The following is a 144,179-nucleotide window of genomic DNA, read 5'->3' as shown; positions in this document are numbered from 1 at the left end:
CTGACGATATCCATGTTGTTGTGCGTCAAAATATTGGAGTAATTATTATATATTTTAGATTTTTCAGATATCTTTTTATATTATTAATTAAAAGAAGATAATACACATTATAAAATAAATTTGGCAAATATGATAGAAAACGATAAAATTATTATACATCTTGTATAAATTAAATTAATTCTGTGTCCGAATCTCGTACTTCTTCAAACTCTTCATTTTAGTTTTCTTCTTCTTCTTCGTCGTACTCCCCTCGAGACTCGGATTCCTGTATATGATCTGTAAATAGTTATATGTGTTTATTTAATGAATTAAACATTAATTAATAATTAATTAATTGAGTTGCTACGTATTCTCTATCCTTTTATATAGAGTCGAAGCCTGGATAATCACGGACGCAACTGAAAAAAGTCATGCCATTTTTGAGATGTGGTGTTATCGACGAATGTAAAAAATATCATGGACATAACACGTAACAAACACGGAAACATTCAGAACGATGAAAAAAGAAAAAAAATACTCAACACTGCGAAGAAAAGAAAAATTAGCTACTTTTTGATCACATACTAAGAAATGAAAAACAAAAGTTGATGCGATTAGTTATAGAAGGAGAAGTGGAGGTTCAGAACCGTTGCAGACATAATAAAATGGTTCGTCATGATCGCCATTGTCCTGAAAGGATTGAATGCCACACGAAGAAGAAGAATATTGAATTAATTCAATAAACACATATAACTATTTATAGATTCTATAGAGAAATCCGAGTGTCGAAGGGAGTCCGACTACAAAGAAGAAGATGAGTATTTTAGCTCAGAAGAATAGTTTGAAGAAGAAGTACAAGATTCGGACACAGAATTAATTCAATTTATATTGTTATACTTTGACACCTTAATCTTTTTAATACCTAATAAATTTCCCTTTTTGTATCATATTTGCAAAATTGATTTTGTAGTTCATATTATTTTCTTTCTAAGATATCTGAGAAATCTAAAATATATAATAATTAACATTTTGAGGCACAACAACATGGGTATCGTCAGGTCACGTGATTTTGCCCGAGCGAATCGCTGCGAAAGAGGACCCAAGCAGCTATAGATAATCGATATACGCTCTTTATCACACTGCAGCTTACCTACAGTTGAGTTCGCGAATCTTTACCCGTGCGTCATCATTTAAAGCATACGAAATAAGTCGATGATAAGTCGGAAATTGAAATTTACTAAACGCAACAGCAAGTGAGAGTAACTATATAGCGCTTTTCATGTACATGCACGCGTAATATTTTTGATTACCTGGCAGGTAGAAAATCTCACCAAAAAACCTGTCTTATTTAGAATATTATTTATTTTAATTATTAAAAGATACCCTGTCAAAATAGCAAGTGCACCCCCCTGTCCGGCAAAAAAGTACATATCGATACATGTATGGTTGTATATTTTATACTAGTTAATAGTATGTATAGATTCAGATGCAATCCCCTGAAGTTCAGATGCACCCCCTGAAAATAATCCTGGGGCGCCTATGAAAGCATGATTATGCGTTAAAATCACTCGCAAATCACCTTGTTTATTTTCTTTGTATTTGAACATTTAAATTTACTTTAAAGTCACCTTATGGATGTTTTTTGTAATAACAAGTTTTACTCTTTTTTTGTAACTTTCGGGGGATTTTTTGGGAAAATAACAGCTACCCTTCAGCCAGACTGGCATTTTTGTATTAGGCTATCATAGAAGAGTTACCTGAAAAATTTTCAGATTGCCTAAAATACCTACTCAAAATGTCTAACAGCTCTCATGCTATTATTTTAAATGCAAAAATACGAATGCTACCTCTCACATCCATCTTCAAAAGTCCAGACAGATCCGCCCTGGTCTAAATTAGAATGAAAATAAAAGTTTAAGAACCAATTTAGTTTATGTGTATAGTAAAAACGGTGTAAAAAATTAAGCAAATAATTTCGTAAAAAATCTAAACAACCAACGAGCTTCTAAAACACGGAGGAGAAAGTATGACTCTAGAGATAACAAAACTTATTCAAAAACTAATATCGCACTTCAAGGTACCAGACGCATGGAGAAACAGCATAATGATACCAATGTTCATGAAAGGAGCTAAAGAAGACCCCAACAATTATAGAGGTATAAATCTACTGAACACCGCACTTAAACTAACCACAAAAGTCCTAACCAACAAAATCAATAAACTAACAACTTTATCAGATGAACAACAAGGACTCAGATCCGGAAGATCCTGCGTAGACGCAGTATTTGTACTAAGACGAATCACAGAAATAGAATATAGAAATATGCTTTATTGTCATAAAAAATCGTACAATGTTATCGACAAAGCTTATAAAAAGTCAAGAAAACAAAACAATAACAAATCAATTTACTAAAATTACATAAATGGTTAATATAATTTAAAAATAATAATGAAGTTAAACAGAAAGAATCAATTGCAAAATTTAAAAATTTAAATAAATTGCAAATTGCATAGTCTACCTAGTAATTAATTAGTTTAAAAGTTAAGCTGCTGCATATGACACCCAAATATAGATAAAAAATACTACTTGTGCAAAGGGTACTCTATGTAATTTCTTAGTTATTGATTAAGAAAATCTTCTACTGAATAATATGGTCTTTCAGATAGGTACGCTTTTGTCAATTTACGGAATTTGGGGAAAGATGCTGCAGATTTAAGTTGTAGAGGGAGATGGTTGTAAAGTTTTTTTGCGGAATATAATATGGATTATGGATTTCTTTACCACTCAGAGGACGGGGTCGGTAAATAGAGGTCAAAAGTAGAATCTCTCGTGAAGTAGTCATGATTAAGTTTTTGGTGGAAAGACATGTAGATGTTTATGAATTAAGCAAACAGTTTCTAAAATATACAAAGATGGAAGGGTTAAAATTACGTGATCCGTCGAACAGATATATTATTGTTACGAAGATATGACTCGAACAAAGAAAAATATGTTATCTTGGAAGATGCTAAATTGAGTTTATTCGAAACAGATCTTATAGCATAACAAGCTGAAGATAGCTTCTTCCTTAACAAATCGATATGGAGGGACCATTTAAGGTTGCTGTTTAAAAAAATACCAAGAAATTTTACAGAATCAACGGTACTGATCTGGCTGTTATTAAGAGGTAAGGGTTGAAGAGCTCCTTTATAAGATAATGCTACTGTTTTATCTAAGTTAAACGAGAGTAAATTAGTACGCCAGGGAAATAAGGCAAAAATATACCATGTTCGGGACACTTGAGCAGCCAAGTTGCAAATGGGTTTTTTGGGTACCATAATATACGTAATACATTATAAATACAAAAATGCCCGTCACAGTTCTGACGACAATTTTGGTTATTAACAAATAATGGTCAAAAATGTCAGTTTTTTCGTTTAAATCAATCCAGGTAAAAATGGGGTAATTAAATATCTTATTTATAGTATTTTTCTTTTAGTAGATGAACCAAGGTTTAAAATGGTGTCGTTGCAGATGCGGTCGTAGCATTTGCGATCACGGCAATTATCGTTGCATTTGCGGTCATACAAAAATATGTTGATTTTATCGTTGCATGTGCGGTCATTGCCTAATAAACAAATAATATTTTTACCTTTTTCTACCACTATCACATGAATCATTCTATAACTAAATTTTTGTATGATTTAAATAATATTTATCATAGACGTTGATAAGAGGAGAAAATGCTTACTAATAATTTTATTACGGCAAAAAGTATTTTGATACAAAAAAACTTGCTTCTTTTGAGAGTTTAGTGAGATTATCTGCACTAATTAAAAAAAATGAAGATAGTTGATTTACTAAACCTTAGTGTCACATAAATAAAATATTAGCGAATTGTTGATTATTTCTATATAAATTGGCTACCTTACTGTTTGTGTCAAATGTTAAAAAGTATTAAAAATTTAAAAATGGATATCCAGCGTGAAGAGCAGAAGGTTTTCCCTTGGTGGTTTCAATCACTTCAAAATTTTCAATTATTAAAATTTGTTACTTACTGCAATAAACAATCTCTCAAACTAACAATATACAAATATGCAATATACAAATATGCATTTGTTTTTATATTTAGATTTTGGTAATTTTCCCCCCAACCTTTATAATTAGGCAAATACAAACTTTCCAAAAATCCGTAATGAGGGGATTATTGTGGTTTAGTCATTACTGTTTTCATTACCTATTGTTCGAAATATAGATAAGCGGATTAAAATATTTCAATAGGGTCGACCTGGCCTGCTAATAACTCGGGTGGTTACTAATTTACGACCTTCTTACATTTCTAGCTTTTAAGTAAAATGTCTGATCGCAAGTGCAACGTTACCTGCCAAAATATTTTGGATTGACCGCTTTTGCAACGAAAATTACCTTGACCGCATATGCAACGACCGCATCTGGACCTATTTCTTTAAAACGAATCTATTCGTATAAATTTTATTGAATTTGAGTGACATTATATTTTCCATAAGATGTGTGCGATGTCCTTTTAAGACTATTCGTCAATTAGTTTAAATTTTATTTAATTTGTTTATCCCAAAGAGCTTTTTTTCGCAATGTTATTGTTCAGAAAATAATAATGATGTTATAGCAATTCCGTGGAAACCATATGAAAGAAGAATAGTCATATTTTCATATATATATATATATATATATATATATATATATATATATATATATATATATATATATATATATATATATGAAAAGAGAAAATAATTATTCTCTTGGTAGCCCGGCGAATAGCAAAATCAAGCTTTATAACAATAAAGCTATGAAAGGCGATGTAACGGAATCCTTTTTCCGACAATACATCATGCAAACACCGTTTGGGCTAACCAATTCGTCTCTTACTGGAGAATACAGTAAAATGAAAAATAGATAATTGCATTTCAGTTAGATTCGAACCCCACCGGTGCCCCGACTAGTTTCGACTCATGTCAAGTCGTCATCAGGAGACACTAGGTAGGTGTTCGAAGCTAACTGATTTGCCGCTATTACTTCGTGAATTTATAAACTAAATCCATCAGAGTATACTTAGTACGACCTCTATATGTGAAAAGAGAAAATAATTATTCTCTTGGTAGCCCGGCGAATAGCAAAATCAAGCTTTATAACAATAAAGCTATGAAAGGCGATGTAACGGAATCCTTTTTCCGACAATACATCATGCAAACACCGTTTGGGCTAACCAATTCGTCTCTTACTGGAGAATACAGTAAAATGAAAAATAGATAATTGCATTTCAGTTAGATTCGAACCCCACCGGTGCCCCGGCTAGTTTCGACTCATGTCAAGTCGTCATCAGGAGACACTAGGTAGGTGTTCGAAGCTAACTGATTTGCCGCTATTACTTCGTGAATTTATAAACTAAATCCATCAGAGTATACTTAGTACGACCTCTATATGTGAAAAGAGAAAATAATTATTCTCTTGGTAGCCCGGCGAATAGCAAAATCAAGCTTTATAACAATAAAGCTATGAAAGGCGATGTAACGGAATCCTTTTTCCGACAATACATCATGCAAACACCGTTTGGGCTAACCAATTCGTCTCTTACTGGAGAATACAGTAAAATGAAAAATAGATAATTGCATTTCAGTTAGATTCGAACCCCACCGGTGCCCCGACTAGTTTCGACTCATGTCAAGTCGTCATCAGGAGACACTAGGTAGGTGTTCGAAGCTAACTGATTTGCCGCTATTACTTCGTGAATTTATAAACTAAATCCATCAGAGTATACTTAGTACGACCTCTATATGTGAAAAGAGAAAATAATTATTCTCTTGGTAGCCCGGCGAATAGCAAAATCAAGCTTTATAACAATAAAGCTATGAAAGGCGATGTAACGGAATCCTTTTTCCGACAATACATCATGCAAACACCGTTTGGGCTAACCAATTCGTCTCTTACTGGAGAATACAGTAAAATGAAAAATAGATAATTGCATTTCAGTTAGATTCGAACCCCACCGGTGCCCCGACTAGTTTCGACTCATGTCAAGTCGTCATCAGGAGACACTAGGTAGGTGTTCGAAGCTAACTGATTTGCCGCTATTACTTCGTGAATTTATAAACTAAATCCATCAGAGTATACTTAGTACGACCTCTATATGTGAAAAGAGAAAATAATTATTCACTTGGTTGCCCGGCGAATAGCAAAATCAAGCTTTATAACAATAAAGCTATGAAAGGCGATGTAACGGAATCCTTTTTCCGACAATACATCATGCAAACACCGTTTGGGCTAACCAATTCGTCTCTTACTGGAGAATACAGTAAAATGAAAAATAGATAATTGCATTTCAGTTAGATTCGAACCCCACCGGTGCCCCGACTAGTTTCGACTCATGTCAAGTCGTCATCAGGAGACACTAGGTAGGTGTTCGAAGCTAACTGATTTGCCGCTATTACTTCGTGAATTTATAAACTAAATCCATCAGAGTATACTTAGTACGACCTCTATATGTGAAAAGAGAAAATAATTATTCTCTTGGTAGTCGGTATATCGACATGAGTCGAAACTAGTCGGGGCACCGGTGGGGTTCGAATCTAACTGAAATGCAATTATCTATTTTTCATATATATATATATATATATATATATATATATATATATATATATATATATATATATATAATTAATATGTAGTGACTGTAATATAGTTAATGATTATTAATATGTAGTGACTGTTTATTATTAATCTAACTACATTTGATTAATGTCCTTTTGACATATTTCAAAATTAATTTACGTTTACAATTTATATTTTTTAGAAAGAATTTTTATGTTTTTTATAAGTATGTTAGTTATTTTGTAAACCACGAGCAGTAAGTTTTTATTTTTCTAGTTTTCATCTGAATTTAAACATTTGTATTTTTAGATTGTCTTGATAAAGGAAATAAATTGTCCGAAAGCTCGACAAAAGTTCAAAGTGTTTCACTTCTAATCAGCCCAAAACACATTGACTGCATTCCCCAAAATTATTCATTTTATATATATATATATATATATATATATATATATATATATATATATATATATAATCGGTTCATAACGTTCTACGACGTCTTCCGATTCCCAATCGCCATTGCTCTCGATCGTAGCACATGTCTTCGTTCAAGCCTCTTTCTCCGATTTCCCTATGAATTCCTTCTATCCAGCTTTTCCTAGGTCTTCCTCTCTTCCGCCGTCCTTTTGGTGCCCATCGTAGCACTTGCTTGGGTAATCTGTCTTCTTCCATACGTTGTACGTGGCCAAACCATATTTTCAATGTATTTAAAAAAATCGTTAAAAAGTCATTTTAATTACTCCGAAAACATTTTACTAAAGTTGGCTTATAAACAATTTGAATAATTTTGTTAATATTGACTGTACGCTAAAACTACGATGGGATTTTAAAAGCTGGTATTTTTGCACGAATTAAAAAAACTTTTCGCCTATGTTAATTACGGTCGAAGTTAGCCACTTTTTTTATTTAATTGACAGCTACTTTGTTTATAACAATTAAGCAACCTAACTAGCGCCATTTTGAAGTTGAAGGTATATAGTTTATGCGTAAAAGTTTGAGTAAACTTTGAACTTCAACAGGGTGGTTAATAAATCTTTAAAAATGACGTCCTGACGAAATCGATTCGTGGTCGGCGGAGGGGAATTATTAAAATCCGTGCACTCAAAAAATGAAACTGATTCTTCAAACATATGCTGCGATTAATATCGCTGGAGCTTGTGGATGGATTTTGATCATAATTTTTTTTTATTTGTATGTACTCGTAGTCTTATAGAGTGCTTTATGTACACATATCCCCACCTAACATTACAAAATGTTAGGGGGAACCCCCCTTATCACTCAGGGATATGAAAAATAGATTACGACCGATTCTAAGACCTACCGAATATGCATATACAGGGTGTTTCATTAATAATTGTCCATATAGTAACTGGAGAAACCTTAGCACAAAATACGAAGATTTAACCTAAAACACTTAAATAAAATGTGGTTCCTTACTGAGTTACAGGGTGTTTTATCTAAAAATTTAAAAAATATTTTTGCTCAGCATTTTAAAACTGTTTGACGTATCCTTTTCATACTTGGCAGAAAGTGCGATACTATACACCCTACTAAATTATGATAAACAAACGTTTCTAGCTACTACCAGAGGCGTACGACAGGGGATAGTGAATGGTTAACCCTTCTCAAATTCTACGCCACTGGAGGAATTACTATTTTAGTGCCATTTTTAGATTCTCCAATACTTTCTACGTAAATAACATACTCTTCATTGGTAACGATAAAGTTATTAGTTTTCGAGATATTTGAAGTTAAATATGAAACGGCACAGTTATTTTGATTAATAATTTATGATATGATTCATATGATTAAAATTTAAAAATTATTTGTGCCCAGTACTTTAAAACTATTTGGCGTATCCTTATCATACTTGGCAGAAAGTGTAGGCACTGTACACCCTACTAAACTAAGATAAATAAACGTTTCTAGCTACTACCAGAGGCGTTCGACAGGGGATAGTGGCTGGTTGACCCTTCCCAAATTCTACGCAACTGACGAAATTGCTATTTTAGTGCAATTTTTTGATTTTCCCATACTTTTTATGTAAATAATATACTCTTCATTCGTAACGATAAAATGATTAGTTTTCGAGATATTTGAAATTAAAAATGAAACGACACAATACATTAATCAAAATAACCGTGTCGTTTCATTTTTAACTTCAAAGTTACTTCAAAAACTTTATCGTTACGAATGAAGAGTATATTATTATTATAGAAAGTATTGGAGAATCCAAAAATTGAACTAAAACAGCAATTCCGCCAGTGGCGTAGAATTTGGAAAGGGTCAACCATCCACTTTCCTCCGTCGTACGCCTCTGGTAATAGCCAGAAGCGTTTGTTTAACGTAATTTAGTATTGTGTACAAGTACCTATACTTCCTGCCAAGTATGAAAAGGATACGTCGAATAGTTTTAAAATGCTAAGCAAAAATAATTTTTAAATTTTTAGATAAAACACCCTGTAACTCAGTAAGGAACCACATTTTATTTAAGTGTTTTAGGTTAAATCTTCGTATTTTGTGCTAAGGTTTCTCCAGTTACTATATGGACAATTATTAATGAAACAACCTGTATAATTTCTCAAGTATTCCGCTCCGCGAGCGTATAATGCTCAAGTAGTCCGATTTTAATTCTATAAAGTGTGTTAGATAGGTAGAGTGCCTTTTTATACGTGAAAGAAATTGGCAAACTTCTATATGGTCTAGTTTTGGTTGTGCAAGACTTAAAAAAATTTAATTAAAAAAATTAGATTGCAAAATTATTATGTGAAATCTTATAAATCGATTTTAATGAAATTTGGTGTACTGTTTTATTATATTATAAAATTTTTCTAGGCAAATAGGGAACTTGCATAAATTTTTAAATTCGAAAAAAATGTTATAAATCAAAACATAACATAATTTAAAACATGTATCAAAGATAAAAAAGTTTTGTTTGTCTTTCGTTTGGCCCCTAAAGACGATTAAAAATTCAAATTCAAACAGGTGGTCCAAAACGCATCGTGACGTCACTTGGTTTTACATTTACATTTTTCCAATAAAGTAAACAGAATTTTAAATTAGACGTTATAAACGTCAGTAGAAAATACATTTATGTGACGTTACAAGTGTTTTTGACCGTTTGACCTATTCATAGAAAATTTGTACTTTTACAAAATGGTTTTATTTTCAATAGTAAACCTTCGTTCCTTTTCTTCAAAAACAGTATAAAACTTCAATTTTAACAAACTGGTATATATTATTACAATGACATACGATAAATGTCATTAGAATATAAATATTTTTGACTTATTCCACGACGATGAGCTTGCCAAATACCCAAGTAGGTGGGGGCCAATAAACTAAAGAATGAGAAGAAGAATATACCTAAATATAAGGTTGTGTCTAGGTATACGCTAACGTGTACGCAAATAAAAAAGTTAGAGTGTCAGTGATTTCTTATTTTTTATTTGTTTAGTGTTTGTTTTTAAATTAACTACGGAGTGCGGACAATTATTTAGTTCTTTTAATGAGTTTAAGAACATTTTAAAACAGTACGCAAAAGATAAGAGACTATAAATTAATATATATATTTTTTAGTTATAAATGAAATAGTATTACCGTAAAAGATTAAAATAAAAGGAAGACCTAAAGCTTTCACAATAATAATTAACTTGTTTTGAAGCTATTATCCTTGTGGCATTTTTGTAATCAACTATTCTAAATGGAAACTAAGCCACAATTTAACTAAAACATTGATTTTATTAACGTTTCGACTTCTAAACCGGATGTCGTTGTCAAAATACAAAATATTATTAAATTAAACAAAAATGTTGTTGCTTAGTAAAAAATTTTTTCCAATAATTTATTTAATCTGACTAATTTTTGTATTTTGACAATGACATCCGATTTGGACGTCTAAACGTTAATAAAATAATTTTTTTAGTTAAATTGTGGCTTATTTTGCATTTAGAATAGTTGATTATAATAATTCACTTATGTATAAAAATTATTTTAACAATATTTTGTACCTACATGTCATGTCAACTAAGTACATATAATTATTTTGCTAACCTAAATATATACTTTTATATATACACATTGATTTATTACAATTAAGTTTGAAACATCTGAATAGTTCTGCTTCCCTTCCCTTAACAAATATGTTATCACACAAACACTAAACATATCAAAATAGCATGTACCAAAATATATAGTAACTGCGCAAGCTAAATAATGACGTCACTGGCTTGATGAAGTTTAATTCGCGTCTACCTAACTTTTTTATTTGCGTACACGTTAGCGTGTACCTAGACACAGCGAAATATAACCATAATAAAAACTAATGCAAAACTATGTGACGTCACGTGCCGTTTGAACTATTTTATACCGCTGAAGACTTTAAATATGTATTTCTAAGTTATTACGAGTTTTTGAAGCGTGAAATTTCGGAAATCTCATTTTTAAACAAAACTGAACATTATTATCTAATAAAAAAAAAAATGTGCAAGTTCCCTATTATGTAGGTCCTAAGAACAATCTAAGGCAGGGTTCAAAAGCCGCAGTTAGAGTAGATGGAGAACTGTCTCCCTGGTTTGACATCAACATGGGGGTGAGACAGGGAGACGCACTTTCAACCATGCTGTTCAACGTAGTTCTTGAGGCATTCATCAGAAAAACCAATGTAACCGGCCATATAAATACCAAAACAGTACAAATTACTGCATATGCAGACGATGTCGCCATTATTAGTAGAAGCAAGACACTGTAATGTTATAATGTAACACGTGGTAGGGTTCCTAGGTTAACTTTGGAGGATAGGTTATAATGAAACAACTTGTATCTATCGTGTCTAGATTCAGAATGGTTTTATTTCCGCTTCACTGTCCTTGTCACTGTCACGTCACTCTTACAATATTACCAACTTGAGTGCGTTCCGAATACTACCTATTTGCATACATCACATCCCCCTCTTTTTATAATGACAAAATAAACATAACTTTCTTTAACAAATCTTTAAATAAACATTTATAAATTTCCACAATTGTTTCATTCACCCTTTACCCCCTTTTATTTTATAATAAAATTACTTATAAATCTAGTCTATCAGGTTTTTTAACAATTCGACCTGAAGAGGTTTGTGGAGGTAAGTTTATTGGAGAGTGATGATCAGAATGGTTATCAGAGACACTTTCAAAATTTTGTGACTCACTAGTTTCAGATTCGTTATCTGAATGTTCATCGTCAGAAGTTGCAGGAATGCGAACTAAAAATTGTCTATTTCTTGCAATTTCTGACCCAGAATCTCTTAATTTAATCGAGTAGGTTTTATCTCTTAATTTATGTGTGATAAGACCTTCTCTCAATTTGTTCTTATCTTTAATATAAACTTTTTCATTATTTTTAAGCGGTTTTAAATTTATTGTCCCTCTATCATAATAAGCTTTTTGACTATTTTGTCTTTTCTGAAAATCGCTGATTACTATTTTAGCATTACATAATTTTGGTTTTAGAATTTTGTCAGTGGTGGGAATCTGAGTTCTAAGTACTCGTGACATTAAAAGTTGAGATGGTGATGGTAAATTTGAATCAATTGGTGTATTTCTAAGTTGTAGCAATGTTAAATATGTACCTTTACCATCTCTAAGAGATTTTCTTAGCGCATTTTTGTAGGTTTGAATATATCTTTCACTTAGACCATTAGATCTATGATTTTCTGGGCTTGACTTTATGCTTTTAAATTCCCATTCTTGACAAAATTTAACAAATTCATTGGCTGTGTATTGTGGTCCACCATCAGAGTAAAATATTTTTGGTATTCCATGACGAGCAAATATCGATTTTAAATGTGTAATTATAGTTGAACTGGTTGTATCGTTCAACAGACAAATTTCTGGATATTTACTGTAATAATCTACCACCATTAAATAACTTTTTTGACCTATGTAAAATATATCAGAGCCAACTTCCTCCCAGGGGAGTTCTGGGATATTGTGTGGAGTCAAAGGTTCTCTCTTTGCATTTTCAAATTGTGGGCAAATTGGACAACCTTTAACTTCATTCTCAATGTCAACTGTCATGGAAGGCCAATATAATGATTGTCTAGCTAACATTTTACATTTATTTATTCCTTGATGGCCATAGTGAATTCTTTTTAACATTTCTTTTCTCATTACATGAGGAATTATAATTTGACTATTCCTCATCAACAAACTATCAAAGAAGGTTATTTCATCTTTAATCTTAAAAAATGCTTTTAAATCTTTATGTACATTATTTAATTCTTTTGGCCAACCTTTTTTTATGAAAGTCTTTAGATCAATTAAAGTTTTGTCTTTGCTAGTCTCTTCTTTGATTTTTTGCAGTTGATTGTTTGAAACATTAATGTTTAATCTTACTAAACAAATTTGTGATGCTAGTTCAATATCTAAATCATTCTTTATTACAGGCAATTCCGAACAACATCTCGATAGCGTATCAGCTATATATAGTTCTTTACCTTTTTTATACATCAGATTATAGTCATACCTCTGCAATTTAAATAACATTCTTTGAAGTCGTGGTGGCGCATTCATTAAGGGTTTCTTTACTATGGATATCAATGGTTTGTGATCAGTTTCTATATCAAACTTGGAAGCATATATATAATTATGAAATTTCTCACATGCCACCAGAACTCCAAGAAGTTCTTTTTCAATTTGTGCATAATTTTGTTGTGTTAAAGTTAAAGCCTTTGATATGTAAGCTACTGGTTGACCTTTTTGTAAGAGTACAGCTCCTATTGAGTGTTTTGAACAGTCAACCGATATTAAACACTTTTCATTTATATCAAAATGTCTTAATACTGGGCTTTTTGAAATTATTTCCTTAATTTTACTAAAACATTCATCATGTTTATGTGACCAATGCCATTCTACATTTTCTTTAATTAATTCCCTAAGAGGTGCGGTTAAGTCTGACAAATTTTTTATGTGTTTAGACAAATACGTTATCATTCCTAATAATCTCTGTATGTCTTTTTTATTTTCTGGCTTTTTCATATCTTGAATGGCTTTAATTTTATCACTATCAACACTTTGACCATCTTTATTGTAATTAAATCCTAAAAATTTTACATTTTTTACACCAAAACTACATTTTTCATAATTAAATTTGACATTATTTATCCTAGCTCTTTCTAAAACTTGATATAAACATTTATCATGTTGTTGTTTTGATGAGCCATAAACAATTAAATCTTTTTTAAAACATATTTTACTGAATCTTTTGTGAAACACCTCACTTGCTGAACTAATGCCATAAGGCAGTCTTAAAAATTTATATCTACCATAGCAAGTGTTAAAAGTACATAATTTACTACTTTCATCATCAAGCTTTATGCTCCAAAATGCTTTTGAGGCATCAAGCTTGCTGAAATAAACGTTACCTTTTAAATTTGCAGCTATTTCATCAATCGTAGGGAGTTGAAAGTGCTCTCTTTTGATAGCTTTATTCAAGTCTCTAGAATCTATACAAACTCTTATGGAATTACTTTTTGGTTTTCTTACCAAGACTATCGAGTTGACCCAATCTGTAGGTTCATCAACCTTCTCAATTATTCCATTTTTCTCCATTTCAGCTAATTCAAGTTTTAGTTTCTCCTTTAATTGTAGTGGAATCTTTCTTGGAGGATGTATAACTGGTTGTGCAGTTTCATTTAGCATGATTTTGTATGGCTCATCCAAGCAGCCTATACCTGAAAAAACTTCTTTAAATATTTTTTTCACATCAGAGTAATCATTTTTAAATGTAACTTCTCTAGAATTCAAATTATTTTCAATTTTTTCTATAGTATTGATTCTTTTTAAAATATTTAAAGCTTTACATGTAGGAAGACCTAATACCGTTGGTGAATTAATTTCTACCACATAAAACATTATGTTGTACATGTTATCTTTATACTTGCATTCTAAACTACATTTTCCAATGACCCTAAGTGTTTCATCCGAAAATGTCGTTAACCTGCAGTTTGTTTTCTGTAGTTCAACATTAACTTCTAGAGAATTTAACTTATTTATTGATATTACGTTTGCCATTGCCCCTGTATCTAATCTACAGCTTAATTTACGCTTGTTAACTTCAAAATTTATCATGAAATCATCATCAAAACTGCTATTTTTAGTATTTACCAAGCCTATAAACAAATCATCTGATTCTGAATCATCTACATCTACATACTTAATTTGTTTTTGAAAACATTTTTTTGCATAATGCCCTATTTTATTACATAAATTACACTTAGCTTTATATGCTTTGCATGGTTGGCCTCTGTGCTCCATTCCGCACCTACTGCACCCTGAACTGCTTCCAGATTTACCATTGAACTGGCCGTCTTGGGACTTCGAATGAGTTGGATTCACTCTTCTGTCTTCCCACTGTTCTCTATTTTCATATTTCTTATTGAAGTTTCTTTTCTTTACGTAGTGCACCTCCTCTGACTTCATTTTTTCAGACTGGATTTTCGAACTTTCTATACTTTTACACAGATTGACTGCTTTTTCCAAGCTCATCTCATCTTCTTCTAATAGTCTCTGTCTCATCGTTTCATCTGCTACCCCACAAGTTATGCAAGTCTTAATCAGACTGTCCTCCAAATTCTCTAGCTCACAATTTTTTGCCTTGTTTATAATATCTGTTATAAATTTGTCTACTGACTCACCTTCTTCTTGTTTTCTGGTGAACAGGCAATACCTTGCATATGACACGTTGCTTTTTGGCTTGAAATGTGCTTCAAATTTTTTTATTAACAGTTCTAACTTGTCTTTTTCTTCTGTTGAGAACTTAAACGTGTTATATATTTTAAACCCTTCGTCCCCTATTAACTGTAATAGCTGTGCACACTGGGTTATTTCAGGTTTCTTTGTTAATTCTGTAGCTTGTAAGTAGTTTTTGAATCTTTGTATGAAGAATTTCCAATTTTCATACACGTTACCCGACATCTGCATGGAATTTATTGCTGCCTTGAATTCCATTATGCTTCTTATATACGTTTTTCTTCGGTTTGGTTACGGTTTCGGCACCATGTAATGTTATAATGTAACACGTGGTAGGGTTCCTAGGTTAACTTTGGAGGATAAGTTATAATGAAACAACTTGTATCTATAGTGTCTAGATTCAGAATGGTTTTATTTCCGCTTCACTGTCCTTGTCACTGTCACGTCACTCTTACAATATTACCAACTTGAGTGCGTTCCGAATACTACCTATTTGCATACATCACAGACACGACTGGAGACATTCAGAGAAATTGATCCTGAAGCACCAGAAATAGGGCTTAAAATAAGCGAAAAAAAAACTAAGTACATGACCATCAAAAGAACACCTGAGAATGAAAATAATATAGCAATAGACAACTAGACTGTTGAACGTGTGGATGCTTTCACATATCTGGGCACAGAAATCAATCAGAAGAATTCCGTAAGTAGCGAAATTAATGAACGTATTTCCAGTGGAAATCGTACATACTATGCTAATAAAAGATTGATGACATCGAAATTATTAGACAAAAGAACCAAAATGACTATCTTCAGAACCTTGATTAGACCCGTAGTAACCTATGGTTGTGAAACTTGGGTAATGACGAAAAAAGATGAAGCCCAACTCAGGATATTCGAGAAAGAAATACTGAGAAAAGTATCTGGCCCGGTGCAAGAGGAAGACGGCACATGGAGAATCAGCAGAAACGAAGAGGTTAATGAACTGCATGCAGGGTATGATGTTGTAAGGTTTGTGAAAAGTCAAAGACCGTCATGGCTGCGACATATTCAGCGACCAGAAGATACGAAAACGATAAAGAAAATATTACAGTGGAAGCCGGTAGAAAGGAAAAAAAAAATGGAAGGCCCAGAACGAGATGATTCGATGACGTGAAAGACGACCTAAAAACCATGAATGTAAGACAATGAAGGAGAAGGGCACAAGAGAGATCTAAAAGGAAGGTCATAGCCAGACAGGCAAAGACCCATCAAGGGTTATGATGCCAAAATAAGAAGAAGAAGAGCAATCTAATTGATTAAAACACATTGAATAAGAAAAACCTTGTTTGCCACATTTTCTGTATTTGTTGCTATTTTGCAGCAAGGGTATTGCATTAAAACATTTTTTGCCAGTCGTATATCATAGAAAATTCAATTGTATTTATTTTATTTCTGTATGACTTTGCTCCAAAATGAATCGTTTTAAAGTTATAAGCAAGAAAAATAGAAAAAAATACGATATTTCTAGTAATTTTTAAATATTTTATTTTTTTTAATAATGTTACCGACCTATTTGATATGGAAGATAGGTCAATTATTATTACTGTAGTTATTACCTTATGTCCGAGAGCTGTTACACATTTTTGAGGTATTTTAGGCAATCTGAAAATTTTTGAGGTAACTCTTCCATGATAGCCTTCCTAATACAAAAATTCCGGTCTGGCTGAAGGGTAGCGGTTATTTTTCCCAAAAATCCCCCCCAAAGTTAAAAAAAAGGATAAAATTTTGTTATTACAAAAAATATCATTGAGGTGACTTTAAAGTAAATTTAAATATTCAAATATAAAGAAGATAAACAAGCCTTGCGACTTGCGAGTAATTTTAACTTTGCAAGGTGCTTTCATTGGCGCCCCAGGATTATTTTTAGGGGCGCATCTGAAGTTCAGGGAATTGCATCTAAATATATACATACTATGAACCAGTGTAAAATATACAACTATACATGTATAGCTATGTAGGTACTTTCTTTTCGGATAGGGGTGTGCAATTGTTATTTTGACAGGGTATTTTTTAATATTAAAAATAAATATTGTAAAAAAGGCAGGTTTTTCTGTTGAGATTTTCTATCTGCCAGGTGATCAAAAAAATTACGCGTGCATATGAAGGAAAAGCGCTATAGGTAAGCTGCAGTGTGAGAAATAACATTTGTCGATAGTTCTTTGCGTCCTCGTTCGCGGCAATTCCATTTGCTCGGGCAAAATCACGTGACCTGACGATACTCATGTTGTTGTGCGTCAAAATATTGGAGTAATTATTATATAGTTTAGATTTTTCAGATATCTTTTTATATTATTAATTAAAAGAAGATAATACAGACTATAAAATAAATTTTGCAAATATGATAGAAAACGACAAAATTATTATACATCTTGTATAAATTAAATTAATTCTATGTCCGAATCTGGTACTTCTTCAAACTCTTCATTTGAGTTTTCTTCTTCTTCGTCGTCGTACTCCCCTCGAGACTTGGATTCCTGTATATGATCTGTAAATAGTTATATGTGTTTATTGAATGAATTAAACATTAATTTATTTAATAATTAATTAATTGAGTTGCTACGTATTTTCTATCCTTTTATATAGAGTCGAAGCCAGGATAATCACGGACGCAACTGAAAAAAGTCTTGCCATTTTTGAGATGTGGTGTTATCGACGAATGTAAAAAATATCATGGACATAACATGTGTAACAAACACAGAAACATTCAGAAAGATGAAAAAAAAATACTTAACACTATGAATAAAAGAAAAATTAGCTACTTTTTGATCACATACTAAGAAATGAAAAACAAAAGTTGATGCGACTAGTTATACAAGGAAAAGTGGAAGTTCAGAACCGTTGCAGACAGAATAAAACGGGCCGTCATGATCGCCATTGTCCTGAAAGGATTGAATGCCACACGAAGAAGAAGAAGAAGATTTAATTAATTCAATAAACATATATAACTATTTATAGATTCTATAGATAAATCCGAGTGTCGAAGGGAGTCCGACTACAAAGAAGAAGATGAGTATTTTAGCTCAGAAGAATAGTTTGAAGAAGAAGTACAAGATTTGGACACAGAATTAATTCAATTTATATTGTTATACTTTGACACCTTAATATTTATAATACCTAATATATTTACCTTTTTCTATCATATTTGCAAAATTGATTTTCTAGTTCATATTCGCACCTCGGCAACAACACTGTCATAAGTCGAAATTCAGTGTTTTTTTTTTATGTTTTAGGCATCAAATGGGTATTTTGTTCAACTTTTGTCAGCATCACTGTCGAAAAGATATTTTGTGTTATAAGCGCTAGATGGCGACTTATGTCTGTTATAGCAATAACTATCTTTGTACAACTCTATTCATCAACACTGTAACAACTCACTTATGACAGTGTTGCAGAAATATTTAGATATATTTTTTTCAAATTAAGTGCGCTATACAGTATAAATAAAAGTTATGTCACCATGTTCTCACGAATTTTAAGGAATGAATTTAATATCTCATTTTTTCCATCCTAAAAAAGATCAGTGCGGTACGTGTGAAGAGTATAAAAATGCGAAGGGTAAGATCCCATTACAGGAAAATTATGACCATCATTTAAAGGAAAAAGATCTATCACGTATTGAAAAAGATAAAGATAAGCAAAAAAGCAAAACAGGTGAGTCTATTACTGTCTGTTTTGATTTACAGGCAGTTCTCCAGACACCTTGTGGGGACATTAACTCCTTTTACGTAGCATTTTATAAATCAAGGCTAAGTACGTATAACTTTACTATATTTGACTTAGGATTATTAAATGGTCTCTGCTATGTTTGGCACGAAGGAGAAGGTAACCGTGGATCTAACGAGATAGGATCATGTTTGTACTCGTTTCAAAAATGAATGCTCTAATTAAGACCTTCCTGTTGTATTATACTGCGACAATTGCTATGGCCAAAATAAAAACAAATTTATAACCCCGTTCCTTCTTTATGCAGTAAAAAAACTCGATATTCCTTCGATCACTTTAAAGTTTTTGTTTGTCGGTCATACGCAAAATGAAGGAGACAACATGCACTCCCTGATTGAAAAACAGAAGAAACGTGTGCTAAGATCTGGTCCTATTTACACTCCTTCACATTGGATTCCTGTAATTTCTAATGAAAAAAAAAAACTGGTATTCTATACAAAATTACAGATATTAACTTTACAGATTTTTTTGATGTAAAACATTTGCAGGAGAAAATGGGAACGAATCTTGTTTTAAATTCTGATGGAGAAAAAGTTTTGTGGTCCGACATTGCAACATTACAAGTACTTAGAACTGTTTACCGTTTATTATAAAACTTCCTACAGTGATAGCAACTTCAAAAAAATTGTAATTCGAAAAACAAACAGTAGAAATTCCATTGGCTTAAATCCTGATAATATTGAATAAAACAGCTCTATAACGCACCATTGAAACTTTCCCAAAATAAAATAGATGCCTTGAGCTTTTTATGCAACAAAAATCACATCATTTTAAAATATCATGATTTTGATCGATCTTTAGGATGCAAAATAGACCCTCCTTTCAGTTTGTACAAGAGCAACATGCAACAATCATCCAAGAAAGGCGTCAAAAACCAGTAGTTACTTTAAAATTAATGTTAAAATCTAAATAGGTACATGTTTCTAATTAGTATTTTGTAATAGGCAATAAGCAGATTTATTTTATGTTCTTATGTAATTACGTTTGCGCTGTATTTAAATAAATGTATTAAAAAATCTTTACAATCATTGTAACCTATCATAATTTTCACGTTGAACCGCAATTTCTGTGCAATTTCTAACCACTATGATCAGCAACAGTGACACATTGTTATAATCCATCTTTGGGTTTTCAGCAACACAGACACATTTGTTAATAATTAATAGGTTAGTTTCAAATTTCTACAATATAGAATACTAATTGATAAAATAACCTAAATTAATCGTATTTAAGAAAAAATAACAAAATTATTGTCCAATTTATAGAAATAATCGAATGTTAGATAGTAAGGATGATCTTCATACGGGATTTACTCAAAATGGCTATTTTTGACTTATGGCAGTGTTGTTGCCGAGGTGCGTATCTTGTTTTAATTAATAAAAAGATATCTGAGAAATCTAAAATATATAATAATTAACATTTTGAGGCACAACAACATGGGTATCGTCAGGTCACGTGATTTTGACTGAGCGAATCGCTGCGAAAGAGGACGCAAGCAGCTATCGATATACGCTCTTTATCACACTGCAGCTTACCTACAGTTGAGTTCGCGAATCTTTACCCGTGCGTCATCATTTAAAGCATACGAAATAAGTCGATGATAAGTCGGAAATTGAAATTTACTAAACGCAACAGCAAGTCACTTACTGTCACTTGCTGTTGCGTTTAGTAAATTTCATGATTTTTTTCTGCATTATACGGATTGTTTGACTCAACTTTTCATGCAATATGAAAGTCTTAAGGTCATTTTTGTAAAAGTTACAGCAAATTTTTTATTTTCGAAATTTTAGTCTTATTTTGCAATTTCCGAAACAACAAATAATCGGACCAAAATTCAAAAACTGCCATTTGAAACTTTGGTTCATCTACTAAAAGAAGAATATTATAAATAGGATATTTAATTACCCTATTTATACCTGTAGATATTTAAACGAAAAAGCTACCATTTTTGACCCTTGTTTGTTAATAACTAAAATTATCGTCCGAACTGTGACGGGCATTTTTGTATTTATAATGTATTAGGTATATAGTACCCAAAAAACCCATTTGCAACCTGGCTGCTCAAATGTCCCGACAAAAACCTTATTTCTCTGGACTATAGAGTCATACCAGGTTTTTATTGTAAGTAGATCAGAAGTTATAGTAGCATGAAGAATTGCAGTATTTGAGTTGCTCCAAGTGATACTGATATCATCAGCAAAAAGAAAGATTTTTCCATCGATTTTTAAACTAGTGAGGTCATTAATAAAGATAAGGAAAGGTAGAGGACCCAATACTGAACCTTGATGTACCCCACACACAATGTTTTTGAGATTAGAGTCTGTACCGTTTGCTCTAACCAGTTGTTTCCTACCATCCAAGTAAGATTGGGACCAATTTAAAGAAATACCTCGAATTCCGTAGAAAAGTTTTTTTATCAAAATATTGTGACTTATACAATCAAAAGCTTTGGCGTAGTCACAAAAAACTGTGGCAGTGTGAAGATTATTGTTGAGTGCTTGATAAACCTCATGTAGTACAGAAAACATTGCATCAGTGGTGCATTTATTATTCAAAAAGCCGAACTGATTTTGTGATAAAATGTTGTTTTCAACGAGAAATGACATAAGTCGGGCTTTTATAGACGGAGAGCTAGAGCCGAAAAATCATCGTCATAAGTAATATGGAGTTTTTCCGGTGAAATGTGTCCATTATATATTGACAATTATGACTTCTTTCAGGCTGACACCTCAGTGGATACAGGAAGTAGCAATAAGGGATGAAGGGGGAAAGTTAGTACAGTCATTAAATGTTTTCACCTCCTATTTTGTTAAACCTCCATCGATTTGCATGAAAATTGGTGACTAGTTAGAGCATACCTCAAGAAACAAATCTAATTTGGTGCCACTTGCACTTTTACCCTGGTGGTGAATACCACCCCTTCCCGCGGGTGAAAACTATTTTATTAAAAATAACCCCACAAATCGATAGAGGGACAAATTTTAAGTAAAATTTGTTATATCATGTTATTAAAATAAATCAATACTTTTTGAGTTATTAAAGGTCAAAGATTTGTCTATTTAAGAGCATATGCGTGAAGTTGCGGATGATAAAAAGAACATATTAATTAATTGTATGTTAGTAATATATTATTTTTATATTATTTCGATGTTTAATTGATTTTTTTTTCATTATAAACTGAATATTTCCAGAAACTGGGGGTGTCCAATAGTGGGTACATTTGACATATTCGAATACACTTTTGCTAAATTTATAATATCGAAATAATATAAAAATAATATTTTAGTAACATACAATTAATTAATATGTTCTTTTTATCATCCGTAACTTTACGCATGTGCTCTTAAACAGACAACATTTTGATCTTTAATAACTCAAAAAGTGTTGATTTATTTTAATAACATGATATAACAAATTTTTCTTATAATTTGTCCCTCTTATCGATTTGTGGGGTTATTTTTAATAAAATCGTTTTCACCCCCGAGAAGGGGTGGTATCAACCCCCAGGGTAAAAGTGCAAGTTGGCACCAAATCATTTTTATTTCCTGAGGTATGCTCTAACTAGTCACCAATTTTCATGCAAATCGATGAAGGTTTAACAAAATAGGAGGTGAAAACGTTTAAAGATTACACTAACTTTCCCCTTTCATCCCTTATTGCTACTTCCTGTATCCACTGAGGTGTTAGCCTGAAATGGGTCATAATTATCAATATACAACAGACACATTTCACACGCCAGACTCCATATTACTTACGACGATGATTTTTTGGCTCTAGCTCTTAGACTATTATGAGTCTCTCAATAATTTTGGAGAGCACCCTTATGAAGAGGAATAATGATGGCTGTCTTTAGGCACTCTGTAAATGTACCTTTCTTAAATCAATCATTAATTAGTGAGTTGAGGACTTCCAACACATTTTCTGGGAGATTAGAAAACATGTTTATCGATAGACCATCAGTACTACAGGAAGATTTGCTTTTGATACTATTGAATGTTTGGATCAGTTCATATTTATGGACTGGTTTTATAAAGAATGAATTCGAGACCTTTCCTTGAATTAGGGAGATAGGAAATGGGTTCTTGTTGTGGCAAAATAGTTGATGTAATATTTTTGCTGACATTAACAAAGTATTCGTTTAGATTTTCAGGGTCTGGAAGGGAAAATGTTTGAGCAGTGTGGGTTTTATTTCGAAGATCGTTTATTACGGACCAAGTTTATTTTGCAACACTTTTAGAGGTTCTCAGACGGTTTTGGTAGTAGACTGATTTTTAGCTGATTTTATAAGTTTAAGATAGTTGCCCTGTACTTGGTGATATATTCAGTGATAGAGACGTTGGTAGTAAATTTCTTGATGTAGAGTAGATAACGCATATTCTTGAAAGATATCCGGTAACTAGTAGTACCCCAGGGTTTGCGATATTTTGGCTTAATTGTAATTAAAGGAAATGCTTTATCTAAGATACAGACAAGCTTATCTAAAAAATCACTGAAATTATTATTCACGTCCATAGCAGGAAAGCGCCACTCAGAGGTTAAGCATAAATTTTGGAAATTACGAAAGCTACAGGTGAACCTGCAGAAGTATCCATATTTCTCAAATGTGGTCTCGAGGTAACGAAGTACAAAAACACGAAGAAGTACCACAAAAATTATTACTTCCTCCTTCCTGGTCTGGTAAGTTCCTTAACTTAGGTGGTCGGTGTCACCACATGTTTATTTCTCACGTTTAATACTTTTTAATATTACATTGTAGGTCAGTCCTTTGTTTTGTTCCTGTATTTTAAGCTGATGATGGCTCGTGATGAGCTGAAACGCGTTCTTGTATGACCTTTTAATATAAAAAATTTTTGTGGTACTTCTTTGAGTTTTGTACTTCGTTACTTCGTGATGTTTAATAATTTCGTTTTGGAGAGACAGCGGAATAGTAATTTCGGTGACATTCCCTTGATCTTTGCAGGTGTATAATTCTTTCAGAAGTGAGAAAGGACCTAAAAGCAGCTAGATCAGCTTCCACCTCATCTGGACTAATTCCATAGTCATTGTTAAATTCTAGCAGAATTTTTCGTATATCTTCAGTCTTAGTAGGAAGTTCCTCTGAAGCCAAAATAGTTTACGCTTGTGTTGGTAAATCCATCATAAAACACTGAAGCAGGTTGGTCGTATAGAAAAGCCAGTTGAAGTTTAATGGCTTTTAAGATATCCGGTTCTCTTAATCTGGCTAGAAGATATCGACTATTCGAGTTATTGGTTAATCTAACTCTTGGTGGGGTCAAAGGATCCAGATTTATCGATGGTTCTAAAGTATCTTTCTTAATGAAATTTATAGGCGAATGGAACGGATTCTTAGATTTAAAAACTTCGATGGCCTGCTTGTCTGTACGTATGTTTGTGTTTCCTACTTCATCTTTGTTCTTGCGTGAAATGGTAATTTAATTTTCCAAGGTGACAGGGCTTCTGAGATTCTTTGGATTCTTATGTGACTCAGATGAAAGCGTTGATTCAGAATAGGAAGATTCTATAGACCATTTAATGTTAACACCAAGTGGCCAAATTTCCTTATTAAATAATAAGTTAATAGATGTATGTAGATTTTATACCTATTTTGAACCAAGAGCCAGTTGTTGTGTCGGCATCTTTAAGGAGTGTATAATATCTAATATATTCCTTTATGCCTAGCTTCTTTTAATATAGTGAACTATTTGTATAGGGGTGTACATTGAGGTCAAGTTACTAATAACTACAAAGTGACATTTTAACTTTTGTAATTTTTGGCTTTTGCTCTGCATTTGGTTCGAATTCTGAATTCGTTTGGGCTCTTCAGTTTGAGTACTTGCCGTTGCATAAGATGTATTTTTTTCAGTATCTCTTTTTTCGTTGGTATAGTAGATATATTTTTGGTAAGACTGCTCATTTGGTAAGAAAATGCCATAGAGTAAAATAAACCAGCATATCTATGTTCATATACTTAACAAAGGCTTTCGATCGCATCCAAGTCGAAGACGTCTTACACCTACTGTATAGAAGAAACATACCAGTCAATATTATACAAACCATCGAAAATATTTACTTCCATAATCGAATACAGGCAAAGATAAATGGAAAACTAACAGTTTTTACCAGTACAAAGCGGAGTCAGACAAGGTGACTAGTTAAGCCCACTGCTCTTTAATATAATAATGGATGAAATAATAGAAGCAGTACGTAAAGGTAATGGTTACAAAATGGGGAAAGAATAAATCCAAATATTATGTTATGTAGACGACCGCGACGCCGCATTAATCGCCGATGCAGAAGACGATCTCCAAAGATTAACACACATCTTCAATACAACAGCCAAGAAATACAATAGGATACCAGCAGAAAAAACCAAATGTATGACAATATCTAAATACCCACTACGATGTAAAATCTAAATTGAAGGGAAAATAATAAAGCTGGAAGCAAGGTTTAGATATCTGGGAATAGATATAACCAGTTACCGAGATGTTGAAGAAGAAGTACAACAAAGCTCAAAAGCAAGTAAAGCGGTGGGATCTCTTAATGACACAATCTGGAAAAACAAACACCCAATACAAGACACAAAAGCAAGAATCTATAAAGCAGCAATTAGACCTATATTGACATACACGGCGGAGACAAGACCTGACACATCTAAAACGAGACGACTACTAGAAACAACAGATATGAAAATACTTCTAGACGAATATCAGGGAAAAGTCTGTTGGATAGGGAGAGAAGCGAAAACATAAGAAGATCATGCAATGTAGAAGACATAAATGAATGGGTGACAAAATGGAGACAGGAGTGGAACGAACACATTAGTAGAATGGCAGAGGATAGGATAGTACGAATAGCACGAGATAAGTCACCAAATAGACGAAGAAATATTGGCCGACCAACAAAAAGATGGTGCGATAATTTAAACAATTTAGGAGGCTAATATTGAAGAAGAAACAGGTTTTAAAGCCTACATAGAAGAAGAAAAAGAAAAAGAAAAATATTAACAAAAAAATTAGAGATCTACAAGAAAACAGAATAAAGAACGTGATATGTAAGAGATAAACAATAAAGTACCTTAGAAATCTTAAATTTTTTAATTGCCAAGAAAAAAGATGCTAGTGTTGTATCGACAGAGTCCTTTTTGACGAACCTAAATTTGGAATTATGTTGATTAAAAAAATATTAAACAGAAGTAAAAATATGTACCGACCTAATATATAAATTATAATTGATAGGTTCCTAGATATATTCACTGCACTACACAAATACACTTATTTGTTTATAAAGTATTTGTTTAACGGGGTTACACAAACCTAGTGTTCTATCATACGTTTATTAATAATACCATAATAATAATTATCTAAAAAACTATTAATAATATCCTAATAATGTCTAGTTTATACAGAAAATGACTTATTACTCTGTAGTACAGAAACTTATACTTTATTTATTCTAATTAGCCCATTACATCATTTTCATATGAAATATATGTAAAGGTGGGTCCAGATTACTCGTGTTCGTGCTCGTACTCAGGCTTTTACTTGTGACTTGCCTATATTAAGGCGGAGATAGATATCCGCGTCGCGAACTCCGCGCCGTGTGAGCGCCGCGCGTTCGTGGCGCGGTTATTGTTCGTTAAAATTTTTCATTTTGACGAACCTTCTGCAATCCAGAGGAAACTTACGAACGTTTAGTAATTGTAGATAATCATGTCTCTGTCCTGTACTTCTACTTCATCTTATTTTGCTATTATTCTGAAACTATATTTTCTTATGGCATCTTATGCAATTTATTATTTTATGTGGAATAAGCCACAGTTTGAGTTTGAATCAAGTTTATTTGACGTTTCAAATAAACAGTAAAAATATCTGTAATAAAATATTTTAAACGTTTCGGGTTGATTTTGAGAGTAAACTAAATGTAAGACCAAATGTTTACCTTGTCGGGATCAAATCATGAGGTTTTTTCTTCGTTATTAACTATGGGATCACTAACAGAAGATTTCACTGTAATTATTTATGATTTTTGTGATATTCTCTGATTTTCTTTCTTCTGAGTTTCGGATATTCTTAAGTTAAAGTTGATTTCATGTAATCGAATGAACTTATCATCTTCCAAGAAAGTCAACCCTTTCGCGTTTCTGATCTCCTGATATAAAATCGTAAAAATTCTCGAATTTTAAGCGAAAGGCCATACAGGCGATAATTTAGGGCGCCATAAGAGCAGTAAACCTGACGAGGCATTGGTTGACTAACTATTTCATCTACAATTGGTTTGTCAACCAATGCCTCGTCAGGTTTACTGCTCTTATGGCGCCGTAAATTATCGCCCGTATGGCCTTTCGCTAAGCGATTGTTTCAGTCCTGAACATTTCAGGGACTACCTTTTTCGCTTTCCGGCGACACAATTTTAATATATCTGCTGGTTCCTACAACCAGAAAACTACCAGAAACAAAACTAGAGAACTATAGGTTCTTCCAAGTTGTTTGCTACCTTTTTCGCTTTCCGGTGACACAATTGTAATGTATCTGCTTGTTTCAACTGCGTAGCTTCACCAGAAACGAAGTTAGAAAACTATAGGTTCTTCCAAGCCATGTGTTAACTTTTTCGCTTTCCGGTGACACAATTGTAATATATCTACTTGTTTCAACTGCGTTGCTTCACCAGAAACGAAGTTAGAAAACTATAGGTTCTTCCAAGTTGTGCGTTACCTTCTTCGCTTTCCGGTGACCCAATTATAATATATCTACTTGTTTCAACTCCGTTGCTTCACCAGAAGCGAAATTAGAAAACTATAGGCTCTTCCAAGTTGTGCGTTACCTTTTTCGCTTTCCGGTGACCCAATTATAATATATCTGCTTGTTCCAACTCCGTTGCTTCACCAGAAGCGAAGTTAGAAAACTATAGGTTCTTCCAAGTTATGCGTTACATTTTTCGCTTTCTGGTGACCCAATTATAATATATCTGCTTGTTACAACTCCGTTGCTTCACCAGAAGCGAAGTTAGAAAACTATAGGCTCTTCCAAGTATTGCGTCACCTTTTTCGATTTCCGGTGACACAATTATAATATATCTGCTTGTTCCAACTCCGTTGCTTCACCAGAAGCGAAGTTAGAAAACTATAGGCTCTTCCAAGTATTGCGTCACCTTTTTCGATTTCCGGTGACACAATTATAATATATCTGCTTGTTCCAACTCCGTTGCTTCACCAGAAACGAAGTTAGAAAACTATAGGTTCTTCCAAGTTGTGCGTCACCTTTTTCGCTTTCCGGTGACACAATTATAATATATCTGCTTGTTTCAACTGCGTTGCTTCACCAGAAAAAAGTTAGATTTTTAGTTTATGAATGTTTTTTGATAGTAGATGAAAGTATTTTGATAGTGAAATTTTTGAAAGTAGAACTATTTCCGAAGTGAAAGTCGAAACGTCAAGTAAACTTGATTTCAAACTCGAAGTGTGGCGTATGCCCAAATAAAATAGTAAATCTTATTTTGTATTTCTCACGCCGGTAAGAAGACAACAATGAAATGACCTTTTTTACATTGGTCCGCATGTAGATTTTTTATTTCAGCTTCTATTTCCCTTCAGATACCGGCTTTAAGTTGTTTATTAAAAAATGGTTCTTTGTTGAGGATCCCACAATAATGATTTTCCACTTTAAACATCAATAATTTTGATATTTCCTTCCGACCACTCCATTACTAACAAATATTCAAGTCAGGCGCGCCAAAATCAACAAACCACTCGCAAACCCGTCCAAATACGTATTGCAAACCATCAAAGCGTTTGTTGAAAAACCGACAGAAGTTAGATCGTGGTGCGCCGTGTGCGTGCCGTTTGCACGCCACTTGAAAACACGTACTAATCTGACAAACATGCTGCGCGCGAGCGGTTCGCACACCGAGCAGAGCGCATATGTACCTATACCCGCCTTTATGTGTACGTCGCGACGAGCCGGAGTCAGAGCAGCGCAAGCCACACAAGTAAGATACTCGCAAGGTTTCGGCGGGTGTCGGTACATCAAAGGAAATTCGCGTAAGCTTGCGAGTTTATTTGGACAACAATTTTCGCGTTTTGTGTACTTATATGACTTGTATTAATCGGGTGTGCATATCGTGCTGATCACTGATCCAAAATAAATTGCAGACACTTGAGGAAGAAGAAACATCAACACCAGTATTGACCATAGACCAGAAATGGCAAAATATAACAAACACCATAGAAAGCGCCGCAGCGGAAACTATAGGGAAACAAAGGAATAACAAGAAGAAAAACCAGTGGTTTGACCAGGAGTGCGAACAAAGCTTACAGCAGAAAGCAATCAAGAGGCTGGAGTTACTAACACGACCTACAGAAGAGAACAGGGAAGACTACAACAGAGTAAGGACTCAAACGAGAAGACTTTTGAGAAGAAAAAAGAAACAGTACCTAGAAGCACGAATACAGCAACTCGAGGAGGAACATAGAAATGGTCAGTCTAGACAGTTTTATAGGGACCTAAAAACAATGACGGGCAACACGATCAACAGCCCAAGATTTATAAAAGACGATGCAGGACAATTGCTCACAGACGACGAAGAGATAAGCCGCCAATGGAGAAAGTATTTTGAGCACCTTTTAAATACAGAAAACCCCACAAAGACAGTACCAGTTAGCCGAACCTGAAATACCAGGGCCCACACTAGCTGAAGTAAAGTCCGAAATTTCGTCCCTAAAAAACCATAAAGCCCCAGGCCCAGACAGCATACAGGCGGAACTACTAAAAAAGGGGGAGACAAACTACACCTTGAGATATATTATATTATAAGAGAAGTCTGGGAAAGAGAAGAAATACCGAACACTGGCATGAAAGCCATATAATACCTATTCACAAGAAGGGAGACAAACAAATATGTCGGAACTATAGAGGAATATCGTTAATTAATACAACATACAAGATTATATCCATAATACTGTTTAGAAGACTAACTCCATACACAGAGGAAATAATAGGCGACTACCAAAGCCGATTCAGATCGGGAGGGTCGACTATAGACCAGATCTTCGTCCTACGCAAGGTGTTGGAAAAAAACTGGGAATTCAACCGCGATGTACACCAAATCTTCGTAGACTTCAAACAAGCTTACGATTCTGTTAGCAGAGAAGCATTGTGGGAGACTATGGTAGAAATGGGAGCACCTAGAAAACTGGTACGATTAGCAAAGGTGAGCACGGAGAACGCTTCCGTACGAATCAGAATTGGCAGCACCACGTCGGAGGAATTCCTCATTGACAGCGGACTTAGAAAAGAAGATCCTCTCGTCCCCCTGCTGTTTACCTTCGCACTGGAACATGCAGTAAGGAAAGCTCAGCCACAACTGACAAACGGATTTGCCGCCCAAGGATCAAAAATACTATTAGCCTTTGCGGATGACGTGGACACATTTGCACAATCAACCAGAGATGCAAAAGAAGTTTTCACCCTATTCGAGAACGGAGCCAAGGAAGTTGGTCTTAAGGTCAACGAGGACAAGACCAAGTACATGGTGGTTACGAAGAACCCAAGACCAAGGGTTAGACAAAACGTAACAATTAATGAATACAATTTTGAAGTCTGAAAACATCTGAAAATAACTATGAAAAGGACGTGGCAGCCAGGATCATTGCAGGAAACAGGGCATATTACTCATTAAGGACCCTACTTAAATCAAAAATACTCTCAAGACCAGCAAAAATAAGAGTATATAAGACAATGATTCGTCCCACAATAACGTATGGAAGCGAAACATGGACTCTGAATCAGCGGGAAACAACAAAATTACTGGTACTTGAAAGAAAGATACTGCGGACTATCTATGGGCCGTGCAGAGAAGAGACAACAGGAGAATGGATAAGAAGACACAATGATCAACTCCAGACAATATACGGAGATGAAAACATAGTACGCTACATTAAAGCAAACAGAATACTATGGGCGGGTCACGTGCTAAGATCAAGTGACGAAAGACTTCTAAACGCCACATTCTGGGAAAGGCGAGATGGAAAAAGGTCAGTTGGTCGACCAAGAAAGAGATGGAAGGACGCAGTAGCCAGCGATCTACGCAAAATGGGAGTACAGCAATGGGAAATAGCTGCTCAGGACCGACAACAATGGAGGGAAATAGTAAACGCGGCCAAGACTCACATAGAGTTGCAGAGCCAAATGATGATGATGATGATGCATATCGTGCAGGTTTCTGTTTAAAATGGAGTGGAATAACGATAGTCTGATTGATTTAATAAAGCTGTACAAAAAACACGCAGTTTTGTAGAAGAGTACATACTAATAAATTTTATAAAATCCTAAATAAGATGAACGATGCATGGAAGGAAATATCCCAGGAACTGAATATAGATGTGCAAGAGATTAAACGCCAAATCACTTCACTACTGGCAACTTACAGAAAGGCTAGCCAAAAAGTTGCCCAAAATAATAAATCCGGAATAGGAACCGATGAATTGTATTCTCCCTGGTTTGCCTTTAAACATTTTCGTTTTTTGTACATGAAATATCAGCCTACTTTATCAAGTTGATAAAGCAATGCATACCCCTGGCACAATAAGCGAAATTGACTGCTTGGAAAACTTAAACAAAAAGCTTAAGCTGGTGTACGAATCACCTGAAGCTAAATAGCTTAGCGTTACAGCTAATAGTTATTTTACAGGAATTGATTTTCGAAATGTTGTGTTTTTCTTAATGATTTTTGGACCAATCAAAGTTATCAGTTTTTCAAAATTACTAGGCGACATTCTACAAAATGTATGAAAGTGGAGATTTTCAACATTAAGGTCATCAAGTAAGTTACTTCCACTGTATTCGCTTCGACTTTAAAGAGTGACGTCATCCACCACCGTCTTTTTCTCTCATTTTCATTTTTTTAACAGAGAATATATCACAATAAAAGCCCCACTGGCTGCCGCAAGCTCGCCCTCTTCCATTGGAACCGCCGGACTACAAGTATTTTTCCAAATAAACAAGTCTATGTGGACGGTCAAGTGAAAGTAAGGACAAGTACAACAAGCTTCACGAGTTCCAAGTAGAAGTACAAGTACAAGTAGCAGCTCGAGTAGTCTGGACGCACCTTAAAAATTGATATCATTATCCATCATCCGCTGTAGGGGCATGTAGATAGATATGCATCAAGTCAAATTAGTTTGATTTTACTCAACAAACTTGACTTGAAAACCAAACTTTTCTTGTAAAAAGTTTGACTTGACTTGATTTCTATATCTTTAGGTTTGACTTGAAATCAAACTTCAAACAGTTTGAAGTTTGAATATCATATTACGCAATGTGTTTATTTTCAATTCTAATTGAGACCATACCGCCTTTTGTTTTGACTTATTTGGACAGGTCTGAACCTGTACTCTGCTACTCCGAAAATTAGTTATATGTAGTTAATATTATTCATATTTTATAAGTATACGCTTGGCTTGTTTGTTATACTTTTTTTTTTTTTTTTTTTTTTTTTTTTTTATTATTTTGGCTTAGACTTACCGTCATACTGCCAGACACATAAGGAATACAAGTTATCAAGTTATACAAAACAGATTTAAAACAAAGATAACAACTAAAAGGTATTAAGTAACACTAAGCTTAACAGCTAAAACTACTAACTACCAAAGGTATTAATTAAAAATGTTTAAGGGAATTATAATGATAATTTGCTGTCTTTTAAAAAGTTAATTAAAGAGTTGTATACATCTACAGAACCAAGTGATAATAAATATAGTATATTCCAAGGAGTTGCTACTTTACATTTTAATAAATCATTTATTAATTTAGATGAGTAAATTGTATTTTTAGAACAACCAAAAAATATATGATCTAAATCACTTTCCTCTTCACAATGCTCACATTTATCATTATCCAAAACCTGTATTTTAAATAAATGCTTTGGATAACATGCGTGCCCGAATCGTACTCTAATAATAGAAGTTATGTACTTTCTAGAAGCTCTACAAGACTTGTACCAAGGAAATTTGGGAATATCGGGCTGAATTAACGAGTATCTATTTTGATTCACAAAAGAGTATTCCTTCCACTGGTAGCTCCACTCCCGATGCAGTGTTGACTTAAAAGAGATTATACTATCAGTCAGTGTTATTTTATGTAGAATACTGGTATCGGATGAAACGCTTTCTTTGGCTAATAAGTCGACATACTCATTATGTTCAAATCCTGCGTGTGCTTTAATCCAGATAAAATGTACATTGATTCCTTTGGTTAAAAGATTTTGTTTAATATGTTTAATTTTATAAATGTATGGGCAGTCTTGGATGTTTGGGGGTCCATATTTACCAAGAGATTTCAATACTGCTAAGGAGTCAGACAAAATTATAATATGGGCGAAATCAAATTCAGCTACAAATAGTAAAGCTTCATATATTGCAATAGCCTCTGCTGTATAAATCGAAGTCTCCGGTTTCAGTTTGAATTTCTTTTCTATATGTCCCGATGGTATAAAAAAGGCGCATCCAGTTCCATCTGCAGATTTAGACGCATCTGTATATAGAGCTATTGACTCATTGTAACTATTCGTTATGGATAAAAGAATATTTTTATTTAAATATATGTTTTCACTATAATTTGGTACAATAATATCTGTAGGAGAAAAGAAAGAAGAGTACGCGTAGTTTTTGAATAAGTCGTTCGTTTTATCTATATTTTTTAAGAGTACTATATTTTGATTATACGCTTCACACAGTAAGGGAGATTTCTTTTTTTGCCAATATTTATTGGTTAGATCATGGCAACTTAAAGTCACTATTTTTTGGTATAGAAGATGGTTAATTAAGTATACTTTCATTAAATATTTTTTGGACAAAAAACTTCGTCTTAGATTTAAAGGAGGTTCCAAGGCTTCCAAATATAAAGCTTGTACTGGAGTGGATCTCATAGCTCCTAGACATATTCGTAAGGCTGAATTCTGTAAAACGTTGATTTTGTTTAGTAGTGCATTACTTGCTGATCCATACAAAACACTGCCGTAATCGAAAATAGATCGTATGTAAGCTTTATAAAATAATAAACTTACTTCAACATCCGATCCCCACCAAGTTCTATTAATTGATTTAAGAAAGTTTATTCCCTTATTACACCTGTTCAACATGTCGTCAATATGTAACTTCCAAGTCAATTTTTGGTCGAGTATCATTCCAAGATATTTAATTTTATTTTTAAAAGAAAATTTATGCCCACCTAAGGTGATTGTGCTAATATTAGGAAAGTTATGTCTGGTAAATAAACAAACTTGTGATTTACTGCATGATAATTCAAAGCCATTTTCAATAAACCATTTTTTATGGAGACCATAGACACTATTCAAGTTTTCAATGGATTGCTGATATTTCTTGTGTTCTGTGTACAAACAGAAATCGTCAGCATATTGTACAACATTAAATGCAATATTGTTAATAGTGATGTTGTGTAGATCTGCTGTGTAAATGTTAAATAAAATAGGGCTCAAAACGGAGCCCTGAGGTAATCCTTTATTATTAAGTCTAGGGCCTATAAGAGTATGATTATTTTTTAAATAAATTATTCTATTTTTGTACAGGTTTACAATGTTAGAAGCAAACTGTGATGGAATATTAAAAAATGTAGTCATTTTTTCTTGGAGAATTGAAAGAGAGACAGAGTCATAAGCACCTTCGATATCTAAAAATAAAGCGGGCACATAACTGTTCCTGGAAAAACTGTTCTGAATGTCTACAACAAGAGTTGTTAAGGAATCTAAAGTTCCATAACCTTTTTTAAAACCATGTTGGTTAGCGGGTAAAGGATTTTGATCCCTTAGCCACCAATCCAACCTAATCTTAACCATCCGTTCGAGAGTCTTCAATATACATGATAATAATGATATCGGTCGGTAAGCTTCAGCTAATTTAGGGTCTTTCCCCGGTTTGGGAATAGGAACGACTATAATACGCTTAAAATCTATTATGCTGTTGCCTTCAATAATTATCTGGTCAAATATATTTAAAAGTAATTGTTTTGCGTTATCTGGTAAATGTTGTATCATAGGATATTTGATTGCATCGTATCCTGGTGAGGTACTAACGCGATTATCAAGGGCAAATTCTAATTCAGTTCTCGAAAAAGGTGTAAGGAGAAAATGATTCTGATCAGATGGAAGCGTTTTAGAATTAATAACATCTAACTGGTTATTTACGTAAGGTGGAGCTATTTTATCGAAAAAATCGTCTACCCATGAATTACTTAGAGGTAATGAAAAATTAACTTTTTTCCTATTCATTTTTCTTGCTTGATTCCAAATAAGACTAGATGGAGTTTGTTTATTTAATTTTGAACACCATGCAACCCAACTTTGTTTGGCCTTTAATTTCAGGAATTTTTTGACACGAGCATTTACTTCTTTGCATTTACAAAAATTTTCAGGAGAAGAATTGTTTTTATAGTTTATTAATGCCTTCTTTCTTTCTGCAACGGATTGATCACATTCCGAATCCCACCACGGAGGGGGAGTCCGTTTGCATTTAAATGGTTTATATTCAGAAATAGATTGTTTAGAAGCTTCATTAATACAGTCAATAAGGAAATTATATTTTTCTTGGGTATTTAAGGATGTGTGAGGTTTTTCGTTTAATAAGGTATCAACAAGCTGAGAGTATAATGACCAATTTGCTTTTTTAATGTTCCACTTAGTACTGGGATAAATGGTATTAGCATTAGTTCCCAAGACATCGATCACAACCTTTATAATGAAATGATTTGATCCCAAGGTATCAAGATCTACAGACCACGAAGTTTTATCAAAAAGGGATGGTGAGCAAAACGTGACATCAATCATGGAATCTGAGTTTCCTGGACTCGTTTGGCAAGTTGGTTGTCCATTATTCATTACTACATAATCTAAATTCTGAATTGTCTCCACAATTTGATGGCCTATATTATCATTTTTATATGAGCCCCACAAAGAATTATGTGCATTCATATCTCCTCCAATGATACAAGGGTGTTTTAGTTGAGAAAATAACTTATCCCAATCTTCGGTTTTGGTTTTAGTTTTTGGGCACCTATATACAGAGAGTAGACTTAAATAACTTTGTTTATAGTTGATTTTAATACCACAAGCAAGCAAGTCTTGAATATAATTTTTTTTAATTGTTATGCGCTCAAAAGGAATACCAGTTTTAATTAAAATAGCAACTCCAGAATAGCCGTCATCGCGATCTTCGCGTATCACATTATAACCTCTATAAATATATACAACATCCCGTTTAAACCAAGTTTCACTTATTAAAGCTATGTCAATATCTTCGGTTATTAAAAAGTTAATAAGGCTGTTTTTGTTAGCAACAGCTGATCGAGCATTCCATTGTATTATTTTGAGTTTAGATTTGTTCGTCATTAGATGAGTTATTTTTTAAAATATTATCTAGAACATTATTAATACCTTTGGCTAACAAATTCATGTCAAGTGATTTTGCCTCTTCTAAACAATTAATATTTTGAATAAAACTTGAGAAAAGAAGTACTAAGGAATCTACTAACTTATTTTTATCATTGTCTGTATTAGGAAAACTTTCCTTATTTAAGGGAGGTAAAGGTTGAGACGGTCCAAATCTGAAAGGGATGAGATATGGTGTAGGATCTTCGGAAGTTGGAGATGATACTTTTCTTTTTTTATTTGCACTATACTCAGTGCTTGATGTACTACAGCTTGGTTGGCTAAAACTTTTGGGTTTCTGTAGGTGAGGCCTCAATGGCTTGAAATAAGGAGATGTACTAACTTCAGAGGAGTTAGTTAATTTTGGAAATTCTTTGTCTGAATTTGACAATATTTCAAATCTGTTATTAGAAATAAGACCAGAAAATGATGAGTCACTCAAATTTTTTGCCTCCAAATATGAGATTTTATGTTCAATCATGATATGTTTTATTTTTTTTTGATGTTCGAAAAAAGGACAGTTTTTAGAGATCGATATATGCTTATCAGTTTTACAGTGTATGCAATACTTTTTTGTTTCATCACATGTATGTATGTCATTTTTAATTTGTCCACATTGTATACAGTATTCCTGTGTACCTTTACACTGTCTAGAAATATGTCCATATTTGAGGCATTTATAACATTGCGTCACTTTACCCAACAATTTTTCCACTTGGAAAAATACATAATTTATCACAACATAGTTTGGCAAACAATTGCCTTCAAAAGTAATTATAACATTACGTCTAGGGACGTATTCTGTATTTCCATCCTTTTCTACTTTTCTGTGCATTCTTTTAATATCAATAATTGGTGAACTAGAGCTCATATATTTTTTCAAATAGTCAATATTATATTTGGTATCAACATCGCGTATCAGTCCTTTGATTTCCAAGAGGTGATTTGGAATGTACGCTTTTAAATTATCGTCCTTTAAGTGACTATTATTGACTAAATTGTTTGCATCCAAAATAGATTTGAGGATTACTTTAACACGGTTTCTTCCTATACTTTTAATTTGCTTAATATTATTAATCTTTAATTTTTGATGTAAAATATCTGCAACAACCATTGGATGCAAACGGGAAATATTCTGATCATTGGTCTTCTCAACATAAACACAACAATTTTGAAAGTCGTAACTATTACAATTAATATTAAAAAGTTTTACCTCCCTTGTAGCAGAAGAATTTGTGGTGATAGTTCCTGTATCCATGTCTTGATTACTATCACTAATAACTTCAGCAGTATTTAGTTCGCACACTGGCGTCTTTTTTATATTCTCCCCCATCTGGGGAGAATATTTTCACTTTTGTATCACTATTCTACAATATGTAAATGTTTTTACCCACGATGAAATTTAAATGTTTTAATTGTCACAAAAACTGCGAGCTGAATGTCAAATATTTAGGTACGTTTAACCATGGCCAAATTTTAAACTGTTCACACAAAAGTTAAACACCGTGAAAAGAAGCCTAGGCTGTTTAACCCATAGGACTGAAACTTCTTATCAATGATAATTAGAACCACTATAAAATTAATTTAAGTTAAACTACTAAAAAATTAATTTTTTCTGGAGCTATTTTAGATGCAACCGTATTTGACGTTTTTTTTTTGTTTGTTATACTTAATACATTCGTTTTGAAGTGTGTGCTTTGTGCGAAAATGTCTGAACCTGAACCTTTTTCGGCTCAGAATACGTACCAGAATAAAGTGAGTCTGATTTTGAAGATATCGTCACTGCAAAAATTAAAAAAAAAAAAAAATCTGTAGACGAGGCAGAATTAAGGGAGTAGACGCAAAATTTCGCGCCAATGTGTTTTAAAATGCATTCATTTTTTTCGAATCCTGAGAAAACTAATAAGTATTCTTAAAACATTTAGACACATAATGAAATATTGCATTATTACCGAGGGCCGAAAGTCCTGAAAAACTTCTATAATGTTTATTTTAATAAGTTACAGCAGCGTTCCCCAACCGGTGGGTCGCGATCCACTAGTGGGTCGCGGCCGGATTTCAGGTGGGTCGCGGCGTGGCTCTTACAGTAGCTGAATAACGTAAATATATATCATTACCTATGTGTTTAAATTTTTCAAAAATACTTATTAGTTTTATCAGGACTCGAAAATAATAAATGCATTTAAAACACATTGGCAAATTTTGCGCCTACGCCCTTAACAGCGTTATAAAATGACATAGTGGGAGTAGTTCTACGACATCTGATAAAAAGAAGAAAAAAAATTGTATCAAAAAGAATTTCCGTATGAAGCAACAACTACCTAATGTATAGTAGTGTCTGAGATAGTAACACTAAACATATAAATATTATATTTTGATGCTTCTTCATAAATTATTGTTGAAGTAGATTAAAATACACTCGATATTATAAAAAATATATTCAACGGATTTTTTGTTGTAATCTAACACTCAAACATAAAAAAGTGATATCGTTGACAGCGTAGGGGAATTATCACCGATAAAACGAAACTTGCTAGCAAGCAATTTTACGCGTAAATGATTCATTTTCTTAAAACTACTCTATTTTGACTTGAGTCGCCCCCCGTATCAAGTTATTTTTATATGGGGCTCAATGCATTTTCAATTTTGGTATCTTAATTTGCATCTTAATTATTGTACTCATTTGCCCTCATTGGCGGCAGTAAAGTAACACTTTATTGTACTGAAAAAAGAACTTTTTTACCTGCCGCGATTAATCGAGAATGAATGTAAGTGGTCGATGACAGTAATCGATTATTTATTTGAGTTAACTTACAATTTACTGTTAATACTTATAAGACATTGTGAATTAAATTTATGTCAAAAAGTGAAATTCTGTAGTATTTTGTAATTATATTCATATAAAATAAATCAAAACTTTACCGATTTAGTAATTATTCAATATTGATAACTATCGACTAAAAATCGAAAGCAGCCATCATGCAAAAGTCATCTGTCATCACTGTCATGAAATTTTATTACGTCTAAAATTTAAAAAAGTCTTAAATTGTAAATGTGTGTAAATTAAAACCATTATCAAATTGTTGGCGATAAAATTTTGTTTGCATCACGTCAATAAAAACTCTTTATCGAACTCGTCTGTTATTCGCCTCGCTCGCTACGCTCGTTCTGCTCATAATATCAGACTCGTTCGATAAAGAGTAATTTTCCTGACTTGGTACATAAATATCTAAAATATCTATTATGCCAAAAAGTGAAATTCTGTAGTATTTTGCAATTATATTCATACAACATAAATCAAAACTTTACAGCTTTAGTAATTTGGTATTCAATATTGATAACAACTAACGATTGAATATCGAAACCGGCCATCCTGCATTGAGTTAGGTATTAATGCAAATAAAGTGTGAAATGACGTTTTGGTTAATTCGATTATATAAAGGGTGTCCCGGAAAATAGTGCGTTCCTTTAAGGTACGGGCTAAGTGCACCATTTAGAGAAAAAAGTCAGATAACATTTTTTTGTAAAGTCAACAGTTAAAAAAAATTTAATAATTTTAATGCATTTGATTAATGTCCACAGAAATGCAAATACAGCCGGCAACGCTGCGTTCCTTCTTCTGTGTAAAAATAATTTTACTGGAACTCAACCACAGTATATAGGTTTATACAACAATTCGTATGAGCAAAAAAACTGTGACTCAACTATCATGAATCATCGACCATTAGGCATAATATTATGTATTGATAAAATACTGATAACAGTGATAGAAAAACAGCATAATATTTGTGTTTATTAAATATCTAATAAATAAGGTTTGTATAGTGTTTTAACTTACAAGAAAAATTTTTATTACAATCAACTCAATCAAACTACGTCTTCAAGAAGTATTTATCGGTAGAACATGTTACAAAAAAATTTGAGTATTACACTTCTCCATTTAATCTTCTGGGAAGTTCGCGTGGTTCAATCAGATGATTACTAATAATCCCAGCCCGTACATTAATACTTTTGGCATTATTAAAGTAAAACAGAAAAACACCATTTCTCGTAAAACAAGCTTTATCTGCACACAACACGTTACACATTTTGTATTGAAACCATCTACAAATCGTTAAGCTTTGAGGTAAATCGCCTTGGTGTACCTAAATCTTGCACTAATTATACACTATAGGTATTACGTCATTACCATGATACTTGCGATCGAAATCATGACAATACCACAACAATACGATGTATTCTCGGGTTACAGGTAATTATGATATGACTGTTTGTGTTTACAATATTAAATATCTTCGCTATGTCAACATAAATAAAACTGCCGGGTTGCCAAATGTAAATTTTAGTAAAAGACATTATTTTAATTTTTGAGGCAACAGATTTAGAAAAAAAATTTATAAGAAAGTTTTCTTTTAAATGGTGCATTCTACCCACAATTTTAAGGAACGCACTATTTTCCGGGACATCCTGTATAGGACAGTGATAGATATTTACTGATAATTTCTTAGTAAATATTTTTATTTAGATTTTGTCCGATTCATCAAGGGAAAGTAATTGCGGGGAGGCTACAGTTCATAAAAAATGAAGTAACTATTAACGTTATTTGCAAATTTTGGTATTATTTTAAGTATTAAAATTAGTTTAATGTTTAAATAAATATTTATTTCGTTGAAATCATAATAATTATTTAAGTATAACTTCTTACGTGCGTACAAAGTACATACAGCGTACAAAGTACCTACACACACTCTTTTTTCTCATTAGAAGGATCTAATTAAGTAAGTGTTAATGTTTTTTATGATTGGCGTAAAATTTTGTATGCACCACGTCAGTAAAGACTCTTTATCGAACTCGTCTGTTACTCGCCTCGCTGGCTTCGCTCTCTCTGCTAGTAATATCAGACTAGTTCGATAAAGAGTCACTTTACTGACTTGGTACATAAACGGCGATTCACCGAGTCTTCTCCAACGTCGTTTTCTGAATTTAATTTAATCTAATAATTACTATATTATTCTTCTATTTGTTTATAAGCCAAAAAATTGTTTACATATCTGCAATATATTATCTGCAATAGCTATGAAAGGTTATTTCATTTTTATTAGGTGAAGTCTGATGAAGATGGGAATTTTATTCTTAAAAAATTTATTTTGTTTTTAAATAATATTCTTTTTATTTAATAGAAAAGTTTATACTCTCTGTCGGAATTTAACCCGTGACTTACCTACTCAGTTTTCAAACAGTGAGTTAGCACTTTCTATAGAACGATACCAAGTTGTATGTATGGCGATTAAGAATATAGTTTTCTAAACAAGAAAATGCCAACGTCACATATAAAAGTATAAAAATAATTCTCAAAATATCTCACAAGGAAATAAAAATAAGAACTACCAGGTAATGATGTGACTGTAGAAAATATTAACTGGTGGATGTTAAAAAATAATCAGAAAACGGAGTACGAAAAGCAGTTTTAGTACAATTTGGAGAAATATGGCTCATATAATTAAATATTGAAATAAATTGGGAAAACTCCAAGAAATTTCATAAATCTCCGAATGATATACAAATTCACAAAATGCCAATCACTTTATGATGATAATGTAGTCGTAATGTACGTAAATCATTAAGTGAAATTAAAGAGGGCCTCCCTATTTACGTTTTAGTTGAAACATTACCCATAATTTCTCTTAAATAAAGAATTTAATATTTACCTGTTAATATTTGAATATTACTTTTGCACACACAACTTACAACTGCTTGGGAAAGAAAAGGTCAAAACTTTACTGCTTAACGTAAGTACTATATAAATTTGAATTTCAAATGACACAGACGACCATTCCAAATTAATTCAATAAATCAAACACTGCTGGTACATTTTTTGTAGTTACATTCATTTGTGTGTAATTTTTACATTATAACCGCTTAAATATAATATACAGTGGGTGATCATATTATTAGAGCCACCTCAGAAAATATTACTTTTGTTCAATAATGGTATTTAAGTTTTTTCTTTATACGGTCCACGTTGCCTTTGAAACTTAAGAAATGGATGCTACGTTTCTGTTGGAGTGATTAGTATTGAATATTAAGTTTTTATTTCTGCTATTTTCCTTGGTGAGATGTGTTTGAATTTCCAATGATCTTCTGGTACCACTAGTGTAACGAACGCGCAATTTTTACTAAATTCACAAAATATAATATAGGACTCTCAGAATATCACTAGAGAGCAATGGAAGCTCACACAGTTTATTAAAATTCTAAACACCAAGAATACAAAATAATAGGCACACGAGTTGCAAGCTAGGCTGGGCAGCACTGACGAACAATGGCATCTGAGTCACGCATTGCCACACATGCGTCTTGCCACTATTGTAAGACTATTTATTGCACTTTCATAAAGTGTAACAAGACAGTCAAATGGAAACAAATGCACTAATATATGATACAGCTCAATTATATACTCTTCCTCTAAAACATTGAATTTTACTAGGTGGCTCTAATAATATGATCACCCACTGTATTATAACCTTAAGATATTAAACGTTAAACTTTTTAGTTACTCATATATATTGATAAATTTATAACAAGGTAAAAACGAAATATAAAAAACAACAAACAATATTGATATTCGTTACAATTAACTTTTTTGTCAAACAAGTGTGACGCTACAAATTACTCCTATTGTGGGGTTATGTCTACATCTATTAGTCCAGCGAGTAGACCAGGGCATTCAGCAATAAAAACAGGAATAAATCGATTTTTAAATACAGCACCTAGACTTGCAACTTTTTGTATTGTATTCAGGATGATATCAGGAAAAAATTCTACGAGAGAAAAATGGATGGAAATGCATAATTTCATTTTAAAATGTATAAAATGCATCTAAAATGAATAAACTTAAGTATAATACTCAAAATAAGTATATTAATACCCAGATTTTGTTACTCAGAGGTTTTTGGGGAAGCTGAACACGAATACGTTATCAGAACCGATCCCCGAGCACCTGGTGTCTAGCGTCACTGCTAAAGCATTTTGTTACTCAGAGGTTTTTGGGGAAGCTGAACACGAATACGTTATCAGAACCGATCCCCGAGCACCTGGTGTCTAGCGTCACTGCTAAAGCACGTCATCTAGAGGTGTGAGGGAGATCGGCACTAAATTGATATAAACAGATTACTTGGAGATTTTTGGAGTCGTTAAACACGAATACGCCATCAGAATCGACCCCCGGAGCACCTGGTGCTCAGTGTCACTGCTAAGGCACGTCATGTTCTGGAGTTTGGAAGGTTTTAGGTATTAAATTGATACAAACAGATTAGAGGGTGTTTCTAAAATGTTCGGCAATGAATGCATGCTAATAGATTACTGACACTGTTGACTGCAACACGTGATTTTTTTCATAAGGACATGGAGGTCTTCTAGATTGTTCGCGAATACTATGGTGTTATCTGCATGCCTGATGTTGTTTAGGCGGTATCCGTTTAGTAGAATACCTTTTTCAGTTTCGTGCAAAGCTTCGATAAATATTCTTTCATAGAACGAATTAAAGATTGGAGGAGACAAAATATAGCCTTGTTTCACTCCAAGCATTATTTTCACATATTCGGTGTGTTCACCTTCAACTCTGAGATTTGAGATCTGATTTAAGTAGAGGTTTATAATTATTTTCAGATCTTGGTTGTTAATTCATGCTTCTTTTAGTATTTGCATTATCTTGGTGTGCTGTATTCGATCAAACGCTTTCTCGTAATCTACCAGACATGCGTATACATCGCAATTGACGTGTCTGTTTTTAATTATCTTGTTAAAATGCTTTTGATTCGTTGTTCATTAGTTTGAGTAGTTCGGCGTGTACATTATTGGACCTGCTGCTTTGTCATCCTTTAGTTGTATTATTGCAGAATACACTTCGTACTGTAATATTCTTGGTCCATCATTTAACTCTTCTTTTAGATCAGATGTGTTGTTTCTTTGGTCTTCAAATATTTTCTTTAGGTATTCTTTCCACGATGTTATTTTACTCTGTTTGTCCTTTACTTTTCTATGTACATTGTGACTCGTAATTTGACTGTAGAGTCTCAATTTCTTCGTATCTTTTCATTGCTTATTTTTCTTTCGCTTCTCTGATTTTCTTTTGTTATTAAAATATTTATCTTTTATATTTGTCTGGGCCATTTTTGGCTTTTCTTCTGTCATCCATTAAGTTCAAGATCTTATCTGTCATCCATGATTTTTTCTTGGTTAATATATCTGCCTTTAAGTGTTGATCGTTTACATTTTGAACTATTTCTGTAATCTTTTTGATCGTTTGTTCTTCGTTAATAATATACCTTAACTGAATTTTCTGTCAACTCCGCTTATACATCTGAGCCTTTTCATTTTCACCACCTGTACTATTTATTTGTCACCCTTTTTAACTGCCCACTCCGGTGCGGTGTAGTACATCACGGCTAATGTTATAACAGTTTTATAGAAATTTTTATTTTAGTTCTAAAAAACATTTCTATCAAACAACACATCACTGGCCTTTTTCCATTTTATTCATCCTGTTCTATCACTACCGTATGTCTTTCCCCTCCTTTCTTTGCAATATCGACGTTCAATACTTAAAATATAAATTTTTACAACCATTTCATCATCTAAAGTTTTGATATTATTCGTAGTCGTAACTACCTCTTTAAATGTACATTATAAATGCTCTGTTTTTGTCTCTACTTAACCGTTTTCTTCAAGCACTTATATCTACTGTTCCAATCTTTGCTCTAATTTCCTTTCAGTATTTTTTTCTAGAACCACATATATTACATATCGTGCATAACCGCTACAGCATTATATCCATACACAGATTTCTGCAGATGACTTTTTTATTTCCTTTTCTACACCCTCTTTCCAATTTTTTGTTCTGCTTCTATTCTTTTTCTTATGTGTTGTCCATGTCAGTATTTATTTTGCTACTTCATTGTTTGTTATTGTTTGCCACAAGCACCGTATTAACTGTCTTAAATGCCCATAGTGTCTCGTATTTTGTCATTTGCTATTGTTTGGTAGCGGGATTTTCCAGAAAACGTAATCCAGATAGGCAAACATACCCTACACAAAGTTGTAGCCCGTTATAATGTTATTTATATAACTAAATGTACAATTTTTATGACTTTGGTTTTTTGCTGTTGAATATTCTTCACTGTACCTTAATATTTTAGTCATTATTCTTTCTAGAATTTCTAAATTATCAGCTATCATTGCAATGATCTGCTCTATCTAAAACACTTTGTATACCAAACTTCGGACATCCTGACTGACTCCCACTTTAACTTTCATGTTTCTCTGTCCATTGCGATTTTCATCAATATTGGACGGACGTGTCTCTTTAATTCATCTGCCCATCTCATTTTTTGGTCTTAGGGTTCTCGCTTAGGGGAATCGCTTTCTCATTCTTCGCAAATTTATCCATGTTAGACCTAGTCATTATCCGTATTTGGCATTTGTATGTTATCACTGTAGGACGCATTGGTTGAAGAGTTTTGTTTTAAGGTACATATTGCGAATATTTATTCTTCGTGATACCTTATTATTATAAAATCTGTCTTTTCAAATGCTGTCTATTCTAATTCTGTTCGACGTCTTATCTCCACAGTCCTTTTTAAATTTTATAATTTGTTACAAATATATGTAGGTCTGCTCTATTATTATATGTCTCTATTGTGCTGACTCATTGCTTTTATTTTCTCATAGTTCATTTTAAGACCGATCTTTCGTTGATTCTGTCCAGTTCCAAAAGCATATTCTTTAACTCCTCGTCATCACTTTTCCTTACCAGGAAGATATCTCCGGCGTGTAGTATATTGTTAAGAAAATCTCAATATATTCTAATTCCTTTATCTTGCCAATTTAGTTTCTTGAACACATCTTCTAGGGTTTGGCTAAACAGTTTTGGCGATATCGTGCCACCTTGCCTCATTCCCCTGTTCGGTGTTATTGGGTTCGTGAGTTCATGTATCCCAATTCGTGTTTTTTGCTTTCTGATACATGTTATCAATACATTCATCATATCTGAAGTCTACTCTACTGCTGTTTAGTCAGCATTTTCAGCATTTTATTGGCCAGTGTTCCATACTCTCAAAAGCTTACTATTTACTTTTATTTATTCCTGCTGTTTCTGTATTTTCTTCTTTCATTCATTATAATCAGAATTTCGTTTGCGCATGGCCGTCTTTTTCTTTGTTTATTGCTATTGCGTTTAAACGTAAACATTTAGGATTAATAATATAATTAAGTAGATACTACGTAGTTTAACATAGCGTTGTACAAAATGTATTAGAATTAAAATATTAATAATAAATATTAGAATAATAATCTTTCCAAAACATTTTTTAATCATTATGAAACATATGAAATTATCTCGTTATCAATGGTTTTGACTTATTATGATATTTGTCTTAATACAAAGTATGTACCGTGAACTAAAAAAATTTATTGATTTGAAAACGTATTTGTTTTGAAGTACATAATGTACTTCTCGTATATCGAGGACTTCTGTACCTACTTGAGATTGCTAAGGTTATTATTATGAGTTGAAAATAAAACGTAAGATAGTATATAAGAACACCACTAACTATGTACTGCTAGCTCTGGCGCATGTCTATTAAGCCAGATCATCCATTTCATAAGTCCATATTTGGAATAGTTTCATATTTTTTTGCTAATTTTTTGCTAATTTATTACCACAAAAACAAATTTTTTGCTCCACCCCTAACCGAGAAACAATGGTTGATGTAGCTTAATATTATGTCACATCATCGATAGCCATATCTCGCGAACCTAAAGAGCTAGAAAATCGTACGACGCGGCATATTTTTTTGCTAATTTATTGCTGTCGATCTGCATATGCAACATACCCCAAAACCACCCCTGCTTCCCTTACAGCTAAACAACACCCCCAAAAAATAACGAGAAATCTTGAAAAATTATTTTTGTGATATAGTTGACGGTTGATATTTAATTGCTAATTTTTTGCTGTCATTAGCCGTAAAAAACAAATTTTTTGCTCCACCCCTAACCGAGAAACAATGGTTGATGTAGCTTAATATTATGTCACATCATCGATAGCCATATCTCGCGAACCTAAAGAGCTAGAAAATCGTACGACGCGGCATATTTTTTTGCTAATTTATTGCTGTCGATCTGCATATGCAACATACCCCAAAACCACCCCTGCTTCCCTTACAGCTAAACAACCCTCAAAAAACAACGAAAAATCTTGAAAAATGATTTTTGTGATATAGTTGAGGTTGATATTTAATTGCTAATTTTTTGCTGTCATTAGCCGTAAAAAACAAATTTTTTGCTCCACCCCCAACCAAGAAACAATGGTTGATGTAGCTTAATATTATGTCACATCATCGATAGCCATATCTCGCGAACCTAAAGAGCTAGAAAATCGTACGACGCGGCATATTTTTTTGCTAATTTATTGCTGTCGATCTGCATATGCAACATACCCCAAAACCACCCCTGCTTCCCTTACAGCTAAACAACACCCCCAAAAAACAACGAGAAATCTTGAAAAATTATTTTTGTGATATAGTTGACGGTTGATATTTAATTGCTAATTTTTTGCTGTCATTAGCCGTAAAAAACAAATTTTTTGCTCCACCCCTAACCGAGAAACAATGGTTGATGTAGCTTAATATTATGTCACATCATCGATAGCCATATCTCGCGAACCTAAAGAGCTAGAAAATCGTACGACGCGGCATATTTTTTTGCTAATTTATTGCTGTCGATCTGCATATGCAACATACCCCAAAACCACCCCTGCTTCCCTTACAGCTAAACAACCCCCAAAAAACAACGAAAAATCTTGAAAAATGATTTTTGTGATATAGTTGAGGTTGATATTTAATTGCTAATTTTTTGCTGTCATTAGCCGTAAAAAACAAATTTTTTGCTCCACCCCTAGCCGAGAAACAATGGTTGATGTAGCTTAATATTATGTCACATCATCGATAGCCATATCTCGCGAACCTAAAGAGCTAGAAAATCGTACGACGCGGCATATTTTTTTGCTAATTTATTGCTGTCGATCTGCATATGCAACATACTCCAAAACCACCCCTGCTTCCCTTACAGCTAAACAACACCCCAAAAAAACAACGAAAAATCCTAAAAAATGATTCTCATGATATGGTTGACAGTTGATGTTCAATAACAAATTTTTTTCTATGATAAGTTCTATCGATCCAAAGCTTATTTTAAATGTTTTTTAATGATACTTATGCACGTATTATAAAAATTGAGTTATCCATCGCATTATTTCGGTATGTCAAAAAAAAGTGTTTCATTTTTTGTTTATTACATTTTCTGTTATATGTATCTCGAAAACTGCTCGATGGATTTTAATGATCCTCATCTCTTTTTATTTTGTTAAACGTGCAAAAATATGAATTTTTCATTTTACCATATCAATGTATATCGAACCATATCTCCGAGATTTATCGATCGATTTTTGACTATTATTAAATATAAGTCACTTCGATACCACTCCGGCTACACTCATAAAAAAAGTAGTTACCGATCTTAGAAAAAGCGTTCTTGAACGAAGAAAGGCTGTTTTCTAGAGCCAAGAGTAAAATAAATTACAACCAAGAATTTTTTTTCAATACATTCCTATGAAGAATAAGTTCTTGGCTATAGTTTATTTTACTCTTTGCTGTAGAAAACAGCCTTTCTTCGTTCAAGAACGCTTTTTCTAAGATCGGTAACTACTTTTTTTATGAGTGTAGCCGGAGTGGTATCGAAGTGACTTATATTTAATAATAGTCAAAAATCGATCGATAAATCTCGGAGATATGGTTCGATATACATTGATATGGTAAAATGAAAAATTCATATTTTTGCACGTTTAACAAAATAAAAAGAGATGAGGATCATTAAAATATATCGAGCAGTTTTCGAGATATAACAGAAAATGTAATAAACAAAAAATGAAACACTTTTTTTTTGACATACCGAAAAAATAAGATGGGTAACTCAATTTTTATAATACGTGCATAATTATCATTAAAAAACATTTAAAATAAGCTTTGGATCGATAGAACTTATCATAGAAAAAAATTTGTTATTGAACATCAACTGTCAACCATATCGTGAGAATAATTTTTTAGGATTTTTCGTTGTTTTTTGGGGGTGTTGTTTAGCTGTAAGGGAAGCAGGGGTGGTTTTGGGGTATGTTGCATAAGCAGATCGACCGCAATAAATTAGCAAAAAAATATGCCGCGTCGTACGATTTTCTAGCTCTTTAGGTTCGCGAGATATGGCTATCGATGATGTGACATAATATTAAGCTACATCAACCATTGTTTCTCGGTTAGGGGTGGAGCAAAAAATTTGTTTTTACGGCTAATGACAGCAAAAAATTAGCAATTAAATATCAACCGTCAACTATATCACAAAAATCATTTTTCAAGATTTCTCGTTGTTTTTTTGGGGGTGTTGTTTAGCTGTAAGGGAAGCAGGGGTGGTTTTGGGGTATGTTGCATATGCAGATCGACAGCAATAAATTAGCAAAAAAATATGCCGCGTCGTACGATTTTCTAGCTCTTTAGGTTCGCGAGATATGGCTATCGATGATGTGACATAATATTAAGCTACATCAACCATTGTTTCTCGGTTAGGGGTGGAGCAAAAAATTTGTTTTTTACGGCTAATGATAGTAAAAAATTAGCAATTAAATATCAACCGTCAACTATATCACAAAAATCATTTTTCAATATTTTTCGTTGTTTTTTGGGGGTGTTGTTTAGCTGTAAGGGAAGCAGGGGTGGTTTTGGGGTATGTTGCATATGCAGATCGACAGCAATAAATTAGCAAAAAAATATGCCGCGTCGTACGATTTTCTAGCTCTTTAAGTTCGCGAGATATGGCTATCGATGATGTGACATAATATTAAGCTACATCAACCATTGTTTCTCGGTTAGGGGTGGAGCAAAAAATTTGTTTTTGTGGTAATAAATTAGCAAAAAATTAGCAAAAAAATATGAAACTATTCCAAATATGGACTTATGAAATGGATGATCTGGCTTAATAGACATCTCTGGCGCTAAATTTTTTGCTCCTTTTATAGTCAGTTGTTTTCGGCTTAGTTTTTATCTGCTCACTTGTTCCTTGGTATAGACTAAACATGAGATATTTTTTCGTAGGATTATAAGGTTTCGTAGACAGTTTCTAACTGAATCCAATCCAATATAAAGTAATCGTTAGGTTATTAATAAGCATTTCATGGCACCTTCGATCCATAAATCCCAACTACAGCGCACAGAACGTTCCGCATCATCAATATGTAAAAGAAATGTGAAAAATCGTGAAAAATTATCTTTTTCAAAGCTTTCTTGGTGCTTTTGAGATGATTGGTAAGTTTTTTAAAGACTAGGTGTTCAAACGATTTTTGATATACATTAGCGTTTTCAATCATCGTTTTCGTTGCTCGGTACTAGACCACGTTAGCTCAAATAACGTAGTGTTCAAATATCTAGAGAAAATAAGTGACTCAGAGTCTATATTCACGATAAAGACTGTAGTCCACAGTACATCGTCCTTTTTTGAAAATGATTAAAAAAGTCTTAAAAATGGTTTTAACTGCTTCGTTTGAGCGAGTCTACCACTTTCTCAAAAATTTCAGAGTGCAGGTTGGACGCGTTTCCTCCCGGCCCACCCCTAAACCTGTAGCCCTAGCGCGCTTAGGGTTGGTAATTGCAAAACTATAATTTTTAATTTTTTTAAACTTCAAGATTGAAACTTAATTTCCAATTGAAAGTATTGATAATTAATTACTAAAGACTGTCGATCTCTTGTCCGATAAATCTATATAGTCTCCGACTAACGGTCGTCCTGTAAGGCTAGAAATTTTTCTAGTGATAATTCATAGCACACCAAGGCTAAAAACCATGACCAGGCAGGCATCAGCCGTGCACGTGTATCTACCAGGTGAATCGAAAAGTGCAAATTTAGGGGGTAAAATAAACTTTCTCCTGTAAGGTTTAAATTTAAGTATGTGTTTGAGTAAGTCATTTAGAAGAAATGTGTACAATGACAGGCAATTCTGAAGAGCATAGGACCTTGCCAGGCGAGGGGAAAGATTAGGGGTTTTTCCTAAAATTATTCTTTCTGCACCGAACAAATTTTTTTTAGATTTTTTGAATCATTCCAAACAGAAAAGGTCTTAAGTGATTTTTCTCTTAAGTTAATAGTTTTTGTTATATAAGCGATTGAAAATTTTTAAAATTGCGAAATCGGCCATTTTTAACTCTAAATCGGACATTTATCTAAAAATTTCAGAGTTGCCAAGGTAGGTAGATATTCTTTAGACATTGATTGATGAAATCCCAAAGAGTTTTTTGCAATACATAATCGGAAACGCATTTGTTTTTTAATTGCTAATAAAGCGGGCGCGACACTGTAGTATAAGTGAGGTCGTTTGAGTTGGCATAAATTCATTATCTCGAGAATGGGCAAATTTCAAGAGAAATCCTAAGACATGTCGATTTTTATTTTTAAATTAGGACTTTTTAGCATATACATAATACTAGTGACGTCATCCGTCTGAGCGTGATGACGTAATCGATGATTTTTTTAAATGAGAGTAGGGGTTGTGTGATAGCTCATTTGAAAGGTTATTTAATTCTCTATTCACTAATATAAACATTAACATAATTATTTATACAGGGTGTACAAAAATTGTTTTTTATTAAATTAACTTTGATTAAATTTGACAAATAGAAGAAACATTTTTTTTGTACACCCTGTATAAATAATTATGTTAATGTTTATATTAGTGAATAGAGAATTAAATAACCTTTCAAATGAGCTACCACACAACCCCTACTCTTATTTAAAAAAATCATCGATTACGTCATCACGCCCAGATGGACGACGTCATTATTATTATATATATGCCAAAAAGTCCTAATTCAAAAATAAAAATCGACCTGTCTGAGGATTTCTCTTGAAATTTGGCCATTCTCGAGATAATGAATTTATGCAAACTCAAACGTCCTCACTTATAGTACAGTGTCGCACACGCTTGATTAGCAATTAAAAAAAACAAAGGGGTTTTCGATATTTTATTGCAAAAACTCTTCGGGATTTCATCAATCAATGTTTAAAGAATATCTACGTACCTTGGCAACGTTGAAATTTTTATATAAATGTCCGATTTAGGGTCAAAAATGGCCGATTTCGCAATTTTCAAAATTTTCAATCGCTTATATAACAAAAACTATTAACTTAAGAGAAAAATCACTAAAGACCTTTTCTGTTTGGAATAATTCAGAAAACCTAAAAAAATTTGTTCGATGCAGAAAGAATAATTTTAGGAAAAACCCCTAATCTTTCCCCTCGCCTGGCAAGGTCTTATGCTCTTCAGAATCGCCTGTCATTGTACACATTTCTTCTAAATGACTTACTCAAACACGTACTTAAATTTAAACCTTACAGGAGAAAGTTTATTTTACCCCCTAAATTTGCACTTTTCGATTCACTTGGTAGACACACGTGCAACGCTGATGCCTGCCAGGTCATGGTTTTTAGCCTTGGTGTGCTATGAATTATCACTAGTAAAATTTCTAGCCTTACAGGACGACCGTTAGTCGGAGGGTTCACTAGCTGACTAATAGCTTCGTTTATTTAGTCGGAGAAACGTAAATAAGTTAATTATGGCGGGTTATGTTTTGCGATTACAAAAGTCACAGTTTTAATTTTTTAACGTTCAAATAATACATATTTATTAAAAAAGTAATTGTCCGACAAAAAAATGACGCAAACGTAAAAACGAAATTCTTTTTTAAATAGTGGTAGTTTACTGTACTTGGTCGGTATCGTCATATATATATTTTATATCACTTAAAACTTTTTAGACTTTTTAAAAAATATTTTATTTTGAAAATACAAGCATTAAAGTTACATGAATGAAATCTAAATTATTACGAACAAATATTAAACACCGGCAAATAGCCCAATAAATGACCGTTTTGGAGTGTAATTTTCAGGGCCAACTCCGAATTGCATGAAAATTTGGATTTAGGTTCTACTTACCCTCCACTTCAAAGTTGAATTTGTGCCGTTGGTTGCTTTTACTTGGGGGGTGACATTTACCCCTTCTCGGGGGGTGAAAAAAGCTTGTTTAAAATAAGGCCGGAAATGGATAAATTGACTTATTTTAAGCACCTTTTGTTCTATAAAGTTTTTTACGTAAGTCAATACTTTCCGAGTTATTCGCAATTTAAAATGTTGATTTTTCGACAAAAAAACTACGTTTTCAGACCGTTTTTCCCAAATAACTCAAAAAGTAAATATTGTATCGAAAAAAACATATTTAGCAAAAGTGTAGCCTATAAAAAACGAAAAAAATGGTGTACCAGTAAAGTCTACAAATTGAGTAGAAGCAAAGTTGTAGCTCATGAAAAATACGTTCTTATTCGTCTAATTCCAAATCCAATAATTCAACGCGAAATCACCGAAGAAAGAAGCGTTTTCGGGAAAGCCTTATTAACATTTTTAAAGTATCGAAAAAAAGCTTATTATTTGTTTTTTACAAAAGTTTAAAGCATCAAAAATAAACGAGTTACACTGAAAAAAAAAGTTGGCTCCTTTTTTGGTAGAAAAATCACGAAAACCTCCCTCTATTTAACACCCTAAATGAAATTAATCGTTTGGCTTTACCATCTATTTTAACTGTATATGTATTGTTTATATGATCTGTAAGTTTGATTGGTTTGAAGTGCTTATTTTTGAAAACATTTGGTTTTATAGCAAAAAAAATTCTAAAAATTTTTGAAAAATTTCATTTTTTTAAAATAACTTAAAAAGTATTACTGATAAGAAAAATCTTAAAGAGTAAAAAAATGTAGGTTTTGCTATTATAAATATGCTAGTTTCATTTTGCTTCTCCGTAAGACAAAAATTGGTTAAGATATGGCTGTTCAAAATTTGCATACACTCGTGATTAGTGACCCATTCAAGCTTTCTCAATTATAACCCTTTCAAAAATAAACACTTTAAACCGGTGAGACTGACAGATCATATAAAAAATAGATAGGTACCTAAGTAAATTGTTTGTAAAGCGGTAGCGATTAATTTCATTTGGGGAGCTAAACACGGCAAGATTTTCATGATTTTTTACAAAAAAAAGAGGGCCAACTTTATTTTTAAAGGGGTGACTGTCACCCCCCAAGTAAAAGCAACCAACGGCACAATTTCAACTTTGAAGTGGAGGGTAAGTAGAACCCAAATCCAAATTTTCATGCAATTCGGAGTTGCCCCTGAAAATTACACGGTATCGCCGAATTTCCCGTTCATTTACTGGGCTAAAATGATTTTATATGTTTTACAAAATGCTGAGGTTGTGAGAAAGCCTGGACGTAGTAGTTCTCGGTGACATAGGCATTGAAACTGAATGCGTCGATTCAGATGGCTGACACCTGATATCTCCTGATGGGAAATAAGTAGGTACTTCATTATTAAGGCTAGTTGGTAAAAACGGATATAACAACCCCCTTGTAAGATGGAAGTTGACGCGAGGCAGCAACCTCCAAAGTGTCTGTTTATTGGTATTCAGTGCGATTTGCTCTTCTTCGTCTATGGAGTCGCTTAGGTGGATACTGGATCTTCGTCTTGGAAGGATTTTGTCTCAAAAGTGATTGCAGCAACTGAATGGTATTTGAACTGGATACTTTAGTACGTAACATTGTCGTAAGCGTCGATCAATTTCTGGGAGTGTACTCTTGTACTACAAATAAGGGCATCGCACATGGGTTGTAGTTTGAGCACGTGGTTAGTTTTGATGATTTCTGACTTGACTTCTCTGAATTAGCATTTGATTGTAATGAGCAGTGGGTCAGAAACTGTTACGAGCCAAAAATTCAAGCTGATCTTCTGAACGTTGTAGTCTTTGGCAAATATTACGGAAGTCTGGCATGCTCTAGGAAGGCGTTCTTGTCGCTTCAGAAGTTGGGCTTCGCATATGGCGTCGATGTCGATTGGATAACAGATCTTGGTTCTGGCTCGAAGTGTTTTGCATGACTCAAGGCTATCTATTTATTGTAAGGTATAACAAAGAATCATCGTTTCGCGCAATATATTTATGAGTTGCTGTTAATATTGAATGTAAACCTGTTCGATTATCCAGTATTGGTATTGGATAGAGATGATATAAAGTATATTGTTCTACATCAGTTAAACAGTTAAAGGAATATTTAAGAAGAACACAATTTTTGTGTCTAATTGATAGGCATGTAATTCGATAATATCTAGATATTGAGGTAGATTTGAAGTATACATTGATAGGTGAAGACTATTTTTCTGTAATGATTGTGATATATGCCTAAGCGGTTTAATTAAATTAAACGGGGTAATGATTGAGCAATGTAATATTTTTAATCGAGCAAAAGTTATAGCATTTACTATAGCATTTAACGAATCTTCGATAAACGAATAGCTTTCCATTAGCAATTCACAAAAGTTCAGCATATTTTATCGATTTGAGATTTATAGAATTTTAATTGGTCAGAGATATTCATTATTGATTTTAGAATTTCTTTAATATTATTGCTGAATGTTGAATGTTTCCTCATCTATTTGTAATTTTCGGATTGTCGCGTTAAAGCTCTACTAAATGACAGAAGTGGTAACAGATATTTGATTTTTAATAGGTTTTTGATTTGATACTCATCGCGGGGTATCTTATTTATAAGTATTGAAATATTCGCCATCTGACGAATCTAAGTTTCAGCAGTTTCAGGTTATTGATTTCCCTATTGAACCTATTCCGTTAATAAGTTCAAGTTTTTCTCGGAAAGCGTATTGTTTCGTATCAGCCATTATTTCTCTATTTTTTAAGATTAACGGAACTAGAGGTTTGTTTGAGGGGACTTATGTGAGTTTAAACTTCAGATTTGAATGATAGCATTCGAGGTACATTTTATTCAGTGGTATCTAATAAATTGTCTAAGATTCTGTCGTTTTTGTCGATAACATCTCTGATTGAAGATTGAAGCATGTCTTTGTATACCGGGAGGGTCCATTTGTCGTTTGAAATTTTGAGATTGAAAAGATTCAGTGAAAACATACAGGAAGCAGTGTTAAACATTAGTAAAGTTACCTTAGTTAAATTAATTAGTTAATAGTTAAAAATGGAAAATAAAACAAAAGAATGGTGTGATGGAGAAATGCTAAAAATGGTAGAAGCAATTAGAAAAATAAGAATAAAAAGTTAACCAATAATAGTGACTATAGTAGATAAGAATACAGAGAATTGAGGACAATGATTAAAATAATGTGCAAAACAAAAGAAAATACAATGAAGATAAACTCAAAGAGGCCGAAAAAAGATTCCAAACAAAAGGGCATTAAATCCTTTTACCAGGAAACAAGAACAATGGAAAGAGGATATAAGAAAAATATCCCATATATGAAAAATGATGAAGGTAAGTACATTAATAAATGAACCATTGAGTTAATGAGAAATTGGCCAACTTACTTTACGCAACTGCTAAACAAAAATGAAGAAGGAAGGAGAATAATCCATGAAAGTGAATATGACCTGATAGTAATAGAAACTTCTACAATGGAAGAAATAAAAATATAATAAAAAGACGAAAACAATAAAAGTCCAGGAATAACAGAAATATCGGCGGAAATGATAAAAGCCGAAGAAAAAGGCTACCCAAAGAGATACATAACTTTATAAAAAGCATATGGGAAAAAGAAAAAATGTCAACAGAGTGGGCCATAGTAGGGGTAGGTCCCATACACAAAAATGTGACGAAATGAAATGTGACAACTATAGAGGTACCGCGTTGTTAGAAGTAAATACCGGTAGTTAATTTAGAAAATCTTGACACAAATCATAAGAAAAGCGAAATTACAAGTAAAAGATATTGGTCGAATATCAGGCATAATTTAGAAGTAATAGGTCGACGACAGACCAAACGTTTGCGCTAAAAGGAATCCGATAATATGTCCTGTTAGTTGACTTTAAGTAGGACTATGATAAGGCAAAGCGGCAACAGATGTACGATCTAAATAAAGAGATAAGCCTACTAAGTAAAATCGTCATGATGAAAAAAAAAATTCGTATGGATAACACAAGAACGAAATAGCAAACAAGGGGCATAAACCAAGCAATTTTGAAACAAACGAAGGATTACAGTAAGGGTACAAACTATCAATGACTCTTTTTTTTATCTAATACTAGAAGGAATAATCAGAAAAAGTAAAATAAAAATGCAGGAAATATTTTCTTTTAACATGGCCATCAATGTATGGCAATGTATAGATTTAACTCTATTAATGACAAGTACGAAAGAACTAAGAGTGTTAATCAAGAATATTAGAAAAGAGGTAAAAAGTTTAGTCTTCTAATAAATAAGGAAATCGTAATAAATAAGGAAAAGACAAAATGCATGATAATGGGAGAAAGAGATAAAAAAAGGAAGATAATTTCTCCTTAGACAGAATGAGAAAAATGCCTATTCGAATGAGTTTCAAAGTTTACTCAGGTGAGTCTGAAATTATGTGAAAAGGGGCACGGGGAAGGAAAGGTAAAGCCAAAAATAGCAAAAGGAAACAAAAAGTACGGAGTGTTGCGATCATTAATGAAATTCTATGTCTCAAGAAAAACAAAAATTATAATCTACAAAACAGTTATCAGGCATACAGCTACATATGCATGTGAAACATGGCTACAAAAAATCAGAAATAGACTTCTTAGACAGATGGGAGAGAAAATACAAAAGCAATATACAGTGGTGTGAAAATAAATTATTAATAGAGTAGAAAGAATAATAAGAGACGTTTTTTATTTTATAATGGCTTTGGCTTAGTCAATTAGCCAGACTATTTGTTTTTTGTGTGGAATAAGAGACTTAAATAACGAGTCAAAAATAATGATGTCAATCAGAGCATATGGAATATATTTAGGACAAATTGAAAGAATGGGAAAGGAAAGAATGTTGAAAACGGTACTATCATGAAAATCAATACATCAAGAAGAAAAGATAGACCAGGAAGGATATTAAATGTCACAGTATATGAAGACTTACGAAAAAGTAATAAATATCGAGAATTGGAAAGAAAAAGCTTTAGATAGAAAATAATGGAAAGACGTAGTTAAGAAATGTATGGAAAGACTATGAAAATAAGTGTGGTATTAAGTGTTTAATAAAAATAAATGTAATATTGTCTAGCTGGCTAAGTGGGCACAGTTCCCAAAGGCCATAAAAGATGAAAAAAATATTGTCTATAGTATAGTATAATATTATTATGTATTACCTTATAGCAATTGTAAGGAAAAATTAAATTTCTCAACCCTGTGCCTTCAAAGGCTGTAGAGCTTAATAAATAAAATAAATTCTACATGAAAGAAGATTCCAATGGTGTTGTTGATTGGGGTTAACGTACACTGGGAGTAGATGACTGGAATGAATGAGGAATTTGAAATAGAATTATTCATGGTAAATAATTTACCAAAATATACTTTCATTTTTATATTGGATTGGGTATTTAATAGAGTAGCAGAATTTACGTGGGTTTCTTGGGTTTCGAAAGGGACAATAATTTTAATTTGGGTTTTTCCTTTAGGATTACCTAAGTCCCTAAAGCACTTTGATATAAGCGATTCACATTATAAAGTATTTCGGGTGGTCTAACAGAAGTATATCCAAACATGAGTCCGTACGGTATAAATCCGCGAGTTTTTGCATTATAAAATAATTCGGGTGGTCTAATGGAAGTATATCCAACAATGAGTTCGTACGGTATAGGTCCGTGAGTTTTCGCATTATAAAATATTTCGGGTGGTCTAATAGAAGTATGTCCAAAAATGAGTTTGTACGGTGTAAATTCGTGGGTTTTGTTTTTTGTGTTATTGGGACAAATAACTGCATAAGGCAGAACATTAAAAGGATGTTTATCGGAATTTTCAGATTGATTGACTCTTTTATTTTTATATTTTAGGCAAAGATTTTCTAGTTGTCGTTCTTCCTCGTTAATATGTTCTATTCGAAGTCGAGATTTGATGTTTTTTCGGTCAATTTTATCAGTGCAATAATTTACGTCATCGTTTGACTGAAAATTTAGGATAGTTTGGTTCGAAAAGGGTTCAAGTTCGGTACCGGAAAAATCGATAATTTTGGGGATTGTGTTTGAGTTTACTATGGATGACAGAATTTCTTCTTTTTTATTCACGTGTACTAACGCGTTGGGGGTATGGACTTGATCATTTTTTTTTATACAAAATTGCATCTGTATTCGACAGATGACATGTTAAATTGGATATTTGCTCGGATCTTGGATCTATTTAATTTGATTTTTTATTTGATTAGGGGAATCATTACTACGGGAATTAGTTTCAGTTTCTACTTTGTAAAGAGATACTGTTTTAAAATTCGTGATTAATTTTTTGTTCTTGAGGTCTATGGTACATTCGTAATGTTCAAAAAAATCTAGGCCTATTTTCTTTAAAGATGGAGATACCAGCACCGGTATCGATAAGTAGTTTAAATTTGTTTACTGCTTCTGTTATATAATAGAGATTTTTGGAGTTTACAGCAAAAGGAGGGCTCAGAGAAATTTCTGTTCTGGAAAATTCAGAGACAGGTTCATGTCGTCCAAATTTAGAGTTTGGATCTGATTTTCTATTTGAGACAAAGGTTCGCTGATTAAAATGACATTGTCTGGTGGGTGGTTTTGATTTGGAACCATATCTTTATATATATCGTGCTTTTTAAAATAAATTTCTACTTCTAGCCCGATCAAGGAACACAAAACTTTACGAAAACCTCCAAAAAAATAAAGGAAGGATGATTTGGGAGTAGGTAGTTGAAATTGTCTATTATTATATAAGAAAAAGTTTACAATTATACATCCCCTCCATTTTTGTAAAATGGAGGGGAATACCCCCTTCTCGGAGGTTAAAATGTACATTCAAAATAAGTCCGGAATTGGATAAAATGACTAATTTTAAGCAGCTTTTTTTCTGTAGAGTTTTTTACTAAGGCAATACTTTTCGAGTTATTTGCGAGTGAATATATTCATTTTTAACAAAAAAAAACATGCTCTTGGGCGTTTTTTCGCAAATAACTGAAAAAGTAAGTATTCTATAGAAAAACATATTCTAAGCGAAAATATAGCTTATAAAAAAGTGAAATAAATGGTGCATGCATGAAGTCTGTTGACCCAGTTAAAGCAGAGTTGTAGCTAATGAGAAGTAGATTCTTCTTCGTCAAATTTTAAATCAAATATTTCAACGTGAAATAACCAAAAAACGGAGCACTTCTCGGGGAAAACTCATGATAACTTTTTTAAAATGTTTAAAGAAAGGTTTATTGTTGTTTTTTAAAAAACTTCTAACATCAAAAGTAAGTGAGTTACGCTCAAAATATTGTTGGTCAATTTTATTTTTTGGTAAAAAAATCGCGAAAATCACCCCCTAATTAGCATCCCAAATAAAATTAATCGTTACCGCCTTACCAGTTACTTTGCTTATGTATTCTTTATATAATCTGTAAGTATCATCGGTTCAGTGCTTGTTTTTGAAAAGGCAGTAGTGAAAATGGCTTGAACGAGTCACTAATCACGAGTGGATGCAAATTTTAAACATTCATAGCATAACCAATTTTTGTCTACCAGGAAAACAAAAAATCCAAAATATTCAGAAAAGCAAAATGTACATTTTAGTACTATTTGAGATTTTTGGTATTACTAATAATTTTTAAGTTAATTTGAAAAAAATATGGAATTTTTTTCAAAATTGGAATTTTTTTTTATTTTAAAACCATTTTTTTTTCAAAAACGAACACTTTGAACAAATGAAACTTACTAGTCTAAGAGCTAGTGAACCCTCTGACTAACGGTCTTGCTGTAAGGCTAGAAATTTGTCTAGTGATAATTCATAGCACACCAAGGCTAAAAACCATGACCTGGCAGGCATCAGCCGTGCACGTGTATCTACCAAGTGAATCGAAAAGTGCAAATTTAGGGGGTAAAATAAACTTTCTCCTGTAAAGTTTAAATTTAAGTATGTGTTTGAGTAAGTGATTTAGAAGAAACGTGTACAATGACAGGCGATTCTGAAGAGCATAAGACCTTGCCAGGCGAGGGGAAAGATTATGGGTTTTTCCTAAAATTATCTTTTTTGCATCCAACAAAGTTTTTTTAGGTTTTTTTAATCATTCCAAACAGAAAAGGTCTTTAGTGACTTTTCTCTTAGGTTAATAGTTTTTGTTATATAAGCGATTAAAAATTTTGAAAATTGCGAAATCGGCCATTTCTAACCCTAAATCGGACATTTAACTAAAAATAATTTCAATGTTGCCAAGGTAGGTAGATATTCTTTAAACATTGATTGATGAAATCCCGAAGAGTTTTTTGCAATACAATATCGAAAACCCCTTTGTTTTTTAATTGCTAATCAAGCGGTCGCGACACTGTAGTATAAATGAGGACGTTTGAGTTTGCATAAATTCATTATCTCGAGAACGGGCAAATTTGAAGAGAAATCGTCAGACAGGTCGATTTTTATTTTTAAATTAGGACTTTTTGGCATATATATAATACTAGTAACGTCATCCATCTGGGCGTGATGACGTAATCGATGATTTTTTTAAACGAGAGTAGGGTTTTGTGATAGCTTATTTAAAAGGTTATTTAATTCTCTATTCAGTACTATAAACATTTACATAATTATTTATACAGGGTGTACAAACTAAATTTTTTTAATAAATTAATTTAGACAAAAAGAAGAAAAAAATTTTTTTTATACACCCTGTATAAATAATTATGTAATGTTTAAATTACTGAATAGAGAATTAAATAACCTTTCAAATGAGCTATCACACAACCCCTACTCTCATTTAAAAAAATCATCGATTACGCGTCATCACGCCCAGATGGATGACGTCACTAGTATTATATATATGCCAAAAAGTCCCAATTTAAAAATAAAAATCGACCTGTCTGAGGATTTCTCTTGAAATTTGCCCATTATTGAGATAATGAATTTATGCCAACTCAAACGACATCACTTATACTACAGTGTCGCGCCCGCTTGATTAGCAATTAAAAAACAAAGGCGTTTCCGATATTGTATTGCAAAAAACTCTTTGGGATTTCATCAATCAATGTTTAAAGAATATCTACCTATGTACCTTTGTTCGATGCAAAAAAATAATTTTAGGCTTCTTTCCCCTCGCCTGGCAAGGTCTTATGCTCTTCAGAATCGCCTGTCATTGTACACATTTCTTCTAAATGACTTACTCAAACACATACTTAATTTTAAACTTTACAGGAGAAAGTTTATTTTACCCCCTAAATTGGCACTTTTCGATACACCTGTTAGATACATGTGCACGGCTGATGCCTGCCAGGTCATGGTTTCCAGCTTTGGTGTGCTATGAATTATCACTAGACGAATTTCTAGCCTTACAGGACGACCGTTAGTCGGAGGGTTTACTAGCTCTTAGACTATACAGATCATATATTATTATAGAATACATAAGCAAAGTAACTTGTGAAGCGCTAATGATTAATTTTATTTGGGATGCTAATTAGGGGGTGATTTTCGTTATTTTTTTACCAAAAAATAAAAGCGACCAACAATGTTTTGAGCGTAACTTACTTACCTTTAATGTTAGAAGTTTTTTTAAAAACAAAAATAAACCTTTTCTTTAATCACTTTAAAACACTTATAATGAGTTTTCCCCGGAAAGTGATCCATTTTTTGGTTATTTCGCGTTGAAATATTCGATTTGGAATTGAACGAATAAGAACGTACTTTTTGTTAGCTACAACTCCGCTTCTACTGGGTATACAGACTTTATGCATACACCATTTTTTTCACTTTTTTATAAGCTATATTTTTACTAAGAATATTTTTTTCGATAAAATACTTACTTTATGAGTTATTTGCGAAAAAAAAATTTATTTTTTTTGTTAAAAATGAACATATTCACTCTCAATTAACTCGAAAATCGAAAAGTATTGACTTAGTGAAAAACTCTATGGAACAAAAGTTGCTCAGAATTAATCATTTTATCCAATTCCGGACTTATTTTGAATGTATATTTTTCACCCCTTAGAAGGGGTATTCCACTCCATTTTTGTAAAATGGAGGGGATGTAGAATTGTAAACTTATTCTTATATAATAATAGACAATTGAAACTACCTATTCCCAAATTTTCATCCTTCCTTTATTTTTTTTTGTTCAGATTGTTCTTTGATCTCAGAGATACAAGGTTAATAAGCACATAATTTTGTGGCTTTTTAAAATAGTACTATGATATTCTATATCTCGGAATCTAATCACTGGATTTTAATCTCTCTTTTTTTAATTCGTATTTGTAATTTGCGTAGAAACTACATACAAATTTAAAAAGAGAGATCAAAATCCATTGAGTAGATCCGGAGATGTAGAAACTTTTAGTAGTTTAAGACAGTAGGCGCAAAACTGTGCACCATTGCTTTTTAAATACATTCATTTTTTTTCGAATCCAAAGAAAACCAATAAATATTTTTTTTAAATTTTAACGCAGAATGGGCCATGGGAATTTACATTAATCTCGAGGGCCAAAAGACCCTTAATTTAAATTAATTTAAAAACCTTTTTTTTTGGCATGGGCTGTCGCCACTCAGCCAGTCACAACAAGTATATTTCAAAATCTACATACATTTCAAAAATATAAAACAAAACAAAAATAAGAAAGATAAGGAAACGTTACCGTAAAGGTGGTTGTTAATATTACAATTATTATATTCAGGAGTTAAGGTAGGAATAAGACAGGGTCACTTGCTTCTTCTCGTCTAGGGACCCTTCAAGACATTTCGTTTAGACATAACTAGACTAGGTCGCGGATAGGAGGTAAATACATATGGGATAAAACAAAGGTAAATAATCATTTGTGGATAATGCTTAAAGGTTGATTTTACTTTTACAAATAAATTCCATTAAACAGTCATATATTGTTTTCCTATTTAGAGAAAGTAGGTAACATAAATTATAAGGTGGAAATATATTATATTTTAATAAATTATCAATTAGTTTATTAGTTTGTTGAGTATACTTTGAGCACTCAAAAAATATATGATTTAAGTCTCCCTCTTTTTGACAGTCTAAACATAGATTTGAAGATAAAATGTTCATTTTCGCCAAATGAAAAGGATAACAGGTGTGCCCAAATTTTATTCTAATAATGGAAGTAATATATCTGCGGGGAACGGAATAATTTTTAAACCAGTACTCAGTAGGCACTTTAGGTTGAATCATCGCGTATTGAGAGGAACTATGTTTGCTAGATTCGTTCCATGTACGTCTCCATTGTTGGTTAACTTCATTTTTAACAATTGCACATATATCTGGATTAGAAGGTTTATGTCCGGTTAACGATCCATGTGTGATGGCTTTTTTTGCTAATAAATCAACATGTTCATTACAGGTGATACCTATGTGTGTTTTAACCCATAGGAAATGCACTTCTCTTCGTTTTTTATAGATTTCATAAAGTATTTTTTTAATTTGGAAGATATAGTTGTTTAAATTATGACTTGGAAATATTATTGTCTGAATAGCTGTCAGTACGGAAAGTGAGTCAGAAACCATTACTGTAGACTTATTTTCTGTATTCATAAAATATAATAAAGCTTCATAAATTGCAATTGCTTCAGCGCTGAATATTGAAAAAGCATTATTTATTTTATACATTTTTTCTGTATTGTTTGATGGGACATAAAAGGCACATCCAGTGCCAAACATTGACTTCGACGCATCTGTGTAGATAATTATAGACTCCGAAAAAACGTCCAAGATACTTCTTAAGATTTTATGACTGATAGCTGCATTTTCATGATAACTTGGCTTAATTACTTTTACCAAATGTAATAATGAAGGAAAATCTTCAAAGTCTAAGATTTCATCTGGATTTGAAGTAACATCAAAGTTTGACATACTGCGAAAAGCTTCACAAAGTGGAGGTGAATTCTTGTGTTTCCAATATTTATTCGTCAGATCAGCTTCATTCAATTTGCTTATTTTTAAATGAAGGGAAGGATCTTTATGTTGTAATTTCATAATAAATTTTTTACTTAGATATTCTCTTCTATATTTCAGTGGCATCTCTAAAGCTTCGACATGTAACGCATTAATTGGAGTTGATTTCATAGCACCTAAACAAATCCTCAGAACTGTATTTTGTGTTACGTCGATTCTGCTTAGGGCCCGATCAGATGCAGAGCCATAGAGTATACAACCATAATCTATGATTGATCGTATATAAGCTTTGTAGAAAAGTAATGATGTTTCAACATCTGCTCCCCACCACGTTTTTGAAATTGCTTTTAAAAAATTTATTCCTTGATTACATTTGTTTAGCATAAACTCACTATGTGATTTCTATGTTAGTTTTCGGTCAGGTATCATCCCCAAATATTTGATAGAAGTTTGGAAACTATACTCATGATTGCTTAATTGTAATTTATCAATTTTTGGTAAGTTGTGTCGTGTGAAAATGCAAACACTAGATTTGTTTGTGGAAATTTCAAATCCATTTTGTTGGAACCAATTGTTTGACAAGTTGTGCATTTTATCTAATGTTTGTATACAATTATCATATTTTTTTGAAAACGAGTATACAAGAAAATCGTCAGCATATTGTATAATCTTCAAAGTGCAGTTTTCAATTTGGCTATTATGTAGATCAGCAGTGTACAAATTAAACAACAAAGGGCTCAATACTGATCCTTGGGGCAGCCCCAAGTTATTGTATCGTGGACCTATCAGACTACTGTTATGTGCTCTGAGATATATCTTTCTACATGAGTAAAAATTATATATTGTTCCTGCTAGTTGGGCTGGTATTTGGAAATTTTTGACTAATTTTTCAACTAAAATATCTAGACAGACTCTATCATATGCACCCTCTATGTCCATACATATTGCAGGTAAATAATTGTTGTCTGTAAATGTGTTTTGTATATCTACCACTAATGTTGAAAGGGCGTCTAAAGTACTTCTTCCTTTTCTGTACCCAAATTGAAGGTTGGGAAGTAATTTCTTTTTTTCTAACCACCATTCCAATCTCTGTTTTATCATTCGTTCGACTGTTTTAAGAAGGCATGACATAAGAGATATAGGTCTATATGATTGTGCCAGGTTGAGATTTTTACCTGGTTTCAGTATTGGTATTATAATGACATCTTGAAATTGAGGAACTAAACTCCCATTTTTGACCATCTCATTGAATATTTCCAACAGCAAGAGTTTAGCTATTTTTGGAAGGTGTTGTATCATGGGATATTTATTATTATCCAAACCTGGACTTGTGTTATTCCGATTTTTAAGAGCATATTCTAATTCTGTAATGTTGAACGGTTCTAGCAAAAAATGGTTTTGTTCATTTGAAGCATAGCTGTAGCTTTTTAGTAATTGGACTGATGGAGGAGCAACGTGATCAAAAATTTCATCGACTAATGTATCATTAAGACATGTTCGATTAGTAATTGGTTTTCTATTGATTTTTCTAGCTTGATTCCATAATGCTGAGGAAGGAGTATTTTTGTTTAAGTTTGAGACAAAGTTTTTCCAACTTTCTTTAGCTATTTCCTTTAATTTTTTTTACTTTTAGCCATGCTCTCTTGGCATTTTAAGTAATTTTCAAAGTTACGGTTTTGCTTATAATTTGAAAGTGTTTCTTTTCTTTCCTTGATAATGTTATCACAATTTGTATTCCACCACGGCGGAGAATTTCTGATTTTGTTTTTATAAGCTTTATATTGTGGAATTGATAGTTGAGCTGCATAATTTATACAGTCAATTAAAAAATTATATTTGTCCGACGTATTTTCCATTTGGTAATAGTTATTGAAAAATTGCTCTGCTGAAATTTCGTACATGGACCAATTAGCCTTTCTTGTATTCCATTTACTTTTAGGAATAATTTCTTCAGGTAAATAAATGTCGGTAATTTCCATATAGATCATAAAATGATTCGATCCCAAGGTGTCTGTATGTATATACCAATTAATTTTATTGACTAGATCAGCTGTAACGAAAGTAACATCAATAGCTGATTTATTTTGATCTGGTTTAGTTAAAATGGTAGGTTCTCCATTATTAATTACTGTAAAATTTAAGTAATCTGCAGTTTTAATAAGTTGTATTCCAGTTGCATCATTATAATTAGATCCCCAAATCGTATTATGCGCATTGAAATCTCCACCTATAACTACTGAACCAGTGACCTGTGAAAATATATTTGCCCAATCACATACTGTACTTTTACATTTAGGAGGTTTGTATATAGATAATATATTGAGTTCAATAATTTAAATTTTGTTTTGATGCCACAAACTTCAATATCAGAATTAAAGTTATAATTTAGTTTTAGTTCACTGAAGGTTACTGTGTTACGGATAAGAATCGCAACGCCACCAAACCGGTCTTCCTTCCTATCTCTTCTTATTAAGTTATAACCATTAAAACTGTAATGAGAATCTTTTTTAAACCATGTTTCGCTAATTAGTAAAATATCAATTTGTTTATTGTTTACGTATTGCATTAAACTGTTTTTGTTTGACATAATAGATCTAGCATTCCATTGACCAATTTTTAAAATATCTTGTACAGCCATTAGAAGCTATTATTGTTTACAGTATTTAAAACCTGTTCTAATTCATTAATTATAGTCTTATCGTCTAACATTTTTATATCTTCAATTGAACCAATATGTTCCAAGAGGTTCATTATAAAATTTGTTATAGTTTTTGTCAATCGATTTTTATTTTCAACTTTGTTATAATTGGGTTTATGTGGATTAGTCGGTAAAGGCTGGGCAGGTCCAAATGTAAAGGGAAAGATAGGTTTATGAATAGGAGATTGTATGATAGGAGAGTTTGGTTTCCTTTTCTTTCCTACAGATGCATGTGAATTATTGTTCAATTGAGAAGATATTAGAGGGCGCGCTTTATTGGTCTGTGGGCCTAGCTGAGTGGAGACAGAATTTTTATTAATTTTTGGAAGCAAAGGAAATTCTTGTTAATTATTTTCAAGCAAAGAAAACTAATTTTGACTCATAACACCAGAAAATGATTGTTCACACAAATGTTTTGCCTCTAAAAAAGTAGTCTTTTGTTCGATCATTATACTTTTAATCTTTTTTTGTTTTTCATAAAAGGGACACTTTTTTGATATTGTAACATGCTCATTACTTTTACAATGTATACAATACATAGCTTTATCGCAAGTATGATCAGTAGTCTTAGTTTGCCCACATTGAATACAACATTCCTGGGAACTTTTACATTGCTTTGACACATGACCAAATTTCAAACATCGATAGCATTGAACGACCCTACCAATAAATTGTTCTACCGGAAAATAAACTCTATTAAAACCTATATAGTTGGGTAGAATATTACCCTCAAAGGTGACAACTATAGTTTTTTATCTACGTATTCAATTGTTTCCTCTTTTTGGATTCTACGCTTTGTTCTATAAATATTTAAAACTTTGGAAGTAGATTCAATGTTTTCCATGAGATAATTAATGTCAAATTGGGTGTCTACTTCCCTTATAAGCCCTTTAACTTCCAACAAGTGATTTGGAATGTAAGCTCTTAAATTTTGAGCGTCTAATAATTTATTTTTGACAAGATTATTAGCTTCTAAACGTGATGACAGCAAAACTTTTATACGATTACGGCCAATGCTTTTTATCTCTTTAATATGTGTAAGTTTCAGGGTCTTAAATAGTAGGTGACCTATCGCCATAGGATGCAATCTAGAAAGACCAGTTTCATTCCCAATTTTTTCAATATAAACCCAAATATTATCTAAATTGTACTTATCTGAGATCAAGTTGAAATATCTAATATCCTTTTGTTTTTCTATCGGCAAAGTAGCACTAGGTTCAAAACTATTATTTTCCATTAAACTATCTTCACTATTCACTATGTCTTTCGTCTGAGAGGACGTCCCTAATGAACTTTGTTCCCCCATAATGGGGGAACCAATTTAATTTGTTTATTTAAAAATTCACTGGACTATAAAATTATATCTTTATCGAGTATTAAATTTTTAACGAGTTTTTAATAATTCAACAAAAATTGATGAATCCGGTTCTCTTTGTAAACGATAGCCTGCGATCGATTCGAAGGTACGAATAAGACTGTTTAAAAACCTTAAACAATTTTTAATGAGATATTTGTTATTAAATTCACACTAAATTTTCTTTTTTTTTTCACCCCTGTAAGTTACTAAAATAAACATTATAGAAGTTTTCGGGTACTTTCGGCCCTCGGTAATAATGTAATCTTTCGTTATGCGTTTAAATTTTTCAAAAATAGTTATTAGTTTTCTCAGGATTTGAAAAAAAAATGAATACATTTAAAACACTGAACATTTTGAGAGGTGACATTTTGCGCCTATACCCTTAAGGAGAAAGAATCTTGAATGAAATAAAAGAGAGACGTACTCGCAATCATTTATTGTATTATAGGCGAGGCAATGAAGCATTGAACCTAGTAATTTTGTGCAGTAAGATGAATCGTCATGCAACTTTTTGCATTCGATTCGAGAGAGTGTCAGGCAATTTTGTGAACTAAATTGATCTCCGGCAAAAATTTTTGTGCATAAGAAAATGCATTTTCAAAGTGCACCTCGAAGATATGGAAAATGAAATATTTAGAGCTCAGGAAATATTGACGGAAATGAGTTCAAGTTTTATACTTAAGGGGTTTTGGAGGTTACTGAACACGAATTGCATGACGGCGATGGTCTCCGGGGCACCTGGTGCCCAGGGTGAAACTCGTTTTCACCCTGGGCGATTGAATAATTCGCAGGACGATCGAATAATTCGCAAAATAGCGATTGGAGCAAAAAACTGAACAATACGTTTTCAATATTTTTTAAAATCTATCAAATGACACTAAACACGACCCTCCCACTCCACTCCCTAGAGGTGGGAAGAATAAGCAACTTTTATTCGAGACATTTTTTCGAATTCTTGATAAATGTCGCTATATCGGAAAAAACGATTTATCGTGATACCATAGGTAAATTATAGAAACGGTCTAATATCTCGAGAAATACACTTCCAAATAAAAAACCAAAAAAATACTTTTGGTTAAGAGGTGGGGTGGGGGGTAACTTTAAAATGCTTAACCTTCGTCGGGCGGCATAGGTACAATTGTAACTTTTGAGATTTTAAATTGTGATAAGTTTTTTTGTTAAAGAGATAGAGACTTTAACTTTTATGACATCTCTACATTTATCCAGTAGATAATGTGAGCCAAATATAACAAAGAAATCTTCATTCGGTTCCCAGCAGGGGGCTTAAATTTTTCCTACCCTTATAAACGACGGCATAGGTACAAATGTATACAAACCTTATACAGGTAGAAAATATGCTACACAACTTTTTCTGGTTTTAGGCTGTTTTTTCCGTTCGTTTCGACAAACATGGTAACTTCCGGATACTGAAGTACATCCACGAATGCTGTGAGATACTTGAGGAGGAGTATCTACAGCAAAACAAAGATCTTTAGAAAGATCCTTCAAAAACTTCTTGCGTTAATCCTTTTTTGTAATGGATTGTGGTGTCGATATTATAATGTAGGATGCTAAGCCAGTGACGTCAATCATATTACAAAAAAAGGTCAAGTACCAACTCAATGTTCGACGCTTGAGCGTACATTCACCCAGCATTTTATCCATCGTATCAACCTCCCTTTAGTTTTACTCTAATTCTTAATTATTTCAGGCTACTTTTTTCTTGTCATACGAATGGGCGAGAGTAACACTATTGCTTTGTTTTTCTTTACCAAATAAGAACATACGGTAGCATCATGTTTGTATGCCAGATTTGTAAAAAACCAGCTCTTTCCTTGCTTGCTTTTATATTCTTTTTCTTCTTCTTCCTCTTTATAAGCAATTCTGCTTGTTCATTGGCGGATTGATACCTCTATGGAAGGTTGTCACTCCATCTTTTGCGCGGTCGGCCGATACTTCTTCTACCGATTGGTGATTTATCTCGTGCTATTTTGACCACACGTGTCTCCCCCATTCTGGTTATGTCCATTTGTTTATACACTCTACGTTACAACACTACTACTTTGTTTTTCTTTAGCAAATAAGAACATACGGTAGCATTATGATTGTATGCCAGATTTGTGGAAAACAGCTCTTTTCTTGCTTGCTTTCATATTGGTGAGCAAAAATATCGTATTTTTTTTTCTAAATGAGCCCACGAACGTCATGTGACACGAATTCTAGACTTTAGCGAGTTTAAAACTGGTAAAAAGTTATCTGTAGTAACCTTTCGCCCAGAACCTTTATAAGACGTGACCAGATCCAAAAGTGTTCGTTTGCCAACGTTAACTTGTCCGGAACCATAATCTGTTTTTCAAATATAAAGATGAATTTGTATGGGATGAGGTGTTTGAAGCATTACAAACCCAAAATACCATGTTTAGTGTGTTTGGAATAAATATATTGTGTACATTTTGTAGTATGGCCTCTAAACGGAAACAATAATTGTTCATCTATGGTTATGCATTGGGATGGTTTGTAGTCTTGTTGCACATTTTTATTCAGCATTGTCCAGATATCTCGTATGAGTGCAGCCTTATCAGCTTTTTTGCCTTATTGACGAGTATTTTCGTTGTCAAATCTTATAAATATTAGAGTGGCAGAGGCCCCATATTCCCCGTCTCACAAAGTTTTCTTCGTTGATTCTATTTATACCTCTTCTATACCTATTTTTGGTAAACTAGATGTAGAATAATTAAGATGTACTAATAATAATTTTCAGGTATACATATATTGACAAACACCAAACAACTAAACGTGGATGAAATCTATGTTTCCAGTTGAAATGCAGTACAATGCTACTCTTCCTAGAATTTGTTTACGACCACTATTTCCAAAAGTTTATTGTTGCAGTAATTTCAATAATTTATGATAGATAACAGGGATCACTTAAAAGCGGCTTTCAATCTTTGTTTGTGAATTCATACAAGAACAAATTACCGAATATTATTATTTATTTATTGCAATATTAAACAATTTTTTACCATTTATGTTAGCAATAAATAATATTATCTTAAAACTAACAAATATTACCTTTAGATCAAGGAATTTTTAAGAAAATATTTTATAGGTACAGTTGTACCTATACAGTCTGTTACCGGTGTAAAATTATGCCGCTCGACAAAAGTTAATAGGAGCCCCCATTGTTTATTACAGATTTCGATTCTTTACGTAAGATATTTTTTCGAATTATGGATAGATGGTGCTATAATCGGAAAAACACTATTTATTAGCGCCATCTATCAACAATTCTAAAAGATGTTTCAAATAAAGGTTACTTATTTTTTCAAGAGGAATCCAAATCTGCAATAAAACATGGGGATTCCTATTTGATTTTAAAGTTACTCCCCACCCCATCTCCAGGGGGTGGGTAGGGTCGTGTTTGATGTTAATTCGATAGGTTGTTGAAAAATATTAAACACGTGTTTTTTGGTTTTTTATTTGGAAGTGTATTTCTCGAGATATTATACCGTTTTAGCATGGTTCTGATTAATATTCGTTCTATAAGATACAAAACTGATGAATTATTTTTGTTCCTAGAGGAATTAGGATTTCCCCGGTAGTTGCGGTTACAGAGCACTGGCTTGAAGTCAACGAGCCTTTTTTTGTAGAAAAATACACCACAATTGCTAGGTATGATCGTTCAAGCTCAGCTTACGGAGGCACCCTAATTCTATCTACGAGCAATGATTTTTCTTCGGTAACAAAATATGACTTTCTGCTAAGTGAAGCCTTCTTTGAGTTTTCGTTAATTTACAATAAGAATCTTAATCTTTATATTATTTGCATTTATAGATCACCTAACTCTTCCGTGGAACTATTTTTTCAGAACCTGCTAAATTTGTTAGATGACCTGCCCCATAAAAGTAGAAAAATTTTATGCGGTGACTTTAACATTAATTATGCTGCTGCTAGTGCTACACAAATATCCTTGGTCAACATATTTGAATCGTATGGTCTAACAATGCACGTTGATTCTCCTACAAGGATTACAAAAACTTCATCTATCATAATTGATTATACTGTCTCAGATTTTTCACCCCTTGATGTCCACTCTACAATTATTAATGCTGGACTATCTGATCATGAAGCAGTTTATACGAAGTTTAATATCTTGAGCAAACCCTCCTCGAAAACCCGACGTTTAGGCAGGATTTTTTCCACCCGGAACTTTCGTAATTTCCAAAAATTATGCTTAACCTCTGAGTGGCGCTTTCCTGTTATCGACGTGGATAATAATTTCAGTGCTTTTTTGGATAAGCTTGTCTGTATCTTCAATAAAGCATTTCCTTTAATTGCAATTAAGCCAAAACATCGCAAACCCTGGACTACTAAAGGTATCCGAATATCTTCCAAGAATATGCGTTCTCTTCTCTATATCAGGAAATTTACTACCAACGTCTCTATCACTGAATATATCACCAAGTACAGGGCAACCTATCTTAAACATAAAATCAGCTAAAAAAGACTACTACCATAACCGTTTGGGGAGCTCAAAAAGTGTTGCAAAAGAAACTTGGTCCATAATAAACGATCTTCGAAATAAAACCCACACTGCTAAAACAATTTCCCTTCCAGACCCTGAAAATCTAAATGAATACTTTGTTAATGTGAGTAAAAATATTACATTAACTATTTTGCTACAACAAGATCCCATTGCTTATCTCCCTAATTCAAGAAAGGTCTCGAATTCATTCTTTATAAAACCAGTCAATAAATCTGAACTGATCCAAACAATCAATAGTATCAAAAGCAAATCCTCCTGTAGTACTGACGGTCTATCGATAACAATTTTTTCTAACCTCCCAGAAAATGTGTTAGAAGTCCTCATCTCACTAATTAATGATTCCTTTGAGAAAGGTAAATTTCCAGAGTGCCTGAAGACAGCCATCATTATTCCCCTTCATAAGGGTGGTGAAATATCTAATACCTGCAATTATAGACCTATTGCACTACTACCGGTACTCTCCAAAATTATTGAGAGACTCATAAAAGCCCAACTTTTGTCCTTTCTAGTTGAAAACAACATTTTGTCGCAAAATCAGTTCGGCTTTTTAAATAATAAATGCACCACTGATGCCATCTTTTCTGTACTACATGAGATTTATCAAGCACTGAACAATAATCTTCACACTGCCACCGTTTTTTTGTGACTATGCCAAAGCTTTTAATTGTGTAAATCATAACATTTTGATAAGAAAACTAAATTTCTACGAAATTCGAGGTATTTCTTTAGATTGGTTCCAATCTTACTTGGATGATAGGAAACAACTGGTTAGAGCAAATGATACTGGTTTAAAAATCGATGGAAAAGTCTTTCTTTTTGCTGATGATACCAGTATCACTTGGAGCAACTCAAATATTGCAACTCTTCATGCTACTATAACTTCTGATCTACTTACAATAAAAACCTGGTCTGACTCTAATTTACTCTCGTTTAACGTAGATAAAACAGTAGCATTGTCTTATAAATGAGTCCTTCAACCCTTACCTCTTAATAACAGCCAGATCAGTACCGTTGATTCTGTAAAATTTCTTGGTATTTTTTTAGACAGCAACCTTAAATGGTCCCACCATATCGATTTGTTAAGGAAGAAACTATCCTCAGCTTGCTATGCTATAAGATCTGTTTCGAATGAACTCAATTTAGCATCTTCCAAAATAACATATTTTTCTTTATTCGAGTCACATCTTCGTTATTGCACTATTACAATAAAGAGCAATTAGATATCTGTTTGGCCTCAGAAGAACAACACATTGCAGAAGTTACTTCAAAGATCACAGAATTGTATCCCTTTTATCTTTGTATATTTTAGAAACTGTTTGCTTAATTTGTAAACATCTACATGTCTTTCCACCAAGACCTAATCATGACTACTTCACGAGAAATTCTACGTTTGACGTCTATATGCCGATCCCGTCCTCTGAGTTAGTAAAGAAATATATATTATATTCCGCAAAAAAAATTTACAACCATCTCCCTCTACAACTTAAATCTGCAGCATCTTTCCCCAAATTCCGTAAATTGACAAAAGCCTACCTATCTGAAAGACCATATTATTCAGTAGAAGATTTTCTTAATCAATAACTAAGAAATTACAGTACCCTTTGCACAAGTAGTATTTTTATTATCATGTTTTTGTCTATATTTGGGTGTCATATGCAGCAGCTTAACTTTTAAACTTATTAATTACTAGGTAGACTATGCATTTGCAATTTACTTAAATTTTGCAATTGATTACTTCTGTTTAACTTCATTATTGTTATTATTGTAAATATATTGACGATTTATGTAATTTTAGTAAATTGGATTGTTATTGTTTTGTTTTCTTGACTTTTTATAAGCTTTGTCGATAAAATTGTACAATTTTTCATGACAATAAAGCATATTTCTATTCTATTCTATTCTATTCTATTCTATTCTATTCTATTCTATTCTATTCTATTATATTCTATTCTATTCTATTCTATAATTTACTTATGGTATCACGATAAATCATTTTTTCCGATTATAGCGCCGTTATATATATAAAGTTGCTTATTTTTACATAAACAATCTAAATCTGCAATAACAAATGGGAGTTTCCATTTAAGATTTCTAATGCCCGGTTGCACCAACAGATCTTAAGCTTAAGTCGAGAATATCATAAGAATTAATATAATATAGTTATAATATATTACAATAAGAATACCATAATATAATAATAGATATAATTGATAATCAGGTAAGAATCTAAAATTATGGTGAAACGTAAGTGATACTCAAAGAGGCCCTATTTATAAGTAGAGCTTAGCTAATCTGGAACTTAAGATCTGTTGGTGCAACCGGGCATAAGTTACCCCCATTCCACCTCCAGGGGGGTGTCGTGTTTAGTGTCATTCAATAGATTTTTTAAAAAATATTAAAAACTTATTTTTCACTTTTTCGCTCCGATCTTCATTTCGCGAATTATTCGATCGTCCCGGTGACGAGTTCCACCCTAGACACCAGGTACCTCAGAAATTATCGCCGTCATGAAATTCGTGTTCAGTTACCTCCAAAACCCACAAGTATAAAAATTGAACTCATTTCTGTTAATATTTCGTGAGTTTTAAATTTTTCATTTTCCATCTTTTCGAGATGCACTTTGAAAATGCATTTTCTTATTCAAGAATTTTTTTGCCAAAGATCAATTTAGTTCACAAACTTTCCTGACACTCTCCTGAATTAAATTTAAAAAGATGCATGACGATTCATTTTACTGCACAACATTCCTAGGTTTTGGGCTTTTTAGTGCTTCGTTCCTTCGCCTATTACTCCGACGACCGGTTTCGCTTATTTAGGATAAGCTAAATAAGAAAAAATCTTATTTACAGATGTGTCCGAATTGAACTATATTTTTGAAAATTCGTAAAAGTCTTTTGAAGGTACAATGTTGGTGCAAATTTTTTGACAAAATATACAAATCTCATTCTCTAAAATGGCAATTAGGTTTCTTCATTGTTATAAACAAATTAGCTGTGAATTAAAAAAAAACATGGCTAACTTTGGCCCAAATTGCTCTAGACTTGATTTTTTTATTTCAAAATTGTTGTTAAAATATACAGGGTGTAACAAAAATACAGGTCATAAATTAAATAACATATTCTGGGACCAAAAATAGTTCGATTGAACCTAACTTACCTTAGTACAAATATGCACACAAAAAAAGTTACAGCCCTTTGAATTTACTAAATGAAAATCAATTTTTTCCGATATATCGAAAACTATTAGAGATTTTTTAGTGAAAATGGACATGTGGCATTCTTATGGCAGGAACATCCTAAAAAGAAATTATAGTGAAATTTGTGTAGCCCATAAAAATTTTATGGGGGTTTTGTTCCCTTAAACCCCCCTCAAACTTTTATGTACGTTCCAATTAAATTATTATTGTGGTACTATTACTTAAATACAATGTTTTTAAAACTTTTTTGCCTCTTTATATTTTTCGGATAAACCAGTTTTAATCGAGATGCGGCTTCTTTTTTAATATGTTTACATAAAAATTTTATGGGGGTTTTGTGCCTTTAAACCCTCCAAATGTTTGTGTACGTTCCAATTAAACTATTATTGCTGTACCATTAGTTAAACACAGTGTTTTTAAAACTTTTTTGCCTCTTAGTATTTTTCGGATAGGGCACCTTTTATCCAGATGTGGCTTCTTTTTTTATATGGTTCAAAATATATCTCAAACTGTAATTTATAAATAAATTTTCATGATTACCACGTCTCGATAATCGTACTTACAGTACACAAATATGTGGTGGATTTGACAAAATATTCAAAATATCTCAAAAAAACTAACTTTTCGAAAAAGTACTAAGAGGAAAAAAGTTTTAAAAATATTGTGTTTAAGTAATTGTGCCACAATGATAATTTAATTGGAACGTACACAAAAGTTTGGGGGTTTTTATGGGAATAAAACCCCCATATAATTTTTATTGGGTGCACAAATTTCACTATATTTTTTTAAGATGTTCTTATCATAAGAATGTCACATGTCCGTTTTCAATAAGAAACCTCAAACAGTTTTCGATATATTGGAAAAAATCGATTTTTATTTTGTAACTTCAAAGGGCTGTAACTTTTTTTAGGTGCACATTTGTACTAAGGTAAGTTAGGTTCAATCGAACTATTTTTGGTCCCAGAATATGTGATTTAATTTATGACCTGTATTTTTGTTACACCCTGTATAAAGATATTTTTTCTACGAACAATACCTACTTTTAAAGTTATTCTAATTGTTTATAATCTTAAAATGTCAATAATTTTGTATTAGGATTTTCGACTATAATAAATAAATATTTTGTTTCTTTTTTTTTTAATATAATACATTATATTGAGAGTATAATTCTTCTACTTTTATTTGGCGCTAACTTCATTATTGACTGGCTGTGTCTTATGCTATTGCTGTTTTTTAATTTTCAAAACTCGGCATTTTGAAGCTTTCCCAATGTTCTAAAAATTCAAACTTTGTAATTTTCTGTCAACTATTTACCTTTTTAACGGGGTGCAAAAATCGAAAAAATCACGTTTTTTGCAGTAAATTGTTAATAATAATTAAAAAAAAACGGCTTCTAGAAACTTTAGGCAGAAAAGATGTAGGTTTTTTTCCTATATGTTTACAATAACTAAAAAAGTTTTCAGATACCTGGATTATTGAATGTCGCGAGGAGACCCTTATTTACCTGGACTATATTAATGTGCTAATCCTCATCAAAATGTTATGGTAAACACAAAATACCCAATTTTTCTTATACATGTTATAGATAAATAATATTTAATTTATTGATAACTCTTAACCTTCAACTATAAAACATGAAAAGATTTATACAGTTCAGAATCGAATAAAGATAAATAGTGAACAATATCTAGAACCTTAGAACTACGGCAATAAATAAACAAAATTTAACAGAATACTTCCAATCATGATCTTACCGTACAATTTCACGGCAGACGAGGTTATTTCGGTAGGAAGAACATCAAGAACAAACGTGGAAGCGGTAAAATCCTCGCTAAAAATTTGCAACGAAAGTTATGTCCCCAAAGAGCTTCCAGACGAACTGATCGTAGAGTTTCTTTTGGCTTGTGAGAATGATGTGGAATTTGCAAAAACAACTATTAGTGTACATTATAGATTGAAAAAGGAGGAACCCCTACTTTTTGATAATTATAGTGGTATAAATCCCGAAATTAAAGAATTATTCGATATTTGGTAAGTAGCTTTTTATTAGTCTTTTTAGGCATAATCTATATCTATTAGTGTTGCCCAAATGCAAGACCAAGACGAGCCTTAGAGAGTCTTGGTCTTGGTCTTGCACCAATACACCTGGTCTTGTTCTTGGTCTTGGTATTGCACTCCCGGTCTTGGTCTTGGTCTTGGTCTTGCAGCAAGAGTCTTGCAAGTCTCGCAGTTACCCACTAGCATATTGCTATTTATTAAACGTTACTTTAGATCTTAGAATAACGTAACAGTATAGGTACATTTTCAGCTTGACTTAACACACAGGGTGAGGCAGATAACCTTCCTATTAGAAATATCTCGAGAACTAAAAACAACAGAATCATGGAAATTGGAATAGGGGGTTTTGAATAGTAATCTATTTAATGAAAATATTTTTATATATTTCCTACTTCAAGTTATACCGGAAGTTTGCTTATAACTTCCGCTTATAACGTTTTTTAAAATGGAGCACCCTGTATATTTTTACATTTCTGAATTCTCTTCCATGTCTTATTTCTAAAAGTATGAGGTTTTGTAATGTTATATAGGGTAGTTTAAAAGATAATTACGTGTTCTTATTAATTTCGTAGCAATTTTCACACCCTGTAGGATTGTAGTTATTTGACATCAAAAACTTTATTTATGTTCAAATGATTTTTAATATAGTCTACTATTGTTAAAAATTATTAGTATATATATTTAAATGTTGCATTTTATATACAGGGTTGGTCGAAACTCGGAATGAGTATTTTCTGAGTTTTCTTTAATGGAACACCCTGTATTTTAGTATTGTAATGAAAGGATATTTTATGGTACTTTTTTATTTAATCGCGCCACAATGTTAACTACGTAGGTATTTTGATAGCTCAACCATTATTGGTAATTTTTAGGATCAGTCTAGGGCTAGATTAATATGTATTCCTAGATTAATATGTGTTTCGAAAAATTATTTGCGATTGAATGTTCACGACCAATCTAATAAAATTTCACGTATGTTTTGTTGCAATTAATATTTGGCTTGAATCACCAATAACTCACAAACTAAAGCAGTTAGGTATAGGGAATGCTTAAGAAATAAAAAAGTACCATAACATATTATTTCATTACAATACTAAAATACAGGGTGTTCCATTTAAGAAAACTCAGAAAATACTCATTCCGTGTTTCGACCAACTCTTTTTTTATTTTACTTATTTTTATTTTAGCTATACATACTAACAATTCTTAACAGTAGTAGACTATATTAAAAATCATATAAAATAAATAGAGTTTTTGATGTCAAACTTCTACAATTCTACAGGGTGTGAATAGTGCTACGAAATTAAGAAAAAAAAAAATGCAATTCTGTTTTAAACTACCCTATATAACATTACAAAACTTAATATTTTAACAACGAAGACATCGAGAAGAATTTAAAAATGTAAAAATATACAGAGCGCCCCATTAAAAAAAAGTTATAAGCAACATCCGGTATAATCGGAAGTAGGAAATAGATAAAAATATTTCCCTTAAATTGATCACTCTTTAAAACCCCTTCGTTCCCATTTTCATGATTCTGTTGCCTTTAGTTTTCGAGATATTTCTAATAGGACCTTTATCTGCCTCACCCTGTAGACATAGTAAAAACCAACCAAATTAATAAATGTCTAAACAACTCACATCGGGAGGGGTTTGAACCCACGATCTAAACACTATCCCTGCCTATACTCTCACTAACTGAGCTATCTACCATATCCTACGGGAGTCAGTTTGTTTTTTTAAACATTTGCATTTAATAACCTTATATTACATATTATGTGCTAAAACATGGTTAAAACACAAAAACCAAAATTAATGACATAAACTTGACTATATTAAAGAACATTCTCTGTCTAAAGAAAGGAATTTTGTTTGACCCATTGATATAGAATTGCAGAAAGGTTAAAAGTACAATGTTTAATAGTTATGCGATCTGGTATTTAGAATCCTACTAACGGAAAAACAATTGAGTGTGTGTTGTATTATATTTTTATCAACTTTAAAAAGTTTCAAGTTACTGTCGGCGTCACAACACAGATTTTTTTTATGAAAGGACAGCATTCTCAAAAACTAAATAGACAATTACATACAATTAATTTCAGAGCGAAGGTGTGCGTCGGCGTCGCCGTCGTCTGCTAGGACAGAATGCATTACAAAATATTTTATTTTTACATTGTAATAATTTATTATGACCTCTGAGTACGTGTCAAATAAATATGTCAAGTGTTCTTTTAATGAATATTTTGATTCGCTAGAACCGTGCATCATTTTCGTTAAAATCTTTTATAGGCCTGGATCTCGCGTATCAAAAAATAAGTTGATTAATAGCAAGCTGAAAATTTGTTAATAGCTTAACGGTGTTTAGTCGTTCAGCATCCGTTATGGCTTGCAAATTTTAGAAGCCTCGGATGTGTAACCGGAGAAAGTTTCCATTATTTTCAATCTGGTGGGATGTAGGGTAATATTTTTAGTATTGTTTCATGTGTTATTAGATTGAAAACTTAGTCTTTTGCTAGTAGTTGCCGCTAGGGCATCCCTGCCTTTTCGTTCGTTGCAAGCCGTAACTGCACGCCGGGGTTTGTCCTGGTTGAGTCAGAGAGAGCAGCATATGTGCCTCCTGATGAGAGACTAATAAGTTTCGAAACCGGTAGAGGTGCTTGCTGCACTCTCTCATTGAACTAGAATATGATGCGACTGTAGTTTCGTGTCGCAACGAAATTGAAAATGGTTATTCATTTTTGATTTACATGTTTACTCTGATTGGAGTACGAAGGGAACCATTCTCGTTGGAACTTTACCGCGCTGAGCAGATGGGACGTAAATTGTAAATTGTAAAATTCCCTCATCTTCTTTAGTCTCGGCATCCGTTATGGCTTGCAAATTTTAGAAGCCTCGGAGGTGTAACCAGAGAAGGTTCCCATTGTTTTCAATCTGGTGGGATGTAGAGTAATATTTTTAATATTGTTTTATGTGCTATTAGATTGAAAACTTAGTCTTTTGCTAGCAGTTGCGCTAGGACATCCTTGCCTTTTCGTTCGTTACAATCCGTAACTGCACGCCGGGGTTTGTCCTGGCTGAGCCAGAGAGAATAGCATATGTGCCTCCTGATGAGAGACTAATAAATTTCGAAACCTGTAGAGGTGCTTGCTGCACTCTCTGATTGAACTAGAATATGATGCGGCTGTAGTTTCTTGTCACAACGAAGTTGAAAATGGTTATTCATTTTTGATTTTCTATTGGATTCAGATCTAGCGGATTACCAGGCCAGTCGAGCACCTCTATCTGGTTGTTAACAAGGAAAATTGTATGAGTTTTTGCCTTGTAACAAGACACCGAGTCATGCATAAACGTGAAACTCTTATTTGTGAACTACTCCTGGACCTCCGGAAGCATTTTTGTTTGCAGTACTCTCGAGTACTGGTCCTGCTGCATTGTTTCTTCTACAGTGTAGAGTCTACCAGTTCATTTATTGTATATAATAGACCACAATATGATGCCCAGGGGGGCTTAACCGTCCTTAAAATACAAACCGCTTTGTATTTTTCCCTGGTTTTCGCCTCACAAGTTTAGATCTATCCATAAAGATCTGCACAGTAAATTCGCCCGAAAAACAAACCTGGAATATTATTATTAATTTGAAATCATAAACAAATTTATAAATAAATAAAAGAAAATCAATGTTAAGTAATGTTATTTGCCTGATTCCAATTATTAAGGGTCCAATCTTTATGACTTTTAACCCATTGAAGCTTTTATTTCTTCATGGCTGATGTGAGCAGCGGCTTTTTTGCAGGGCGACGCGCGACGGGTTGAAAACCCGTCTTTTTTCACAGATCTTTTTTCGGCGACGAGCTGTTGGTGTCATTTTGATGCCAGACCCCTGCATCATTTTCGTTAAAATCTTTTATAGGCCTGGATCTCGCGTACCAAAAAATAAGTTGATTAATAGCAAGCTGAAAATTTGTTAATAGCTTAACGGTATCTAGTCGGACAAACTTTACTGTACGAGAACACTGGAACAGGTTAAAAATTTGGAACGTCAAACTACGATCCCATCGTCCCATGTATTTTGTCGGACAGAACTTTAAATTGATTTATTACCGTTTCATTAAACTCTCATGCAAAAATCAGACTGCTATTTATCACTAACATAATTCCTGTCATTTGACAATATAATCTACTTGTCGGAATTATTAAAATGCCCAGTTGGTGATAAATACCAGTCTGATTTTCGCATGGGAATTTAGTAAAAGGGTAACAAATCAATTGGAAGTTCTTTTCGACAAAATACATGGGACGTTTTCGTAGTCTGACTTTCCAAATTTTTAACCTGTTCCACCATTAAAACTTCCTCTGTTTCAGTGTTTCCATACATCAAAGTTTGTCCGACTAGACACCGTTAAATTTTTAACAAATTCTCAGCTTGCTAAAAATCAACTTTTTTTTTGGTACGCAGGATCCATGCCTGTTAAGGTTGTTTTCTGTTTACCAAGACAATATTTCGATTTTTTTTTCGGTGGTGTAATTTTTTTATCGGCCACATTTTTTCGACACATTGTGTCATGGGATCAAAACCACATTGCCATTCGCCAAGTTTTTTATACGGTCCACAGTAGCCCTTGAAATTTTAGAAATTTATGCTATTTTTCTGTTGGAGTGATTAGTGTTCAATAAGAAAATTTTTATGTTCACTATTTTCCTTGGTGAGATTTCTTTGGCTTTTCCCATGATGTTCTGGTACCTGGTGGTTGGTGGTGCAACTAACATCCAATGTCTGCTGAATTCACAAACAATAGTATACGACTGTAAGAATATCACTAGAGAGCAGTGGAAACTGTTTATTATAAATTATATCTCTAATCATCAAGAATACAAAATAATATTCACATGAGTTACAAGCTAGGCTGGACAGCAATGACAAACAATGGCATCTGCATCTGAGTCAGGTATTGCGACGCCCGCTGTGTTGTCACTTTTGCCTGAGTATTTATTGTACTTTAAGGTGATACAGTAGCGATCAACAGGTAGCAAAAACGCGTTCGAAGATTGCGGCTGTAATTTTGAATATTTGTTCGAGATATTTGGCACACGTATTCGTAATATAATAAAGAATGGCGGTACAGAGCCCAATTTGAAAAATATATTAATATGTGGAAATTACTCTGTAATTAAGTACAATATTAAAAAAACGAGCCTGTACCGCCATTGAGAAGAACAAAAAAATACACTTTCTTTAAATAAACTTTTTTATCCGATGCCTAGATTTTGTGTCATTTTGGAACTACTAAAATTTTTTATTTCATTAGTAGTTCCAAAATGACACAAAATCTAGGCATCGGATAAAAAAGTTTATTTGAAGAAAGTGTATTTTTTTGTTCTTCTTAATGGCGGTACAGGCTCGTTTTTTTAATATTGTATTTAATTACAGAGTAATTTCCACATATTAATATATTTTTTAAATTGGGCTCTGTACCGCCATTCTTTATTATATTACGAATACGTGTGCCAAATATCTCTAAAAAATATTCAAAATTACAGCCGCAATCTTGGAACGCGTTTTCGCTACCTGTTGATCGCTACTGTTTCCTCTTAAGTGAAATTTCAAGATAATCAAATGGAAACAAACGCATTAATATACAGTGAGGACGTTTGAGTTAGAATAAATTCATTTTCTTGAAAATAGGCAATTTTGGAGAGAAATTATAGAACAGGTCGATTTTTATTTTTCAATTAGGACTTTTTGGCAGATATATAATACTAGTGACATCATCCATATGGGCATGATGACGTAATCGTTAATTTTTTAAAATGAGAGTAGGGGTCGTGTGATAACTTATTTGAAAGGTTATTTAATTCTCTATTCAGTAATGTAATCATTAACATAATTATTAATACAGAGTGGCCAAAAAATTAGTTTTTGAATTAAATAAATTGAAGCAAAAAGAAGAATATATTGTAATTTATTTAATTCGAAATACATTTTACTGCTGTCAGAAAATAAAAAAAAAATCAAAAATTAATAGCCATTTTCAATTTCATTGCAACACAAAACTACAGCCGCATCATTATTCCAGTTCAATCAGAGAGTGCAGCAAGCACCTCTACCGGTTTCGAAACTTAACAACCTCTAATCAGGAGGCACATATGCTGCTCACGGATTGCAACGAACGAAATGACAGGGATGCCCTAGCGGCAGCTGGTAGCAAAAAACTAAGTTTTCAATCTAATAGCACATAAAACAACATCCAAAAATGTTACTCTAAAAAAATGTTTATTTAAGAGGCTACAGTAGCGATCAACAGGTAGCAACAAACGCGTTTCAAGATTGCGGCTCTAATTTTGAATATTTTGTCGAGATATTTGGCACACATATTCGTAATATAATAAAGAATGGCGGTACAGAGCCCAATTTCAGAAATATGTTAGTACGTGGAAATTACTCTATAACTAAATAAAATATTGAAAAAGGAGCCTGTACCGCCATTAAGAAGAAAAAAAAAACTTTCTTCAAATAAACTTTTTTATCCCATGCCTAGATTTTGTGTAATCTTGGAACTACTAAAATTTTTTATTTCTAACAAGAAATGGAACATATTATAACTAAATAACTAATTAGGCAACATAGACAAATTATCACTGTCATTTTGACAAACCTGCGTCAGGTTTTCTCTAATCTGTTCTGTCATCTTTATCGATATCTATTCAGTGCAGTAGTGTGTCAATTTAAGAATTCGTTATTGTGGTTTCATAGTAAAGTAGTGTTTAGTGATAGTTAATTTATTATATATTTGTATAATAGGTCTGGATCCCGCGTATGAAAAAAAAGTTGATTAATAGCAAGCTGAAAATTTGTTAATAGCTTAAGGGTGTCTAGTAGGATAAACTTTGATATATGCGAACACTGGAACAGGGGCAGTTTTAACTGTGGAACAGGTTAAAAATTTGGAACGGTCACACCACGAAAACTGCACATGTATTTTGTCCGACAGAACAGACTTAAACTCTCCGAACAGAGATTAAACTCTCATGCAAAAATCAGACTGCTATTTATCACCAAATTGGCGTTTTAATGAGTGGAACATGTAGAATATTTCAAATGACAGGAATTATGACAGGTGATAAATAGCAGTCTGATTTTTGCATGAGAGTTTAATCTCTGTTCGGAGAGTTTAAGTCTGTTCTGTCGGACAAAATAAATGTGCCGTTTTCGTGGTGTGACCGTTCCAAATTTTTAACCTGTTCCACAGTTAAAACTGCCCCTGTTCCAGTGTTGGCATATATCAAAGTTTATCCGACTAGACACCCTTAAGCTATTAACAAAATTTCAGCTTGCTATTAATCAACTTTTTTTTCATACGCGGGATCCAGACCTATAAGTTGTTGGCCTCTTTGAAAGAATAGATTGTTGTTAATTGTGAGTTTTAGTTGTATGTAGGTAGGTATAGTAGGTAAGTATATTTAACGTAAAAATATTTCGAATTCTAATGTGAGTATATAAAGTTTTAGGAGGATTTCTTATTCTAAAAATATTATCAATAGTTTAACAAAATGGAAAAAGTAAATCAAAACGAAAAATAAAGTGAAACATTTCAAGAAAAATTCCATTAAAAACCGTGCCAAAATTATGCGAAAATCGAAATTTGTTTCGCTTCACAACAAAAGATGATTATTTATTATTGTTTTATTATTAGATATTTCGTAAATGAAAATGAGCTTCTAAAACAAGAGCTGCATCAGCAGAAAAATAGAATAGACCAAATAGAAAGAGATATGAAGAGGAAAAACCTTATAATACACGGCATTGAAGAAACAAGCGATGAGGACACACAAATGTTGGTAAACAAAGTACAAGACATCATTAACAAAATGGAAATACCTTGCAAAGCCAACCAAGAGGTCTCAGACATTAGAAGAATAGGAGACAAAACTAGAAATTCTGAAAGACCAGTCCTGGTAGAGTTAAGAACTGGGAATAAAAGAACGGAAATTCTTAAAGCTACATGGAAATTAAAAGGATCGAAATGGTTTGTTAATGAAGATTATCCAAAAACCATAATCGAACAACCCAAAATACTTATAAAACACATGAAAGAGGCAAGGATGAAAGGGTACAACGCAAATATTAAATATAACAAGTTAATAATTAACGGAGACGAGTATGATATACACCAGATCAAAAGATGGAACAGCGATTCCGAAGATTTTAGAGAGGATACTATGGCAGAAACTACAAAGAATAGAACTGGAACAAGAACAACGAGTGAAAGATCACCACACGGAGACACAGAACTAGGTCCAAGAGAAAAAATAAAGAAAGTAAACGAAACTCAAACATTAAAAAACTAGAATTGGAACGGAAACTCATTATGACGACAACAGAACGAAAAATGGACAATGCAATGATACAAAAGGACATGAGAACAAGCAAGATTAGCAAAAAGAAAGAAAGTAAGAAGAGTAATACAAAAAAGAAAAAAAGAGAAGGTGGTGTTATAAGAATAGCTTCATGGAATATAAGAACATTACTTAGAGCAGGAAAACTGGAAGAAATAACATCAGTTCTGATACAGTACAACATAGAAATAGCAGCATTGCAGGAAATTCGATGGAAATGGAAAGGACAAATAGATCAAAAGAATGGTACCTTTATATACTCAGGGGAAGAAAAGCAAGGACAACATGGAGTAGGATTCATAGTAACTGGAAATATGAAAGACAAAATAATGGAAGTCAGACTAATAAACAAAAGAATAGCCTACCTAAGGATTGAAGCTAAACCGACAAACATATCCCTACTAAATGTTTATGCACCGACAGAAAATGCGAAAGAGGAGGAAAAGGATTATTTCTACGACACTATGGAAGAATAGCTAGAAAAAATACCAAAAGAAGATGTGATATTAATATTGGGCGATTTTAATGCACAAATAGGAAAGGAGGATTATATACAGCAAATAGCGGGCAAACATACAATACATGAGAAAACGAATGACAACGGGCACAGAATATGCAACATGGCGACAGGAAACAATATGTCTATCAGCAGTACAATGTTCAAGCATCCAAGAAAACACAAAGTCACATAGGTTCCTCCAGACCAAAAAACAGAGTCACAAATAGACCACATATTAATATCGAAAAGAAGACAATCAAGTATAATGGATGTGAGAAGCTACAGAGGTGCATGCAGAGATTCAGACCATTTCCTGGTGGTAGCAAAGCTGAGACAAAAGATGAAAGTAATGAGAAGGCAGAAAGAAAGGAATAAGAGGTGGAATATCGAAAAATTGAATGAAGCAAAAGAGATACAAAAGTATGGAGATGAAATAGGTAAAAGAATTGCCGCACTGAATAAGGATAGAGATGATATCGAAGAAGTATGGGGGGATATTAAAAAAGCAATTAACCACACGGCGGAGACTACACTAGGGACGAAGCAAATCACAAAAAAGAAGGACTGGTTCAATACAGAATGTAAAGAATCAGTTGAAGAAAAAGTAAAAGCACGAAAGCAGTGGATGCGGACACATAAAATTGAACATAGAGACATATACGAACAAAAACGAAAGGAAAGCAACAAAATAATAAGACAACATAAGAGAAAATTCATGGAACGTCAGTTAGAGGAAATTGAGGCGGAAAGTAAGACTCAGAACACCAAGAAATTCTACACAAAAATCAGAGAACAGAATAGAGGTTTCAAACCAAAAGTAAGTGGAGCTAAAAATAAACAAGGGCAAATAGTAACACAAGATCAACCATATATGGAAGTCTGGATGGAACACTTCAAGGAGTTATTGGCAGAAAATCAAACAGAAGAGATTACAGAAATGGAGGAAGAGTGGCAAAATAATGGAACGAATGAGCCAACACTCGAAGAAGTAATCGAAATAATTAAAAATAACAAAAACGGAAGAGCACCCGGGAAAGATAACATAAACAGCGAACTCATAAAATTAGGAGGAGAACCGTTGCATAGGGAAATACACAAACTGATAGTAAACATCTGGAAAGAAGAGAAAATGCCAGAAGAATGGCAAACAGGGCAAATAATAACGATACATAAAAAGGGAAACCAACAAGAATGTCAAAATTACAGGGGAATAACATTACTGAGTACAGTATATAAGCTGTTGTCAACCATAATACAAAGAAGATTACAGGAAGCAACAGACAATAAGATAGGGCAATATCAATGTGGATTCAGGAAAGGAAAATCCACAATAGATGCGATGTACATACTAAAACAAATAATGGAGAAGGCGAACGAATCTAACATAAACTTAGCAATACTTTTCGTAGATTTTAGACAAGCTTTTGATTTCATCAAATGAAAGCAACTATTGTAAATACTAAAAACGCTACAGGTACCTCTTAAATTAAGAAAACTTATAAAAATGACGATGAGTCATACCAGAGTGAGTGTGAAAACGCAAATAGGGGAAACAGAAGAGTTCGAAACAAACAAAGGAGTGAGGCAGGGTGATAGTTTGTCCACAACATTATTCAACATGGCAATAGAATATATTACCAGAAAAATGAACAAAGGAACACTCAGAAATAGAGGAGGTCAAATTGTAGCATATGCCGATGACGTCGTGATAATGGCAAAGAGAAGAGATATATTAACGCAAATGGTAGAGGAACTCATTCAAGAAGGAAAAACAGTGGGTTTGAGTATTAACGAAAACAAAACAAAAATGTTAAGATTAGGAAAAAAACCTACCAATAGTGAGGTCAAAGTGGGAAGATACAAATTTGAAGAAGTAAGTAAATATAAGTATCTAGGAGTCATGCTGTCAAATGATGGAACAAGAGAAAACGAAATAAAAGAGAAATCATTGGCAATAAATAGAGCATTCCAAGCCAACAAAAAAATGATAAAAAGCAAGATATTAACAAAAACAACTAAATTAAGGCTCTATGAAACATTACTTAGACCGACATTAATGTATGGAGCAGAAGTGATGACAATGACCAAGACAGACGAAGAAAATTTGAGAAGAACTGAGAGAAAAATAATTCGGGCAATATTAGGACCAATAAAAACAGCAGAAGGTGAATACAGGAGTCGAAGAAATAATGAAATAAATGAGGAATTGAAGGGGCAAGATATAGTCAGGAGAATAAAGATACAAAGATTGAGATGGCTTGGGCATGTATGGAGAGCAGGAGAAGAGGCGATAATAAACATAGTAACAAAGTGGTCTCCGACCGGTAGGAGACGAAGAGGAAGACCGAGGTCCAAATGGCTGGAAGAGGTGAAGCGAGATCTAGAGGACATGGGAATTAGAAGCGAGATCTAGAGGACATGGGAATTAGAAATGCAGAAGAAAGAGCAAGAGACAGAAGGAGCTGGAACCGGATATGTAATGCAGTCTAAGAAAAGAAGAATAGAGGACTGATCCACCTCGAAAACATGGATCTAGAGAGCCTGTGAAGGCGGCGCTACCCCCACGGGGGTGTTTTAGCCACTATATATATATATATATATATATATATATATATATATATATATATATATATATATGTATATATATATATATATATATATATATATATATATATATATATATATATATATGTATATATATATATATATATATATATATATATATATATATATATATATATTAGATATTTCATGCAAATACCTTTCTAAGTACCTATCTTAACATAAAATTTTCACCCATTTTGGTTTATTTTTATAATATCTATTTATTAATAATAAAATCGTTTTCTATTACTTCCATTTAGCGCGACTATGATACTGTCAAAATATTAAACTTAGATAATGTCAAAGATTACCACGGTTGCCAAAGTTTATGATACTATCTCCCGAAGTTATAATATTTTGTTGCTACCTGTTGATCGCTACTGTTTACTCTTAACAAACAAAAATTTCTTTCCGCTTAAATCAAATGATCAAACTGATAAGAGCCAGGTGGATGGCAACTTTAACATTGAATTTAGGCGAAAAACAATATTTATTTGTCAAATAAACATTTTTCCGTTTTCTGACAGCCCTAAATGTATTCGGAATTAAATAAATTACAATATATTCCTCTTTTGGCATCAATTTATTTAATTCAAAAATTACTTTTTTGGATACTCTATACAAAAAATTATGTTAGTGATCACATTACTGAATAGAGAATTAAATAAACTTTCAAATGAGCTATCACACGACCCCTACTCTCATTTAAAAAATCATCGATTACGTCATCACTCCCAGATGGATGACGTCACTAGTATGATATATACCAAAAAGTTATAATTAAAAAATAAAAATCGACCTGTTTCGCGATTTATCTCCAGAGTCGCCGATTCTCGAGAAAATGAATTTATTCCAACTCAAACGTCCTCACTGTATATTAGGAAGCTCAATTATGTACCCTTTTTGTAAAAAAATGGATTTTACTAAGTGGCTCTAATGATTTAATCATCCACTGTTGTAGGCATTTGCATTTTCAATACCAGAACTCCACCACATATTTCGTTGAGACTGCTTTTGGCTTTTGGTTCTTCTGACGTGTGTCATTTATTTTCCGATTTCTCTGTGTTATTTTCCTGTTGTATCAAATTCAACTAATAGGTAAATATAGGTAGGTAGAACAGGGCTTTATTTCTTTGGTTTCTGGCAGAAATTTTTCTGGTTCAGATCATATGAATATTTATTTACATTCCCCATTTATTGCACTTCTTATTAAGGTGATACAGTAGCGATCAACAGGTAGCCAAAACGCGTTCCAAGATTGCGGCTGTAATTTTGAATATTTTTTCGAGATATTTGGCACACGTATTCGTAATATAATAAAGAATGGCGGTACAGATCCCAATTTGAAAAATATATTAATATGTGGAAATTACTGTAATTAAATACAATATTAAAAAAACGAGCCTGTACCGACATTAAGAAGAACAAAAAAATACTCTTTCTTCAAATAAACTTTTTTATCCGATTCCTAGATTTTGTGGCATTTTGGAACTACTAATGAAATAAAAAATTTTAGTAGTTCCAAAATGACACAAAATCTAGGCATCGGATAAAAAAGTTTATTTGAAGAAAGTGTATTTTTTTGTTCCTCTTAATGGCGGTACAGGCTCATTTTTTTAATATTTTATTTAATTACAGAGTAATTTCCACATATTAATATATTTTTCAAATTGGGCTCTGTACCGCCATTCTATTACGAATACGTGTGCCAAATATCTCGAAAAAATATTCAAAATTACAGCCGCAATCTTGGAACGCGTTTTCGCTACCTGTTGATCGCTAGTGTTTCCTCTTAAGTTTCTTTGCCATATAATATATGACATGTCCTTGTCATTCGCTAATATGGCATGTTCATAGCCAAATTTAAACGTATACATATAAACAATTCTTTTAAAGTGCGATGTATGTACAAATAAAATTTTATGGTGTACAGGGTTGGATGAACCCTGTACACGTAGTCGGAGAGATACACTTGAGAGCAGAATAATCGACTCACTTGCTGAATTGTACACGTTAGAACTCTCGAATTTCCTAAACCTGCTGTCCGATTTGAGTGATTTTTTTAGTATGTTATAGCCTTATCCTTTAAGAAAATAGATGTAATATTATTGTTGCTAGACTGGTAAAGGCCATTTTATACCTGGTGTAATAATCATATTGTGTTTTTTTTCTTAAAGTTCGGAACACTATGTGGAATATTCTAGCATATAAAAAATATTTAAATTAAAACTCAATTGTAGCCTTAGGGTTTATTAACATTTCCTTTTTTGATTAATTTGCTTATGCTGGATAACAAAAAAGTTAGGTACATTAACAACTAGCGATGTTTTTCATCAATAAATCCTCATTATCTGCTTAGTTTAATAAACAAGACTAAAATAGGCTATAGGCGAAGCAACGAAGCACTAAAAATCCCAAAACCTAGGAATTTTGTGTAGTAAGATGAATCGTCATGCAACTTTTTGCATTCGATTCGAGAGAGTGTCAGACAATTTTGTGAACTAAATTGATCTCCGGCAAAAAATTTTGTGCATAAGAAAATGCATTCTCACAGTGCATCTCAAGGAGATTGAAAATGAAAAAGTTAGAACTCAGGAAATATTGACGGAAATGAGTTCAATTTTTATACTTCGAAGTTTTGGAGGTTGCTGAACACGAATTTTGTGACGGCGATGGTTTCCGAGGTAACTGGTGCCCAGGGTGGAACTCGTCGCCTGGGACGATCGAATATTTCGCGGGACGATCGAATAATTCGCGAAATGAAGATTGGAGCGAAAAACTGAAAAATATGTGTACAATATTTTTCAAAAATCTATCGAATGCCACTAAACCCTACCCCCCACTCCACCTCCTGGAGGGGGGTGGGGTGGAGTGGGGTTAACTTTAAAATCTGAAATAGAAACCCCATTTATTGCAGATTTTAACTGCTTACGTGAAAATAAGCAACTTTTATTTAAAACATTTTTTCGAATTATGGATAGATGACGCTATATTCGGAAAAGACGATTTATAGTGATACCAAAGGTAAATTATAGAAACGGTCTAATATCTCGAGAACTTCACTTCCAAATAAAACACCAAAAAGTACGTGTTTAATATTTTTCAAGATCCTATCGAATAATATCAAACACGACCTTCCACTCCACCCCCTGGAGGTGGGGGGTGGGGGTAACTTTGAAATCAAATAGGAGTCCCCGTGTTTTATTGCAGATTTGGATTTCTCATGAAGAAATAAGTAATATTTATTCAAAACATTTTTTAGAATTGTTGACAGATAATAAATAGTGTTTTTCCGATTACAGCGCTATCTGTCCATAATTCGAAAAAAATGTATCGAATAAATTTACTTATTTTTACGTAACGAATCTAAATTTGCAATAAAGAATGGGGGCTCCTATTTAAGATTTTAAAGTTACCCCCACCCCACCTCCAGGGGGTGGAGTGGAGGATCGTGTTTGATGTTATTCGATAGGTTCTTGAAAAATATTAAACAAGTATTTTTTGGTTTTTTATTTGGAAGTGTATTTCTCCATATATTAGAACGTTTCTATAATTTACCTATGGTATCACGATAAATCGCTTTTTTCGATTATAGCGCCATCCCTCCATAATTATAAAAAATGTTTCATATAAAAGTTGCTTGTTTTTAGGTAAGAAATCCAAATCTGCAATAAAAAAATGGGGGTTTCTATTTAAGATGGGGGTCGTGTTCAGTGGGGGGCCATTCGATAGATTTTTGAAAAATATTGTACACGTATTATTCAGGTTTTTGCTCCAATCTTCATTTCGCGAAATATTCGATCGTCCCAGGCGACGAGTTCCACCCTGGGCACCAGGTACCACGGAAACTATCACCGTCATGCAATTCGTGTTAAGCGACCTCCAAAACCCCCAAATATAAAAATTTAACTCATTTCCGTCAATATGTCCTGAGTTCTAAATTTTTCAATTTCCATCTCTTCGAGATGCACTTTGAAAATGCATTTTCATATGCACAAAATTTTTTTCCGGGGATCAATTTAGTTCACAAGTTTACCTGTTACTCTCTCGAATCGAATGCAAAAAGTTGCATGACGATTCAACTTACTGCAGAAAATTCCTTGGTTTAATGCTTCATTGCCTCGTCTACTATGAGAAATTAACAATTTAATGGATGTCAAATGGTTAACAGTCAAAAAGTGTATGGTCTGTTGGGAAAATTAGTAGATTTATTATTTAAAGTTTCAATTAAGTCCGTATTTTTTTTGTTATTTGGGGGAAATGGAATGCGCTACAAGGAATTTGACTCGCGATGAGTGTGTTCAAGCAGTGATTTTACATAGCGAAGGACTTAGCTACCATGCTATCGGCTCCTTATATTGGTAACAATTTTTTGCTAATGCACGATAATGCAAGACCTCACGTTCACGAACTGTAACCAAATATTTACAACAGGTAAATCTTCGGGCTTCGCATTGGCCATCGCATAGTCTAGATCTAAACCGGATCGAACATTTGTGGGACATAATTGGCAGAAGACTACGAGAGCGTTTGTCACCTCCTAGAACCTTACAAGAAGTAGAAACAGTAGCTCTTGAAATTTGGAATGATATTGATTAAGACCCAATAGCATACCTCATTTGTAATATAAAAGTACATATCTCTTTTATTATCGAACATAAACGAATGTATTGTACTGGACTATTTTGTAATTTGTATTCACAGATCTACAATCAGAGTTAGTTAGTAGTAAATGTAAATTAAAAGTATATAATTGACTTGTTTTGACTGTTATTGTTTTTCTGTTTTTTTATTATCTATTTTTAGTCAGCAAGCAAGGGACAGAACAGAATGGCGTAGAAAGCTTAAGAAGGTCGAGGCCCTCTAAGCGCTGTAGCACCAAGATGATGATAATCATGTTTAGTCGATCCTTTTTTTTTGTAATTGCGTTATAATATTTTTTTATGTATATTTTTATAATATAATATGTATATATATTTTTTGATATGAGCACAGATAACCTGAAGAAGCACACTGGGTCAAAATGGATGCAAATTGCCCAATATAGAGAGGCATGGAAGAAGGAAGAGGAGGCCTATATCCAAGGATGGATGTTTAGGGCTGATTAGATAGATAGATATATTTTTTTATTATTTTTTTTATTTTGTCATCTTTTGATTATTACAATATTGGTGTGTTCGCAGATTGCTTACAAATTTCGTCTTAATTCTATGGTTAGTACATATGGTTAAAAGTTTATATTTACATTTCCTGATTAAGCTACCCATATCGTCAACTTTTATTTTGTTTTCAGGAGTATATCGACGTTACCAACAAGAACCAAAGAAAACTATTCTATTCATTATTTTCGGTTGGAAAGTTCTGACTTAAAAAAATTCAATAGTATAACAGTGTTAAGATCAGCGCTTATGGTAGTTGATATCACTTTAAATAATAATCCACCTGACGGATTTATTGTGATAGTGGACCTTAACTTGGTAAGTTTTACAACATCTTGGATACACACTAAAATATACTTAGTCGCTTTTATTCTTATTAACCTCCATCCAGGTTAGGACTAGCGCTATTCCTAAGAGTAAAAAATTGTCTCCAGAGGAACCAAAGTTTTATAGACCTTCTAATAATCCCTAATCTTTCTTCTAAACGTATTTACGTTTCTAATTATTCCTATATATTACCAACATTTAATTAATCATATCTCTATACTCAACGCGTACATAAAAGTGAATACTTATCAAATCTACTGCTGTACAAAGAACAACTTATCAACATGAATGAATTCCATCCATGGTAACTATTACCAGAAATATACCTATCTCGAGAAAATAAGCAAATTTCATCCACAAAATCTTTTTTTATTTACAATAATTTGCTTCAACCACAAAGGGTTATTAGCATTGAACTGTGTTTATATCAAATTACGCGTTTAAGACAAACTAGTTTGTCCTAAACGCGTTAGGATAAACTAGTAAACTTGTCCTAAACGCGATAGGAGAAACTAGTTTGGCCTAGGCCAAACTACTTTATCCTGATATTAATACAGATACTGCAGGACCCACTACTAGTACGGCCTAGTATATACATTATAGCTTATTGTAGTATACAGCGCTAATCGATCAACTACTTGAAATGTCATTCTTCTTGTATATTTTTTTATATATAATTTTGAAGAAAAAATGAGATTATTGACAATGGAAGACTTAAAATATAAACAATTTCAAAATATGTTCTTTTTCCTACTTATTTATTTTTTTATGTTAATTTTATGGTAGAATAATCTGTTTAGTTTGTTTAATATTTATTGTTATACCTATTACATATACATAATTACATACATATAATTTGGGAATAATGATTTGTTTAATTTTATCCCACAGGATTGAAAACAAAGACTTATATTTGGGAGGTTCAACATATTTTTTTAAATAAGATTTTTTACATCTTGTTTTGGTAACACTTTAGGAAAGTCACGTGTCGCCACTGGGCTGGACACATAGTTAGAATATCGGATAACAGATGGACACAGCGAATAATACACTGGAGACCAAGACAAGAAGCATATCGAAGTAGAGGTCTTCCACCAACCAGATGGTCTGATGACCTATCGACAAAAATTGGATGCAAACAGCACAAAACAGAAATGCATGGAAAATACTGAGGGACACATATATCCAGCAGCGGATGGATCCGGGTTGAATGATGATGATGATTAAAACCAGTGTTAACCTATAAAGCTGAAGTCTGGCAATTAACCAAAAATTACAAAGATAAATCATTACTAGCCACTGAGATGGATTTTTGGAGATCAGCCAGAAGATCTAGACTAGAACAAATAAGAAACGACGACATTAGGCAATAAATAGAAATATAAAGAACAATCATAGATGACATCGAAAAACAACAGCTCATATTTATATACTGTTAAGCTCTGTATTTTCTCTCTGATATGAGATTGATCAGCATATTCTTATTTTGATTAATTAATTAATTATTTTAATTACTACTTATGGAAAACAAAATCAAAATTAAATAAAACTTTCCAATAAAATTTATTCTCAGGGCTAATTTATTTTAATGTATTACCTTTGTTTTGTGGCTTCTAGTGTCTCTAGTTACTTACTTCATCCAGGAGAAAATAGGGAAAATAAAATATACTCAATGTCATATAAATTCTATAAATACTACTTATTTATCCAATATACCATAAATATAAGATTTAAATGTATGCTAAAAATCAATTTTGTTGCAACTATTTCTTAGTTAATAAATTAATCTTTTTCTCCCTTTTTTATCAAAATTTTTATTTAAATAATTTGTTAGACTGTTCTTACTATTTAATATATAAAAAAATGTACTTTTCACCTCTTGAATTGATTACTTATTTCTTCTTTGAATTTATGAATGACTAAATGATGCTGTAGAACTGTTCAATAAAAAATAAACAAATATGGTATGTGATATAAAACAACTCTCTCTGTTTCACAAATAATCTGACTAACCTTTTTTTCTCTTCTTTACTTCTTCTCATGGATTGTGTAGTCCTTGATTCTCCCACACGTGCTCCTAGTATCCTTCTCGTCCACTACTTACTTACTTACTAGCCAACGCCCACCCTTGGCATGTTAGCCATTTGGTGGTGCGCTGACCAGTATAGACGAGCCGTTTCTCGTAGGCGATCTTCATCCTCCTCGGGTGGGTCTGTTATCAGGGCTGGGCACAGTGGGAGGTGAACAGCTTCCATCTGGGGCTGATTACATAGTGGATAGTTGGCATTTTCGCGGACGCCGATGCGATGTAGATAGGAAGCCAGGTAGTCATGTCCCGTAGTTGTTCTGAACACGGCTACACTAATGGGTCTCGGCAAGTTGCAAGGGATTGGTGACTCTATTAGGTAGGCGCAAATTTTCCAGCACCGGCTTGTATTTGCTGCTCTTTTATCTTCGCTTTGATTCCTCTTCTAATGGTGGATTTTGCTGATGTGTACGATTGGAAGCTAGGGGGCTGTGGAAGAGTAGTGCCTTCTTTTGCAAGTTCATTCGCCGCTTCATTCCCTTTAACACCGACATGACTAGGGATCCATTGTAGAGTAATCAGCCACCCCTTTTTCAGCAAGTTCGATAGTTGAACGCGGCAAGATATTGTTTTGACACAGTCGGTATATCGATTTGTCAACAGGGCGAGGATTGCGGCTTGGCAGTCGATGAAGAAGGCAACTTTTTGGGGGTGTTGGAAATTCTCAAAATTTTTTGCAGCTTCGTGTATAGCAGCAATTTCGCCGTCGTAGTTGGTGAGAGGGGCACCCAAAGCTATGGAGCTTTTGAAGAACGTTAAGACATATCCTGCTCCTGTTCTTCCCGAGTCCGGCATCGAGGAGCCATCGCAGTAGATGTGGAGCCACTCATGCGCTGGGTACTTGGTGTGTATCGTCTCTAGGGCGGCTTTCCTTAGGACATTGTCTGACTATAAGTGCTTCGGGTCGTTATGGTTTTCGAGAAGCAATTGTGTGTTTGGTAGACAGCAGGCCAGTGTAGTTTGCGCTGGGAAGGGTGCGGCTTCCGACAGGTCAATGTGGTATTTTTCCATGATTTGGTTTGCTACTGTAAGCGGAGTGGTTTGTGTTTTAAGACGTGAGGCTGCTTGTCTATATTCGTCCCATTTTTGTGGAAATATTCGTCTCTGCCTTTCCCAGAAGGTTAACGCGTGTTGCTCTCTGCGGTATTGTATTGGTTCAATACCGGTCTGAGCTTCCATTGATGTAATCGGTGTTGATTTTGGAGCACCGGTGATGACGCGAAGGGCAGTGTTCTGGGCGACTTCAAGCTTGGAGGTGGTGTTTGTACTCGCAGTTATTGTAGCTTCACTCCCGTATTCTAATATGTGCCGAACATAGGTTTTGTATGTTGCTACCAGGACATCTTGCGTGGCGCTCCACTTTGTTGCTGTGAGACGTTTGAGCAGTCGACATCTCATTGTGGCTATCTCTGCAATGTCTTAGATTTGAGGTTTCCACGTCACTTTCTTATGTATGTACACCCCCAGGTATTTTGTTACATCCTGTCTTTCTAAATAAACTCCTTTGTATGTCAGCTTGACAGCAGTCTGTTTTGTTGAAATGGTAAGTACTGGATATACGGTTTTGGTTGTACTGACAGTTAGGCAGCTTTTATCCCCCCATTTTTCTAGATTTTTCAGAGCCTGGTTCATTACTCCCTCGACCGCTCTCACACTGCTACTTGATGCCCATATTAGTAGGTCATCGGCATACAGGAGGGCTTCCACGCCAGGTGTCTTTCTGATCATTGCGAGCACATCGTTTATCATTAAGTTAAACAATTGACAGCTGATGACAGCTCCTTGTGGCAACCCTTGTCTTTGCAGTCTGAATTTGGAACAGAGGTTGTGAAAACGTCCTTCTCGTCCAAACTGCTTCACAAACAACAAAACTCGATCGAAATTTCTCCTCAGTTTTCTCTCTGCTCGATATCTTGTGCAAATTGATACCAACTGGCTACTCGTTCCAGACAGAAACAGGAATCTCTTCGGACACAAGGAGATTTAACTTCTCAACACGATCAACGATTTCGTTTCAACACGATTCTGCTTACACGGCCGCCAACTTCACCACTTTACACCGACTTCTTACTTTTCAAAACTGGACTGCTCTCTTCAGGTATTCATTCTACAGTGAAACTTTTTTCCTCCTCCAAGTCAGACTCAAACACTCTATTTTTCTTCCATCCGTTTCTCTCGCCAATCACAAAACATCCGCTGTACACATTACATCCCGCCTTTCATTTCTTAAGAACAAATTAATTTTTTCTATGGATGCTATACAATATGCAACTGCTCTCACTACTTACTTATATTCAAAACGAACAATTCCTCACGTAGTGAGAAAAGTCGGCCATTGCAGTGAGAAATATTTTTTCTCACGGGTTCTCCGCCGGTTTCAATATATATGATCGCCGTTTCCATGGTAACATGCACAATACAAACACAATTAATGTTGTCAAACAAATGTGTCAAAGCAAAACTTACCAGGAATTAAATACCTTTCAAAACTGTTGAAAAATAACTGTTAATTAGAATTTTAAAAAATAATGTATGTAAATTTTAAGAATATTAAATACCTACATGTATATGTATTTTATTTCCATTTATACATATAATATACCTAAAAGCACGTAAATTATTTAATTTTGAAGTTTAAACTCTTAACAAAACCGCATCCATAGAAAAAGTACAGTGTACAACACATGAGAAAATGACATATTTCTCCCTCGCTTGATTTGCGGCCCTCGCCTCGTGCCTCGGCTTGTGCCAACAAACTTCTGCGCTCGTGAGAAATATGTCTTTTTTCTCACTTGTTGTACAATATACTATTGTATACAACTTTTCCATTTTGTTAAATTCCAGGAGACACCAAATTACTTTTGTGTTTCTACATGCTATAAAAACCCGATATATTCTAAAACTCAACAATAATGATATTTACCGTCTTTCCTTCCAAGAAGCATTTATAAATGTCCTACTGTTTACTGCAAAGCGAATACTTGTACTTTCTAATCCGACCGATTGTATAAGTCCGTTCATAGAAACACTAATGCTGAACGATTTTCACTTTCCGCTAACCACTGCTTATGACTAAATTATACTATTTACAATATTTGGCCATATACAGGGCGATGAAAATCTATGATCTCGTGGCCTTTGACATAAATTAATTTTCTAAATTTTCACCATAAAAATTATATAACAATACATATACGCAGAATGTATATGTTGCTCTGCTCATTCTTATTTTGAGGATGAAAAGGCTGCCCATAGAGACTTTTTTGTGATAAAATGTGACATACAAAATCTGATATCCATTAATCGGTTCATGACAAAATCAACTATCAACTAATTTTAGGTGATGCATAACTTTTGAAACTATTTTTATTATTATGTATATTAATATATTTATTAAAATTTTAAAAACAAAATCTTTGGTATGTGTCAGGAATCGAACGCTCGTCCTTCTGAACAGGAGACAGACACGCTATCCACTATGCTATGTGTTCTTGATATAAAATGTATCTTATTGTGAAGACTTGCTAAAACTCTATATAATAGGCTTGGGGCAGGTCAGGACTACGACTCGCTCTTTGTCTAATTCACGATGTTAAACCAAATAAATATACAATATACAAAAAAAGAGTGTGTGTACTTTGTATGCACGTAAGAAGTTATGGTTTTTATTATATGGTTTCAACGAAATAAATATGTTTTAAAGTTTATTTGTATTTTATTTAAATTATAATTTTAATACTTAATACTTGAATTATTAGTTTCCAATTTTAACGGTCCGATTAGATTTCTTCTGTGTTGATTCCGATAGTTACAAATTATTCTGCAGATGACGCAGAAGGATGACATGATCTATTTTAATAGACTAATATAAAAATATTATATTATAATGTTAAAAAACAACATTTCAGTATTTGAAACATATATTTAAGCTGAAATATATGCCACAGCTTTGGCCGACTAATATTTTAAATTAATATTTGAATGTTTTAAATTCACTTTCACATCTCATTTTTTCAATGTTTACCTTTTTGAAATTGAAGATTACGTTTACTTAGGTACTTTTTTCTAATTGCATCAATGCATTTTTGTCGTTGAACCACTTTATGCTTAGCGACAGAAAATCTGTAGAATACACAGTTACTGTTGTAACAAGTATTTTGACAATAGTTGATAAGAACAACTTTCGTAAGCCATTTAAAAAAAAGTTTATTTAACTCTTATGCCGAATAACGTTAAATCAACGAATATAGACGATTTGATATATTTAGGTGCAGCTCCTACCTGATGCTGGTAAAAGTAAGCGTCAAATTGGTAGGTAACCCCTTTGGTAACTTCAAATCTATACTTTACATGGTAACTTCAAACACTTAACAATGGTGTGTTAAAATCAATTTTACTAGATATTTGCAATATATTTACTAACAAATTAATTCACAAAAAATAATATACAACTAACTTCATACTGTCACTGTGTCTGTTTTCATACTGTCGTTTTTATAAAAATTCACTCCCAACATTTTTCCCAATAGCACCTAAAGAAGTATAACTTCAATAAATATAATAATAATTAATTTCTGTTCACTCTTATTGATAGTTTCTTCGAGTGGTCAAATAAGACATTAATATAATAAAATAAAAATGTAGGTCCTTAAACTAATTTACGTATTTAACTAAAAAACAATTTCCTTAATGACTAATACAATAAATAAAAACAGCGTTTAATATCTATTTTTACACTTATTAACATTTAACCGTTGACAACAATATCTAAATAAGAAAAGGCGGTACATACAAAGCACATAACAGTAAACATAAGACATATAAAATATTGTTTATGTTTTTGTTAGCACAATAAGGTAAAAATATCCTTAACAATATTTAGTTATAATTTTATGGTTTTATAGTATTTTGTTTTAATAAGCAATTAATTGATAATTAACAATAATTAAAATAATTGACATGTTTGAGAAACGTAAAAGCATTATTTACAGCATTCCATAATAATTTATTTCGGTTTCTAGTCGTAAGATATACCTAGTTTTCACGGAATTTATCATTAAAAATTTAATTGAAAACATAATATAATGAACTAAACATTTTTGATTTTTAATACCCGAACGGTACAGAACTACAATCATCTAAAAAATTCCGCTTGAGCGAGTTCGGGTGATATACAGGATGTTTGGTAAAGAATGGGCCATAGCTTAACCTCAGATTCCTGAGCTTAAAATAGGTCGATTTAGGCTAATTTACCCTAGAACGAAAGTTGATAATAGCCGAAATACAGAGTGTTAAAGTTCAACTTTTATTGTATTTATTCTTGAATATTTCCTGACAGTCATGGAATCACAACACGAAATTTGGTAAGCGGGGCATTTTTGTGATGAGAAATCTAAATTCGCTACCAAAAACGATGTATTACCCAGAGGGCGCCACATACGTCTTCAGCTCTCATTGAATACGTTCAATTTATTTCATTCCCCACTCTACATACTTTTTGAATCAAAATGTTTATTTTTTCAATATTTAAAAAAGGTACACTACATTCATCTTGCTAAACACAATTTTTTTTCGAAATAAACGCATTTGAAATCTGCGATACAACATAATTTTTTGCATTAGTTAGACCCGAAAAATAAACTTGAAACCATAATAACTGTGATAGGTTCATTTGAATCCAAATTTCATTTGAAGAAATTTGCGGTACATTTTTGTAAATTTTTATTTTTTTTAAGTTATTTTTCGGAGGTAACTACAATGATATTATGCAAAAAATTGTGTTTCCTCGCAGATTTAAAATGCGTTTATCTAAAAAACGGTTAAGTTTAGCGAGATGAATGTAGTATACCTTTTTAAAGTAAAAATATTAGTAGAATACAAGTTTTGATTCAAAAAATGTGTGGAATGGGCAATAAACAAAATTTAACCTATTAAATGAGCGCTGAAAGGCGTCTGTGGTGCCCTCTGGGTAACACATCATTTTTGGTGGCAAATTTAGATTTCTCGGCCCAAAAAACTCCCGTTTACCAAGTTTCGTGATATTTTCCCATGCCTGTTAGGAAATATTCAAGAATAAATAAAATAAAAGTTTAATTTTGACACCCTGTAATTCGATTATTATCAACTTTAGTACTAAGGTAAATTAGCTTAAATCGCCCTATTTTAACCTCAGGATTCTAAGGTTAAGCTATTGCCCATTCTTTACCAAACACCCTGTATTTTTTTAGAAACGGTTGTAATTACTTCGGGTTCTTTCGTTTGGCGTATTTGTTTATTTATTATGTATACAGGCTTCCCGGGGCCTAACACCATGTTTTTTATTGTATCGAAATTTAGTATATTTTTGTTTCCGCATGTGCCTGATATTCCTTTTTTCTTACACTCAATCCTTTCCTCCATATTTACATTTAATCTTATTTTATATGTATAGTTCTTAGAACGCCCCAAAAGCAAACTCTGCAATATAAGAACCTTGACCATATTCTTCTAGCTCGTCCGTCATATTGCCGATAAAAGGTCCCACAGGTGTTTCATATTTTCCAGGTCTGGACCAACGGCGTAACCAGGATGATCCTAATGGGGGGTTACAACTTCAAAATGGCTTGATTTGTCAACAACAAATATTGGTGTTAAGAGTATAGAGCTCAAAGTAGATCCCAATGGGGGTTATAACCTCCAAAACCAGCCTATGGTCTGGACACAAAGATTATAGAATCTGTGTCAAAGTATAAACACCTGGTTTCAATTTGGCATGAGCAGTAACAAAGGACACGGCAACTACATTTACCGTTGATAGTAAATCATATGGCGATTCAGTATACTCGTAACTTACAATAAACGTATCCTGATTAATACAGAATACACCGATAATAATTATTGAGGGATCGGTCACCATTTTTAAAAACTCGTCAGGACTGTTGACTATAGGTGTTTTTGGCTGATTTTCACTCTGACCGAATTTGTCCCAAAATAAATTTAGCATATGTTCAGCAAACTGCCTTAATCCTGGGTTATTCAATTAAATATTTTATTATATTCCAGCAAAATATCTTGCCTAAATAGAAATTGTTTAATATAGTCCTGTTTTTGGTTTTACATTAGGTTGGCCAATCGCTTGACTCCTGCTTTAGTTTCATGAATTTATTCATCATGGTTGTAAAGAGTCCATCAACATGCTCACTATTTTGTATTGTGTTGTCCGACCAAATTTTCCGCAGGTGCGACATAATACAAACATTAATTTATCCTTAATTTTACATGGTAAAACGAGAAGAAATAAATTTTGTGGTTGGAGTATTTTACAATTTACAAGACACGCGACGGTCATTAGATCAATATTATTACAGGTCTCCCTACAAAAACTTTAGGATGACCTATAGGAAATCGCGCATACTTGCATACGCAGGTATATAAAGAGCAAACATCAACGTATTTAATTGTTTCATCCTCTGTTATTTTATGATATTATACGATATTCTCTACGCGCCCCCATAGAGCGTAGGTCATAGCGTCAATTGGATGATTTTCAACCTTTTTATTTCGCGGTTTTCAGCCAATATCGCTCTAAATTCACACTCCCAATCTCGATTACTTTACACGCCGAGTTTTTTAATTATTCTGTTTTTATCAACGTAGTTTCATATCGGAGGTTCAAAGTTGATGTTTGATCTTCTCTTCTGTACCTTTTCTGAGGTAAAGGACATCGCACACATCTTATGGAAAATATAATGTCACTCAAATTCAATAAAGTTTATACGAATATATTCGTTTTAAATTAACGGTCAAATCTTATCATTGCGCCAACTCTTAATTATGATTAATTACGGCGCAAATTGCAATTAAAGTTTATCGAAATCACATTTTTTGAGTCAGTAAAAGTGTCAGTTACCATCATTATTGCTCTGGGTGTTATTCAAAAGAGCTTAAACCCCCGCTGGGCCTAAGCGAATTGGTGAAACTAATCCTCTGATTTATGGAGTACCGACAATTTGGGTGTTTTAAAATATTTTTTCTCTCTCTAACTTATGTACGTATCCATTTGATTTCAGATTTATTTATATCAATTTCTGCTCTTATTATTGAAAATATAGAGTTGGCGCAATGATAAGATTTGACCGTTGATTTAAAACGAATCTATTCGTATAAGTTTTATTGAATTTGAGTGACATTATATTTTCCATAAGATGTGTGCGATGTCCTTTCTCTGATGTGGAAAACAGCTTACACACCCATGAACATACCAGCCACGGTACTCATATGGTTCAGGTTTACCATGAACCTCCCACCTCACAGCATCCATCCACCTTCGTCCCTGAAACAGGAGCTTCTTTATTTTTAGAAGCATTATGTTTATATTTTTTTCTTTTTCGACCTATAAAATCCACATTATAGCAGATTTTGATTAATTATTGCCTCACCTGTACTCCCCTTTAGGGACGAATCCTATAGTATTAGGTTTGTACTAGTATTAGTTCACGGTTACACGGTTATATGTTGAGGCGATGGTTGACGACTCAAAGAATGGGCACAAATTTGTCTCAGTTAATGTTAAACAGCGAAGTGTTCAACAAACTTTTTGGAAATCAATCACTCTTTTTGGAAATCTATCACTTATTATTCGTTCACCTGTTCTTCATGCCGTTTTAATAGTTTATCGTGAGCATCAATATCTTTTATAAAGTCAGGTTGGTCCAATGGTTGGTAGAGGTCATATATAATTTTGATTCTTCAACGTATTAAACAAATAAAGAAAATAGCCTTATTTAATTCGACAAACCCAAAAGCCTTGGGAAATGTGCTAAGCGGCATGCGGAAGTAATTAAACCAATAAAAAAACTAACGTTATTAACATCCATTGAAATGACTTTTGTCCCACGCATAACAAGATTGGGTTTAAGATCTGTTTTTGTGAGAATGTAATTGAGAATGAAATGATGGTCAAAAGAGCCTCCACTATGAGCTAAAACAATAACTCTTTTAAACATTTTCCTAATCTCAATATTTTTAGACATTAACGCCACTATAACCCCCTCTTCAGTCAAAACCTTTTGTCTGGCTCCACAATTTTGGCAGAAAAATAATTTGTTTTCGTTAATAAACATGTAACAGCATTTATTAAAAACACATAAATTAGGTACATGTGTTAAAATCATTGAAGATTATATGCTGTCTCTTTTCGCGTTTCAGGATCGTAAACAATAAAAATATAGCTATCAACGGGGGTGAATTATTATCTATCTGTTTATAAAATAAATGAACTATTACCTGATGTTTATTACAAATTTTGCAATATATTTTCTCCACAGATGTGGTCTCTATTTCTAGGTACAACCTTTAAATAATCCTCACAGCAACGTATCTCTTGTTGTACAACAACTAAGTATTTACATTAAAGCTTATATGGTTGTTATAACATAACTGACCGCGAAATGATCTCTTACAGGAAACACAATATACACTAATTGTATTTTTATCGCATGAGGGTGTTTGACGACAACTGTAACAGATATTTCTCGCAATAATATCCACAACGAAACGCAGCTGTCAGTGCGGTTAATACGTTGAAATGCCCTTAATGATGTAGCAAAATCAATGATGGTTCAGCACCGTCTGTAAAAAACAGAGTTAGGCCCTTACTACCATAAGTGTAGACAGATATCTTATAATTTTGTAAATATTTATAAATTTTCGTTTTATTTCATTTTAATTCGTTACATCCATAACCCCCAGGGGGTGTTACCATATATGGAATCAGTTACCATATATGTCTATCAGGAATCAGGTATACCTGATTCCTCCATTAGTTGTACAGCCATTGTTGACTGAATTTTTCCATAATCCCTTCGTACCTGGTACTAATCAACATCCCTATTTACAATAGCAGTGGCGACTACTAAAGCCGTAAAGATAGTCCGTCTTTGTTTTTAATGGAAACAATGCCTCATCTTTTTTCATATTTTTCATTAAAGGTGTTATACTTTATAGCTCTCACTGAACCGGGTCGTCAGTTTAACATTTTAGGATGGTTATTCCACCTCTCTCTATATATCTACTTAGTCTACGATAGAGCAATACAGGTCCTAAATTTTTCAATGAAATGGGTTTGAGTGTTGAAGCTGAAAACCATTTTACCTATTCATATTATTTATCCAATACAGTAATGTGCTTGTTAATTTTCGTTGTATACAGGTTTACATTCTATGTATTTTGTGGGTGCTTTAACTATTGTTACGGTTAATTGAAAAGTATCGGTAATCAACGCTGCTGAATATGATTGAAAAATAGATGAAATTTTATGACACACCTCATCAACAGTGATTTCAGACGCTTTTTTAAAACGCGTTCATGCCTCTCCACGGTTGATTCCACATATTCAGTTACTTTATGTAACACCTCCGTAATGGCGTCTTTTATCCATTTCACGGGATTGGTAGCATCAGAGATGGGGTTAATTTTGAATACCAGATGTTGACGTTTCAATTTAAACTTTTCTGTATTTTGGTTTGTGTCACTAATTATTGTAAAAGCATCCATTTTCCCTATAATAAAATATTCTAACGTTACCTTAAATAAAAGAATAATAAACAAATCCACTATTAATTTACTAATGTTACAGATTCGTCAAAATTTAAGAATTAATTCGTATCTTATTTAATTATTCCGATAAAGTATAAATTAAAAACGTGTGTGCATATTTACGGTATCATCTATTTAACGAATACGTGATTTTAGCACAATTAGCAACATTTTTCTTATAAATATCGACTGTTTGGAAAAAAGATTATTCGGTTTTAAAACGTCTACAAACGCATGCTTTATTTACCCGAGGTGAGTGTCTATTTAAAAACTGTTTTGGCAGGTGGGTTGTAACGCCCATGTTCTTAGTTCTACTAATTTTACAGCCTATAAAAAATCTGCTATTGTCTCTATAGAATAGGTACCAGGAATTTTAAAATTTCAGGCATCACTAAATAGAAAAAGTTATTTTGCATGTATGGAGGAACAAAATAATTGCACACACCGGATGGATCACGCAACACAAAGTTACGAGATTATAATGAAGGCTGAAGAGTTAGCATCAAATATCGAACAAAACCAAATTATGACAGCCCTGGGTACAGAGATAGCTTTACAAAAAGAGGTAAACATTAATTTCTTCTTCTTCTTCTTCTTCTTCTTTTCCTTTTATTTAGGTAGTAAGGGAAAGTCGCCTATGATGGTATAGTGTATATGATGGCATAGCTAGTGTATCTTGGAATGCAGCCCAGTTATTCTGACAATAACATGTATTAGTATATGCTTGTTAGTCGACTTGTAGTTTAGTATAAAGTTAGTGGTGCTCTGATGCTTTTTGTGAGAGTAGGAAAATTATATATTATTCGGCAAGTCCCGTAGTAATATTACACAAAATTAAAATTTAGAATCCAGTACAATTAATAGAAGAAAAGCTTAAATAACACCTTGTATGTATTTGTTAGACATATTATGTTTGTTGTGTGCGTTATTTTGAGGATATCTTTCGATTTAAGATTTTTATCTTGTTTTAATAAAATGCCGATTTTTTCCTATGATAGGTATACCATCATAGAAAGTGTGGAAGAAGAGCGCTTAGAAGCATCGATCATTTACTCCGAAAATACTACTAATGAAATATCTTCGACATCTGAAATTCAAATGCCAGAAGGTAATGTGCCTGGACCTTCATTTGTACAAAAAATAAGGACCAGTATTGTAAAATTGTCACCGCTTCCAGTAGGCCCCCGTACACTCAAAAAAATTTAGTTCGTAATATTGATTAACAGTGATTACTGAATAGTATTTCGTTGTCACAACAATTTAATTTGTTGTTTCAACGAATTTTTAGACATTGACGAATGTATTTGGTTATTGTCACAATGATTGAATAATAATTGTGAGAATAACTAGAGTACATTAATCAATAACACTCAATTTATTCAGCCAATAACTTAGTTTCGTATATTTAATAAATACTGTTAATTCTGGCAGCAACTCACGTTCTTGATTTCGTAGATGACAAGCAATTACCTTGGTTTATCGTGAAAACGAACAGATTTCATTAAAACAATGTAGAAATGTTGTTAGTATAGAGTAATATATAATTATTGAATAGATGTAAATTGATTGTTGTGACAACGAATGCATTAATCAATCTACTACTGCATTTAATACCCACAATCAATGCGTGCATTGTGACAATAATCGTAGTTGTTGAGACAATAAATGTTTTGCTTGACCATTTGGAAGTTAACGGCTTTTCCTTATCGTGATACCCCTAGCTTCTCTGTGTTACCGAAGTGCCGAATAATAATTGCATTTCCTTTTTAAGTGTAGTCCGTAGTAGAAGGAAGTTTTTGTGTGTCTATTATCGTGAAATTTCGGTCGATTTCTTTTTAAATGTATTCATTTTTTTTTCGAATCCTGGGAAAACTAATTATTATTTTTGAAAATTTAAATGCAAAATTAGTATATTGTACAACAAGAGAGAAAAAAGACATATTTCTCACGAGCACGAGGCGAGTGCCGCAAATCAAGCGAGAGAGAAATATGTCATTTTCTCTCGTGTTGTACAGTGTACTTTTTCTATGGATGCGTTTTTGTCAAGAGTTCAAACTTCAAAATTAAATAATTTAGGTGCTTTTAGGTATATTATATGCCTAAATTGAAATAAAATACATATATACACGTAGGTATTTAATATTCTTAATATTTATATATTTTATTTATTTAAAATTATAATCAGTTCAAACTTCAAAATTAAATAATTTAGGTGCTTTTAGGTATATTATATGCCTAAATTGAAATACAATACATATATACACGTAGGTATTTAATTTTCTTAATATTTATATACTTTATTTATTTAAAATTATAATTCACAGTTGAACAGTCTTAAACTGTAATTTTTGATAAGTTTTGACAAGTTTGTACACATTCTATTTGACAAAAATAATTGTGTTTTTATTGTGCATGTTACCATGGAAATGACGATCATATGTATGTAAACCGGCGGTGAACCCGTGAGAAAAAATTTTTTTCACTGCAATGGCCGACTTTTCTCACTGCCTGAGAAATTGTTCATTTTGAATGTATGTAAGTAGTGAGAGAAGTTGCACATTGTATAGCATCCATAGAAAAAAATATTACAGTATTATCGAGGGTCTGAAGCCCTGAGAAACTCTATAATGATTATTTTAATAAGTCACAGGGGTGAAAAAGAGAAAATTTAGTATGATTTTCAATTTCAAATAGGCATACCATTTAACAGAAACTTTTTGTTTATTCTAAGGGACTTTCTGCCCTCGGTAATAATGTAATATTTTATTCTGCATTTAAATTTTTCAAAAATACTTATTAGTTTTCTCAGAATTCAAAAAAATAAATGCGTTTAAAAAGAATTCGATCGAAATTTTGCACCTGCGCTCTCAAAAAGGATTAAAGTGTTATACATTTTTGGAATCACTATTTCAAACGCTTTTAAATAAGCTGTCACATGACGTACTTTCCCATTAAAAAAAATCAAAATTACGCCGCGCCTGTTACCTGAAGAGGGATCGTGTAAAGTTCGAAACATTGATGTTATAATATACTTTGATTATTTTAAAAATCGACCTCTCCGAGCGTTTTGCTTATGTGCTAAAAATAAATAAGTTAATGGGGGTGGGGGGAGTGTAACACTTATCAGTACACTGTATAAGTGAAATCATATGAAAAATCACACAGTGTAAAGTCCTTTAGGTTAAGGACAAAAAAAGGGGATTTAAAAAATTATTATTAATCAATTAATATCATACATTGGGCTATTGCATTCATTAATTATTAATATAAAATACGTTCATAGTAGGAATGAACGATACTGATTGTAAGAATGAATAGAATTGCTTGTAAGAAAAACCGTATTTATTGTGGGAATGAATGGAATTAATTGTAACAATAGACGGAAATAATTGTAGAAATAAACGAAATACGTTAGGAGAAATAACACTGTTATTGACACAACCAATAGTCTTCGTCGGTCAATTAACGACGTTGTTGTTTCAATAAATAATGTTCGTTGACTCAGTGAACAGAGTTCGTAATATCAATAAATAGTGTTCGTTGACTCAGTGAACAGAGTTCGTAATACCAATAAAGTGATATTATGGTATACATAATGAATGTTCATCCATTCAATAAACGTAATACATTGGCTCAACGAACGAAAATAATGAATTGATGAACATCGTTTTGTTGTCCCAATAAAGCCAAGAATTGGACAAATTTTAAGTATTGCGTTTGTTGTCTGAATTAAAATTTTTATTGATATTACGTACCTTTTTCGTTGAGTGTAAGTTCCGTAAACCAGGAACTGAAAAAACACGAAAACGTGGGAAGACCGGTGTGCTCAATTCTACTCGAGAAATGATTTGAGCTCAGACAGAAGTAAGAAGTAAAAGCAATTTAAGAAAGAAGAAAATTGACAAGAAGGTCCAAGAAGAAAGATTTAGTAGAAAAGAAGAAGCGGAATTCTTGAATGATCTTAAAGATGAAAACTCCGATGTCGATTGTAATAAACTGTAGGTACTCCCAGTCTAAATCAAATTTCAAAAGAAATATGGATTCAGTGTCAGACATGCTATTCATGGTGCCATGCAGAATGTGCGGATGTGTGAAAAAAAGTAAAACAGTTTATATGCGAATTGTGTGTATAAATAAAATTATTTGCTTAATAACCTTTTAGTTAACTTAGTAAAATATTACACATTTATTTTTTATTTTTGTTGTTATTTTTTATAGTAAAACATAAAAATTTAAGTTCTTTTATTTTAAAATAAATGATGTGCCATCATAGAAAACAAGTGTTGGCCTATGATGGCATACTTGCTAATTGAAAAAAAATTAAAAGCGTACCAAAAACGTCCAAAATCAATATTATATTGTAGAAACTTAAAATGGAGCTTAAATTGGAACCACTTGGCATCACAAAATGCCTCTAAAATTTTAAATAAACATAAAAAATTGAGTTAAAATTAGGTATGCCATCATAGGCGACTTTCCCCTGCTACATGTTTTTCTTCAATGGTGCCTTTTATTCTGTCCCCAAATTGTCATTACACCTTTTCCTTGGGCGTCCTAAACTTCTTCTGCCTAACGGTGACTTGTCCCTGGCTATTGTTCCTATCCTTGATTCAGACATCCTGCTTATGTGTTGATTCCACTCTTCTTATATGTTCTTTATCCAGGTATTTATATTGTCTACCGTCTACCCCACATATGAGTCTGATTTCCTCACTTCTTACCCTGTCCTGTAGTCCTTTTCCAGCAACCCTTAAATTCTTTATTTCGTTGGTCTCCAGATGTCTTTGTGTTTTGCTCTTATCTGGTATTGTTTCGGCCGTCTGTCACAACTGCTCTTATAACTGACGTATATATTCTGGCCTTTGTTTCCACTCTTAGGTGTTTGTTTTTCCAAATCGTGTCGTTTAGGAATCCGGCCATTCTACTGGCTTTAATTATTTGGTCTTTTGCCTCTTCTTCGATATTGTTGTCGGCTGATAGATTAATTACCACGTATTACTTGTATAATTTGATTGTCTAACTCCAATTTGCATCTTATTGGTTCTTTGGTCATTACTAAGCTTTTTGTTTTTTGGACTGATATTTTCATATTAATTTCTTTTGCGTTGACATTGAATTCGTGCAGTAATCTTTGTAAGTCGTCTTCGCGCTCTGCTACTAACAAGGTGTCATCAGCGTAACAAAGTATTTTTATCTCTCTATCGCCCATTTTGTACACTGTTTTTTTCTTCACTTGTTTTATTATTGCACCCAACATTATGTTAAACAGTAGAGGGCTTAGTGAATCTCCTTGTCCGATTCCTGTGTTTGATTCTATGGGTTCTGTTATTATTCCATTGACTTTCATTTCTATTTTATTTCTTACATATATGTTGTCTATCAGTTTTATGATATCCAGTGGTAAATTTTTGTCATGTAGTAGGTATATCACATCTTTTAATTGTATTCTATCAAACGCTTTCTCTAGGTCTATGAAACAGAAATAGGCAGGCTTGTCATATTTTACTGATTTCTTCGCTATTTGCCTTATCACAACAACTGCATCGTTACATGATTTTCCACTTCTAAATCCTTGTTGCTCATCCGATATATTTATGCACGCCATTATTTTCTCCATCAGTATTTTTGTTATGAGTTTCAGTATAGTGCTCAGTAAATTTATCCTTTAACTGGGCTCTGCTCTATCACCGTTTTAAATTACGATTACTCTGGGCTAATTAGCAAAATTCATGGAAAAGTTATTTACCAGCAATTTTATTGCTGGAATCGAATTATAATATCCTATATATTAATAATATAGGTATGCAAAGTCCGCAGATAGTGTGCTACTTTTTTTATAAACAAAATGGCGCCGACAAATCGTATTTTTTTCAATTATAGCTCTATAACTCCGAAGATTATAACTTTACAACCAAAACACCTTAATAAAAATTCACCGCAATTAAATTTTGCATAGAGATATGTTTTTCACGATTTGCTCCGACGAAAATTTTCCTCGGAAAATGCGGGTTTTCCTAACAAAAACTCTAATTTTCAAATAAAGTTTTAGGTAAGTAATTATTAATCAATAATTAAATAACTTAGTAACATCAAAGCTTTCTTGGTATAGATTTTAATTCCAGAAGCCGGTGAAAATTAAACTAATATTTTAGCAACAATTCAATTGTTAATTAACAAATTACGATCGTAATAATAACCAAAATAATCATGATACATTGATCAAACTTATAAAGATTATAAAGATGAGATGCTTATTTAATATTTTATCGACAAAATATAAATTTTTCTTTTTTTTGCATAATCTTTAAATTTTGAAAAAAAAATAGTTATAATACGCTGGTCTAATTAGTAAAGTACAAAGAAAGGTTATTTACCAGCAATTTTATTGCTGGAATCGAATTATAAGATCCTATATATTATTAATATAGGTATGCAAAGTCCGCATATAGTGTGCTACATTTTTTATAAACAAAATGGCGCCGACAAATCGTATTTTTTTCAATTATTGCTCTATAACTCCGAAGATTTTAACTTTACACCAAAAACACTCAAATAAAAATTCACCCCAATTTAATTCTGCATAGAGTCATGTTTTTCCCGATTTGCTCCGACGAAAATTTTCCTCGGAAAATGTGGGTTTTCCCAACAAAATCTCGAATTTTCAAATAAATTTTTTGGGCCAGTAATTATTTATCAATAATTATATAGCTTGGTGAAATAAAAGCTTTCTTGTTATAGATTATAAATTCAGAAGCCGGTGAAAATGAAACGAATATTTTAGCAACAATTCAATTGTTAATTAACGATTTACAGTCGCAATAACAACCAAAATAATCATGAGACATTGATCAAACTTAGAAAGATTATAAAGGTGTGATGCCTATTTAATATTTTGTCGACAAAATATAAATTTTTCATTTTTTTGCATAATCTTTAAATGTTTAAAAAAAATTGTTATAAACAAATTAACATTTCTCATAAATTGTTTATTATATTCTAATTTAAAAAAATACTTAAAATGCGTATTTCATAGGTCTTGAAAACGAATGCTTTAAAAAAATTTTCCAACCATTTGCAAAAAAGTTATGAAACAGCAAAATAAATATACCAAATCTCCGTTGTTTATAATTTGTTTTAATTGTTTCAAAGCTTAAAAGTTAGTCTATGGTACAACCTAATTACTCACAAAGAATGTCGAAAATTAGTGCAATGGTTATATTTTAATCAAAGATTAAAAATACTTTTTTTTGTAATTTTTAGCGCAAACGTAGGCCTGATACAGAGTCGGAGCTAAAATGTTCACTCGAAGCGACTGACACGCAGCATGCATTATTTATTAAAAGTGTACATCACGCGGCCGGTCGTCGCTACGAGTGAAAATTTTAGCTACTACAGTACTGTGTTACTCTACTTTCGCGCGTGTAAATTACAAAAAAATATATTTATAATCTTTAATTAAAATATAACTATTAAACTGATAATCGACATTTTTTTGCAAATAATTAGCTTGTACCTTAAACTCACTTCTACGCTTTGAAAGGATTAAAAAAAATTATTAACACAGTAGTAATCGTATGTTTACTTTGCTGTTTCATAACTTTTTTACAAATAGTTGCAAAAAAGTTTTAAAGCATTTATTTTAAAGATATTTAAAATGCGCATTTTAGCTATTTTTTAAAATTATAATATAATAAAAACTTTTTGAGAAACGTTAATTTGTTTATAACTATTTTTTTTAAACATTTAAAGATTATGCAAAAAAATAAAAAATTCATATTTTGTCGACAAAATATTAAATAGGCATCTCATCTTTATAAGATTTCAAAGCTTGATCAGTGTATGATAATTATTTTGGTTATTATTGCGACCGTAAATTATTAATTAACAATTGCATTGTTGCTAAAATATTCGTTTAGTTTTCATCAGCTTCTGTAACTATAATCTAAACCAAAAAGGCTTTTAAGTCACCAAATTATTTAATTATTGGTAGATAATTACTTATCTAAAACTTTATTTGAAAATTAAAGATTTTGTTGGGAAAACCCGCATTTTCCGAGGAAAATTTTCGTCGGAGCAGATCGGGAGAAACGCGACTCTATGCAGAATTTAATCACGGTGAATTTTTATTTTAGTATTTTTGTTTTAAAGTTAAAATCTTCGGAGTTATAGAGCAATAATTGAAAAAAACACGATTTTCGTGCGCCATTTTGTTTATAAAAAAAGTAGCACACTATCTGAGGACTTTGCATACCTATATTATTAATATATAGGATCTTATAATTCGATTCCAACAATAAAATTGCTGGTAAATAACTTTTCCCAAAAATGGCCTATTCTCCGATAATCAGCCCAGACTAGATATCATTTGAGCGGTTCTCCGTTAAAATAATAATTTAACTAAGTATACAAATTACAGAACTGCCAGGGAATGTTACAGATTTACTTAATGAACGGGAGTAGATTCTTAAACAAAGTAAATAAAAATATAACCTTAATATACAGCTCATCAAGTGATTGGACACTTGTGAGCAAGAAAATCAGAAAATTATGAAAAGAAGTTAGCGCTACGGGGTAGAGTTGAATAGTTAAAAACGACTTTTAAAAACCTGACCACCACCGATACCAACCTCACAAATTATACCCATTTTAAGGAGGTTCTCTTTAACGACGATTAAAATGCATCAATTACATCGGTAAGTACCCTAATTAAGATTACTACCCCTGCTAAACCATTATATTTATCTCTGATAAATAAATTTTACAACTATTTTATTCTAATTTTGTAATTTTACAAATTTTGTTCAAGCCTTTCAAATATCTGAGTTAAATTTTTACTTTTTTATTTTATCAATGCAGCGATGAACCTTTTTCCCACAATAAAGTCAAACATAAGTTTATTTTTATTTTAAATATGTATTAATTATTAAAATTATGGTTAATAAACAGTTAATATTATTCAAAAAGACCTTTAAATATATTTCACTTACAGTGTATAACATAAAATACTAAACCCTCCATTTTAAAAATTATATTTATACAGGGTGTTTCATTAAGAATTGTCCATATAGTAACTGGAGAATCCTTAGCATAAAATACGAAGATGTAACCTAAAACACTTATATAAAATATTCCTCCTTATCGAGATACAGGGTGTTTTATTTCAAATATTCTAAAATTATTTTAGCCCATTGCTTTACACAACTTTCAATATTTTTTGTTCAAACTTGACAAACAGTTTACACATGTTAAGATACTTTAACTAGTGTTTAAAGATAGTTTTCTGCTGTTACCAGAGGCGTGCTGTGGGGATATATACTTAATTTTTTCCGCTTTTCCCCCTCACAATCTACACCACAGTCGTAATAATTATTTTAGCATGTTTTTTTGATTCCTCGTTACTTTTTACGTAAATATCATCCTTTTATCTCAATGCGATAGGGTAAGTAGTTTTCAAGTTATTTGCTTTTAAAGATAATGGATTCAATAAGATTATGTATTTTAAACAACATTCAATAGATTATTGTGTTTAAAATTGGAACAATAATTATTTATGGAAGAATAATGATTGCGTTGGAACATAACACCCACATTACTTAAATAAAATAAATTTTATGATGAATTATTGAAACCTATTGAAACGAAAAATCGTTTTGAAAATCTGAGCAAAGAAGATGAGGAAACAATGGAACAGGGACAAGAAACCAACGAAACCAAAAAACCTCCATTAATAACCGTATATAACGTATGTACTGTAAATCCTATACACGAACTGCTTAAAAAAATTACAAATAACGAGTATACAATAAAGAGCCCAGTCACAGACACAGTGAAGATCCAACTTAATCAAGCTGACCATTACGAGCCTGTAATAAAGGAGTTAGAAGCGAAAGAAACCCAGTTCCATACATATAGATTAAATCAAAATAAAACCACCATTCAACTGATGCTGATGACAATAAAACTAGCTTAAAAGAATTGGACCATGAAGTGACTAACATATATAATATCAAACACAAAATAAATAAACCACCACTACCTATGTTTTTCATAGATCTCGAGCCTAAAGACAATAATAAAAAAATATACGAAATTAGAGTTTTAGCAAACAACAGGCCATACAAAAAATTACTGCAGAAAATTTACCGAACTTACCGAACAAATAGGAACCATACTTGATCTACTAACCACGGTCATTAATAAACTTGCATAATGGCAGCGGAATATAAGTTCAAAATAGGAGTCTGGAATGCTAATGGCCTTCAACAACAAATTGATGAAGTAAAGTCATATATAAATAATGAAAACCTTGATATGATGCTTATATCTGAAGCCCACTGTACAGAAAAACACCACTTCCGTATACCAAAATACAAAGTGTACACTACGAAACATCCGAGCGAGAAAGCACATGGAGGAACCGCAGTAATTATACGGGATAATATTCAACACTTCGAGAGAGAAAAATTTTCTAAAGAAAACATACAAGCCACGAGCGTAACTATAACAAACGACTCTAGTCCACTAACCATGTCTGCAATATACTGCCCTCCCAAACACAACAATAAACAAGAACAATACGAAGAATACTTCAAGACATTGGGAAATAAATTTCTAGCCGGCGGAGACTACAATGCCAAAAATACCGTTTGGGGATCACGTATAACAACCACTAAAGGCCGAGAACTATTAAAGGCAATGAATGCAAATAACCTTAAATACCTATCTACTAATGAAGCTACTTACTGGCCATCAGACTTGTTAGACTTCGCAACTATCAAAGGCCTAGATATTAAAAAATGCAAGGTGACCACATCTGATGACCTGTCCTCCGATCACTCCCCGATAATAATCACAATACATTCAAAGATCCTAAAAAAAAAAGAAATGCCCCCTAAATTATATAATAGAAAACCAACTGGGATGAATACAGAAACAATTTAGATAATCTAATATCACTAAGTATACCACTTAAAACAGAAAATGATATAAACGTCGCGACAGAAGGTCTAACGACAAAAATTCAACAGGCAGCATGAAACGCAACTCCAATAATATACCGAGAAAGAGCAGCAAACGAACTACCCCAATCAATTAAAGAGAAAATAAATATTAAGAGAAAACTGAGAAAACAATGGATGAAAAACAGAACACTAGAAAATAGAAGAAAATATAACAGAGCTACCACAGAATTAAAACAGATATTATCGAACAGTAAAAATGAAAACATTCAGAATTATTTAGAATCTTTAACCCCAACGGAAACCTCAGACTACACACTATGGAGGGCTACAAAAAAGCTTAAACAACCTCAACAGTTCAATCCTCCAATTAGAAACGGAAATAAGTGGGCAAGAAATGACAAAGAAAAATCAGAAGTCTTTACTGAACACTTAAAAAAAGTATTCCATCCATACGATCCAGAGCAGCATTCAGAAGATAAAGAAATAGATGAAACACTTAATGCAACCTTCCAAATGGACCTGCCTATAAAAAAAATTGTAAGTGAAACCAGAAATGTAATCATGAATGAACTTGACATTAAAAAAGCACCAGGATATGATCTTATCACAGGAAAAGTGCTTCAGGAATCAACACCCAAATGCTTTAAATTATTAACATATATAAAGAAGACTAAGTTTTTCACTCTGATGGCATATAAAACAACGTAATGTTACTATACATCCCACCAGACTGAAAACAATGGGAACCTTCTCTGGTTACACCTCCGAGGCTTCTACAATTTGCAAGCCATACGGATGCTGAGACTAAAGAAGATGGGGGAATTTTACAATTTATAATTCACGTCCCATCTGCTCAGCGCGGTAAAGTTTCAACGAGAATGGTTCCCTTTGTACTCCAATCAGAGTAAACATGTAAATAGAAAATGAATAATTATTTTCAATTTCGTTGAAAAACGAAAATACAGCCGCATCATATTCAATCATAAGGACCTCTACCGGTTTCGAAACTTATTAGTCTCTCATCAGGAGGCACATAGGAGGCATTTTTTTTATTAACATATATCTTCAATGCCGTCCTCAAACTAGGGTACTACCCAAAGATCTGGAAAGTAGCACAAATAATAATGATCCCCAAACCAGGCAAAAAATTTAAAGAAGTTACCTCTTATCGACCTATTAGCTTGCTACCAACTATCTCCAAAATTTTCGAGAAAATATACGTCAAAAAGCTGAAGTCGATAACAGAAATGATGCACTTAATTCCAGACTACCAATTTGGATTCCGAAACGAAACAAACATGGCACCTTCGAAAAAGTACATAGAATAGTTAACAAGATTAACGATGACTTCCAACAAAAACGTTATTGTTCTGCTGTATTTATTGATATGTCACAAGCATTCGATAAAGTTTGGCATATTGGACTCTTCTACAAAATTAAGAAGCTACTTCCATATCCCCACTTCCTGCTACTAAAATCATACCTAACCAATAGACACTTCCTTGTCAGACAAAACCAAGAATACTCTTCTTTGAACGCCATAAAATCAGGGGTACCACAAGGCAGTGTACTCGGACCTATCCTGTATTTGTTGTACAGAAGTGATCTTCCTACTACACCGATGGTTACAATAGCCACATTTGCGGACGATACAGCTGCTCTCTCTTCACACGAAGACCCAAAGATGGCATCAAGACAACGTCAAATCTGCCTTAAAAAAGATACAAAAATGGCTGTTGAAATGGCGCATGAAAGCAAATGAACTAAAATCTACACATGTAGCATTTACACTTCGTAAAGAAACTTGCCCACCAGTACAACTTAACAACAACAATTTACCTCAAGCCGAAGATGTAAAATACTTGGGAATCCACCTAGACAGAAGACTAAGATGGCGAAAACATATTTTCTCTAAACGCAACCAGTTAGGACCAAAGCTAAGCCGTCTATACTGGATTATCGGCAGAAACTTCAAGTTGTCTCTAGAAAACAAACTACTGGTCTACAAAGCCATTATAAAGTCCATTTGGATCTACGGTATCCAGCTCTGGGGAGCAGCTTCTAACAGCAACGTAAATATAATACAGAGGTTCCAAAACAAGACGATAAGGCTGATTCTTGATGCTCCGTACTACGTACCCAACTATGTGATCCAACGAGACAATTAGCAATTCCAACAGTGCAAGAAGTGATAAGTGAATATAGTGCAACATATCGCGAAATAGTGTCTGTACATCCTAACGAGTTAGCCAAGCGGTTGTTTGAAAACTTACATGAACATGAAGAAAGAAGATTAAAAAAATTCAAACCAAGAGACTTAATTTCAAAGTTAATAGGTTTAAGTAATTTGTAATATACATATTTTATAAATAGTAAAATATTGTAAATAGTAGAGGTAATGCCACAAAGTTAGCAATAGCTATATTATAAAACAGGGTGCTTAATGAAGCGTCCTGTACATGTCATAATCATTTATCAACAAAGACGCTTATTGTCATTACTGACAGATTGCAGAATAAAGGAGTTTAAAAAATTGATGAATTATTTATTGGAGTAGCTAATGTTTATTCACGAAAATTTACAACTTTATTAAAACGTTACAACATTGTTCTATATTTTTGGCATTCTTTTTCCCATACTTCCAACGATGCTTTTAATAAGTCAGACTCGGTATTTTCCAGTTTTTCTGGAATTTTATTCTAGATTTTTATCTCCCTTCTGTCTTTCTTTCACTTTAATAAGCTGCTGTCTCAGGTTAAATAGTTTTAATTCGCTCTCCGATAACGAAACCCTCCACTTATCGGCACTCGCCATGTGTTTTATGATTTTTTCTGATTTTGTGACGAAAATTTATAATTTTAATTAAATTGTAACAAATTAAAAAACACTATAGTGTGTTTTAACTCATAGATTGAGAAAACCCCAAAACCAAAATATTTTAACCAAATTTTAACCAATATGTCTGTAACTCTCCTGTTCGAAAAAACAGTAGTTAATTTTATAGAGTGTATAATTATTTCAGATTATGTTGGTGCGTTTAGTTTTACTGAAATTTCAACAAGGTAGACCGGCTTTATTTATCATTGAATACCTACTAAACATAAATGTATGTAATAATTGTTCTCATTTAATCTACTCACGTTTTGGCTATATTTAGGGCTTGTATTAGCTCATGGACTATAAAAAACTCGTCGTTGAAATTTAACTAATTAATTATTTAAATTAGCAACCTCACAACATTGATTATTTCAATTTTTAAATTTTTAATTACAGGTTTCTAGTTTCGAAAGACTTGTTATAGCCACACGTAGCGTAACCATGACAGACACGGTTTGCAGGTTCGACCACCATACGCCTGTATTTGGGTGTACCTTTGGCTGGTTCAATCATGCACAACCTTATGATAACCATACCATTCATTGTGAACCAACACATTTTTAATAACCATGGCATGCTTACCGCCGTATGTGGGGAGGTGATTTGAATATGTACATACGTCATGTTTACTTAAATATCCAGACCGCTTTGTGATATATATACCATGCCATAAAACTACCAGTGAGGAGCTCTACTGGGGGGATCCAGTGAACAGCACGAAACGATTTGTTGCCCCCATACCTAACAATGTTACCAGTTGTGAGAATTGCTGTAGCAACCAAATCCATGTGTGCCCGGAACGAGTGCTGTCTCTGTACACCTTAAATCATCTTAGTGGGTAACAAAGGTTGGAAAAAGTTCGTAGTAATTAAAAATGTAAACTTGAAAATATGTATTATTTTTATCCTGTACACAATCTAAACAGATCACAACTCCCACGACCTACCTAATGTAATAGAACCAGCGCATTAGTTCTTGAAGACGAATTTCATGGTTGAAGAACCTAAGAGAGTGGTTTGGATGCAGCTCGAAACAACTATTTAGAGCTACTGCCTCAAAAATTAAAATAGCTATGATGATTGCCAACCTCCGTAGCGGAGATGGCACCTGAAGAAGAAGATTAGTTCTTATTTCTATTCCCACATCCCCATGTGGATATTATTTTTTATCCTAATTTTCTGGCTCAATACTTCGTTTGATTTCAACATTCAACCAATTGTATTTAACCTCTTCTTCTTCTTCTTCTTCTTCTTCTTCTTCTTCTTCTTCTTCTTCTTCTTCTTCTTCTTCTTCTTTAAGTACAGTGCCCAAATTTTAGGTGTTGGTAACTTCCATGACAATTTGCCTGTTTCGTTCTCGATCTTACGCGGAATGTAATAATTGACCTGCTGATAAGCCAGTCCATTGACGGAAGGTTTCGAAGCCATGAATATTTCTTCCTGCCAATTCCACTTTTGCCGTCGATCTTTCCATTGAGTATTAACTGCAGTATCCTGTATCTGCTACCTCTCATTATATTCCCCAGATAGTCAACTTTTCTCTTATATCCTATCTTTAACCTCTTATCTATCATAATTTACACTTTATATACCTTTTTAATATCGTTAATTAAACAGACAGCGAGTGACCTGCCCCAGGCTATATATTTTTATAAAGTTTTCGCAGTAAGAATCGTTTTATATCAAGAAAACACAGCCTAGCTGATAAAGTGTCTGATCTACGATCAGAAGGACGTAGGTTCGATTAAGCAAGTACAAGCGTTTTTGTTTTTCAAATTGTAATAATTCTATTAATATAATATAATTTGAATCCGGTTTTCTTACAGCTGTTTGGTCAGATTAAAATAAAAACTAGTGGACATGCGCAAAGTGTATGTACTTAGGTTAAAAAAAGGTGCTTAAATGACGTTTAATTTTATTGGTCCAGGTGCCATAAGGTAATTAGAAAGATAAAATATGGGGTCGTGGCATCAGGGTTGATTTAATTTGGTACAGCGAGATAGCAAATTTTTCCACGCAAAATTTTTCCACGTTAAAATTTAGGGGTGGGTAAAACGCCGAAATTTTCCCACGATCTACAAAATTTTCCCACGCTTTACTTTCCAATCCACCTCTTAAAGTTGTGTTGCAATTAAACGGACACGTTCAAAGGAAGCGTAGAAAATGCTCAAAACATCAAACTTGAAATTTCCCGGTACGGTAAAATTAAGAGGCCAGATGTTGATAGAGCACGCAGTGAATCAATAACGCTTTTGGCTGTTATTATTAGTGTTTAAAATGAATTATTATACGAATCGGGAACTAAAGAACTGCCACAGTTGTACAGCAGAAATCAATTTACCATCTGCAAATAATCATTAATTTCTCTAAACATGGTTCTAAAACTAAACATTTCATTGCACAAGAATGTTAGAAAAACATCTTTGTCAGGTGGGCAAGGCTATCAGCGATGTGCTTCCAAAAGTAAATGTAAAACAGATAAGAGTAAATAAAAAAAAATGAAAGGCTGTGTAAATTCAAGTAACATGCCAGAACAAATAGTAAGTAAGTGAAGTAGTATTATTAATTCAGGCAAAAAACTCAATTCAGGTTAAACAAAATGTCTCTTGTTTTTAGTTCAGTTCAATAAAAATTATACTTCTTGAAAAGCTGTTGAAATTTATTGTTTTCAATTCATCATTTCATACTTTTACCGCCGGTCCTTGGTAATTGTATACAATTGGCGGTAAAAGTAGATAATTGAAAATAATTTCCTACATTTACCTTCGACTCTTAGCGTAACATAATATGCAATTGAAGCCCTTCGACTCTTACTATATTTTAAATAGTGTTGGGGAAATATAACAAGGTTAGCGTGAACCTTTGTTCACCTTGATCGGTTCTGATAGTTTCTTTTCAATGTTTATGGCAGATGCCATATTCTTGTATGTATTTTGAACAGCTGTTGTAAGTGTGTGATTGATATTGGTGCTTTGAGGTACTTCTAATAGTTTACTTATCGGGACATTGTCGTATGCCTTTTGTAAATCTAGAAAAATCAGATGTATTGGTCTATGTCTTTCTATTATCTTTTCAAATGTAAAGACTGAAATAGTTTTTGTACACACTTATGACTACAGGTAAACAGAGAGAAGTGTACTTTTGAAGTGTGTAAAATAAATAATTCCTAGCTGAGCGCTTTCTGCTTATAAAGCCATCTTCAGAGCTATGGTCATAGTGGTATTTTTAACTTTTTGACCATAGCTCTGAAGATGGCTTTATAAGCCGAAAACGCTCAGCTAGGAATTATTTATTTTACCCACTTCAAAAGTACACTTCCCCCTGTTTACCTGTATTATCTTTTTAATTATTCGTTTTAAACAAAACACATTATTTGTACAGGATCGACCAACTCGGAAACCGCATTGTTCTTCCTCTTCATAATTTTTGTACTCTTTTTCGATCAAATCCCCAAGTATCTTCTCGTATAGCATGCTTATTAAATTTTTTTACAAAAATACCTCTATAATTATTATATGACAACTTATTTCCCTTTTTAGATATCGATGTAATATAAGCTATTCGCCATTCTTCAGGAACATCTTCGCCATTGACGCAGTTTGAAATATGTGTGCTAGAAATTCATACAATTTGTTTGCACCATATTTTAATAGCTCTGCATTGATTTCTCCTGGTCCAGGTGATCTTCTATTGTTAAGTTGTTTTAATGCCCTTTCCACTGTTGATCTATTTTTTTAACTTTTTCTCCTTCTACTTGTATTTCTGTCTTTGTGCATTCAGTGCCGGATTTACCAATTTTCCGCCCTACGCCAGTTAAAAAATGCCGCCCTTAGGTTAGCTAGGTAAAAACAGCAATAAAGCCAGAATTTTAAATTTAAATATTTATTTTCACAACTATATGAACTATAATAATATTATATTAGTTTTCGCCGGGATTTCATAGCCGCAAACGAGTTTATAATATTATCAAAATCTAAGCTTGTGGTCAAATCAGATTCTATCGTCAAAATTGTCAATGCATTTAATCGCTCTTGTTCCATTGTTGATCTTAAATATGTCTTTAATCGTTTGAGGGTAGAAAATGAGCGCTTCGCCGAACAAACTGTGACAGCCATAGCAACAAATATACGTAGGGCGATTTCAACGTTGGGGAAAACTGCTTCCAAATTGTATTGTCGAATGTGCGAGAGCATATTTGATAAAGTGCATTTTTCGTATTTTATGTCTGTTTCTTTTAACAGTTCCGAGAAATGCAAACATTCTGTTGGAAACGCATCCTCCAGATCGTCCTTATAACATTCCTGTAGGTACCTGGCACTTTTGATTAACTGTTCTTGCGAACTTTCTTTTATAACGTAAAAGAATCCAAATTTTTTGAAAACACTGTCATATGCTTCATATCTTTTGTTCAGTTCCATTGAAACCCTATCAAGTATAGAAAAATATGTGTCCACTTTTAGCTGTTCCCTTCCTGTTAGAATTGTGTCACCATCCCTATTTTCATCTGGGAAAAGTTTACGTCTCCGATTTCTTTGATGGTCATCATCGTATCTTTCATCCATAATATTTTTGGCTTTGTCAATGTACGTTTCAAACATGGCAGTATTTCGCAAAGATTTGACAAAATTTATCAATGATAAAAAGAGTCTAGTTACGTCGCCAGTATCGATATCGACGCCCTGAAGAGTTTTGTTGGTTTTATGGAAACGCTCTAATATCACTTCCCAAAAAACCGACATGAAGGCACATTCGAAACGGTTTAAGCGACGTTTAATCCCAGCTGCCTCCGTTCGAACCGTTGGTTTTTCTGAAACCGCTTCTTCAATTGTTGTCAAAGCATTTAAATAATTGCTCCAGCTCCCGCGTAAGCTCATTAAGGCATCATGGCGTGCAGACCATCTTGTTCCGTCGACTCGTTTTGGAACTTTAGCGCCGGGTTTTAAATTGGAAAGTAGAATTTCCCAACGACGAGTAGACGCCGAGAAAAAAGTATATAGGCTCTGCACCGTTTCAAAAAACGTTACAGCCTCTCCGGCACATTCGGCAGCGCAGACGCCAACCAAATTCAATGAATGGGCGGCACATGGTAGGTAATCAGCGAGCGGGTTGCGTTTCAAAATCCTTACTTGTAAACCACTGTAACAGCCGGACATATTACTAGCGTTGTCGTAGGACTGACCACGACAATGTTTTAATTCCAAATTGTGCTTCTCCAATTTAGAAATTACAGCATTTCCCATATCTTCAGATTTATGTCCCACATTTGGCAAAAAGCCAACGAAGCGCTCTACTGGTTTTCCATTTTCTGTAACATATCTGATGATTACGGATAATTGATCAATATGTGCCATGTCGGGTGTTGAGTCAATTATAATTGAATAGTATTTTGACTTTCCAATTTCGGACATAATGTGATTCAGAACCTCAGTCGACATTAAGTCGATAAATTCTTCACATATTGTAGATGAGAGGTATGACGTTTTACCACTTCCCGGATTTCCGTGCTGAGATACATGCGTGGTTAAAAACGGACCAAATTCCGCTATGAGCTCCAGACACATCATGAAGTTTCCGTTGTTTGGATTGCCGAATTTTTCAACTGTTCCTCTAAACGGTAAACCTCTGGAAGCCAATTTTTTAGTCACTGCAACCACCCGCTTTAACACTTTTCGCCAGTAATCTTCTTCGAGTCTTATTTGCTGACACAGCAATGAATCAATTTGGTTTTGCTTTTGTTGACGCCGCAATAAGGTTACTTGGGATTTGGCGTGTTCGTGGGAGTTTTCATGTAAATTCAAAATTTTATTTACATTACTCCAATCATTTTCGCCATCAGTGGCCATTTTTGAGGTTCCTCCGAAAAGACGACATGGAATGCAAAACAGGGATTTCTTTGATGGTGAATATATTAAGTATCTACGAGGTTGTTCTTCCTCATTGGCAAGTTTCCGACGGAAAACGTTCTTAGTAAGATACCGTGTCTTATTGCCAATAACAGTTTTTGTTAGTGAAAAATCCTCATCTGTATTTTGGCATATTTCATTTGGTAAGGACAACAAATAATCGATAGTAGCATCGTTGGCCTTCCATTCGACAGGGTCGTTACTGATAACTGCTTGTAAACATTGTGGATTTACTGAAGCTGATGCACATGCAGATGCTTCTATTTTACATTCTGACCCTAGAACAATAAAATATGCGAATATGCGAATATGCCTCTAAACTAAAAATTTGCATTTTGATAATCGAAGATGGTATAATATTGTAAAACTTTCATAAATAAAATTTTACATCAAACATTTTTTTGTAACTCTACTAATTAAGGATTTATGAAGTCATTTCAAAATTGTAATTTTTTTATTTTCCCCCATATCATAAACGAGATGGTAATTTTAAAATTTGTGTTTACCGTTTTAAAGTTACCCCCAATGATTTTTTTTGATAGGACTAACAATTATTAACAGTTACGTACAAAGAAACGAAGATACCATATAAGTGTCGAAAATTGAGAAAATTATGTTTCATTTCAGCCCAAAATATACAGGGCAATCAGAATCAGGGCATTCCATTTAAATGAAAATTTAAAATATGCCAAAGAGCCAAAGAGATGCCCAAAGAGTCAAAGAGTAGCAATGTAGTTAAAAAACACATTTATTCACATAATGACATAATCGATACTCACTCTCACTTGGCTCCGTGTCCATCGCTTCCGCATTATCTGGTGGTATAGGTACAGCAGACACAGCAGTAACAGTCTCCGATTCCGAATCCGAATCATGTGTTTGCGCTTTGGAAGTTGTAGTTGTAGGTTTAATTAAAAAATAGTTGTTTAATTTTTTTGTTTTGTCTAAAACTGCATGAAGTTTTCTCCGCTTTTCCTCAGCAAGCGTCTTGTATTGCGCTCCACTTAATCGTTTTCGGCCGTCACTCATAGTGTTGAAAATTTTGCGACACTGGACTCGACACTTTAAACAGTTTAAACTAACTGACTGGGATGAACAATATTGAATATTGTTACGACTTTTACCCGTCGTATTTTCCGTGGGTTCTTCGTTCTTCAATAAACCAACAACTCACTTTAAAACTTTAAACAACTCACTTTAAAACTTTAAACAGTACAGATTGGACAGAGTAGTAGTTGAGACACGATCGAAGCAACATCGAATCTCTTTAATAACCGAATCAACGTATTAATATTTGATATTTGTTGTGATTTCTTTTTACTAGTCTAAAAAGTGATTTGCAATTAGTGTTTTGGAACAGGTATATTATAATTTTTAATTGCTTGCTAATTACAAGAATTCATAAAGTAAGGTAACACATTCCAGTCTGTTTTTTGTTTCTTGTTGTTTTTTAAAGTATTTGGAGGAACATAAGCGTATCGTTAGCTGTATTTTCGGAAATATGCCGTCAAATTTAATATGTTCTTGCTGCAGCAAATCATACAAACCAAATTTAATGTTAAAATGCTCGGTGTGTACTAAAGTATTTAGACATACTTGTGTTAACATTAGTGCAAATGAGCTTGAACTGATTAATGATGAAGAGAAGGGATGTGACTGGTCTTGCATAAATTGTAGACAAATTGGTAATCAGATTAAGGACTTAAAATCATTAATTCTCTCACTTCAGGCTGAAATACAAGCCCTAAAAAATGATAACCAGATTTTGAAATCTTCTTCGAACCCACTAGAAATGGAAGAAATAATACAAGAAATCAACGAACGAAATAAAAGAAAACGAAATGTTATTTTCTTTGGTGTGCCGGAACAGGATCAACAACTATCTGAGGATCATCGTAAGATTAGCGATAAGTCTGAAGTTCAAAAAATAATCTCAAGCGTAAGTCCTAATGTGAATACTGCCAACATTAAGCTCTTCAGACTTGGGCAAGTTAACCAAGGGCGAATTCGACCAATTAAGGTCATATTAGATGATGAAAATGATGTATTTGCTTTAATACGGCAAGCTAAATTTCTAAGAAATGGGAACTACAAAAATGTGTCAATGTCATTTGATCGAACTAGAAATCAAATTAATTATTACAACAATGTAAAGGTTGAACTAAACAACATGAATGCGAGTGGAAATGGATCTTTCAAAATCAAGTATATGAATGGTATACCCAAGGTAGTGCCTTTAAACCAATAGAGCCCGACAGTGTTGTAGGATGTGAACTTATATGTTATTACCAGAATGTACGTGGTCTTAACTCTAAAGTTTCAGAGTTTTATACTAGTGTAAGTGAGGGTGAATATGACATTATTGCTTTAAGTGAGACCTGGTTGAACAAGGATGTGTCCAGTCTAGAGTTGTTTCCTGATCAATACGATGTGTATAGAAAGGATCGAAAATTTGATGTTGTAGATAAAACCACTGGGGGAGGCGTCTTATTAGCGCTGAAGACGGAGATTAAATCGTCTGTTATCGATGTATCCACATACGATCTACAGTTTCCCCTAATCGATATGTTAGCTGTAAAATGTTGTGTTGGTTATAGAAAATTTTATGTTTTAGTTCTTTATATTATTGATAAGTTAAGTTCTGAAGACTTCGAATACTTTTTTGAATGTTTAGAACAACTGGATATATTTGATGAAACCATTGTTATATTAGGTGACTTCAATGTACCCAAGTTTGTAGATCAAAGCAGATTAGATAAAAAAACATCAACTGTATTAGATTTTTTAAGTTTATTTAATTTAGTTCAATACAATGATGTGCCTAATAACTTAGGTCGTTTGTTGGATTTAGTAATGTCATCAGAGAAATGTGATATTATTCATGATAATTCTTCACTGGTTAAAGAAGATGGTCATCATCCTGCACTTATGATAAAGATTAATAATTTGGGAAAAAAGGAAATTAGGTTTTTACCAAATTCTAATTCGAAAATGTATAATTTTCGGAAAGCAAATTTCACTTCTCTGTATTCTGAACTATTACAAACTAATTGGGACTTTTTAGATAATTACGATGATGTAAATATAGCATTAAAGCAATTTTATAATATATTGTATACAATAGTTGATAGATATGTTCCGGTATACAAAAATTATAAACATAAGTATCCAAATTGGTATCACTCAGATATTATTAAAAATATTAAACTCAAAGCCAAAAACCGTCAAAAGTATAGAAAAACAGGAAACGAAATATATCACATAGAATTTAAAAGATTGCGCAAAGTTATTAAACAGCAAATTAAAACTGCATATAACAATTACATTGAAAACATTCAAGACAGTATTACCATTGAAACAAAATCATTTTGGTCTTATGTACATACTAAAAATAAGTCATCGCGAATTCCAGGTGAAATGTGCTATGAGGGAAATACTTTTGATAATCCCCAGGATATTGTCAACGCTTTTAAAACATTTTTTGAAAAAGTATATGTATCTACTGACAATAATGAACCAGAGGACATCAGTGTTCAGGGTTTTAATTTACCAACCATTAATTTTTTGAAATTTGAAGAAAATGAAATTCTTGAAGCTTTTAAAAGATTAAAAAATAAAATGACGACTGGTCCAGATAAGATTCCAGCATTTCTAGTTAAAGATTGTACACGAATATTTGTCAAACCGCTTCAAAAACTGTTTAACTTGTCTTTGGAAACTGGAAAATATCCTGAAATATGGAAAGAGTCAAAAGTATGTCCTATATTTAAAAATTGAGTTAAATCTGATATATCTAATTACAGACCTGTCTCTCTGTTGTGTAACTTCTCAAAGATTTTCGAGATTGTTCTGTATAATCGTATATATCCGTGTGTTCGCGGCTATATTGCACCTTTTCAACACGGATTCATAGATAAACGATCTACCGTCACAAACCTGGTAGTGATGACACAATTTATTTCTGAAGTATTAGATGAACAAGGACAAATTGATGTCGTATATACAGATTTCTCGAAGGCATTTGATAAGGTGGTTCATCCGTATTTATTATCCAAGTTATCAAATTTAGGATTTTCTGTTAATTTAATTAAATTCTTTGGTAGTTATTTAATAGGAAGGAGACAGTATGTATTCTATAATGGCTTTAAGTCAGATTTAATTCTGTCTAAGTCTGGTGTTCCGCAAGGCTCCAATCTAGGACCGTTATTATTTTTACTTTATATTAATGATTTGTTTCAAGAAATTAACTGTAAAAAATTGTGTTTTGCGGACGACTTGAAAATTTTCTGTAAGATCGACACTATTGGCGATTGTTTAGAACTTCAGCGTAACTTAACTGCTATTGATACATGGTGTACTAATAACAAACTACTATTAAATTCTGCAAAATGTAAAGTAGTGAGTTTTTGCAGGAAATTGACGACAATTAACTTTAACTATATAATTCAGAACTCTGTTTTGGAAAAATGTAATAGCCTCAAAGACTTAGGTGTCATTTTTGACTGCAAGTTAACTTTCAATTTGCATATTGAACAAAAAGTTTCTGAAGCTATGAGAATGTACGGTTTCATTATTAGGAATTGCAGAAACTTCACCAACATAACACCAATAAAATTATTATACTATTCTCTAGTACGTCCAAAATTAGAATATTGCAGTTTAGTTTGGTATCCTATATATAATTGTTATACAAAAGATATTGAAAAAGTACAGAGAAAACTTATAAAATATCTGATATTTAAAATTGATGGAATCTATCCTAACCGTGGATGTGATAATAATACATTATGTTGTAGAGTTGACATGGTTAGTTTAGAATTAAGGAGAGAAATTAGTTCATTAACATTTTTGTATAAATTATTACATAACAGTATTGACTGTAGTGATTTATTAGCACAAATTAATTTCAACGTTCCTCGAGTTAGATCTAGATCAAACGTTTTATGTAAGTGTCCAAGAGCAAGAACAAATATATTAGTTAAATCGCCTCTTTTTGTCATGTGTAAGAATTATAATAGTATTTGCAATCATTGTGATATTTTTTCGTGCTCACTTAATGATTTGTTAAAAATGGCTTCTCTTTACTTAGATTAGGTCTCTACTATTACTTTGTAGATGTTATACTAATGAATTATGTGATTTTTTTTCTGTATTTGTCCTATAAATGGGAAACTGTTGGGCAATAAAGCTATTATTATGTGGGCAATAAAGTTATTATTATTATTATTATTATTAAACTACTACTTTATTTCAACAAGTCCACTTATAAGTATAACAATACTTGCACTATTTACCTACTAATATTTACAGATTTCTAATACTCAATACTCTTCACTCTTCTACTTCTTTACAAATAATAACTAATAACACTTACTTAACACTATCTCACTACTAAAACCACTCTGTCTAGCCAATCTGTCTGCTAGTCACTCTCTCACTCATATCTTCAACTGTCTTTCACGTTGACGTTCACTTACGACTTCCTTTGACTACTATCAGTAGCGCGGCTCTTATCTAAAGCGGCTTCTTTGCGGCAATCGCGCAGCAGATAAGCGGTATCCTTTTGTTACAGTCAGATAAAATAATCATTCCCAACAATTGTACTTCTGCCCCACCATGTTACGGCGAGGCGGAGACTTTAGATTTCATTGGAAACCTACCAAACATTCATTCGTTTTAGCTGTATTATACGTAAAATAGATTTTGGGTGATGGCCCCGTATATAATTTCAGTTTAAGAGTTTTCCTGATAATTGTTTGAAATTTTGCCGCCTCCCCAGTTTTGCCGCCTTACGCCTAGGCGTAATTTGCGTAATGGGAAATACGGCACTGATAGGTTTTCCGTGCTGGAACCATTCTTGATATTGTATTAATTGTTTGAAATTTTTTATTTTCTTGCCCGATTTCACTCTGTTTATGGATTTCCAAGATTCGCTACACTGCCTTCCTCCTATGTAGGTGTCAATCTCTTTACATTTTCTATCCCATATGTTTCTTTTACTTTCTAATTACTATCTACCTTATTTAAATACTATCTTATTTCTCGTTTCTCTTTTTTTCTTCATATACCTGGTAGTCTTCTTCTCGATTAATATTTAAATATTTATGGTACAATTTCTTCTTTTACTTTACTAGTTTTTCAATTTCTTTGTTCCATCAATATTTGGAACTTCTTTGTATTCTTGTTGGACCCAAGGCTTCTTTGGCAGCTTTCTTTATACTATCTCTTAAATTTTTGTATATTTCAAAAATGAATAACCATTTCTGTATACAGTCGTTCCATTTCAAATCACTCAATTTTGGAGCAAAAAAAATTTTGGACCTCCGATTTGTCTGAAAATTGTTATATAGCTTCTGCGGGACGTAAAAATAAGATATTTAGGGTCAAGAAATCTTCTTCTTCTTTTTTTCTCAAAATGTTATTTTATGCGATTTTACAGTGATTTGGTGTTTATTTATACAAATTTGCATTTTCTATCGTAAAGTATCAATGAAAAACATAATATTTTAATAGAAGGGATTCAAAAATGTAATTATATGGAATTATAACAAGTTACTTTGATTCAAAACAAGCTTTTGATCAAATTTTATAGTGTAGAAAACGTTAAAATACCGTTTTTACATTTTTCTCCATTCCCAAAATACATCATAATCGATTTGGCTGAAAATTTTCCCACATATAGACAAAACATGGGACTTTAAGTGGTGAAAAGGATTTGAATTATATTACAATACCAAAAAAGTTACATGCAATATTATAGTCAAAAATATGGGCGTGTACTGTAAGTAAAATTAACTCGAAAATATCGACCTCACCACAAAAATTGTTAAAAAGAAATTGTAATAATTGTAAATACGATTTATTTGGAACAATTTCAGTTCCTACCATTTTTGTCGAAAAGTTAAAAATGGCGGAGATATTGAGCAAAACAGCTTCTACTTTAAAATCAAGATGGCGGCTAACGTATCAGAGGAATTCATTGCGTGTTGTATATGAATTTGTGGTTAAAAATAGATGCATCGTATTTTAGTCTTCAGAAAACTTTCGAAAAGTCCTCAGAAAACCAAAGAAGGGCCATATAAAATGTGCTACTAGAGCGATGTAAGAATTATCATGCTTTCATGAATGCTTCACAGTTATGCAACACCAGCAAAGCTGCAGTTCCACCCAACCTTTAGAATACTACTGAACAATGGCGGATCCAGCGTAGAATGAGGGAATTCCCACATTCACCCCCTAGAAAAAGTTGTCGGAACATAAAAAATACATTAACTGATATGAAACTTATCCAGCATAGCACATATAAGTCAAGTAGAGAACATGGACTTGATCTCAATACGAAAAAAACGAAGTATGGTTTGTTTAGCAGTAAATGGTTGACTTCAATTAGTGCGTTCGTAAAAATTATTAAATTTGTCTGACATGGCCCATTGTTAAGACCCACACGGAGCGATAAGCAACACTGACAATTTGACAATTAACACTGACTAGAGGGTCCTCCTATAATAAAGCAAAGAATCCACAAAATTGACAATAATTACGACGGCAAAAACAAAAAAACGGATGTAAAATATTTTGCTTTGCCTTATATACCCGAAATTAATGTTTTCAAATAAATTAAATCTATTTTAATTGTTAAGATATAGAAAAACAAACATTCAAACATAATTAAATTTTACCTGAAACCGGGCCTTTTATACTATTGAAGTACCAGTACATGTATTGGCCATTGAAGTCAACCATTTACTGCTAAACAGACCAAAGTTTCGTTATGTGAATTCTTAAAAAATTTTTGTTGCCTAGTGAACGACGGCGATATGTGATTTATCTATCATATGAAACTTAAAAAGCTCAATACTGTACCTCAAAAAAGCTCAATAGCAATGTTGTTAAGCTTTTTATAGGTACAGTGTAAGTTTCATATCACCTTCATTCACTAGGCAACTCAAAATTTTAGAAAATGTCACATACCTCCTTCTTCCACTTAGGTCTTTAATTATACAAGAGAGTACAAATATAAGTACGGTACAAATACTTTAATTTAACAATATTTAAATGTTAATACAACGCAATAATCTAAACATTCTTTGGCAATTATTTTATAAAATAATTATTTAACTCTCGATCAATAATTTCCGCATTAAAGTAGATTTTTGAGCAAATTCGTCGATTATTTCATCATTTTTAAGCTCACGCAAAGCCATTACTTCTTTTTCTATAGCCATTAGCATAAATGTTTCCAAGTTAACTTGTGTTAAAGTACTTCTTAACCGATTTTTTTTATGTATTTCAACCTTCTTTCGCAAGATATTTGTGTCACTGACAGAGTTAATAAATGCTTATATGCTATATTTAAATTTGGATAATCACACTGATATAAGTTGTACTTATGCAAAACAGAACAGGCAAGTTATACAATCTTTGCACTTTTTAGTACCAGACGGAGGGAAAGTTTTCACGATATCAACATTGTTATCCATCAAATTGTCATTTACTTCATGTTCATTATCACTTAAATTTTAGATTAATAATATCATCCTTCATATTTTCTAGAGACTGAATATTATTCATCACTAACTAGATCTTCTGTAATTTCAGTATTTTGCAAAATCCTATTTTTTAATACTCATTTATCAGAAAATCCACGAGTTCTTCTCTAATTGCAGTCGCAGATAATATGGTATACCATTTATTATTGTGTCAAAATTTCTAGGATGTAGAATGCTTATATCATCATAAAACGATAATAATATGTCTTGATCAAATCGTTTTTCGATACTTCCAATAATTCGGTTAAAAATGTGCAAGACGTTTTTCCATTTTTTATTCTGCTTAGTACATATTAGATTTGAAGGAAATTGGAAATCCATAAATATATGTACTTGTATGTATGAAAATAAATATTATCTTTAGCAAGAATTTATGTATATAGAGCCTTATTCATTTATTTAAACTGTATTTACAATCTAAAAAAATAAACTTTTTTGTAATGTTAGATCTAAAATTTTTTGTGAAAAAACCTATTTGACCGGCCTCAAGAGGCCTCAGCTTCTCGGTGATTGCACCGATTCATTTATATGGCCAGCACGCCACTGTCCATCTCGTTCATTCTCGTTAAATGAAGAACAATTTTTTTTCTATACCTCTGGAGCATGTTACGGGTGGAAATACCCAATCACCCCTAGATCCGCCACTGTTAAGTAGTATTCTAAAAATAAGGCGGAACTGCAGCTTTGCTGGTATTGCATAACTGTCAAGCATTCATGAAAATGTGGCAACTCTTACATCGCTCTAGTAGCACATTTTATATCGCACTTCTTTAGTTTTTTGAGGACTTTTCGGAGGATTTCGGAATGCATATGATGCATTTATTTTTGATCACGAATTCATATACAACATGCAAGTATGCATGAAGAAAATAACTCTTTCTTCTTCCAATAATAAATATTTTCGTTCACTTGACCGTGAATTAGTGTACGAATTAGTGCATAAACCGAGCACTCGAATCCAATAACTTTAGAAGGCTGTAGCTCGAGAATAGTAGTTATTCAGATCCAGGTCCCATGGACTTTTTTAATCTACACATCGAGAAGTATCATTGACCAAAGTTTCGGTAAATTTGACCGGGACCACTTTTCCATAAGGAGTGTTGCGGGGTCGGGGGTCCTTTCTATTAACTCTCCTGTGCAAATCTGTGCATTTAATGTGGAAAAATTCATTATCCGTCTCGTTTGCATATTATTTACTATTTACCGTTTAATCCGTCCTTATATCCGAGACTAGTTCTTGCTTGGCTTTTTTGCATTTTAAGAGTTTTACGTCAAATAAGGAGCAGGCCCATTGTCACAACCCCCAAACCTGGAGGACCGGTGGTAGTTTTGGTTCACACCAGGTATTTAATTTCCACAATACCACCCATATCTGGGAGGCATCCACCCAAATTAATTATAATTAAATAAGATTTAATAAAATTAAATCAGATTAAGTAAAATTAAAATAAAATTAGGTATATAAAATAAAATAAAACTATATAAAATTAAATATAATACAATAAACTTAAATAAAGCGAATAGGATTGAATCGAATCGAAATGAATTGAATCGAATCTAATATAATCGAATTTATTAGAAGTATTCACTTTTATCGGTACTCCGCAAATTCCACACTCTTTTTTAATAATTATATTTTACAGTTTAGCAAAGTTAATTAAATATTATATTTTCAGGCAGGACTTAGACATTTAACTAAATTGAAGTATGATCTCATTAAGAAGTTCTTTTGTTTTATACAGGAAGCATTACCTATGCGGTTAAAGGCCATACATGTATTAAATAATAATTTTATAGTAACTCAATTCTTTAACTTGATCAAAACGTTCGTCAAGAATGAAGTATTCGAAAGGGTAAGTATTCGTTAAGTTACCTACTAGACCAGGCTGTATCGTCGCCCCCGTTAGGTAAATTATTCCGATTCGATTTTTTTGCACAAACTTATTTAAAAAGAGTTCCTTATAACAACTCCACAGGGTGCCGGGAGGTGCCGCGGTCGGAAAATTGTTTAAACAATTTTTTTAAACAAATTCAAAAAATATTTTTTTCACTTCGGACTATTTTTCGTATATTCTTTGGGTCATTATGAGCAAAAAGGTTTTTGTGATTTTTCTATAAAATTAATAGTTGTCGATATTAATATGCGATTTAAAATTTAAAAAAATGCGAAAATGGCCATTTTTAGGACTTAATAACTCGGTTAAAATTATTTTTCTATGGATGCTATACAATATGCAACTTCTTTCACTACTTACATACATTCAAAACGAACGATTCCTCACACACTGAGAAAAGTTGGCCATTGCAGTGAGAAATATTTTTTCTCACTGGTTCTCCTACGGTCTTCCATACTATGATCGCCGTTTCCATGGTAACATGCACAATACAAACACAATTAATGTTGTCAAATAAATGTGTTAAAGTTAAACTTACCAGGAATTACCTTTCAAAACTTTTCAAAAATAACTGTTAATTAGAATTTAAAAAAATAAGGTATGTAAATTTTAAGAATATTAAATATCTACATGTATATGTATTTTATTTCAATTTATGCATATAATATACTTAAAATCACCTAAATTATTTAATTTTGAAATGTGAAATCTTAACAAAACCGCATCGATAGAAAAAGTACAGTGTACAACACATGAAAAAATGACATACTTCTCCCTCGCTTGATATGCGGCCCTCGCCTCGTGTCGGCTCGTGCCTCAAACTTCTGCGCTCTTGAGAAATATGTCTTTTTTCTCACTTGTTGTACAATATACCATATTGTGAAAGTTAGAAAGTGACTAAATCAAAGCTTAAAGCCCCCCCCCCCCCCCACATGATATTGAGGAAATTTGTGTCATGAATTTATTACTAAGTTGTTATTTTTAATTATTAAAACTGAGCAGCTAGGAGCGTATTGAGGCGGCCGTCAATGTGAGTGCGAGTAAGATTCGCCATTCCGGCAGTCCAATGGCGCATCTCTGGTAACATAAGTCATGTACGTATGACGTCCTTCCTCACGGTTCTTAAACATTTACTACGGTTGCCTACACCGACTGTGGTGGGGAGACTTAAATGTTTGAATTACGTCAGAGGAGTACATAAATATGACCATTTTTAAATTTGTTGATCCTGGCAGGCAGATGACAAGCGAATGATTTTCTTGGGCACTGCTGCTATTAATATTGCATTATTCGTCTCTCTCATGGCGTATAGAGTTTCCGTCGAGTCATTTAAGCTGACGTTGTTTCAATAAAACTTCCAAAAACGCAATTTGAGAGTTCATAGTATTTGATTTGAGTAATGGAAACTCATAGCCTGGATAATCCGCGTACGGATAATCGGGGTTCTACCAGTGGCGGCTCGTATCACTTTAAGTAGGTAGTGTCAGAATTCGGGCAGCTGCCTAAATTTTTAGTGACGGGTTCACGATATTGTCAAAAAAGGTATAAAATAGAATTTTTTTTTAATTTAAATTAACGTGCATGTGACATCTATAGTCATTAGCATGAGTTACAGTTTACATGGTAATATTATAAATTTTAATTAGTATAGTTAACATTATTTAACATAAGTAAAAGAAAAATCGGTTAACAATTATATTTTAAACAATTGTTTAAACAAAACATAATTGTTAAACAACAGTTGATTCTTCTCGAGGAATTTGATAACCTTGTTGATTTGGTCTGTGCTGTTGAGGACCTCTTCGAAGTTAGGACTGATACCAAGCTGTTGACGTTCTTTGGCATAAAAAGGACATTCAATAAGTATGTGTCTGATTCGGAGAGTAGTATTGCAGTGTTTTACATTTTGGTAGTGGAGATGATGTCATCAAATAGCCATGTGTTAGACGGGCATGTCCTATACGCAGTCTCCGTATAATTGCCATATTTTTCCGAGATAAACTAGAGCAGGTAAATAGGTTCACTGAGGGCTTAATTTCATGCACCTCTGAAGTAATTTTATTCCAGTGAATTTGCCAGGTGGATAGATTGAGCTTCTTCAGTCTGGCTTTTAGATCATTGCAGATTTATATATTCAGCATGGTATCCATCGATGATGTAGCTTTTTTGGCAAGGCAATCGGCTTTTTCGTTACCACTAATCCCAACATGGGATGGTACCCATAATAAAGTGACTTTTGTATTTTGATTTATAAGAAGCTGATAAATGTCATGAATATCTTGGACAAGAGGATGGTTGGTGATTATAGTATTGATGGAGTGTATGGAGGAAAGTGATCAGTACATATGGCTATGTGTTTGTTTCGATATTTTTGAGCATGTTTGAAAGCACACAAGATAGCTAGAAGTTCGCCAGTGTGAATACTACACCAAGGAGAAATTTTACAGAGTTCGATAGGCTGTTGAAGAGTAGTTAGAGAATATCCAACTCCACTTTCAGATTTTGACGCGTCAGTGTAAAGAACTATGTTATATTTATTTTTGTTTATAAGTTCTAGGAAGAGATTTCTTAATGTGTTAACACTGATGTCTTCCTTGTTAAATTTGGTGAGGGACATATCATGATGAGGGAGAAGGTTGGTCCAATAGGGATTATTGGAGAATGGTAGAGTTCTGGTTTCAGACAAATTTATATCTTTTAATAACGGCTGTAGAAGATGAGGAAAAGGATGTATGTATAATTAAGTTACAAGGAGCATTGTTATGAGGTTCGTGTGATGATGTAATTAAAGGATACACTGGGATGGAGGGATTGGAAAAAATAGAAATTTAAAACAATAGTTACAGATACTTTTACATTATGTAGGTATATACCATTTCTGGGGTGTCAAGAAATTTAATCATTTAAAATTCATTCAGTGATTGATTTGACATCATGTCCGTCCAGCAAGTAAAATCTCCAAAATCTCTCAACTTGTCGCCCTTTACACAAATATTGAAAAACTATAACTAACTGAAATTCACCAGCGACGTCTGTCGTTTCATCGGCAATCACTGCAACACAAAGATAATTTTCAATTTCTTTCCTTATTTCCTCGTGATAAACATCTAACATGCACTGAAGGAGTTAATTTTGTGTTGTTTTGAGCTACATACTTTTAAAAGATTTGGAACTTTGAATATGGACCTAAGTCGTTGTCTAATTCGGCTAAAATTAAACAGTTCCAGATGCCTATATTTTCTGAATTTTCCTTTTCGTTGTGATTTCTCAAAACTAACTCGAAAGCTCCACAAAACCATATAGATATAATTTTTAATTTGATTCAAAACATATGGATTCTTATCCACTTCTTGTTCATTGTGTTTAATTAGAATTAGACTATCACAATAAGCTGAATTTAATTGGGGTTTTATTAAAAATAAAAAAAATCTAAATTATTTAAAAATATAATAATTTATAATAAAATGTAATAATTAATTTAGTTTAGTAATTAAAAATGTAATAATTATAAATACAAAAACCAGCGAGCGAGCGCGTAAAGAAAGTCAAAAATATAATGTACTACCCTGTACGGGAATCTTTTTTGAACTACGATCCACTATTCACTATGATCATAGTAAAAAATATTAGATCTTCCTTGTCGAGCCAGGCACGAATAGTCTCATTTAAACGTGTATTAAAAGTGCAATATAGCTCTATCTCTGTCACTTACATAGAATGCCCGTAAAATCTTTCTCTTTTCAGGCGAGCCATCTAAGATTTTGGCACGATCATCCTGTCAGCAGTGAGTGGCGAGGGTTGTAATACACTACACAGTTGCCAGATTTTATATAATTTATAAAAAGAAAAGAAATGCGCACAAAAAAATGAACGGGCATTAAAACGGTTTAAAGATAAAAAAAATATGTTTCTGCATAAAAATAAGGTAGTGCCATGGCTCCATGGCACTACCTCACCGGCCGTCACTGAGTTCTACTGTACATAAGTAAAAATTACAATAGATCTTAATGGATCTAAAAAAACATAAATACGAGTAGTAACCCCATTGTAACCAGAACATCTAAATTCATTATGTATCAATACAATGAATATTTCTCTATTATTTTTACAGATACACTTACATCCTTCCAATCTAATTATAGAAGAGTTTTATGAACATGTAGCTCAAGATTGTTTACCTAAAGATCTAAATGGAAAATTACCATATCTGAAAGAGCTCTCCGAAATTACCAAACAGCAATTTATAGATAGACAAGAATTTTGGAATATGGAAGAAAAACTAAGAAAGAAATGTAACTAGAAAATAGACGTCCGCTGTATTTAACATTCTTTTTACCATAAACAAAAGATAGAATTTTTGTAGCGGAATGGTCAAAAAATTCAGTAGAATAGAGTGTTGACTCATATAAATTTGTGTATTTTTGATGAAAATTATTTGAAAAACACAATAGTGAAATCGTTTGTTCCATATTTTCAGTAGTAATTAAACGCGAGCTCTAAAATTATCGATTTGTATCCCGAGTGATTCTTTGAAAGTTTTAATTTCATGACCCGAAGGGGAAAACCAATCGATAATTTTTATGAGCTCGAGAGTAATTCGGTAGGATTATTTCATGAATAAAACTGTATTCTTAAATCATTTTAACTAATATTTTATTGATATCTTTACCTGAATATTTGCTAAACCTGGTATTCTCTGTGAGAAGTTGTAAAACATCAATTGTCGTTAATGTCATTGAATGTTTATTTTTGCGTAGTAACGAAGGGCATCTGACATAATGCTTGACGACGGGATATCAAACATTATTGTTCTCACTTTTATTTCTGTAGCTTTCTATTGGTCAGAATCTTCTATGAATGAAATAATCGCTGTAATTTTTATTTCTGTAGCTTTCTATTGGTCAGAATCTTTATGAATGAAATAATCAAATAAATTATTATTAATTTACG

At 32.9% G+C, this 144,179-nt stretch overlaps 2 protein-coding genes across 6 annotated transcripts in view; one reads left to right on the top strand and one right to left on the bottom strand.

Annotated features, from left to right (window-relative positions):
• LOC114335458 (alpha-tocopherol transfer protein-like) overlaps nt 1-42,390 on the bottom strand; it is a 128,530-nt gene extending 86,140 nt beyond the window's left edge. The window contains exon 1 of one of the 2 annotated variants that reach the window (XM_050645594.1): nt 42,225-42,390. The gene's annotated coding sequence lies outside the window, so the exon portion shown is untranslated. The remainder of the gene's footprint in view (nt 1-42,224) is intronic. The other variant, XM_050645595.1, reaches the window with a different exon arrangement.
• Nucleotides 42,391-78,968: 36,578 nt separating this feature from the next.
• On the top strand, nt 78,969-143,874 carry LOC114335457 (retinaldehyde-binding protein 1-like). Of its 4 annotated transcripts, XM_050645587.1 has the most exons (5): nt 78,972-79,374; nt 96,192-96,375; nt 109,431-109,610; nt 139,011-139,187; nt 143,341-143,874. In XM_050645587.1, exons 1-5 carry the CDS (start codon nt 79,088-79,090, stop codon nt 143,527-143,529), a joined length of 1,017 nt encoding a protein of 338 aa, XP_050501544.1. In that variant the 5' UTR covers nt 78,972-79,087; the 3' UTR covers nt 143,530-143,874. The 4 variants fall into 4 exon arrangements, with proteins under 4 accessions (XP_028141499.1, XP_050501545.1, XP_050501544.1 ...); XM_028285698.2 differs by lacking the exons at nt 139,011-139,187; nt 143,341-143,874 and adding an exon at nt 123,280-123,772 and having other exon boundaries at nt 78,969-79,374; XM_050645588.1 differs by lacking the exon at nt 139,011-139,187 and having other exon boundaries at nt 78,971-79,374.
• Nucleotides 143,875-144,179: the final 305 nt, after the last annotated feature.

This window comes from Diabrotica virgifera, chromosome 3 (genome assembly GCF_917563875.1).
Source record: "Diabrotica virgifera virgifera chromosome 3, PGI_DIABVI_V3a".
NCBI classification, from domain to species: domain Eukaryota; kingdom Metazoa; phylum Arthropoda; class Insecta; order Coleoptera; family Chrysomelidae; genus Diabrotica; species Diabrotica virgifera.
The sequence above is the reverse complement of the archived record's forward strand: the minus strand, read 5'-3'. Positions and strand labels throughout refer to the sequence as shown.

Coding starts and splice junctions, on each gene's coding strand:
- LOC114335457 (XM_050645587.1), top strand. CDS start 79,088: ATGATCTTACCGTACAATTTCACGGCAGACGAGGTTATTTCGGTAGGA. Junction 79,375..96,191: donor AAAGAATTATTCGATATTTG/GTAAGTAGCTTT, acceptor TTTTGTTTTCAG/GAGTATATCGACGTTACCAA. Junction 109,611..139,010: donor AGATAGCTTTACAAAAAGAG/GTAAACATTAAT, acceptor TTATATTTTCAG/GCAGGACTTAGACATTTAAC.